Here is a 115,552-nt window from a genome sequence, read left to right on the forward strand (position 1 = left end):
AGCTGGAGCACCTGCTGACGTAAGGCCGGATCATGGTGATGCTGACCACAAAGAACATGAGCACGGAGAAGGCCATCATGGCGAAGCCCAGCAGGAGGGCCCTGTCCTCGCCCACGCTCGACACGGGCGCCAGGGTCCGAGGCCGCGGGCCCCCACAGCCGTCCGTCCCCCGACTCCAGTCCAGCCTCTGAGCGGCCATTGTGTGGAATGATTCTCTGTGACAGACACACACACGTATACACACCTCATGGACGCCTGAGGAGTAATCATTTAATCCAGCGGCGATAGAAAATTACATTTTGATTTGATGCATCAACATCTCACGTTTGACTCGTGAATTGATTTGTCTCACGTGATTAGTGGTAATTTTTTATTCGTATAAACCGCACGGTTCCTCTTCACAGCTAAAAGACAAAAAGTTTCTGGACAAATTTGGTTCGATTTTTGGAATTAAAAACACTGTTTACGGTTTATTTTAAGGTTTAATTTGTTCTTTTTAACCTCGAATGGAAAACCGGCCTCATCACAAATCATAGAAATAATCAATCAAATCTGGTCCTTCACTTAAATTAGGATTGGACTGGTCTTTACACAGCTCAACGTTTCTGGCAGCTCTCTGAGGCGTTCTGCCGATGCAGGGAAACCTTGTGCTAAATGCTAAGAGTAAATGTAAATCTACTCATCTGGAATAACACAGATTGGACCAACCGAATGATGAACGAGCCAGTCCACAAAACGAATAATTAGTGGAGCTCTAAAGAAGGACAAAGATCTGAAAAAAGATTCACAGATTTTATTTTATTTTTTCCAAGCAGCTCCTCCAGGAAATTAAAGAAATGCTTTTGAAATGTCGATACTATTTGAATAGTAGCCTTTAAACCTGTCCCATTTATGGGTGTTTTCCCCCCCATCCCTAACACACAGTGTGTTGACACAGCCTTGCTGCCTGGCCCAGTGGGCCGCCCTTCTCTTACCGTGTCTGCCGCCTGCGAGCGCCCTGCAGGTTGATGTTAATGGGGACAGTGAACGACCGCCCAGGAGAACCCGTTTTCAAAAACATGCCCGCTCCAATCTCAGCCGACTCCCAACCCTCCGGGCCGACAATGTGCATCCAACCTAACGAGCTCCTCTCTATCTGGAAGTCAAATATCCTGTCAACGGCCGATCACCTGGAAGCCTCCAGCAGGTCTCCGAGTGACTGTTGTTTACCGAGTCGCTCAAAGGTGAGCGCGGGAACACCTTACACCCTCCTCCCGTTTCTATGGAAACCACCACAGGTGAGGCAGGTAAGGATGCTAATGACCTCTCAGTGGGGGCCGTGAGGCTCGACTGCATGCAGCAATTTGCCAAGGAGGAGCCGAATCAATCCCTCGTTGATTATTCACGTTGCACAGGATGGAGAAGCTCGATGGCGCTGAACAAGTTGGATAAAGAAAAAAAGAGCAGGAGAAACATTTTAATTTTATTCTGCTTTATTGTCCCAAAGATGATTGTCCTGCTACATTTCTTAATCCTCCACCGAGGAGGTCGTGTTTATCGCAGGCATTTAACTGTCTGTTTGTCTGTCGGTTAGCAATATAAATAATAAAAGTAAATAATAACATAAATAATAACATTTTCAGGAAATGTTGGGAACTTTGCCAGGAACAGATTATTACGTTTTGGTGATGACCCAGAGGAGATCCTGGATTCTGTTCTGGATCACTTTGAAATATTTGTAAGCGTTGGAGTAATTCTGTTCCTCAATATCTCGGTTGATTATTGACTGATGTTTATGGTCCGGATTGAGGAAATTATTGACATTTCAGTTCAACGCATCGTGCCTATACAAACAGGAACGACACAGCACCTTGAAAATGGAGCCCATCATTCAATAAAGGACAGCCAAGTTATCCAGCTTTAAATATCCTGTTGCAGAATATTTGTCTCAACCTTTTCATCCCCATAATTCTTCCTCCATGTTCCATCTTTTTACTACCTGAATACAGGTGATGAATTGTGTTTGTAAAGCAGGCCTTCTGAGTTAGCGACGACCTGCGATCTGGCCGTGGAGCATTTTTGTCCTGGGATTCTTTTATTTATGAAACAGGAGAAACCCAGATTAATAATGCATGAAGCTCACCTGGTTACCCGAGACGCTGCGGCGTGGACGTGACTCGAGCAGCGATCCTTTTAAACCCGGACAGTATTTTTTTTACATTTTCAACACTGATCTGATCGGATGTGTTTTGGTGCTCAGCCTCTTCTCTGAGGGTGGGGGGGACGGCGACGACCTTGTAGAACCTCTGTTTCCTATCCCTATGAAGTCGTGACCTTGTACAATGGTGAGACAAATTCCTCTGATTATCTGGGCCAGCAGTCGTAATTGGACTCACGGTGTCTCCTATTATCCGCTGCTGCCACCAGAAGCACGTTTGGCGTGTAGAAGGCAGCGCTCATGGATGATCGCACAAAGAGAAATCTAACTTTTCTTACCATTGGACTAACATTTACTCTGAGCGGCATCGAGTACGGTAAGTTTGCTCGCTTGGTGCTTTGTGGACTTTAAAAGCTAAAATAATGGTGTCATTGGAGCAGAATTGATCTTGAATTTGGATTTCTAAACCAACATCAGATCCCAATGAATATGATTTTCCTGCCACTCTCCCTTCTCTGATGTCTCAGCTGTCATTCTCCCGACGATATGGAGGTATCTTCAAATTTTGGAGGCCCCGCCGTACTTCCTGGGTCTGGGTCTGTCTGCCTTCAGTCTGAGCGGGCTGCTCACAGGCCCCATTTTTGGGCTCTGGTCCGACCGGACCAAAACAACAAAATCCATCATCCTTTTCTCCAATCTTTTTGAGATTGCTGGTGAGTCATTAAACCAACGACACACAGAAGCTCTCGTTGGGACTGGGCTGAGTGTGGCGTGAAACCGTGGCTCGTATTTTGGGCTTTGTGGGAGACACTCCTTCGTTATTCAGCACAAGCTTTATGAAAGCGGTTCTATCCAGGCGACACAGTGTCTCGTGCCAAAGGAAGTCCTTCTTTTGTTCACCAGTAGCTTACGTTTCCCCTTTTCCTACCTATCCATGGTGGCTACCTCTGTAAAGCTAATATTCATTGCGTACTGTTGAAGCTCGTGGAAACGTCATCATGTCTTATGATATTTTAGCAAGTCGAAGGCCCAACGGTCCATTTGAATTAAATAAGGCCACGAACTAAACGTTTAAGTGCAAGAAGAGAAGCTCACGGAAGAGCTTTGTTGGGTGTAAAAAAGGATTCTAGACAAACGCTTCCTCTGAAACAATGTGTGTCCTCTCTGTTCTCAGGCAACTTCATGTATTTTATGGGATACTCGAAGTGGCTGCTGCTGGGCAGTCGGCTGGTAGCAGGTGACGCCGCGACACGCCGCCACGACGGCATACTGAACCGCCGTGTTGTGAAGGTGTAACAGAAACACCATCTCCTCCTCTCAGGTGTCGGAGCAGGAGCGGGCTCCTCCATCTTTGGTTTCCTGACTCGGAGCACCTCGCCCGAGGAGCGTGCCGGCATCTTCGCGGCCATCATGGCGTGCCGACAAGCCGGCCTCCTCATTGGTGACGTTCTTCCCATGGAGAGGGGGGGGGGGGGGATGGTCGATGCGATTCTTCTTCACCGTTTCTGTCCTCTGGGACGGGATTCTGTGTCTTCTTTGATGTTCACTTTCAGACTGCTGTCTCTGACATCCTGTCTCCGCAGGGCCGGCGTTCAACCTGTTCCTGCGGCTGTGCGATTTCAAAGTGGGGCCCTTTGTTGTGAACAAATATACGTCGCCCGGGGTAACGGCAGCGGTCTATGCCTTTCTGGAGTTTATTTGAAAGAAGCACCAAACATCAATGTCATGAAAAAGTTGTGTTTTGTGGTTCTATTTCCTAATATTTTTGTCGGCGTCCTCATCATTTCCCAGATCTTCATGTGTCTGCTGTGGGTGCTGCTCCAGTTCGTGGTCCTGGCGATGTACTGGGACGTACCCCCCATCGGCTCGCCGGAGGGAGCGGCGATGGAGATGAAGCAAGAGGAGGGCCGCGAGGAAGAGGTGCCGCTCATGGGGTCTGAAGAGCCGGTGCAAATGTACGAAGCTGTCGGATCCGACCAATCGGATGTCTCGACCGTCCCCGAGGCCTCGCCGCCGTCGAACCTTTCCAAGCCCTTCAGTCTCGGCAGAGGTGAGCGGCCGGGTCCACGGCCCGTTCGGAGCCATGCTTGTCGCCTCGTGTTCACCGGGTCCAGGCACTGTCAAGACACACGTTTCACATCTGTCCTATTGATTTTTACACACACATACACACACACACACCCACGCGCACACACACCCACACACACACACACATCCCACACCCACACACACACACACACACACTCTCAGATTCTCTGAGGAATTCTATGTGACAAATCGGATTCCTTGAGTATTGATTGGATTTATGTGTCTGCTTCATGTCAGTGGGTGTGTGTGTGTGTGTGTGTGTGTGTGTGTGTGTGCAGATGATGTAAGGCATCTTATTGGATTAGTGCCATAGTAAGTTTACATGGAATGCAAGCATTGTTTGTTGGCATTGATCCTCTTCTTTCGTACTTTTGTTGGTGTGTGTGTGTGTTTGTGTGTGTGTGTTTGTCAAAGTATCGATCCTCTCACTCTTTGAACACGCGGCAGAGGGACGGATAGCAGACGTCCTGCTTTATTGACTGCCTTGCCGTGGTTGACTTGTGGATGAAACGGAGACAGAGTCGGTTCTGCGGCCGACGTCGTCCCCACTGATTCATTTTGAAGAAAATCTGCAGCAACAGAAACGCTGAAGCTGAACTAGAGGATGCCTGCAGCCCTCGCTCACACCGTAGGAGTGTGTGTGTGTGTGTGTGTGTGTCGGCTGGTTCGCTCTGTCTGGTGTTCACTCCTGAATTATTGATCTTCCCTGACTTTTTCGGTGTGGTTGAGGAATCTTTAAAACTCTGGCAGATCATTCCCTTTCTGCCGTCACGTCACATCTTTTCATTTGAGATGCCGTGCATTACAAACAATATAAGTATTGGGCTATATATATAGCGTGTTTTCAGGACATAAAATATTTAATATTTAATTCAATTTAAACTAGTATTAATGGTTTCAAGTTATAAATGAAGACTGTAAGACTGAAGTAGATAAAGTTCCAGCTAGCGGTTTGTAAAATGTAAAGTTACAGCGAGCATTGGTCGAATCCTCCTGGTTGCCAGAGAAAACCTATTTTGTTATGCTAAGCTAAGATAACCTACATTGTCTACAAGTGGTTGAGGCTGTAGCGAAAAATAGTTACCCACATAGAACTTCACACATAAATACATTAAATTACAGACATACTCTAAATAGGGTACGCTACACATGCTGAATATAAAATAGTTCAGAATAACTGTAAATAATGAGTGAACAGAGAGAACTGAACCATAGCAGATCACACATCATGCATTCAAGCCATTTCTCCAGCCATCTGGCATATATTTCCAAATTTAGCAGCAAGCCCAGCTCATTTTTCCTCCCCTCCAAGACCATAAGGGAGTATTTGTTCCAAAAGCATGGTATCAACATTTGGAATTTATTAATTTTTCTCTCTTCCTCTTGTCTTATCATGTTTTGGACAGAGTGTGCCTGAATCTTAAGATCACTTTCAGATAGTCCAAGTTTTCTTCTTTCCTTTGAATGAGCTCAACCTCGCCTGCCAAATGAAACTTTATGATTTCATAAACTGGAACGTGGTTTTTGATTTTCTCGCTGGTTCGTCTGTTTTCCAGCCTGCGTCTATCTCCCTGTGTTTTACTCCGCAGAGCTCCTGAGAGAGGAGATAGTCGTTCTCCTCACGGCTCAGTTCATCACTCTCTTCAATCAGACAGCGCTGGAGGTGAGGGCAGCTGCCGTTGAGACCCATCAGCTGGAGTTTCCAAGCATTTCACACAATGTCACACTATTTTACCCGGAGTATCATCCAAACTGCATCAATCTGAGCCGAACCTGGAATGACTTGGTGCTGTTGCATTGAGAAAATATTCCAGCGTCCCTTAATGCTCAACGTAAAAAGTCTCTACAACCTGGACATGCTAAATAAAGAAGCCTTTCTCACTTCTCATTATTGCGACTGAATAATGAGAGTGACCTTGATTAGAAAATAATTTTAACATCAAAACAGAACAAATCTTTTAATCTGCACTCAATGAAGCTCATTCCGGCTCTAATAAGCTTTTCGCCCCGCTACCCACAACTTGAATCGCTTTAGCTGACTGACCTGACTGGTCTTTCTGACCCCCCCCCTCCCCAGACCATGGTGACTCCTTTGACGCAACGCTTCTTTGGCTTCGGCGAGCTGGCCAACAGCCTGATGTACACCCTGTGTGGGGTGGAGGTCATCCTGGGCTTCTTCTTCGTACGCTGGCTGAGCAGGAAGGTGGAGGACCGCGCCGTGTTGACCGCGGGCCTGATCATCTGCTGCTCGGCTTGCATCTGGTGCATCGTCTTCATCTGCAAGCCTCAAGGTGCTAACCTGCCTGGGGGGGGATGTAGCCTGACTGTGTGTGTGTGTGTGTGTTTGGAGAAAACGATGCTCTGTGCCAAATACTTTTGTGATTGCTGTGGGTTTGCCGGAGCCCGTGGGAGACGTGTTGGTTTACGGACTGGCCGCATTGAAAGCGATCTGTCAGTGATATGACTGTGGCGGGTCAGCAGGAGATCATACAATCAAACTGGATCCTCTACGTTCACGTTGGCCAGCGTCTGTCGGGGCTCGTCACATTTACAGCTCTGATTACTAGCGGCAGGTGCCGGGGGCAGGGGAGTGCCTGAGAACATATAAAAGGATTACAGTAATCTAATTATATATAAAAAAAATGCTATTTGCTCTGTCGCAGCCAAACAAAGAAACTCGAGGTAAAGAATGGCAGGAAAAAAATGCATTCTTGTTTCAGGGACCGCTACTACAAAATGCATTTGATAGTTGAAATAGCATTTTTAATTTCAAGATTATAGACCGTGCAGGAACGTCCAACACTTTGAGTGGGAACCAGATTCACACAAACATGTGCACGATGCGAAGCAGCAGAGAACAAAAATGTCGAGTCTGCCAGCTTGGCGGTGGTTTCCTGTTCGGATAGAGCTGTCTCTGGTGGTGCCAACCCATTTGTGGAAGAGAAGAAAGGCTGGATAGCTGAAATATGAGACCGTCAGACACTTTACATCTCATGCAAGTGAGAAAAAAATAAAATCATCAGAAATACTTTGATAGATATCCATATATGGATATATTACTTTAAGTTTTTTGATTGCTACTGTGAGACTTTGTGAGAATTCGGGGACAAACGGCGACCATTTATTAATCCATTCATCTTATTTAATTTACGACTTTCCGTCCTGCTCAGGTGGTTACGGATGGGAGCTGTCTACCTTCATCATCGGAGTGTTTCTGCAGCTGCTGGGGCTTCCCTTCGTGGCCGTGTCTCAGGTGTCTCTCTTCTCCAAAGTTACTGCAGAGAAAACACAAGGTTGGCCAGTAATTCGACCGCTGCGCCTCAGCGAAGGCAGTCCAAAAAAAAATTGTTAAATGTTCTTTATTGTCCGGTGGAATTGTAACTTCAACCTTAAATTCTTTGTGGCGTGTTGTCAAGGATTCAGCCATGGCGTCAGACGCTCGGTCGGGGGCTTGGCCACCATCTTGGGTCCTTTGTGGGCTGGAGGATTGACGAATAATTTATACATAATGCTGGGCATGATGCTAATGCTCCTTGTATTTATTACAGTAAGTAGAGATCATCTTATTTTCAGTATTTGTAGCGCTACATGATTGATTACAGAAAGAGTTTGACATTCTGGAAAATGTTCTTATTATCTTTCTTGCCAATGGTGGTTGGCTAAACTTAGCCAACCACCATTTCTAAGGCTTGCTTATATTTTATGTGATTTAATCATAATGGCTAATTAAATCACTTTTTAATTCACTTTTGTGACTAAAAACTGTACAAACGGGTTTGTTACACCACAGTGAGTAAAAGTTGCGATGATAACAGTGAGACACTAACATAATTCTTTTTGCAGGTTATGACAGCTGTGTCCTACAGACGCCTGACGGACACCAGGGCAGGACAGAGAGTTCAGAGGAGGACAGGAGGATGAAGCTGCAGTCGACCTCGTGAGGACGGACAGACAGAGGGACATCTGAGAGAATCAATGCTAGTTTATAGTGTATTGAATAAAACATCTGTACACGGGCTCAATCTCCTGTCATCAGACTTTATTCCGCATCATCCCCATCAGATTTATTATGCTTTACACAAGGGGGCACCATTGCACTCACATTGACTATTATATTAAGTTGTAATTAAAGATGAGAGACATTATTTTTAAACTGAACTATTTATATTCTATTGATATTCATATGTTGATGACAAGAGAGCGCGTTTTTCCGTGTGACCCATGCACTGAATTTTTATTTCTTGTCCTGGCACTTTACTTCTCTTTAAGAAAAAAAACAACAGCGCCTAGTTTAAAATGAAATCGCTGACTCAACGGGTGCAGGAGTGGAGGTGACTTCTTATCAGTTCTTTGTTGCTGACAGAAGAAGAGGTTCGAGGAGATGGAAATGTTTTTTTTTTAGCAGCGTTGGAATAAAACTGTATTTTTACAGTAAAAAAAATAAAGCAAAGGCCTTTGGATGTAACACAAGACAGATGCTATTACTCTCTATCTTATGTGCAAATGAGAAGCTCCAGAATCAAAAAAGTGGTTGTTAATTAGGTTTCTCTATCATTTTACTGTAGGGGAGGAACTTTAAAGTTTAATTGCCTGTATTCATAATTCAAAACGTGGGCACTAGGGGTGACGTGTGTGTGTGTGTGTGTGCTCAGCTGCTCTTCCGTTCATCCTCCTCTAGGATGTGCTGCGTGCTACGCATCCGCCGCTAAGAGGACAGCGCCTGTAAGCAAGATCAAGGCATTGTAGATTCCCTTTGTACCAACGAACATGGGTTTGGCCAATCTCTGTGTTTTTGCATAATTGCAGATAAGACTCTGTAACCTTTCCAGTTTTCTTCACTCAGCATGTGATGTCTGGTTTCACGGAAGGTTATTTTTTTTATATATATATATATATATATTTTTTGCGTGTACCTAAAATGGAAATTCTAATCTCTGGAATTCAAGGACTATATAAGCACGTTCATGCCTTGATCAGCATATTTAGGTATACTTGACATTTTAAGGGAGATAACAAGAGTTCCCAGAATCGGGTCACGTCGGCGTTTTCTCTCTTGGAACACATTGTCCTTTTCAGCCAAATTCCTCCCTGATAGAAGTTACAGGAATACAATCCAGTGTCACAGTGTGATTATTCATTAAGGCACGACTTCATGGCGAGGAGAATACACATTCTTCCTGCTAGAAGCTGAGTTCATTTCCACGCTACGCTGCGGATGCAGCTTTGCTTTAGCTCCCATAGTCATCCACGAGTTTTAGTCACATTACCGGAGCTGCTTGTGGACTTTGTGACCGTAGCGGCGCTATATCACAGTATTTAACTCATTATCTTTAGTTTTATTACACAAGCAGGCGGTAAACACGCCAGCCTGCGCCTTATCTAGCGACGTGTGTGTTCTCTGCTGCTCGTTGACCCACAGGAAGGAAAAACCGTCCTCATTATTATAATTTTTTTTTTTTAATGTATTTTTTCAGGCTATTTTTATCATTTGAGACATGCAGTAGAGAACTGAGAGAAACACAGGGAGAGAGGTCTCCGGATCGGACTTGAACCGGGGAACGCTGTAATTACATGGATGGTGACTTCGAGGCTGCGAACGCTTTCGCTTCAAGCTGAAATATTTTCCTCTTTAATTTCAAATATTCATGATGAAATAAGGGACAAACAACTTCACGTTATTATCAGGGATGATTTCCTCAGAAGACTCAAACTGTAGCTTATTCCTACAGTGTAACTCTGACAGTTTCACACCTACTTAAACGTCCACATTGGTCGGCCTGGACTTGAACCCATCGGCTCTGCGGCACACAGTGTGTGTGTCTGTGTGTGTGTGTGTGTGTGTGAGCCCGAGTGTGAATAAAGCAGGACTTAATTCACAGCAATCGTGCTGATGAGTGAACAAAGCGTTGCCGTTTGCAGTATTTATGCCTGTATATTACTTTACTCTGCACTGTCGTGTCGATAGTTTGTGTTGAGGTCAACGCAAAGACGTTGCAGACGTGTCGTTTCCTAAATGCCATCTATTTACATACTTTATTACATTTGAAAGCTAAGTTAATTTGTTATGCTACCCTGTGTGTCGAATAATTAATGACTGATTACACAACTTTATGCTAGCCGTACAGAGACAGACAAGCATTCACGCACACACTCATACACGAGATGACAATTTGGAGTCGTCACTTCACCTAACTTGCTGTTTTTTGAGAGGCGGGAGGAAACTGGAGTAGTGGTTAGCGCTGTCGCCTCGCAGCAAGAAAGTACCGGGTTCGAATCCTCACTGTGCGGAGTTTGTATGTTCTCCCCGTGTCTGCGTGGGTTTCTGGTTTCCTTCCACCTCCAAAAACGTGGAACTATGGTGAATTGGTTATTCCAAATTTTCCGTAGGTCCGACTGTGTGTTTGTGTGTGTGTGTGGCCCTGCGATGAACTGGCGACTTGTGCAGGGTGTACCCCGCCTCTCGCCGATTGACTGCTGGAACAGCACGACCCGGTTACGGACAAAGCGGTTAAGAAGATGAATGAATGAACGATTTGTAGACAGTTTCTTAATCCAAATTGTCCGTAGTGTGTGAGTGGTTGTGTGTCTCTGTGTGGCCCTGCGATGCGCTGGTGACACATCCAGGGTGTACCCCGCCTCCCGCGCATAGCAAGCTGGGATAGGCTCCGGCAACTCCAGTGACCCGCCAAGCGGAAAAGCAGACGGATGGAAGTCCCCTAAAGATTCTGCACGAAGCGCCTGAAAGGGGATGCGGTTCCACCCGGGCAGAAACACGTAGGGAGCGCACAAACAGAAAAATCATTTTCCTTGGCTGTTTTTTTTTTAATGTTAGTATACACCAAAGATGTGCAAGTTATTAAATTTTAAAGATACACAGAACACCCATTTAATGCAGGACCCGACGGTTCCCTCCGCGAAGCGTGCGGATGCTACTGCTGCTGTCGCTATGGAGATGGAGATTTGCGAGGAAGAAAGTGAAAAGATGAAACGATTGTTTCGCAACTGGAGAGAGCGGGAACCCTGGCGCTCCGGTGGAGCGAGTTGTGGAGCAGATAAAGTTGTGGAGGAGCTTCGGCAGCACATCGGTTCTACTTTCTGTGTGGCTATAAATGGTGCCGTGTTCTTCCTACATGCCAAAGAGGAAGAGGAAGAGGAAGAGGAAGAGGGTAACAACATGGTTGTGACCGCTATTCAGTGTTGTGTGTGACACAAATACATCCGAGGCTGTTTTGCAACTGTGATTGATTCGACACCAGATTGAAGACAGTCCAGGTGGAACACTTTCAAACCCATGTTAATATTAAACATGCATTGTTATGCTGCTCGTATGCAAATATAAAGGGTTATTGCAACCGTTAATGCTCACATCTAACATCTCCAGAAGCCTGATTATGGTATATAATATATTGCATATTGTCTAGCCTGACCTTCCATCTGTGTCCTCATGTTAACTTTGTGCCGCTCGGCTCAGGCTACCTGTTGGACGCCGGCAATGACGATGATGTATGATGTGAAATGATGCCCCCCCCCCCCCCCCCCCCCCACCATTCTCAAAACAAAGAATGATCAGCCATCAGTTCATTTGTATATAATCACAGGAGAGGATAACAAGCGAAAAATGTGAATTATGTACAAAAAAAGAATCTGAATTCCCATAAATAAATACAAAATACACCAAGGATGAGGAGGGGGCAGCTTCAGTATTATTATTATTATTTAGAATTCATCACCAGGCCTGGGAACTTTCAAAAACAAAATAAAGAGTGCGACGTCAATGTCTAATAAAAATACATCTACTTCATATAAGAAGCAGATTTGACCCCAGCCTGTTTTTCCACTTCCTCTCTGCATCCAGCAGCTTCAAAAGCAACGTGACCGTCATCTGAAACAGATCAAGGTAATCGGTCACAAAGAGGAAAACGGTATTTGACTGGAGACAAAGTATAAAAAATTATGACGAAGGCAGCAGAGGAGCAGAGAGCGGGCTTCTCCTCGTGCTGATGGAATTAACTGCACTGAGGATGGCCGCTAATGGGCCGGAGATGACGGATGAGTTCGGGCCGTCGTTGGCTGAATCCTCGGTAAGGGGGATGAAATCGGGCCGAATCCACGATTCATTCTTTCCACTCTGGCATCCATATTTCCTGCGAAAGACGTGAAAGGATTCCTCCCTGCAAATCATTTATTAAGGGCTTTAATTGTGGGGCTGCATGAATATATTTATTCAGGATGGAGTTTTATTTCCTTGGAGGAGACAATTCTAGATGTCAGCACTTGGTTGGCTGCCAGCTCGGAGACAGAATCTACTGTTGCTTCGTTATTGCCGCCCGACTTCTAGATGTCATTGCCAAGGATGTGGCTCCGGTCCAACGCCGCGCGCGCCGGGGAGGGATTTGGACGAGCCGCTCGCCACCGACACACACAAACAAAGGGGAAATTTGATTTCCACTGATGTGAAAGTTTCTCCTCATCTAATTTGCAGCGCTGCGTGGAGAAGCAGACGCAACGCTGGGAGCCTGAATCCACACCTTAAGCTCTACGGAGATGGGCGTCTAATGAGAAGACAGGATGCTGGAAATGGAGTGGGAGCTCGCCTCATGAGGCGGTCATGTTTTCACCGGGATCGATTTTTTTTTTTTAAACAGATATTAAGACCAAATTACATTGTGGAGTTCTGTCACATGAGGGATAAGGAGAACTCCCGGATAAGGCTTGTTTGACCACTTTAGGGTCAAATCCCGACTTTTTTCCCCTTTGGCCTTATACCCCACGCACGAGGCACAAATGAAAGTTCAACAGAACACTTTACTCATGTCAGGAGAAAAGGTAAATACAGAATAGCCAAAATCAGAAACGCAAAACTCGTAAGGCTTGAACTGGCTGAGGTCCCAGAAAACATCAACACAAAATACAGCCAAAACAAAACACACAGCGGGCAGGTGCCTGAAAAAGACTGGAACCCAAAAACGCTGCCAAAACATACTATACGATATACAAATCTTACGGTCGTGGAAGAGAAGGCAAAACGCGGCGGTGCCAGATTATGTAGCAAACAATTCTAATTGGCAAATGACCGGCAGGTGTGTCTCCAGGTGTTCAGCCAACTCTCCGCGGCCACGCCCACACTGCAAGACAAGGGGGGGGGGGGGACCACGACAACAACATCCATATGTTCAGGTTCGTTTTCATGCTCCAGGATTCTCATCATGGCGCCTCGGGATGGCAGAGGTTTCAACCCTCCACTCTACTTCATGCTCGCCTCATAAACGGCCTCGGGTTCAAAAGCAGGACTCGCCGGCGGGAAGAGAAGCGTTTTGATTCATCACAAGTGGAAGGCAGCGCCTGCGGGTATGTATAAGTGTGGAGGCTACAAACGCTCAGGTAGCTCCGCCTGCATTTCTTTAAGATCCCTTCACTTTGTGTTTGCACGACGCTCGCCTGGCATCGCTTCATGCAGCAAATCAATTGCCTCCACACCCACCCCCCCCACCATCCAACCATCCACCCCCATCTCTCAGCCTTAGAGAAATGAATGCCTCTGGGACATAGACGAGCGGTGAGTTTAAGGGAGCCTCACTCATTGATTTGAGCCCATTGTAATCGCAATGGAAATATATTCAGGTAATTATCAGGTTCATTTATGCGGCCTGCCGCGTTCTCACGAGGCGGGTGTTGCCGTGCAACACGAGAGACGGTTTTATTCCTCTCGGCAGCGCCAGATCGCCCGAGAGCTGACAGTAAATTTGCTCATCAACCAGTTTCGTTCCAGCGCGAGGTAAAAATTAGACGATATTTCACGGTCTGGCCCTTTGAACGTGGCGTCGCTCAGCAAAGCTAATAACCCACGGTGCCAAAATGCAATCATTCAAACTCGCAGGGTGTGTTTTTTTTAAACAGGCAGGCGGAGGCATGCCCAACCTTCTACCGTTAAAAAAAAAAAAAAAAAGAAACGACAAGAGAAATGAGATGTTCTTGTTTGCTGTCTGTTGCAATAACGAATCAAACAACCGCATCCTCACATTTCATTTCAGCGTCTGCTTCCAGAGGCCCAGCCGTGCCTTTCGACCGGCCTATAGCTCAGGTCAGGATTTATCTGCACGCGTCACGTGGGGAGCGCATTGATCTAATTAACAAGCATGTGTGAAGAATATCATAAGAAATGATGAGGACTTCACAGGAGGTCAGCCAAAGATCAATATTAAATCCCATCTCATTTACAATCCCGCTGAGCAGCGGGGCTGAGACAACGCCGTTTGACAATTTACTTTAATACTCGTCTAAATAAACGAAATGACACACGATTGCTTTGAGTTGATTTTGTTTGTCTGTTTGCGGCCTCTTTAGTGCCGTTCCGCTGTCAGCAAACGCACTATAAATATGCTGATGGGTGAGGAAGAGGCTCGCCTAAAAAGAGTTTACGCACAGAAATGATCAAGGGAAGTATCGACATGGAGGCAGCGCGAAATTAAAATCGTTTGTTGCTTCTCCTGACGGATTGATGTCGTGTTCGCTGCTATTTTTAAGGAGTTTTGCCTGCTCTTATCTGCCCACCCTCTTGGATGCAGCATCTTCAGATCAAGGATTAAGCTTCTCATCGTACATACCACTTTAGACGGATTAACCCTCCACACCCTGCAGAGTTATTAATCTGACCGCTGACGAACGTTAAATTCGAGGAGGGTGGGGCTTCCGTGAGATTGATTTGGAGAATAATTCTAGCAGGCAGCTGTGAACAAACTCAATTTTTGTTTTTTTTTACCCCCGCTTTACCTAAAACGTAGGAATTTAACCTCAATTTTTTTTGTTCCTGACTCAATTAAGATGTGAGATTTGTTTGAAGTTGGAGAATGAAAGGAGAGCCTGCAGATTTCCGAGCCCAAACGGTGAATGGAGACCACAGGGGTCCGGCTTCCCAGAGCCTGCATGTGTAATCCAGTCTAACACGCATGCAAATCTCATCTGTGCCCACACACAATGGTCTGTCTGTGTGAAGGGGGGGGGGGTGCAGAGGGAAGAGGGAAATCTGTAAATGCATTGCCTGTATTCCAGAGATTGCACCACGATAGGTCTGCGCTCAGACACGCCGAGGTTCACAGACTGGTAAGAGTCTTTTATAAACATCTGCATAATTAATCCAATAAATGTGCAGCTCTCGGAGGAGACGAAAAAACACGACGTCGCCTGTGGAACATTGTAAATTCTCGGCGCTGCTCTGAGTGCAGCTCCTCGCTTGCAGCATAAAAAACAAAAGTTGGCAACTTGGATCTCGGGGGAAATTAAAAAAATCTTTGTCTCATCCAACCAATTAAATGAAATACACCTTTCTGTACATGGCTGGATCTGCTGGAATCTACTTATACGACTGTGTTGTGGTTAAGGCTCCTGGAAATCAAGAACAAGAGATGAATGGTGAAGGATTTTTCTTTTCTTTTTTTCCCCCAGACTCTTCTTTCCATCTGACTCGATCATACAGATTTATAGGATTAGGCCAAACGCTGCTTCGGCCTTGGATGGAGGCTCGGCTCTTTCATGTGAAACATTGGATTAGACGGTCAAGCAGTCTTTGTTTGTGTCTTCTCGCTCTTCAAATGGCTTCTTTCTCCGCCATCTTATCGTCATTGTGCGTGAGAGTCTCTGCACGCCACGCCGCGCCTTCAACTTTATTGCATCTCGATAACTTTATCCGTGTGGCGTGCCTTTATTCTCCGAGCCGGCAGCTTCGCTCCACCGGGACCCCGGTGGGCAGACCATAGCTCAGCGGGGGGGGGGGCCTTCACTCCAATTTGCCATCGTTTGTCACCATTTGTTCATCCTTCGGCCCCCCTCCTGTTTGGCCACAGTTACACATGGGGGGGGTCAGTTGCTCGCCTCTTCTCATGGCTCTGTTTCAGCCGGATCCCTTCCTCCTCGCTGATCTTTCCATGCCGCATGCGCTTAAAACAGATACGAGCCTCTGCAAGGCAACCTTCTCCATGGTCAGATAGCCGACTTTCCTGCCTCGTATCGCTGCCTTTGCATCTCAGTGTAGCGGAGAAACTAAAACATGTTAAATTACCTCGTTAAAAAAAAAAACCCGCAGGAAGGTCGGACAGTTAAAAAGCTCTCCGAGGCTTGCCAGGAGAGGGAAGTCCGTCTTCGGACGGTTTGCAAATGGACAGGCAATAAAGTTTCGAGGCCTTTAACGTTGTTAACATCCAGTCGGGGATGCATCCTCCTCCGTCTTCCTTCACGTCTCTCTGATCTTTGATGAGGTTCAAGCGACAAGTTGCTGGACAAAAACCGACAGATGACTGAACCGGTGACGTGGCCGCTTCTAATCGGCTGGGTTCGGCTGGGTGCGAGTCCAGATATTTAAAACTCTTCTCGGGTCACACCTAAATAGTTGAGTCAATAAAGTCGTTGATGAGTGGTTGGTTTGTCGCCAAGCGTTTACCAAACCCTACACAAAAGTCCATTTGCTTCAGATTCCACCTTTTGAGGATTAGCGTGACCTAAATGAATGAGAATCCACGGCAATGTATTTCAAAAACGGTGATGCCCCAACCAATTTGCGCGAAACCTGTCGCGGATGCGTCCTTTTTTGTGTTCGTGGACAGAACAGACCGTTGGGTTTACTAACTCTCCTCCAGCACAGATTTATTGCATCATGTTTGTGATATACTCAAAAAAATACACCGCCACCTACTGTCCTGGCATGCACGCTGCAGCATTTTAAGCCATTTTCAAGGAGAAAAATGTTGCTATTTTTGGAACTCCTTGGGGGAAAAAATCTCTGCTTTCAAAACCTTTGCAGCGTAAACACGGACTAAGTTGGCAGAAATCTAGACAAAAGGCTCCTTTGTAGCGACTCCTAGGCTGCTACCCTTCCTCCCCGAGAAGGACGAACAGATGTCTGGTTTAAGCCACTCAGTTTGTCTTGAGCTGCAGTTTTTGTCTTCTTTGAAGTGAGCCCTGAGGCATATCTCATTTTCACTCCTTGTACCAAATCATATGCATACCTTTTATGCACATCTTGAATACTCTCATTACGTGAAATGAAGAGTGTCAGATATGGAGGAAGCTATTAAGGAAGAGTAGCGAGACCACTGGTCTATCGTAATTGGAGGGACTAGCGCCGAGATGAGCTTCAAATTAACAACACCGCAGTAAATACTGACCTTGCTATTTCCATGTTCAAGGCCCTGAAGGTGTTTTTTCTTAAGTCCCTGTTTGTGATTCATAGACGAGTAATGGTAAAACATAAATTCAGTGTCAGAAAAGAATAAAAAAAATGTTTCCCACCAAGAACAGAAAGATATATTTCCAGCCGGAAGAGTCGATCAGGATACGACCGCTTCCATCTTCTTCCGTAAAGTTAGCACAGCGCTAGCAGACTAAATGTTGTGTTTGTAATCCATTTTTGCGAGATTTACACCTCCAGGAAGGACCGATAAGGCTTTAAACTGAGTGCTGCGGTTACAAGTATCTCTTGACTCTTGAGCAAAATGGCTGTTTAGAACCATTTAGTGAATGACAACATGACATCTGTAGGTGACGGCGCTGAAGAACCTGTTTCAGGAGCAATCAGTGACTTTATTTATGAGTCCTCGCAGATGAATTAAATGAGTTGGCCTTTGTTTCGTACTCTAATCAATAGCTTTCATCAGGAGCTCATCGAGTTGCTGCAAACTATGCTAATATGTAAAAATGAATAAAGTATGGCTGCAATCAGCGCAGACTTTCGTTAACGCGTGTCAGAAAGTGAGAGGAAGGCACGTCGGAGGGAAAACAAGGAGATTATGAATCTCCACCCTGATTTAATCACGCGTGGTCTTCCTTTCAGCGCCCATTCATGAATGGAAATCACTGAAGAAGAAAGTGTTTCACGCAGACGGGAGGAGGAATCATCTCACACCGCCCGGCGGATTAGGATTAGGGAGAGAGGGCCCGGTTGTAAGGAGGAATCCAGTACATCTTTAATTCTCAGTTATTATTGACCTCAGATTGGAGAGAGACTAAAGAGCAGCACTGTTTGCTCTGTGCATGTGTAACCGGATGATTGGAGTTGATTGGGCAGGCAGGTGTGGGAGGGAGCACCTGTGGCCCATTTACCACTGATTGGGGGGGGGCGTATATAGGTCCTTCCCCTCCGTCGTTCCGGTGTCCTCATTTGTGTTTTCCCCGTCTCGAAGGCAGGTTGGCCGTAGACTGTCACTGCCTTGTCTCTCCTTTTCTTTTGTTAGTTTTGTTTGTAGAGTGTTTTTAAGGAAGTTTTTAGAGTGTTAAATAAATATTTTGAATTGTTGATTGCCGTGCTGGTCATCACTGTGAGCGGACCTGTGGGTGGGGAAACCTGCCAAAACGGGCTGGGAACCAAAGGAACACAAACTGGATCTTTAGGTTGAAAGTCCTAAAGTGGCGTTGTTGGCAACATTTCATTTAGCCCCACATGCCCAACGCCACACATGTCATTCCTGTCTTGTTGCCGTAAAGCTTTGGAGACAGAGAAAGTGCAAGCCGTCCCTTCATCCAGACAGATTTCCCAACATACTGCTGATTGGAATTGTCTCTAACAAGAGTTAAACGTATTTTATTATCTGAAAAGACGTCGTGCATTTCAGTGGGTTTCTGAAATGTAACATTTTCCGACGAGAGAAAGATTAACCCAAATGTGATGGCTGCAATGATGGCGATCGCTCTGCCCTGTTGTGTGACGGCATCTTGTGTGCAACAATAGCATGGAAAACATCTGTCAGGTTCCCATCGAGCGAGGAATAAAAGGGAATCATTACATGAAAAAAGAACAATAACGAGCGACGCAGACGAACCGTTGGGGAACATTTCCACGGATTTGTGTTGGGCGTGAAAGCGTGTTTGTGCATTGCCTTCCGGTTGCGTAGTTTATTTCTTTTGGATATTTACATTTTTCATTAGCGAGCCAAAATGAAAAGAAAAAAGAAAATCCCCATTTACACACTTTAGTCGGCTTTCAGGTTTGCTGCGTTCGTTGATTAGCTTCAGCAGCAACGTCGCGTCGTGAGAACGGTCGACGCCGTCGCCGTAATAAAGATGCAAATGATGCAAAAGAGAAATCTCAGTCTGTGCTGAAATGCACGGCCCAATGCAGGAGTTGACTTTAGCGTTTAGCTTGAAATGTATTCCTGCTTGTGCTCACGTTCCCAGCGCTGCTGCTGCTGCGGCGGCGGGGCAGCATGCAGAGAACGAACCCCCCCGACGTCCATCTTCTTTAAGCCGAGTCTCCCATCATGCTCTGGCTTTTTGTTATCCTTACAAATCTTGCAGTGTGTTAACAAGCGGCTACGCTCGGCGAGCCAACAGACGGCGCTCGGGGGGGGGAGAGGAGGATCAGAGAGACTCGGAGCTTGGCGATTCACATCTCCCTCCTCACCCCCCACTGTACAGCTGGGGCTCAATTAGTGTCCTTCTTTTTTTTTTTTTTTTTTACTAATTAAATACATTCTTCCTTGAGTCAGTGGTGCAAAAAAAAAAAAAAAGGTTGTTTGTGAAACCATACGCTGTATCTGGCTTGCTGCCCCTGAGGCAGGCTTGGAGGCCCATCCTCTTCTTCACTCGCATCGTGTGTTCAGAGACGAAGACGGCAAACGATGAAGCATTCCCAGCGGTTGTCTCTACCCAGCCAGTCTTTCCTCCGACTCTGGTTTACGCACACTCCTCCTTGGAATGAGCACTTTTTAAAAAAAAAAAACAAATTAGGGAAGAGTGTCGGCCTTTAATTTGTCGCCTCATGTGACGCTGTTCATCTTAAACTGAAGCGTTTGATGCTGGACGCTTCTCTCCTTTTTGCGCCGTGCTAAAGGCGGCTTGGTGCATATTTCTCCTCGCAATGTTTAGCGGAGTATGCGCCGCAGATAAATCCTAAAGGACTAAAGGAAGAAGGGACCAGCAGGCACAGACATTTACAGCGTGAAAAGAAGCCCCGCTGGCGTCTGAAGTTAACACTTTGTAGTATGATATGTGTTAAATTGCTACCAAAGACTGAACCGGGTCCGAGGCTGTCAATCTCGACGCGCCATCTGCATGCGGCATTAATTTCCCAGGGAAGACGTCGGTCCTTCGGCAGAAGGGTCAGACTTCACCAAAAAATGATCTGTCAACCCCTTCATCCCCTGTCGCACTCTTATCAATGCTGCACACTTCCCATTCCACTGTTGCCATGGCTACATTTTGGCAGGGATGAACAGCATCAGAACCACTCTGGAGTTTCGTGAAGACTCCGCACACTTACCTCTGTTTTGTTGCACTAATCCCTTCCTTTTGATCTTCGTTTGATGAGGACATTAAACCTGGAGGAATGTGAGATACACAAACCTTGTGCTTGCTGTTTTGACCGGATAACGTGCTGATCCTCTGCCGAGTGTCGCGCCGGTCCGGCTGGGCCTCCATCCTCCGCTAACAGATACCACTTCATTATCTGCAGTCCACAGATAAGAGAAGCCTCTATCGCGGCTCAGCGCTTTCTTCTGCGTGATGGTTTCATGCTGCGGCAAAACAATGAGCTGTCAAATTTCAACTTTGTGCCCGTTAATGGCTTCAAATACTTTGAAGTTTTTCACGGGGAAAAGCCCGACTTTGAGTTTCCAGTCATCCCAGCAGCGTTGAATTCTGACACTTTGAGCTACCGGTAACATCAGCATGCTAACGTGTGGGTGATGATAATGTAAACATGCAAATATCTGCAAGTTTGCCACGGATTTATTAAAAAAACCTGCATTTGGGGGCTGCTGCTCATTAACTCTTTGTTGTTGTGCAAATGTATTCATTACATCGTGCCCTCAGAAATCCCACAATGGCACAAATAACGCACGTAGCCTGCGCCGCTAACAATACCATAAAGTGATGCCGTCTGCAGCACCTGGACAGCGAAAGCCTGACATTAAGGTGCAGGGAATGGGTGAGGTATTTACGACAAAGCCCTTTCACTATCTTAAGCCCCTTTAAACACAGCACTGCAAAGCATGGTGATATGCTAACATTTGTAAATTAACATTAAATCCTACTACAGCTAAAGCGCTTTTGTCTTGTGGATTAAACATTTGTCCCAAGGGGAAGGACATTGTGGATGATTTACGCTCACAATCAAACATTTCAGTCTCTCTGTGAAAATGAAATGTTTGGGGCGGGGTCGACAAAGGTCGAGAGATTAAAAAAAATATGAAAGATCTGAAAACTCCCTTAAAAAAACGACTGAAACGTCCAGCACAAAGATAAACCCTCCAGATCTCTCTATCGGCCCTCAGACATGGCGTGATGAAGATCTGTATGACTACGTCCCACCGAATACGCTCCCGCGCTCCTTCATCCTGCGCCCCGTAGCCCTCCGCGAGAAACATCAATATCGCTGACAGATGGTTGAAACGCAGCGAGTGTGTGAACGGAAAAATAACAGCTACAGCAGGGCTTGTTTGTGCTGCATGTGCATCCTCATCTAGTTCAATTTACGCCAAAGAATTTCCGTTTCTGCTCCTGTTATTATGCTAAATGAGGCCCTGATTCCTGAACATTTATCCGCCGGCGCCGCGCGCTCAACTTTATGATGCAAACTATAGCGTCCAATTAGAGTCAATGGCGTCTCAACGGATTCACTTTCACCTGTCACATTTAGTGCTAATGACTGACAATTAATGTTGAAGGAAGCGCATGACGCAAACCATGTTAGCATGCACACACACACACACACGCACACAGCGCTAAGCTTAACAAGGAGGTTTGATTTTGAATGCATCATCAAACTCGCTCGTTCCGTGTGGCTATTTGTCGGAAGTTGACCGCGTGACTTTTGCTAATCTGCCAGAGTTTATATCGGCTGCGTGATGAATAGCTGGTGTCAGGTGTTACCATGGGGATGATTACTTGAAACCAGCCGAGGCGGTATAAGCATTTGGGATTTCTAGCCAACCCATCAAATGCTTGGCAGGCCATTCGTTTACAATGTACAGGTAGTTTCAGGCGATAAGAATCTGCTTTGTGCGTCTGTGTTGTTGTCCCTGCCCTGTAGGCAAAAATGAAATCATGCAGCCTTTCGTTCAAACCGCCATCTCGCCATTTAATTACAAACCTGCCGTGACAAATATCCCTGTCAATATCAGGACGGCTGGCTGCGGCGGCGGTACAAGAAAGAGACGTGCCAACTTGTCGGCGATCTCGGCTCGGACGGCGTGTTTCTTCCTTGTCTTCCTTGAACTCTAAAGGCTTCCATATGTAGAGAAGCGTCTCCCCCGAAGTCAGCCAGCCGCCTCCTCGTTCAGCCTTGTTGCTAGCACGCTCCACAGGCCGCGACAAAGGAGGCTCTGAAAACAACTCTCTCCGGCGCATGACTGGCAGTCCAGCGGTGCGATTCCCCCCCCCCCCCAGTGCCCCCTTGCAGATACTTTACAGATTTAGAAAGATAGGAGTTAAGCTCGGGATCCACCAAGTCCCCTTTGGTCTGCCTTTCTTTTCCAATTTGGGACATCTGCTCTGAGACCAGCGCATCAGGACACCCCCCCCACACAACCACGTTTGCTGAAAAGACCTTAAGTCTGTCTCTTCCCGCTCTCCTCTATCCGTGGCCTTTCCCCTCCCCCTGGTGAGGATTTTGTGATTCAAACTGGGCTGAGAGACCCCCTCTATCTCATCAGCAAACACACAAATGCATAATCTGTTCATTCTTTTCCAACCCTTTCAGACGCATGCTAATGCATCTCTGCTGGCTGCCTGTTTTCAGCCGGCGTTCGCTGCTTTCAGACCGACAGTCGGATGTTGTATTTTCAGGCTGTTTCTTATATATTTACAGCGTACAATCGAAAATGTCAAGGGTTCTCGAGTTCGCACCTCACAGCGCCGTGACGGCAGTCAAGGCCTCCTAGTTAGAGACACAATTGTGTTTAAATGTCACATCCTGGCAGATTCACGATGACCAGATAATGTTCAATTCAATTCAGTTTTATTTCTATAGCGCCAGATCACAACAGGAAGTCATCTCAAGGCACTTTACAGGAGTAGCAGGGAAAGACAGAACCCAACTTGACCCACAAGAGCAAGCACTTTGGCAACGGAGGCGAGGAAAAACTTCCCTTTAACAGGCAGAAACCTCGGACGGAACCTTGACCGGCTGGTTGTTGTTTCATACTTTATAAAAACAATACAATTTGGTCCACTACATTCATTTAGATCCAGTTTAATTATCCATTTAATTAACAGATATTGCTTATCGCCTTCCAACACACTAGACTGTGCTTTTTTACTTGAATAGTTTTATATTAGTTAAATAGACGCAGGCTCCGTCGTCCCCATTTTAACTGTCATTTTTCAAATTCACGGCTGCCTGTCCTTCAAATGCAGCAGAATACTGACACCCTTTAACGAATGGCCGGGGCTTCAGACGCCATTTAATGGATCACATACTGCAGAGACGGGGAAGGCATGTCTAAGCAGAAAAGTGCACCATCATGCTCATCGGCCCCCGTGATCCCAAAGACCTTCCTGAGGAACGTGCTGATCGGTGTAGGGATACTGGGAGACACTATTCACCATCACAGATCTGCTGTTTGTGTGTGCATGTGTGTGTTGCAGCATTTGCAATAAATACCCACAAATAATCTGAGGGGAAAATTCAATACTTCTGTAATGAGATGTTTTCCAGCTCCCCCATTTCTATTCTTCATTAGACGTGATGCTGCAGTAAAGATTACAGTTGCATTCAGTGCCAGCTGCTGCTCCTCCTCCATGCTTTATAGGCTACTTGAAGACTGGGGTTAGAGGGTAATGGATTTAATCCATAATCTTTAACAAGATTACAGTAATCTAGTTAAAAGAAATGGGTAAATGTAAGACATTCATTATTAATCAAACAAAAGAATGCCTTCGTAGATATTGCATACACAACAGAATGATATCTAATTTATAGATTTGCTGTAATGTTGTAGGGAAACTGGGTAATTACATGCCATTTTTAAAAAAAGGGTAATTAGAGGCTGGATTAAAAAAAGTGGAAATTATATTTTCATGGAGGGTAGAATGTCTTCATATCTCTGCGTATGTACATTCACTTTGTGGCTGTCAAATGCAAAATAACATGATTTCATATATAAAACATTTTGAAGATAAACAAGTTTCCCATTGACTGCCATATATATATATATATTTAATGGACTATATAGCATGTCATATTTCAGCATTACTGCAGCTATCTTGTCCTTGTGCACCTGTTTTCTTCATTTTCTTTCCAGCCTTGTCACACTGCTTTAGAGTATGTCAGAACACTTAATTAAAATTCAGCCTTTTTTACAAGAAAATTACTGCTACTTCTTCCACATCCGAGTGTGAAAAGAGACCGTACCTCATTGTTAAAAAAACAAACACAAAAAAAGACTGATAATTTGGTGTCTCTCCTCACAGTTTCTGCTCAGCACTGTGTGTGCCTCACACCATAAAGAGGGTAGTTTTCCATTGATGAGCCGGCATAGGCAGCTTCAGCACCAGCAGCAACAAATCACGATACTCTGTTAAAAGGCCCTGATGCGTAGCAAAGTCTCCTGCCAAGCCTCGTGCTCCAAATCTGCCTACTTGCAGACCCTCTGTAATTGGAGGCATTAAACTTGCTTTGGACAGGATGGCAAATGAGAGCTTTGAGCTCGGAAGAGAACTGACTGGTGCGTTCAAAGGGGGGCTAGGCGAGTAGCTGCTGCAGCTAAATCTGACAAATCACTGCCAATCCAGCGGATCTGTGTGAGTCAGGGTCGTGCAAGCGTGTTCTAGTTGTGTGTCTGAGTATGCGTGTGTGGTTGTGGTCTGCCTGCACATCCCATCTTGGCTGGTCTATCACGGGCCGAGTTTCTGTTAATCTCACGATAATCGCAGGGATCGCGATCGGATGTTGAACTAAAAGCAACCGGTAGTCACGAAAAAAAAAAAAACCACTTCCTCATTTCTGCCTCCACCAAACATGCTCATTAAAATGTCTGAGAATCCTTCATCACTTAATACTCAGTATTCCTTCCGTTCTTCAAGAAATCCTCAAGAAAATAAAATGTCAGATCTCAGCTCTGCAGATTTTGCAGGGCTGCAAAATGTTTTCTCCTGTGAGCTCTGAAAAGGATTCAAATGTTTAATGGTAAACAGGATGCAAAAAATAAATAAAAATCTCACTTCTGACATATCAGAGCTTGGATGCGATGGAAACATTCCAAGCGGAAATGTTTAAAATAAACTTTGTTTTTGATCAAAAGCTGCGCCCATTTCAAAGCACGGTCGGAACATATTCAGATCTCGAGTGGAAGACTTTCTGCTCTGCAGGGCTTCTGCATCCGAGGCCCATCATCTCTCTACACCTTCCCCATAAAGAGGCCGCTTCACACCGCAAAGCGTTTGGCTGCTATCTTTATGCGAGGCACGTGATCACTGCCGCACTTCGTGGGCTGCACATTTATATCCGTGCTGCCTCCAAAGGCTTTTGTGTTGACCTGGCAATCGCTATCCAGTGCAGCAGAGATGATTAAAGAACAACGCACAGAACTCCACGCCACCGGTTCCTCCCCATCAGTGGCCGATCGCACAGCTGTCTGAGCGGGCGAGCCAGTAGATGAGCTTCCTGTTGGCTGCCACAAAAAAGCAGAAGGCGGGCAGCTTCCTTCATTTGTGCGCCGGCAGGGCGACGGACCAAGTTTGTGTCCCGGCTGAAAGATTAAAGCCGGACGACACTGACATTTGCTGTGAATCCAGATTAACTTTGCCTCCTTGAAGCCCTTCCAGCAGCAGAGGCTGAAATCCCCGGAATAGTCCTGTGGTCTTGCTAATTGGCGAGCCGCGTGGAACCAGCCTTTGGTTAACCTTAAATCTTAATGAGTCCATCCAAAGCTGCTGTGATATTCCGACTGAGGGGGTGAAACGCGCTTGCTATTCCTCCTTTTCATCGCTCTGCGGGATAAAGAGACCTGAAACTTCAGCTCTGGTGAACCCAACCAAGAAATCAAAGAGAATACCACAGATCCATTTAATAATTTATTTGCATATGATTATCGTAAAAATACTGAAAGAGAAATGCTTATTTTTTTATTCTAGGTTTTTTTTTTTTTACAATCTAATACACCTTTAATTGCACAGGAAAGAGTCTGTCCTAACAGACACACGTGTTCGTTCGTCGTGACATATAGTTTCAGATATGCGATGAGCGTAAAATGGTCATTTGTCCTTTTGTTCGCCCCCTCAACATTAAACAAACAAGCATATAAACGAGGGTCACAGAGAGGCCAAACACCAGCTCGAATAGTTGCAGCTGCTGAGCTAACCGGGCTAATAGAAATAGTCCTATAGTATTATATACAGGCAGTGGGTTTAGATAGGAACTGCACAATTTGTTCTACATCAGTGTTTGTAGCTCAGGTCAACGTTAAGGTCGCTATACTACGACCTTTTTAATTCCAGCTGATCTGCAACACATTTGCCAAAAATGTGCAACCACAACCACGAGCGAGCGCCTCTGCAACAATCTCACCACCGGTGCATTTTAAGGTGATCGTCCCGCCCGGACTGAACGGCTCCTCCTCAGGTCACGTCTCCCCGATTCTTCGATGAGTGAAAAGTCAAGCGTCGTAAAAAAATAATAAAAAAAAAGGTAAGCCGGGGTAATTGTAAAACACTAAAAACAGCTCTTTGCAATAATCAATAATAACTTAGCATTCAAAACGATGCGTATATGAATCAAATAAGTTTCAGGAAAAAACTTGGGACGTTAGAAGTCCACACAGCGAAATGCCACCAAAGCAACGGCTAATATGGAACCTAAGTTGTAGGAAGTTTCCACTTTGGCATGCAACGCGACGTGTCCCGCACAGTGTCAGTTTAAATCTCTCCTTCGGACAGGAAGACGGGTGTGAAGACTCGGATGCTTTGTACACTTTGCAACATGAATAATCTCCCAGTGCGTGTGGAAGACGGGATTTAAGAGAGGGAGGACACGGGAATGGTTAAAAAAAAAAAAACGCTAAGTAAATACGATGGTTAGCGTAAAAGAAAAAGAGGAAAAGGAAGTTCTACAGATTTAAGCGTTCGTTCGTAACGCTTGCTTCATCTTGGCACTGTTGCATCTAGACATTCTAGAGTGAGCTCTCCGGCCCCCCCCGGGTCTGAGGGGGTGGGGTGGGGGGGCACGGACGGAGGAAAGACTGATTCCCAACCAGTAGAAAACACATGCAGACATGCAAACACAACCTGAGAGGGGCAGTAGGAGGTTCGGCTTCATGTCAACAGTCACAAATCCACAAGTGTCAAGAAATGAACACACACACACACACACACACACACACACTTTCAACGCAAAGGTCTCTTTAAATGGACATTAAATCTCCGGGCAGAAAGTCATCGCCGTCACGGTCCTCTTTCTTTTTCCGTCGCCATGGCGCTTCTTTCTTTTTGTTTTCTTCTCGTTATTTTACAGCAGGCTCGTCGCCTCAGCGTTTCTAGGTAGTTTGTTCTGCCTCCTTCCGGTTTGCAGCAGCTCACACTCTGATGGGGAGGGTTTGGCTCAGCTGTTGCCGAATGATTTCCTGACTAGTGTCCGGGCTCTTCCTGTTGTGTCCCGGGAGCGTCCCTCCGAGCCGCAGCAGGTCCCTGCCAACACAGAGCCACACAGGTCAGCTGGGGGGAGGGCGGTTCACGGCCGCTTCAAAAAGACGATACAGCCTCCGCGTTTCTCCGCTAAGTGCTTCCGATGAAGGTCTAATCGATCCTGGCGTCGCCGCAACCAAATTCTGCAGCCTCCTGCGACCTTGTGTCGTAAACAACAACAACAACAACAACAGAACAAAAGAGTGGTGAGACGACGCTGAAATCTGCCTCGCGCGGAAAAGCCAAATCTTTTCATCACATTTCCAGTTTTAATAAAAGTTCAACACGTTTCTCCGCTATCTCGGGGAAAATGACGGCGCGCCCTCGGCGTCCTCGCTTCCTCCTTCGCTTTTTTTTAAGGCCCTCCTCGTGTGCTGGAGATTCTCCGCGGATAGCGCTGCAGCTCATTTCCTCTGCTATCTGCTACCCAACATCACGGACGCAGCCAATGGCAGGTGAGCGGAGCCGCGTTAACCGCCTCAGACGCAGCACGCCAACACGAAGAGACGCGCTCTAAATCGTGCACCGACAACACGATCCTTTCTCTCTCTCTCTCGCCCCGCCGCTGCATGCAGACGAGGCCGTAAATTAATCATTGGCATGTCAACCGTGCGACAGTGACACGGATCGCAACAAGCGCACGAGCACATGACGCACCGTCATCCCATTCGCCCATCGCGGCATTGGGCGCCACCCTCCCCTGATGCATTAAAAAGCTCATTAGCAACCTAATTAAACACATTCCTCTCTTTTAGCTTCTCTTCAATCTCTCTTATTACTCACACTTCACCACCTCCTGCTTTTCCACCTCAGCAGCTCTGGCTGCTGTCGGTCCTATCACCTAGATTCCAGCATCCAGCCAAGTATTGAAGTGGTGCTGGTGGTGGTGGTGGTGGTGGGGGGGGGGATTAAAGCGAGGTCAGCCATTACATTTACACACACAATTAGCTTCACTGAGCCCAAATGCTGGCATCGGAATTGCACTTGGGGATCGGTGTTAGAGTGAAACTGTGCGCCAAGGAGCTGGCCCCAGACCTAGATACTGCATGCATGAATTTTTCCTTTTTATGCCTGTCGGATAAAAAAAAAAAAAGGAAACTGTTGCCGAGTCGGGGGGCCACGGAGTTGAGGATGTGCACTTGATTCATTATACATCACGACCGAGCCGAGGATCTGGCATCTAAAAGCAGCCCTAATCACGCTTGTTGACTGGATGCCAAGCTAACAAAATTCAGAACAAACACAATCAAGTGAGAAAAGGCTGGAGACGCCCGCGCTCAAAACAAAGTTGAAAAACAACTTGTCAACATCTGGATTGGCTACCGATGAATAAGTCAACCTCTGCGCTTCCGCAGAAAGTGCCGCGGAAGAAGCGGAACAAGTCAGACCCTTCGGCTCAAAGGGAAATCCTCCCGTATCAACCGGAAAGCGTAAAAAACAAAGCGAACCCGACCCGAGCCTGAACCCCGGTTGTGCTGCTATGTCACCCAGCCGTGGTTTTTGTTTGGGTGAGGGGCGCGTTCAGATCTTTTGCACCTTGCAGGCGGACTCACCCCGAATAGTTGCTGGTCACCACCTTGAGGCTGGCGGCGTTGCGGAGCAGTTTGTCCAGGGTGCTGACGATGCGACAGAACTTGGGCCTCAGGTTCCTCTCCTTCATCCAGCACTCGAGCATCAGTTGGTGCAGCACCATGGGGCAGTCCATGGGAGGGGGCAGGCGATAGTCCTGCTCCACCGCCGTCATCACCTAGCGGACAGGAAGTGATTATTTTACATGTGATTTGAGCCACATTAAGTTTAGCATTTTGCTAATGCTTACAGCGTTCGTCCGTTTAAAACGGCGTGTCCACGTTCCAGGGATCTCTCATACGGACAGTTCATCTTAATAGTTCATCTTAATTTAATATATTCATATCAAATCTTAATTTTGCATTCGAGAATGTTCTCCAGAACTTTAAACATTCACACTTCTTAACTGACGCGATCAACACGAAAGACAATAAGTGGAGGATGAACCTGTCCGCTCATTGATTTGATTTTGACGAGGAACCGCGTTTGTTGGTTTCATCACAACAACAACAAAGAAGAAGAAGCCATTTGGGAACAATAAAACCTCTCTGCAGCGGTCCGCGTCCCCTGCTGCGAGTCCTTTGATTTTCACCTCTGTTTATATCCCGCGTTTGTTGACTCTGTTGCTTATTGAGCGACGACTGTGGCACAAAGGCCATCGGGAAGAATAGGGGGGGCCTCCGACTTTGATGCTTTCATTACTGCATGTGGCTTTTGTTATGAAAGTTCTACATAAATTTCTTGCATTGTTCAAGCCGCCTTTTTTCCCCAAACGCGTTTCTGAAGCGCAATTCCGACGAGTTATTCCTGGGAGAATAAAGTGGAGGCGCTGCTTCAGTACTTTGTTCAGGGAAGAGGAACCAAAAGATTTCTTTCTATTTCTTAAATGCTGTAGATGTGCAGGTAACCAAAATAAAAAAAAACACCTCCCCCCCCCCGAGTATGCCCTTGTGTGCGTATTTGAGGAGGGAGACTTTGCGGTATGGATTTAGAGAGGGTGGACAGGCTAGGGCTAAAAAAACTAGAACACAGTCGCACCAGGATCTGCAACGAAGAGATAAAGACATCCAAACAGAGCCGGGACGGGTCCAACACGTGACGCTGGAAATCAAAGCCCCCCAACGGCTCAGAGAAACCGGCCGTGAACTGAAATCACTCACGTCCTGGTTGCTCATGTCCCAGTACGGCCTCTCCCCGTAGGACACCACCTCCCACATGACGATGCCGTAACTCCACACATCGCTGGCTGAAGTAAATTTCCTGAAGGCGATGGCTTCTGGTGCCGTCCACCGGATGGGAATCTTCCCTCCCTGCTCACGGAGACACACACACACACACACACACACACAGACAGGAGGTTGGTGTTATCACCCTGGGAGACGCTGCAGCGCTCTTACAAAACACACATGCGAGGAGAAAATGCTAATTTCCCAGCCAGCCTCACGAGCTAACGCAAATATTGACACGCGTGAACACGCATGCATGAAGAGGACGGAATTAACGCGCTCCATTAAACGTGTAAGCAGGGGGTTACACCCCCCCCCCCCCCACACACACACACACACACACTGACCAGGGAGCTGGTGTAAGTGGGGTCAGCCGAGGTGTCGTCCAGGAAGCGCGACAGACCGAAGTCAGACACCTTGCAGACCAGGTTGCTGTTGACCAGGATGTTCCTGGCGGCGAGGTCCCGGTGGACGTAGTTCATGTCGGACAGGTACTTCATCCCCGCGGCGATGCCGCGCAGCATCCCGACCAGCTGGGTCATCGTGAAGCGCCCATCGTTCAGCTGCGAGAGACGGAGCGAGGGGGGGGAAGGACGAGATGGTTAATTAGACAAGGAGGAAAGCAAAGGAGTGAAGAATGAGCGAGATTTTTAAAAAAAGGTCGCGTAGAAATGGAGAAACGGATGACAGGAGAGAGCCAATCAGTCACCTGGGATACATAAACATGACATCTGTCATGACGCTAATGGCGACAGCCGACCTTTTCACGCACGCTGTCCAATTAGCTGATTAATTAGACCCTTTGCTGTCGCACTAAAAGCTTTACGGCTTTACGCAAAAATGGGGAAGCTGCAAAGCCGGAATCAAGTCAAGACGACTGCGGGGCTTTCAACTGGCGCAGGTAAAGGCAGCGCACGCTTGTTTAGCACGATGCTTTGTTAGCATTCTTCACTTGCGAACATTAAAAGAAAATGGGCGAGGCGAGTGAACCAGAAGGGCACGTTGCTCAAAGCGGATTTAGCCCGTTTTAAAGTCTTGTTGTGCAACAATTTTGCCCGTTATGCTAACATCTGAGATGCACGAAACAAAATCCGAGATTAGGGCTTTCAGGGTTTAATTTTACAATCCTCCATGTTTGCAAAGCGTGACGCTGCGGGATAAACTGGAGATCAGCGCGCCGACCTCGGCACGCTCGAGAAGCGTTTCATGTTGCGATGCCGGCTGGAGCGGCGTCTGCGCTCTGAGACGTTCCTCCACGACCTAAATATTTGACAGAAGTTTGACATAATCAGTCCTTGCTTTGACTCCGCAAGGAGAAAGCAACGAACACAAGGCGAGACACGGCAGAGCCGTAAACATTTCTGCTTTGTAGTTTGCACACTCCGCTGGCGTCCGACAGGGAGACAAGTCAGAGTGGATGGATGTGTAAACAGCCATGATTCATAGCAGGCCTGCATCGTTCCTGTGAGGTATTTCTGGATGCTATTTTTGTTTTCTACATGTGCATATGTTCGTGCATGTGCGCGCGTGTGTGTGTGTGTGTGTGTGGTAAAACCCAGTGACACACACCGAGGCACATATGGACAGTTTGTGTGCGTGAGTTAACTCTTTAGATTTCTGCGTTCTGGTCGGAGTCACAGTGACCGTGACACCAGTGGGAGTGGGTGGGTTTAGTGAGTTATTAGTCTGCAGCTAATAACTGATTAATCATCAATGACGATAAGACCGCCGGTCGGACAAAGGAAGTAATTTGAAGACGCCACCCTGGGCAAATTCTTCAATATTTATTGAAGAAAATAAAGGCCAGATTGATCTTTATTAAATTGCTCGCTCGGAAATGTTCCTTTCCACTTTGTTCTAGTTTATTCATCAGATTTGTTTTCCATTATCCAATAAAGAGAGGATTTTTAACTTGATAATAATTTTAAACCCAAACAAAAACCAATTCTCGCACTTTAAGAAGAAATAAATAACCCTATTAGTCATTCATTCTGATAAATGACATTAATTGATTATTGAAATAATAATTATTATTGATTATTTAAAAAGCAGTAACTAGTAAAAAAAACTACCGCCCACTTGGCCTCAAACAAATAAAATTTGGAGATCATATTTATTATTGATTATTTAAGCAAATTATGTGAAAAATCTTGTATAAAACTTTTAACTAAACCGACTCCTGCAAAACACTTCAAATCCTTTACTCCTGTTCTGCTCTAGATTTTGCTTCTCGGTGTCCTAACAGACGTTTTTTAAATGTCGTTAAACGAACAGCATCAACCAATCCGTCCGGTGTCGCCGCGCATCAGCGTCATCGATAAAAAGCCAGTCGGATGTTTCTGAGGGATGAACTGCCTTTCAGAGCGAGAACGCAGCATCGATTCACCCCGGGGGGGGGGGCATTAAGTAACCTCGCCCAGCAGCACTGCAGCTGAAGACTAGACTCCATGCAAAAAAAAAAAAACGCCATTTACTGTATGTAAATGGCCCCCACGCGGCTGTAAATCCACTTTGTGACACCTCGTTTTTCTCATCCTGGCTTTGTTCGGCGGTTTGCGTGGGCGGTGACGGTCTGAATCGGGAACTCTGATCGGTAATGTATTCCGTAGGCCGCACAAAGGAACCTTTCCAAAGGTCTGCCGCGTGACAGTTTCCCACCTGGAGCTTGAGGATTGGGAATCCTGTCAGCATCAGTCAGCCACGTCAAGCCGAGACGCCCCGCTTGTCTCCAGGCGTTATATTGCACATTTAATCTCTATCACTCAGCAAGCGAGCGCCTCGGGGCGTTTCGCAGCGAGTAAAACATTTCGATAACCCGGAGGTGTCGTGAACGACTGTCTGTGTGTGTGTGTGTGTGTTCCTCTCGGCTTTGATACAAACAGAAAAGCAATCTTCCCTTTCAGAGGTGGCGGCGTGCACTTCCCGGGCGCGCTTACCCTGAGGAAGGAGTCCAGCGCTCCGTTCTCCATGAACTCTGTGATGATAAGGACGGGGCAGCTGCGTGTTAGGACGCCCTCCAGCCGGATCACGTTGGGGTGGTCGAACTGGCCCATGATCGAGGCCTCCCCGAGGAAGTCCCGCCTCTGTCGTTCGGTGTAGCCGGCTTTCAGGGTCTTGATCGCCACGACCATCTCCCTGCGGCCGGCCTGCTTGAGGCGGCCGCGGCACACCTCTCCGAATTCACCTGGGTTGGGAGCAAAAGGTGGTGGTGGTGGGTGGGGGTGGGGGGGAGGTGGTGATGGAGGAGAGGGAAGAGGAGAGGTGAAAGGAATGAGGACGTCATCGGGTGAGGGAGCGTTGCTGCTCGGATTTGGGAGTGAAGGAGCGCATATGAAAGAGCGGGAGGGGGGGGTTGGCTCAAACCGTGGGAGGGAGGATCGGGCGGTGAGGGGGGGGGGGTCAAGGGTCAAAGATGTTGGGGAGAGAGGGAGTGGCCCGGATCAATCGAGAGTGCAACCTGGGAGCGGTGAGAGGAGACGGAGGACGGGCGAGGAAGTTTGGGGGTTTGCGTTTGGTGCCTGGATCCGAGTGTCAAGAAGGGAGAGAACCAGAAAGGAAAGAAAGAAAAAGAAAAAGAAAAGACAGGAGCAGCAGCAGACTGTCATTCGAGGTAAAGTGATGACGCATCAGACGAGACAGAGAAGGAGCGACAGAGACACCGTTCTCTTCCATCGTCTCCGCCGTGCTCGCCCCAAAACCTCGTCCCAGAGGAGTTTCTTAAAGAAAGACGTTGTGGACTGATATTATCCCCCCCCCCCCCTTAAACACACACACATTATTCTCGTTCCTCTTTAAGCAGTGGCGCCGTTTACCTGCGCCGATGACTTCTTCTATTTTCACGCAGGAGATGTCTATCTCTTTGGCAAACTCGTGGATGGCGTCGTTGGGATCCTCGTAGGTGAAGGGATCGATGTAAACTTTCACCCCTGGAGAAACTGAGGGGGAAAGAAAGTCCCAGTCAGCAAGAACGCTGCGACATCACGACTCGGCGAGTGAATGAAGTCGTTTTTCAAACAAAACCACACGAAGGTTAACTCGGCCGTTTATCTGGGAGCTGCACCGAAAGTCGAGAGTTTGGATCATCGTGGAAAAGAAATAAATATACGTAATCGGAATCGGAATGATTACGTATAAAAAGCGAAGCAGCAACTGGACATCATCGGAAATTCTCCCGTGTGACCGGCATAACGGGATCCTGCCTGGGACAATTGATCGAATCCGTCGGGATAACTGTAAGGAATGGGGCGCCTTCCCGGCCGGACTCACTGTATTGCTGCAGCTTCTCCGTGTATTCCAGCTCCGAGCCGCTGCGCTGCTTCCTGTAAACAAGCAGAAACAAAGTGGCGTTGGCGTGATCCGGGCCCGACCGCTTCCAGGTGCAGCCGATGAACCCGCCGCCGGATGAACCGCCGAAGTCACGCCTTCGTGCTCCAGCCAGAGCAAGGCTGCTCGCGCTTACTTGAGGCAGACCACGGCGATGACCACCAGAGCGACGATGACCACCAGACCCGCGGAGGCCGAGCCGATGATGAGCGGCAGCTGGTCCTGCACCGACTTCTGAGGGTCACCTGGGCGACAGTAAACACAAACAAACGACTGAGGAGACTCGGGGGGGGGGGGGGGGCAGCAGCAGCGGTAACCATCTCTGAAGCGGAACGTACTGTGGAGATTGGTGCTGAAGTCCATGGGGTTGCTATAGCGCCCGTATCCCGCCACCGTGCGCGCTCTGACCTGCACCATGTAGGGCGTGGCGGCCCTCAAACCCTCCACCTTTGCAGAGCTGTGCTGGGACGTCACGGTGTGAGACATGGCCTGGCCCTTAAATAAAGAACGAGAGGTTCTTAGCGTTTCTCGCTCTCGTTCCAGACGGGAGAGAGTCAGCGCTCACCCTCTCGTGGTATTTAATCTCGTAGTCCAGGATGACCCCGTTGGGCTTTTCGGGCGGCAGCCATGACAGGCTGAGGGTGTCTGAGGTCGAGCGCATCAGGTGGACGGTGGGCACTGCCGAGGGCGCTGGCGTAAAGAAAGAAATCAAGCTGGGTTTGTGTGGCGCTGAAATAACAGCACGAGTTCCCCCCCCCCCCCCCCCCCCCGTTTGATGTTACGAGCCATCAGAGGAAGATGATTATTATTCAAAATACATCAGCCGGAACGGTACATTCAATGTTTCACCTTGACTGTTCTGCATTTTTATTGATTTGTGAGGCCTAAAAGTGACTCGGTTGACAGCCATTGTCTCGGGTCCATAAACTGCACTAAGGCGGATTAAGTGCGGGGCAATCGAGAGAGTAATTATCGTCTCTGGAAGGGGTGCTGAGCGGTTTGGTTAATGATGACGCGGCGGATATTCAGCGGAGATGCCGAAAGGTGACATTGCCGGCGATGTAGCGTCAGACGCCGGCGCTCGCCTGGCGGGCCGATCGCTGACGATGGCGAGCTGATATTCAATCTGCCCTGTTTCTCCTCCGCCGCGCCCGTTGAGCCTCTCAGCGATATTTTACATGTCGCTTTGGATTCTGGAGCTCCTTCGGATGGTCGTCGACACCGTCGGAACCAGACGGTTTCATTGTGATGTTAAGTGCTATTGATTTGAATCAGCTCGCCGCGCGGACGCATCGGACGCCGTTGATGGATCCTCTTCTACTCACCAGCTTGGTTGGTGGTGATGTTGACTGTGGAGTATCTGGGCGAGGTGGGGTTTTTCCCGGAGACCCCGTTGACCGCCTGCACCTCGAAGCCGTACCGGGTGTGAGCCTGCAGGTTCCTCACCACCACCTTCCGCTGCCGGAGCCCCAGCCGGCGAGGGGCGATGTCCACGTTGTCGTCGCAGCGCGTGCAGGGGCTGCGGTCGCGCAGGCATTTCTTGCACACCACGTTGTAGACGAGGTCGCTCCTTCCGCCGGTGTCCTCGGGCTCCTCCCACTCCAGGGACAGCGAGGTCTCGTTCACGCTGGATATGACGTTGCGAGGCGCCGATGGGATCGCTGCAAAGACGAGCAGACGTGGGCGTGGGTGGGATGCAGGGGATTTGTTACATTATCGTCATCGAGTGGTGTGCGAGATATTTTAATACGCCTGTAATAAAGCAAAACATTAATATTACACAATGTTGTGTGTTATTTCTTGTTAGGTTGCCTCAAAGCCTGAGGCTGCAGGAAAATGTTGGTGCATAGAAATATAACATATTCAGAGAAATGGGATAAATATGTGCACAAACAGAGAATTATTATATATATGGAAGTAATGTTCTTTTATGAAAAGCACAATCCGACCCAGCATCCATTGTTCTCTCAGCGCCGCGGACTTGGCTAATCCACTCCTGATGGAAACGTGTTCTGGTATCGGTATAACCCGACGCCTCCGTGTTTCAATAAGTACGTGCTTCGTTTTGACCGAAGAGCATTTGCAACCTGGATAAGTATGATAACCACAGAGGGGGGGTGGGGGTGGGGGGGGGGGGCAATGCTTTTCATCCAATTACCACCAGGAAAGAGACGGGCACTCCCTATAAGCTTCCAGCAGCAGGGTCCAAACCTATCAGAGAGAGAAGAGAGGAAGAGCGAGGGAGGAAGACAGCTCTCCTCAGCCAGAAACCGCCTGCCCGCCCCGAGCCGAGTGTCCCTCGCACTGTCCCTTCCAATTAGGCAGACGTGGTTCAGAGCGGAGGCCCGTCTAATTGGGCTCACGTCTGCAACGCATGCTGAGTCCAAGCTGCCGGCCGCTGACTGGCCCGAGCCGCTCTGGTGCCACGATCCACTTCAAAACACGAGGCGCAAGGCTGCCCGGGACGAACTCCGACAGACCGCAGGGACGAAGCCGCCAGGCTAGTGTGTGTGTGTGTGTGTGTGTGTGTGTGTGTTTTCGTGTTTAGTCAGAGGTGGTGCTTGTGTTTCCCAGCCCGCCTGGTCAATGGCCACAATGTTCCTGTGACAAGGATCTCGGGAAGACAGTTGCAGGGCCCTGCGTGTCACCGAGCATGGCAAGAGGCCCCCGGGGACTGATTTTTTTTTCAAGACCGCGCATGTCGATCTCCACGCGGAGGCCTCTCTGGGAAGGGCAAAACCGGAAAGCTAACAGCCGCCACACCGCAGGGAAAACACGTGTTTGAATTCATTCTTCACAAAGCGACGCCTTGACGTGCCTCCGGAAGCCCACATAGCTGCGTGTTTGCAATGCTAGCAAACTATTTAAACTCACAAACTCAGGACTGATAGCAAAAAAAAAGATGTCTGACGTTTGTGAGCAAAGTTCACTTCCCATTCCAGCAGCCAGAAAGCAGCATTAGCACTCGTGTAGCATGAACATCGTCTCTCTTTCATCTCGATTTTTGGCCTCCACCGATCCCTGATTTATGCTAAGCTAAGTTGAGAGGAGCTGCAGGTGCAAGCACAGTTTATTCACTTCGATGCAGTCGTGACCAAAGGTGCAAAAGTCAAAGCAAACCCCATTCATAGTGAAATGATTCCTTTCATCTCCACTTTAAACGGATTGAACTCGACACTAATAACCAACGACTGCTACGTCGCCGGCGCCAAATGAAGTCGGCGCGATGGAGGACGACTTACTGGTGCAGACAGAGTCAGGGGGGTCAATGTCGGCGCGGTAGAAACCAATCTGGCAGGGGCAAATACTGGCTCCTCGTGCACTGGTGCGACTGTTGGACGGGCAGGGAGAACAGTATCCCTCCCCGTACTTGGATTTGAAGGTCCCGGGGATGCAAGCTTGATGAGCAGGAGAGAAAATACAGAGACAATAAGAACAAAAACAACAACAAAAAACACTGTCACTTATCTAAAAGACGCGCGGATGTCACATCTGTCAGAACAAAAAGCGGCGCCTGTCAAGTATCTGGGAAGACTCGATAGTTACGGAGGAAACGGTGAATCGCGCCGTCGCTCGCCGCCACGTGACATTCATCTACCCAAAAGAGAGAGGGTCGGGATGACAGCTTAGCTTCATGTTGAAGAGGAGGACAAGGAGGATGAAGATGAAGATGGGCCGCTGACAGGAGATTTGCTGTTGTTGGACAAAGACGGATGGAGAAGGGATGCACCCACAAGCCATCAATCAGCGTCCCGATCTCCAAACCGCACCACCGAACGCAAACAAGGCCTGCACGTGCATGCGAAAGGCCTCTCGGTAATAAGAGAATAAATCAATTCAAATGAAGGGACACCAGAGGAGATGCAGATTAGAGCTACCACAAAAAAGAAATGCACAAAGTGCGACCGTCTTAGACGATGTGTCCGAGAGATTAGTTAGAATTCCAAAGTGTCACACCGAAGGTTGCCTGATAAGGACAAAGCGGCGTAAACCCGGACTAAAGATGGCTTCAGATAAAGAGGATTAGCAGCAAGAGGTCCGGAGATCCGCCTCCAGAGCCCCGTTTTTTGTTGTTTGCCACATTCCTAACCAGTGACGTAAAGATCAGGGGTTTCTGGCACACATCTGTCCCGTCGGCATGAGGCCTCGTAAAAAAAAAAAAAAAACAGGCAGTCGGGCAGAGGCAGATTAACTAGTTTGGCTAAGTGGTCTTTGGGTTTGAACTCCAGTTTCTCCCTAATTCCCAGCAATGGCTCCGTTAAGGAAAAGTCAGCACAGTAATGGCCCCCCACATTATAGAAGCGCAGTAAAAAAAAATCCACAGTCAATAAGATGAAAACACACTTTATTCCTCCCCCCATTATTCACCGAGACCTTTAGGCTCCACGCGCTCCATCGGATTAATTTGACACTTCCTCATCGCGAGCAGACTTTGGCTGCACGATTTTTAACCTTGAGTCGCCAAACGGCAACGAATGAGCTCTCCAGCTCACGTTAGACACTATTTCTCATACCCGGGTGAGGAGAGGCTTCGCTTGTCTCATTTTGAATTCCTGCAACCTCCCTCTGTGTTCATTCTTCTTCTTCCTTTTTTTTTTTTTGGCTGCCGCTTCCATCCCTCCTCTGCCAATTCGCACCTTTCAACCCGCTTTATCTCTCTTTCCCCGTTAATATCGCCCTCCTCCAAACTCCGGTGGCCTTTCTTCTTTTACACGATGGTGCAGTTTCTCCATTCGGTGGCTCCCCGCTATCTTTCCCCTCCCTCCCTCCCCTCCCGCCTCGCTCGCACAATATTTGTATGCTGCTCCTCTCTGCAACACCTCATTAATTCATACTCTCCTCCACCCTCCTTCACCCCCCCCTTTCAGGAGCCGCACAATAAATGCAGAGAGGAGGGCGCAGACTTTGGGTGACTTGCGCTTGAGCATATAAAGGAGGTTTGGTTAAATAAAAGTCCAAACGTCTGTTAAATACACCTACCCTGGCACTGGGTGCTGTCGGCGGAGGGCTCGAAGCCGGCGACGCAAGTGCACGAGCCCACGGGAACCATCCACTCGCCGTCCCCGTTGCAGTACAGCTTCAGAGGGACGGACACCTCCATAGCATTTGTCACACAGGCCCCGGGAGCAATCACTAAGGAGGTGGCCTCTGCCCCTGTAGCCGTCTCTGGGAAGACAGCGAAGTGGGCGATGGTGGTGGAGCACTTCTTGAAGAAGACCCTGACCGAGATGAGCGACATGCAGGCGCCCAAATCCTGGAAGGCCAGATAGAAACCCGCCTTGGACAGCGGGCCGAAGCTGCGCACTTTGGTGTTGATCCGTCCCGCCTCCAGCAGAGAGAAGCTCTCATCCGGGGCGATGGTGTCCACCTTCGCGTAGGGGTTCTCCCTCCACAGGGGGCTGGAGTCCGTCGCCGTGTCCCCGTCTGACTCGTAGTAGAACAGATTGAAGGTCTCCTTGCAGGAGCCGGGGATGTTGGGGATGCTGGCGCAGTCGCGGACGGAGAACTTGAGCTCCACGTAGACGCGCAGCACGCCACGGCGAGGAATGAAGTCCGTCCGGAGCCAGTTGTTCTGGCTGGGCTGTCGGACGTTGCACACCTGGTAGGTCCTGATGGGGCTCATGGAGTCGTCGTAGCCGCTAACCTCCTCCCACTGTGGATACAACAGGGAGACGCTGTGACAACAGCAAAAAAAAAAAAAGCTCACAGCAGGGAAGGTGGGAATTAAATACCGCGAGCTCTGCAGAGCAACGACACAGGCGGGACTTCAAGAACAAAATGAGAAGAAATAAAAGGTTCTCACACAGGAATAGTTTCTTCCCATAACCGAATGATCCAGTGTGCCATTGATTAGTATTGAGTATTGTTAAAAGCACAGCATGCTAAAGCTGACCAGTCAGAATTATCCTCATTTAACACATTCCTGTGTGATTTTTTTTTATCGCTAATATCGCCACATCTGTGCCGGTCGGCCATTCATCAAATTCTACATTGCAGTCGGATTCAAGTGGAGCCCCCCCCCCCCCCCCCCCCCCCCCAGAGATCCGGTGTCTCTAACAACACAGATTTGTTATCGGCACTGAGAGAGATGAGAAAATGGGAACTTGCCGCCCCCCCAGTCTACCTATAAAGCAAACGGCGCGTTATTTATTAAAACGCCCATCTAAATGCGATCCTGTCGGCGTGATTGCGGCGCATCGCTCACCGAGCACCTGAGGTGATGCAGCATAAATTATATCAGATCCACGCTTCCGCCATCATTCACATAGCAGGTTGTTTGATGTCGTTTTGCATCTTCAGAAAAAGAGACTAAAACACGACGTTATCTTTACCTGAGTGGAATATATGATGTCGCCGCCGTGCTTTGTTTGTGGTAACTAAAGATTACAGCCGGTGATAAATGCCTCCATTAGTCAATACATTTTAGTCTATTAGGAAATAACCTTGTGAGAAGTCAATCTTTTTTTGATTCACCCCCCCCCACTAATTCCGCCTCAGTCCGAATCCTTCGTTTCCATAACAGACGAGCTTCCCCGGAAATTGATTATTTAAACGGGAAGAAAATAATGCATAACTCATCTCACGTCTCTGAGCTGCCGTGCAAAATTCATTCCCAAACGATGAGCCAGAGAGTCGGCGTTAGGCGCCGTAAATCACCGGCAACACGTTGATGCACTACCTGACAAATATGATAATTGCTGGTCCCTGAACGTCTCGGGCTCGTCAGACGGGAGAGGAGCTGCCTCGCCACTCCTGACATACGACTTCATGGATGCTAGGACATTCAGAGTCGGCCCTTGTGGGGCGATGGAGGGGAGGGGAAGGGAGGAGGGAGTGCTGCCGGAGATCGTTTCCATGGCAACCCACCATTTCCATTGAGTGACTTTTGCGCACATGTAGCGAAGACAAATTACACTGGCCGGGAGCGGGGTGGGGGGTGGTGCGGGCCTCTTCCAGGCTTTTAGCCCTGGGGTTAAATTCATGTTGTTTTATTTTCTCACCATTCCTATAAGGGGGGGTGGGGCATCTACTGAAAACCCTCAGGCTCTGCATCCTGAGGAGTCACGCGAAGTAGCGCATACCGAATAGCCCCCTTTCGCCCGTTTGCTTTGTTTAAAGTACTTCGTCAAGCCTTCGACGTTCTCGTCCTAAATACTGGGAATCCTCGATTCCTTCCATCATCGTGGGAATCCTTGATTCCTTCCATCATCGTGTCGCGCGGCGTGTTTCTCATTTGCTTTTTTTAGTATCCGAGTAAGAAAACACACACTGCAAAAAAACAAAGATATAAAACAGTGGGAGGCGTGCAGTTCCGAGGGAGACCGGGCTCTATTAACAAGCGAGTGGAACAGAACAGAAATAGGAAGGGGAGGGGTGGGGGGGCAAACAACAAACTGAACACATGCACACACACACATGCACACACTCACCCCGCTCTCTGGGAACGTGGTCCACGCCAGCTCCGTGGTCGCCCACCGACTGTCCATAAGGGTTTCTGCAACCGAAGGAGAAACGAAATAGTTGCGCTGCATTAAGGAGGGAACAATGTAGGTAAAGCATCCCCCCCCCCCACCAGACCCCCCTCAGAGACTCTCGTGCATCTATGCACCCACGTGCACTTTTTGGAAAGTGCTGACAATCATAGCATAGCTCTGAAGCCGCCTAATTGAAGCGTTTCTCCGCCTGCGCTTGGCTCTTGTAAACGCCCTCCACTCAATATTCGTCTGTGGGACGGAGAACAAAGCGTCCTCCGAGAGGCAGGACGTCTCTGAGGGGGCCCCAAATGGATCGGATTTGTCAAAACGGGTGACGCCGGCTCCCGTTCTCCAGCAGGAAGGGCTGAGAAACAAACAGCAGAGTAAAAATGGCCCCCCAAAAACGTTGTTGGTGGACCCCAGAAGAGGCAAACCCCCTCCCTGGGTTCTCATTAGACATCTGTGGCGGCGCCGACTCCCGTTGTTCCGTTAGCTGTTAGCACATAATTACTGAAACAATTACACTTTCTTCGTGGAGACTCAATGACACGACGCCTGCTGTGCACCATTTGCTCACGAGTCGTTGACAACAGCGCTAAAGGGGGGGTGGGGGGGGGTGCGAGGGGGGCAAACAAAATAGCGTGTTCCGGGCGGAACAACAGCAACACTCCAAACCGAGTCTTTCCTGCTCGGGCCGGAAGCAAGTCGTGACCCGGTTGACCTCGGTTGACCTCGTCAGAACTGACGGCGAGTGCTTGAGGTAAACCAAGTAACGGCGAGGGGTCTCGGCGGGTCGGACATCCCCCCCGCCAACGCCCAAAAGCGAGTGTGTTACGGATCCAGGATCCACGTCTTGGTCGGGATCCACTCCGAAATGGAGTGGGTTCTTCCTGAGGCATGTAAACCATCAGCTGATGATGACTTTGACTTCCATTTCTGGAATCGATTGTCCCGGATCGATTGTGATCCAGATCTGCTAAATATTTCAGGTATCAATATTTCTGATCAATCCAATGTCTTAAAAAAAAAAATAAGGATGTTGGCGGGTGACTGCAGGCGGATCTGGTTTTTTTTGGGGGGGGGCAAAGACCAAGCAGCCTCTGCTAAGCTACGCCGGAAGCTTCACAGCTCTGGGTTCGTATTTAACAACCGCATCAATCTCATCCAGTAATTGAAGGGAAGTACATTTTCTGAAACATTGACCTTTTACGTGACGTAATGTAAAACTACACGACAATTCCAGGCGTTTTTTTTTTTTTGCTCCTTGTGAAGCGCTCGAGCAACTTTTGGCTTCATGTGATTATGTAACGATCAATTAGTCGCACAGCAACATGTAAGGTGTTTGTAGTTTTCACGTGTGGGACCCAAACGGGCCCGACTAACCTGCATCAGGAATCCTGCGTCACGTTAAAAGATGCTCCGCTCCTACATTCCGAAGAGGAGCGTCGGCCTTCGCCTCGCGTTGACAGCGGGAAGCACGTTTTTCCTCCGATGCCTTATTTAACGGGTAATATTTATGCAAACGCGACTTAAACACAGAAAGCGAGTCCTGCTACCATCAACGCTTTTCTCTCGCCGCTCCGCTCCTGCGTGACGGGACTTGAGCGACGGTGGTTTAATAACTTTCGTTGTCGAGCCCAAATATACAATTGTGAACAAGCTTGTTTTCCTGATGAGCGTGCTGAAGCCAGGGAGGAGGAACTAATCAGCCGAATCAGCGGCTGTCGTCTTTGCTTGGCTACACTCGGGGGGGCCCCTCGGCGGCACACGGGTGAGTGAATTCTCCAGGACGACATGCCGCTGATCCGGGATGCCCCCCCCCCAGCCTCCGTTAAACGCAGGTGTGTGAGCCGATGCTCCTTTAAGCAGGCTTCGCCTCCTCACTAAATGCACACTTAAGGGCGGGCAGGTCAACCGGATAATTTTGGTGAAGGGCCGAGTCCAAGCCGGCGTGTAAACATGGATTTCACCCCTGCTAAAGCCGTCTGGGGGGTTGGGGGGGGGGGGGGGTAATATTCCGAATCCTGACCTTTGCCCTATGGCTGCTGGACGGGAGGAGGAGATCTTTTAAGGAGATCTTTTAAGAGGCATGACAAGCTTACGTCTGAAAACCGGGCTCGTGTGTTCCTCCAAAAGACTCCCGATTTCAGCATGAAAAAAAAAAACCCGCTCGGCTCTGCAAAGTGCTTGGAAATGAAAAGGATCCCATTTGTTCCACGGTTCTCTGCTTTCCTGTCACATTTACAACACTTCTGAGATCGCCTCGCTGGTCATAACTCAAACCCAGAACTTACCACCAACCCCCTCCCTCTCACTCTACCCCCCCCCCCCCCCCCTCCATAAAACTGCAGCAGCGGTGGAGTCCTTCTCCCCCCGGGGTAAGAAAACAATGATGCAGTGGCATCCTCCACCCGTGGCATTTATGGGTTGGGGGGGGGGGGGGTTCTGATTGCCTGCCGGAGCCAAAATGCCACAGAAGTCGGCGTTCACGGTGCGCTTTGGGGGGGGGGGGGGGGGGCTGCACCGTGCTAATGTTTTATTCACTTTGTGAGATTGGGATGCATCAAGGAAACGGAGGCCTCGCCTCGTGCGGCGCTGACACGCTGCCTACGAGCAAACAAATGAAATACGAACATCATCACCAGCGATCGCTGGATGATCAAACGCACGGCTATAAATAGGTGCAAAAAGAATCTGTTGTTCCGGCTCCCCCCCAAAAAAACCTCCCCTGAGTTCATTTTAAGTAAATCTTCATTTGACTTGGAGGTTTGCTTTTTCTTCTTCTTCCTATTTTAATGATTTAACTGATTAAATCGCTCTGGATTTACGTGGAAAGCGTCCAAAACAGTTTTTTTTGTCTTCACACAATCACATAGAATATTCTCTAAAACGCTTTCGGAGTGGTCGTCCGTCTATTTTACAGCCTTTTAAAATAACGGTTACAGTAAACGCCGCCTGTAAATAATGAGACGCAACGCAACATAAAGGTGTCACGCCTCCCCCCCCCAGGGGGGGCTTTTAAGTCACCGCCGTGGCTTTGATCAATAAATAAATGCACACTTCACCTTGCATCATCCATGCGCAAACACTCGCCAATAGGAATCAAACAAATTCCACACTGCAGCCAATTGTTGAAATCCACAAAAAGACCCCCCCCCCCTGCCCCCGCCCTAATTGAAACCCATCCCTTGATCTGCCCTTCATGTTTATCCTCAGAGGACAAACATTAGTTAACCCCCCGAGCTGTGAGTAACAGCTAGTGTGGTCTGTTTGGGGGGGGTAGCTGATCATCACGCCGTGAGAGCCCACTGGGACTTGGAGGGCTGCTGCCACCGTTGATTTACTTGCTTGACACTGGAATTGATGAGGGATTGGAGCTGGCCACGGTCCAGGAGAGGCAGATTGGACACGGGGGGGGCAAAAAAAGAGAACGCAGGGTGGGGGTAGCTGAGTAGCTCCCTCGGTGCCGGGGGGGGAGCTTCAGGGGATGCAGCATATACTTGTTAAGCTATTGACCTTTAATTCACACTTGTCATCTCATGTGTTTCACATACAGGTCCCTGTGGAGCTCCGGGGGTTAGCGGCTAGCGGCTATTGATCTGCTTACAGTCTGTTTAAGCATCTGATTGGAGGTTGAGGCCAACGGCAAGTGATGATGGGTGTGTCCCCGATGTACAGTAACAGCAGCGAGGACGCCCATCTGGGCTCCAGTGCAGGTGGGCGTCCTTCCATCCCCTAAGGGGGGGGGGGGGACGTCCTACGTTTGGTGCTGCCACCACCTTGTAGAGGTTTGTTTGTTTCCTCACTGTAAATTAGGCCCGTTGCCACGGCAGCCATCAGTCGGCTGCTCTATAATCCAGAGAACACATGAAGATGAATGAAATCCTGTTTGGGCCATGCCTTGTTTTTTCTTGGGGGGGGGGGGGGGGGGGGTGCAGGGAGTGTCCCGAATCTTGCATCCAGTGCATGGTTGGAGCTGGACGGTGGTTTTATGTGGAGATTTTTGTCAAATGTGTGCTGAAATTTCAGAAAGGATTTTTAAAATGGGGCAATAGGACTCCCCAGTAATTATAATTAGGGGGGGGGGGGGCTTTTCCCAAACTCGTCTTTTATTTTCTTTTCATTGGTGGGGGGGGGCTGGTTTGCCTCTACCGGGGGTGCGCCCCTGATCCTCACTCATGTGGGTGCGACAACAACAAAAACCGGGACAATAGCAACAGGACAGTCCTCCAGCCGCAGTGGACGCGCTGGGCTGTCGCGCCAAAACGCACAGATAATGACGCGCCGCATGGAGTAAAGGTGCAGAGCTGATGGATGACAATCACTGAGCAGGATCTAACGTTAAACGCCCCCCCCCCCCCCCCAACACACACACAGGAGCCGCGTAAAGACTGATGGACGGACCCACCGAGATTCAAATAAACCACACGGTGTCTCTTCATTGCGTAATTCTCTGGGGTTTTTGTTGTTGTTTACTGATCATGTCTATGAATTTGAACGCGTCCAAACATCCTGCGAGTGGAGTTAAACACACAGAAGACGTACCTTCCACAGCCAGCACCGCGGGGACGAGGAGGCTGCACGCCAGCAGGTAATCCATTGTCACAAAACGGGCTTCTCTGCAGACCGGATCCCTCAGACGCGCAGAACCGCCGCTCGCCCGCAGCTTCTCATGCCTTCAGCCGCGACGCGGGGCTCTCACCGCCGCCACGCCACGCCACGCCACGCACCGAGAAACGCTCCGGGGCGCTTCTCCCGGTGCGCTCAGTCAGGTCCCGTTTATTCCCGCTGCGTGCGTGTGACGCTAAGCTGCGCCCTTTCTCATCAGACTCATTCTCTTCATCTGACTTCAGCGGCACCGAACCTGAAGTCCGCAGGGGCGCATCACTCAGCCGCTGCGCTCCCGGGCAAGGGGAGGATGGGGGGCGGGGGGGGGGACCCCGCGTAAAGAAGCCGCCGCGTCTTCCCGCAGAGGAATCTGTGCGCTCCACGCTTCAGCGACTCCGGCGAGCAGTTGCGTGTCTGCGAGGGACTGGGAATGGAAACACTGGGACGGAGACACAGAGGGGGCTGGGGGGGGTCCGGCTGCGTCAAGGCGCACGAAATCAACGGCGAGAAAGGCGTTTTCAAAATAAATGCTCACCTGTGTGAATTCCACTCGATCCTTATTGATGAAGGGTTTTATTTATGACAAATACGGCCTGTTTATTTTATCTTGCTTTACCACACTGTCTATATCTAATATATAATGTCAGTAAGTTTTCTTTTGGGACGCAGGACAACAACGACGGGACTCGATGAGACAATTATAACAAATGTGAGAGACATAGTCAGAAAAAAAAAGCAGATTATTATACTATGATGAGGATGATTACTGTTTGATTATTAATTGTTAAAGTGTTACATTATTTTTAAATCGCTACGTTAGGACCGTCCCTCTCGGTTATTATGTTATAGTTATAAGGAGTCACACCTGGTGGATGACATCATCCCAACACGTGATGTCATGGCAGCTTGTTAGTATCCTGTGCCAATCAAATCGCCTGTTGGGGTGACGATCTCCATATTTAATTAACATTAATTTGCTTGACGAAAACCACAATGAATTATTTTATTTTGAAGTCAAAGGTAGTACACTTCCTGTTATCTGGAGGTCGGTTGCGCGCTTGACGCAGCGGCGCGGAGCGCGGTGGATGAGGGGGTGAAGTGATGGGAGGAGGAGGAGGAGGAGGAGGAGGAGGAGGGGGGGGGGGTGCTGGTTGGCTGGCCACCGGCCCCCGGTGTTTGTCCGTCCTGGCAGCAGGTGACACCGGGCTGGACCGCCGGTAGAGATGCCGATCAATTCTGGCACGAAATGGAGCGTGGTCTCTCATTGGTGGAGATCAGACACGGACTCCAACAATGGATGCACAGCGCCCCCTGCGGGTCGTGGCGGGTGCCTCCGAGGCGACGCAAGAACCACCTGAGATTTAAATTCCACGACATGAAATGTAAACACGCCCCTTTTTTATTCAGACTGAATCAGTTGTAAAAGGACTTCCCTTTATTTACAGTTATTAAAGTACACACGTAATACGACTGAGTATGAGGAGCGTGAATCTCAGCCTGCATCATCGTCATTGTCATCACGCGTCCCTCTGTCTGCCTCCGTTAGCTGCCGTCAAGCTTTGACCTTTGACCTTTCTGCAGCATCGGCCTCCAGACACTTTCCACCGGACCTGCCCGCTCTTTTGTCCCCCCCCCCGGAGGGACAGCGTGTCGTCTGGCCGGTCCAAGGCCCCCCCTTCACACACTGCTAATTCATCCCTCTGTGTGACCCCCCCCCCCCCCCCCCCCCTTCCTTCTCCAGCAAGACGCAGCAACAAGCTGCAAAGTTTCTCCCTCCAGGTCCCCGTTCTCCTCCCACCATCACCACACACACACACACACACACACACACAGCTCCTCCATCACCTCCTTCACCAGCCCCCCCCCCCCCCCCCCCCCCAGGCTTTGTGCACTAATTAACTATAGTTCAGTTCCCAGCAGGCTCGGCTCGGCCTCCGTTGAAGCCGAGGATGGACGGCTCTCTTTAACCGGCTGCACGCCAACCGGGACGGACCGAGACGTACCGGGAAGCACCGGCAGACGGCGCTCGATAATGAAACGTGACACTGAAATGAAATCCACGGCCGCTCCTTCTTCCGTTTGTTTCGTTATGAAGAATTTCAGCCATGCATGGGGAGCCTTCCCATCCCTCCTGCAGATGACATATTAGTTCTCCAGCTCCGGCGTGGGGTGGGGGGTGAGGGGGGGGGGGTACATATTTTACAGCGTGTGGGAGAGGAGGAGATCCACGGATGAGGTGGAGGGAATGGAAATGTGGGGAGGGCGGCGTTAAACTGACAGAAGGGGAAGACAAAGCGTCTCCACAAAGACAGACTCTCTCCTGCAGGCCCGCCGGCGAGCCGAGGCCGTTCAGGCCGTCCCACGACGTCTGTGATAAATGCGCACGCAGAACGGGTGGATTTATTTCCACTCACACGGAATGCAGCAGTTTTTTTAGACTCCCCAATCCTTTTTCTTCCAGCTGAAATATTGATCATTATTACTTGACTAAAGCTGTAAAGCTTTAAAATCCAAAAAGCAGAAGTCATATTCTTACTCTATGAATAATTTACTCTACATCCTGCAGAGGGAACAAAAGTTTCGCCATGTGAGCTGCAGGAGTTTCCCCAAAGCGACTCCCCACCGAGGACGAGTCGCCCTGCGTCACCTGAACGCAGCACGACCCTGCGTCACCTGAACGCAGCACGGCCCGGCGTCCCCTTTACGCAGCACGGCCCTGCATCCCCTTTACGCAGCACGGCCCGGCGCCGTCGATTGCAGAAGTAATGACAGGTGATTGTGTTGGGGGGGCGGGGGGCGCTTAAGGGCACAAACACCGCTGCGCTGCTGCTCCACGCGGCGCTGAACGCTCTTTGTTCAGGGACCCTGACGCGGCTTCTACAGAATCGGCTCTTCCGGCGAAGCTGTCAGCGTCAGTTGCTCCTCCGGGGTGGGGCGGCTGCCCCCCCCTCGGCTTTCCAGCTAATCAGTGGAAAGCTGCTGTCAGTTATTTTGCAGGATCTTGCGCGATGGCGGATTTCACCTGCAGATTTCCAGATTGCGGGGAAGCCGAGGCGAGGGGGGGTGGGGGGGTGGGTGAGGCAACACGCAGCAAAAAACTAATTACGAACAATTCCATTTTACTGGGCACAGACTTCTCTCAGCAGAAGTCTCTCTCTCTTTTTTTTTTTTATCCCTTCAGAATTATTCACGTTATTGATGATTTGCCACATTCTGCTATTTTCCCACCATCCTCCTCCTCCTCCATTATTCATCCACCTCTACTTTTTAATCTCCTGTGAGCTGACTCAGAGCTGCACTTCTATTTGCAGACTGTTCCTCCTCTACGCTCGTGTCTGTAGCATTGATTAAATGGACCCCAGTGGGCTGGGGGGGGTTACATCAGGGTCTATTTGGAATGGCGTTTCTACTGTGTTTTTCCATTACTGAGCAAACTATTGGAATTTAGATCATCTGAGTTCCGGCTGAGCTGCAGTTGATTCCGAGGTTTATTCGGCGGCGGGGAAGGATTGGGAATATTGGGAGAAGACAAAGAACACGGATGATTGTTTTTCATCGGAGCACGGACACGATCAAGCGGGGCAGAGGCAAATTAGATAGCCGAGGAACGGAGGCGAGGACGGCACCTGCCGTTTCCCGCCGCCGCCGCTGTCTTGTCAACGTGTCGGCCGGTAGTTAAAAATGGCCGACACCGCCCTGGTGGAGAAACTGTGTCACGCTCAGCGTGCCGGTCATTAGAGGAGGACAGGGGACCAATCCCGGCCTCGGCGTCCACGATTAGCACATGCTAATGCTCGGCAGCGAGGAATCCGCTGGGATTTCCACGTCTTCGTCATGTCTGGGGTTTTTTCCGGACAGGTGCCCCGGGTAAAGCGGCGTCCGCCCCGCTTATCCGACAGCTTCTCTCCCAATCTCCTCGCAGGAGGAGTAATTGCTGTCAGATGGTTTTGCTTCTTACGCTCCTCACTTGGGGGGGGGGGGGGGGGGGGGAAGAGCGTGTCTGGCGCTCCTGTGTGCCCGAGCTCGGTTTTGCCAGCGGTTCCAGGACTGACGGTCCTCATTTTAAGAGTATTCCCTCGTCCCCGTCTGACAAAATGAAAACGAGCCCGACAGCGACAGCCTCCACAGGAGCTGCCGCTCCGGCCTCGGAGGCCGCCGGCGTCCCCCCCGAGGCGGAAGTCAGACCAGCTCGAGACGTCTTTCGGCCTCTTTCGCTTTCGAGAACTTTGTGCACCCGATGAGCCGGTCGACCCTGAATTAACTCCGGACAGGAAGCGGTGGAAGTCGTTCCCCCCCCCCCCCCTCCGACACCGAGCTGACGATTTTGGTTTGGTCCTGTTGGGACTCACGTAATGGATCGTTCGGCGCAGCTTTGGGTTATATCTTTAAAATTTTGAATTAAAAACAAAGCACGCAAGACGAAGGCCGGAAACGATACTTTGTTTGGTTGGTTTGTTTTATCAAAGGCTTATCGGCGGGAGAAAAGAGGAAGGCAGAGGAATACAGGGAAGCTGGCTCGGCAGCTTCTTTCACTTCCCTCCTGGGAAAGAAGAAATAGCTGCAGTGAGATAATCTGTCTGTAAGATATTTATTTTTTATTTTCATGTCAATATATGTAAAATGTGTCGCATGACAAGGCAGGCTCTTGAAATCTCATTTCATCTGATAAAGTGGGTTCAGGAAAAAAAAAGAAGGCCGATGCATGACAAATTAGAAAAAGCACTCAGACCTCCGCCAAGCAGCTCGTTCCCCTCCTAATTGGATCTACGCTGTTCACATGGTGATCTGGATCATCATCAAAAGGTTCTAAATTGTTCTTGGTGTCTTTATACACCAACCATGAAGAGTAAAAGTGAATGGGAGTTGATTTTTGAATCCATAAATGAGGTGTGCTTCTACTCAAATTGATTTATTTAACCCATTATAGGCAGGCTCTTGAAATCTCATTTCATCTGATAAAGTGGGTTCAGGAAAAAAAAAGAAGGACGATGCTATAAAGATTTAAATCCCTTTGAGATAAATGCTGATTCAATGTTGGTATAAATCTAAATTACATGAGTTTGTGAAGCGATCAATTAAAATTAGGATTAAAGTGTGTGCAAAGCAAATTCCACAGCACATTTTCTCACACTGATATGTTTGCGAAATGTTTTTACTTTAATCAGCTTGTTGTGTTTTTTTAGTATTTTATCCAGCAGCCTCGTTTAAAAATCTCTAAATGACTCTCTAATCACAGAGGTTAAACTTAAGGGGATATTCCTGTCTGTTCGTGCTGCACGTCCTCGAAAGAGTGAAAGGATGGACAGAATCAGCACGGAGAGGGAGAGAGATCTCGATTTTTGGCACTTGCGTTGGTGAAGATCCAAACAGATGGATCCGGAAATTCCAATAATGCCGTTTGGCCCGCATCTTTCATTAGAACCCTTCTGGTAAATACCCAAACAGAAAACACAGCCGAGTTAGTTCTTTAGAGGGGGGGGGGGGGGGGGTGTAATGAAAGTAGTTTATTTAGCAGATCGGAACAAAGGGAAAAGGTGAGGAGATTCCTTACTGTGAGGTTCATCCTGAATATACATATATATTGTAGATAAATATCTATATATTAATCAGCTAATGTTGCTCAACAAACAGTCGTATTCACTTCCCTTAATGAACTTCATTGTCTCAATTGTAATTGCTGTTTGGCAAAAGTCGAACGTCGTCCAATAAACCGGCGTATTTTAAATGGAACACGTGTTTCGGAAATGATTGGGCCGCAAAAAGTGAATACTAATGAGGGACCGCACCAAACGGGGGGCTGTGAGGGAAGGAATTTGAAATAAGAAAATAAGACACACACACACAATATGAGGGGACCCCACTGCATGTCCCATAATGCACCAGGAATGGATTTCAGGCAGCCCGCTTGGGTACAGGGGGGGGGGCGAGCACAGGGCCCTTTACGAATAATACTATGGGAACGCTATGAGCCGCCGTTCTCGGCTTCTGATTGGCTTGGAGTGACGAGGTGTTTTCCAGGGAACGCCTGACTAAAACTCAACAAAACTAATGTCTGCCGAAAGCATCGCTACACTTCCTGTCTACCATAATGACTGATATTGTGCTTCACTTATCCGTTTTCTGAAATGTATGTTTGTGTTAAATTACGCACAGAAACGTCGTCGTTACGTCTAGCCAATCACATACGGAGATCGGCGGGATCTGGCGTCGCCATAGTAGACTTCTTACATTTTTCGGCTGTAGCGTAGCTAGCCTCTGGAGGGAGTGCTAGCTATCGGCGTTTGTTTTTTTTCCGCGTTGCATTGTGTGTTCTGTGTTTCTAAAAGAAAATATGAACCAAGATTCTTACACGGGAGGTCGGGGGAGGACCGCAACGGTTCCCGATAAAGTCGACATGTCATTAGGTAAGGCCTCCGGTGGAAAGCGTGAGCGCTACCAAAATAGAACACAAGCTAATGCTACCTAGCGGGTAGCCTAGCTGCTCACTGGATGGATGATTCCAGCTGCTGTTCATGTGTTCGTGTTTATAATCGCTGCTTTGCTGCGTTGAACAGACGACATCATCCGGTTGAACAAAAAAGAGCAACAGTTTAAAAGGAGAGAGGCCAACGGGGGCCGCCGACCAGTCAATAAGAAGAACGGCCGCTTGACGCGAGGACGAGGCCTTTCGTCCAGGCCTCCCGGAGCAGTCCCGAGAGGTGCGGCCTTAAATCCTCCCCACTGATCACTCACACGGGGTTGTGTGCTGATATGAAACGTCTTTGTTATATATTTTAAAAAAAACTACCAGCTGGTGGCGTGCAGCGGGGCGGAGGAGCACCGAAGTTAAGGAACAGAAGGGTCCCCCCACCGCCGGGTCGACGGCGGGGTCAAGGGGTCATCACGGGGCTGGCAGCCAGGAGGCCGGCGGTCCTGCTCAAGCGAATCGGCACGTTTAACAGAGCAGCAGTCAGCCAGGTAAAGCAGGTGGGTAGATGACTGACTGGTTTTTATTTACATTCATTCAGCTTCTCAACCGCTTAATCCAAAATCCGGGTCTACGGGCGAGAGGCGGGGTGCACACCCGCCATTCACACACGCACACACACACTTAAGGTGCATGTTTTTGGTGGTGGGAGGAGCCCGGGGAAAGCCCAACGCAGAAACGGGGAGAACATGCAAAACACTCCTTCCTTAAATTCAAATATCTCCAAATCACTTCCATTTTCCTTATTTGGCATGAATTGTTACGCGACTGCTAATGTTACCGCTGCTTCTCGACACGGCAGAGGAACCGATGCAAGCCCGGACGTCTGATTTAAATGGCTTCCGATGTGTTTTCGTTTACTCAGAAAAGAGGACAAAGAGCGAAGCCCTTCGTTCGGCCCTTCGTTCGGCCCTTCGTTCAGCCCTTCGTTCAGCATCCCGAGGCCCAGTACGGGAAGCCCGAGGTACCAAGACGACCGCGCAGGCAGCCCGACCCACGGAGAGGCCAGAGCGCTGCGTCCATCCGGAGACCATTTCATCTGCAGCGGAGGTGTCATTCCTAAAAATAGAAACATCTAAGTTTGACTGTCGGATGTAGCATCACGCGCGTTGAATGCTGCTTTTGCAGACCCTTGCCGACTGTCCAGCAGACTCAGAGGGACGCACGCCAGGCGACCTTCCTCTTTCGCAGAGGACTCGAGGTAGAGGATGGTCATGTGTTTAATCCCATGTTAAGATTATTTTAGAGTGTAACAGGGATTTTCTTTTGACACATTTACAGCCTAGTTCTTGTGAATGCAATAAAAGTCTTTGGTGAATCCGTCATGACGCCAAAGTCCAGCTGTCGGTAAAGATCCGTATCGTCCTTTGCTTCATATTCCAGATCCAGGCCCAGGTGAACAAGCCAAATCCCCGCGCTGCTCCGTTCAGAGCTCGTCAGTGAGTGATTTTTGTTTTTAAACAAATTTGCCTGTGTGAATAAAACTCTATGGGTATGAGACATTTGGAGAAGGCCTTTGTTGGCCAAGTTTCGTTTTGTGACGCAGTACAACTTTTCTGCCACCAGGGGGCGCAACTCGGCAACCAACAGTGGAATCCTGACCGTTTCAATCGACAACCCCACAGCCAGGACTCAACCAGAGTGAGTCTGGTTTCAGACACCAGTTTAGGAAATCTTCTTCATTTATAGGATGAAGGCCTGCGGGGGGAAGTCGCCCGGAAGCAACAGGAATCAGAATCAGATCTACTTCTGATTCTGATTCTGATTCCTGTTGCTTCTGGGCGACTTCCCCCGCAGGCCTCCTTCCGCTTGGACGCTGCATCCTCCGGCCACGCCCCCTGCTCCCATCCAGGCGGACGCAGCGGACGCAGCGGACGCAGCGGAGAAGAAGATACCTAAAGGAGTAGCCCTCCAGTTTGACATCAACAGTGTCGGGAAGCCGGTGAGCGCTGCGTCGTTAAACTAAAGAGTCGGCTCATTTTAAAAACGAGGCCGTTTGGATTTGTGTGAAATAACGGATTATTGTGTGCGATTGTTTTTTGTTGTTGTTTTTCCCGCAGCAAACGGCGATGACCTTGAACGAGAGATTCCGCATTCTGAAACACAAGCGTGCCGTCACGGCGCAAAGCCCGAAAGGCAGCCGATTTGTTACCGTCGGTTAGGAGGCGAGACGATAAATGCTGACACGCAGTGACCCCCCTCCCCCCCACAACCTCTGACTCCACCTGAGAAGCAGGGGGGGGAGGATGCCACGGCAACGAGACCAACATGCCAAACGGCCCGACTAAGAACACAAATGTCAATGAAGGAGTTCCTATGTTTCATTGTCCCATCACTGTATTCGGTTGTTTGTATCGTGGACATTCTTTCGTGGAGGCTTTGCCCCCCCCCCGGGCTTCAGAACTGAGGACTCCCCAGGAGTGATCTCACAGAGGACGGCGGGAACCGGCGGCGTTTCTGCTCTCAGCATCCTCTTGACACATTTTGGATTGTTTTGTATCGTTTCTTCGAATAAATCTGTTTATCTTGAACGTGGTCTCAGATCAGTTTGTGGGGGCGCTGATCCAGAACCGCGTTTTAGGGGGGGGGGGGGGGTCGGATTCTGACCCGGTCTGGTGTTATTATAAACGATAAATCCGTCATATTTGGACCTATTTAAGTTTCCAGCATGCAGAATAAGCCGCTTCCAGGGTTCTCCGTGGCTCTGACAAAACGAAGCATTTGTATTTTGGAATCTGAATATTGCTTTTATTTAAATACATTAAAATTTTTGCAATGTAACAAAACTATTGGCATATGAAATTCAAACACCATTTATATGAACAGAACATGGCTCACTTCATTTTTTGTGTGGCGGGTGTTGGGGACACTTGGCCGTTTCTCTCTGCCAGCGATCATTTACACTTTTCACAGACTATCTTACAATACGAGTGCTGAATAAAAATGAGGTAAGAAAGTGGTCTGAAGATTACAGATCGTGCAGAACAGCAACAAAATAGTTTGTGAGGAAGCAAGTAAACAAAACAACAAAAAAAGAGTGTGCATTTAGAAAGAATCAATTTACACAGCTTTTGCATCTTTGGTTACAAAGAAGGTTGATTTCACAGCCAGCCCCCCCCACCCCCCCCCCCCATTGGCCACACCCAGAAAAACTATTGGGTAAAAAAATATGATGGAGGGAGGCATGGTAGCACAGCGCACGCCGCCGTGATGTCATCAGGTGAGGCGTCGCCATCGAGGCTCTTTGATTTCCCACAATATACAAACGCGTACATTCATACCGGACCTCGTCTCGCTGGCTCTGAACCGGCAAAAGCAGAACTATTTTGATTTAGTGTTCCAACATTTGTCAATTTATTTTCTTTAATTTGTCTACAATTAAAGGTAAAGCATTACCACGGCAACGTCTGCTGGGGGTGGGGGTAAAAGAGAAAATATAATGGCGGGCTGTGAGACAGGCTTCATGAAATCATTAATTTATGAAAATAGCAGCCCCGTAAATAAATAAAATACTTAACAGTAGAACTCGAGACTGATGCGAAGGGCTGGACGAAAACAACAACGTGGAACGGCGGCGCCAAATCTCCCCACGACAGTCACTCCCCATTTGTCCCGTACGCCAGGCGAGCTCCTTCCTGACCACGCCCACAAGCCTGTCACCTGAAAAGCCACCCCACCCTTTCTGGAGACTCCGCCTCCGCACACACCTTCACCGCCTCTCTCTCTCTCTCTCAAAGATTGCATTAACACTGGAAAGGCCCACAGTACAGATGTGCACGCACACACACACACACACACACACACACGTCATACTTGCTTGCCAGTTCACGCTGACACACACACACACACATATACAAGCACTTTACTTTGTGGTCAAGCTGGTGGCCAAGAAGACAGTTTTTATTTTTTTACTTCACAAACACTAATCGTAATAAGTTGTGGAGAAGGTTCGCTCTTAATTCCGCACTTCAAGCCGAGGTGACGTTGGGTTGCAGCTGTTGCTGGCCGGGGTCGAGCTGATTCTGGAGCTGCTGGGGTTTGGGATGGAGCTGGAGCTGGGGGTGCGGCGGCTGGGGGGCCGCCTGGGCCGGCAGCTGAGACAGCTGCTCGTTGTTTGCCAGGGATTTCAACACGGCGTTCTCCCTCTCCAGCACAGAGTTCCTCTCGTACAGCTCCTTGATCTGCTCCTTCAGGACCTCCACCTCCTCGCGCACCGCGTACATCAGATGGCTTTTCACCAGGTCCTGCAGGAGGAGAGGAGGAGGAGGAGGAGCGCGGCGTGAAACTAGTAACAAGATTCATCCCGTTCAGACAAAGGCTAAAAACGTGCCCCTGATGCTTCCTTTTCTTTTTGAAAACACAACGTGATGAAAGTTTTCTCATGATGAAAGGATCACTCACCATTGCCTGTTCAATTTTATTATCAATGGCTGCTGCATTGGCTCCAGAGGCTCTGTGCGAGAGAAAAAGAAGAAGATCCCGTTAGGAGGAGGATCGGGTCGTTGGTTTCAGGGTTTCAAACCTCCTGCTGGGGACGTCTTGTGCTCGCTTGGTTCTGACTGATCAGAAAATACGAGAAAATACAGAAATGAACTCGGCAGGAAACGTAGAACGACTGACCAAAACCTTGGAGTAGATAGACGATCAGATCTATCAACCCGCCCTGCCGGTCGCGCCGGACACGCTCGAGCCGTAATGCGGGGTCAGGTCACGTAGGGCGGGCTAATGAGTCCCCCCCCCCAGGTACCTGCGAGTTGTTCGTAGGGGTGGCAGCGGCCTGCAGGGCGCCTGCCGGGCCGGCTTCCCGCGGCAGCACGGTGCGCTGTAGGAGAACGTGCACGGCATGGTGGAGGGAGATGGGAAGCAGCGGCAGTGAAGTAAGGCCACCGGAAAGAACCGGAGAGAGTTCACGGGGGGGGGGGGGCAACTGACCACATTTAGAGGAGGGGGAAACATGACCCGAGAGGTCCGAGCAGACGGGTAATCTATAGATATCACTCCGCCAGGCTCGCCGCCGTCAGCGGCCGGAACGTACGGAGGCCTGCTAGGGCCAACTTTGACAAACGGAAATAAGCCGTTCGGTTTTCCGTGTTAAACTGTATTTTGTTTTAAATCAAAAACAAATGAATATGAAATGGTAGCAATCAAAGTGAGCAGGATTCCCCCCCCCCCCGAGGATGAGACGTTCATCCAGTGTTGTTGATGGATCAAAGTGTTCATCTCCTTGTTTGCACCAGAGCAGATGGATCCAAACTGTACAAAGGAATCAAAGAAACCACAGAGGCGTTCCATCGCTTAGCAACCGATGGTTGCACTGCCCAATCTCATTTTCCAAACAGTCATTGAGATTGACCCCGCCCCCCCACCCCCCCACCAGGACATGATGTTCTGTTCAACACCACCTCATTTATTCCCTCGCCGCCAGCGGAGGAAGTCAGAAGATCGTTATCAGGGCCGAGGCAGGAATGCTCCTCATACCGCCGTCACCTAGACGATCCTTCTGTGTCAGATATGAAAGTACATAAGAGCAAGCAGTCCCATGGTACGTGTTCCACCCCCCCCCCCCCCCCCCGACAGGAACCGGAACGATTGAACATTTTAGCTGTTAATATCTTTCTAAATGTACACCCATTGTGCGGCTTCCTGAGAACCGCTTACACGAGCCAATGAGAGTGCAGCGATCTCGGCTTCTTCCTGCACCAAGCGTTTGCAGTTTTCAGGTGGTGCCTGGAGGAATCCCTTTTTCTAGTACAGGCCCTGAACTTCAGAGGTTACACCCTTACTGCTTCGAATATGGGGGGGGCCAAAACCCTCTTGGGACGAGAGAAAAATGCTTATTACTATTTCCCAAAATGCAATTTGTTGTTATTTGAGATTGCTCGTTATGCGCAGTCAAAACTAACGCCCACGAGATATTTTATCCGGCTGGCTGAGTTACCTCACCGCCGTTAAAGTCGCTGCGTATGAAACATTTTTCTCTTGAGGCTTTTCTCCAGCTGGCGTCCAGAAGAAGCTGGACTATTAGAGATCAAACCAGAACTAAGAGGAGAGGGAAAAGTCCAAACCCCGTGAGGACAGTGGCTGGAACATGTGATTGACTAATGATGGGCTTCATAACCATGGAAACTGGGAAAACATCAACAACTCAGAAATGTTTCTTACGTTGTCTAAGACCATCAAAGCGCCCGGATGCAGGACTCAGACGGTGAATCTGTGGTTCTGCATCGGGGAGTTGAAGTTGGTTCAGATGACGTAGTTAAGCCACGATGGTCCAGAAATTAAAAGAAAACGGTAATAAGATCCAAATCAAAGTCGTAATAGAACACCATGCGCTGCTTCGGAGGCAAATTTAAAACCCTCTAGCTCTCAAGTGAAAAGGCAAATTCTTGTTTCTACCCCAAAGTAATCCTCCTCCGGTTACTCGAGAATATACTTCAACTACCGGCGCAAGTGGGACGAAGGTCAAGCCCCAGTTGGGGTAACGGACCGGGCTGAGATGAAAGGGTTCACGCAACCAACAACCCAGATTACAATGAAGTTCACAAAAGGCTCGGGATAAAGTTTGCCGTTTCCCCAAACTGTTAGCTATGATGCGGGAATGTCAATACGAGGTCCAGTAAAAGGTAGAAACGTCAGGCGGAGGATGGAGGGAACCAATCCGAACATTGAATAGTTGTCATTCCTCGCCTCTGGCAGAAAGTTCTGCTGGAGTATTTAAAAGTAGTAGCTTCCTTTAGCAACAAACCAAGTCTATTTATCTCAGCCCGAGACATGATAAGGCAAAGTTCAGAGCTCAAGAGGAGAGGCCTGATCAAATACTCGCAAGGACACCAACAGGTGTACGAATCAATCTTACCCCGAAGCGTAATGGATGCTAATCTTAAATTCAGGAGCATTTACAGAGACTGAATGCATGCCGGCGCCGCGACAAGCAGGCCCAAACATGCGGCCTTCTTTTCTGAGGTGGCAACGAAACAACCACCAGATAGTGCCGCTATTATGGCCTAGCGTTTACCTCAAACGCTTTCATTACGATTCTTAAATCAACACGGGTCAGGACAGGAAGTGATGGCGACATAAACGCCCAGCGTGCCTTTGGCGACAACAGGAAGGCCACGGCGTCTTTAGGCCTCGTCCTTCGAAGGATGGCGTCTCCCGACTCGAGACCAAAGCCCTTTTGAGATGGTGCGTCAAGCTGCGCGTTTCCGTAAATCTGGTTTCATTTCCCGTCACTCATCTGGTTCCACTTGCTTCCTGTTTTTCTTTTTGTTTGATCAAAAGGCGACAGTGAAATGCTGAAGGCCTTCTCTCGGTCGACAGTTTGCCGTGTCAGCACGCGTCCGTGCGACAGACCACAGGATCGGTCACCGGTTTGAATCGATCAAGAATTTGCAATGAAGGCTGAACGACAGCGGAACAGCGGCGAGCAACCAGCTGCCCCCTCTGGCTGTTAGATAGATCTTGTGTTATGGATATCATGCACACACACACACACACACACACGCACACGCACACGCAAGCCTTTTAGATTTGTTGCGGGTTGAAAGCAACAAATTTGCAGATGTTAAATTAGTTTTAAAGCCATTTACCATAAAACTAAATACATAAAATAAAAGTCACCCTGTGAGATGTTGGGGCAGTGAGACGATAAGAGATCGCAGGTTCACAGTGGCAAACTTCCGTACCAGATTAGTGACTATGAATTAAATTAAAAGACAAAATTCTGAAAAATGCCTGTCAAGCTACTTCCTGATTCAACTTTGAACATCCTGACTTTACCGAGTCCAACATTTTTTTTTATTTTTATACAGCAACAACAGATCAAATTCACACCCTTGGACTCGAGCCTATTAACGGTCTCTGTGCAATATCGCAACAGTAGCTGGTGCATGTCACAACAGAGCGCTAACCTTGTGAAAGGAACATCCCAGCAGTAAACCAACAAGCGCTTTCAAAGGATTCAGGCAATGCCAAATCGAGACCCCGACGGAAAGCAGCAGAAACCGTTCAGAAAGTCTACCGGCTAATCCTGCGCTTGCTGCCAGGCTGCGTTTTCAAACTCAATCCATGCACGCGTGTACAAAAACCAAAAGCTCGTTGCGGCTGAACGCTGCACAGACGCCGTCACACGCTCGCCGACCTGTACAGTCCACTCCCACCATAGTACTGTACCTATCACTGTGGGGCTTTGCGTCCCTTAGTCTGGTTCCAGACTGGAAGGCCCGGTAGAAAGCCTTGGAGGGGTTCCTGTGTCAACCGCATTCAGGGAGAGAGGAGACAGAGATATGGGAGAGGTGAAACAGTGGAAGCAATCTAGAGAAAGAAACGTGTCCCTCATGCAACTTTAGTCGCCGCTCGTCATGCAGGAAAAGCCCCCCCCCCAATAAAACACGAGGGACGTTTGAACACAGTAATGTGAAGCAACGGAGGAAACGGGAATGGTAAGTCCAAAGGTCAAGACAGCTTCATAAACGTACAGGGCCATACTCGCAGCCATAACCCTGGACTGTCACCAAGAAATTGGAATTCTTCACAGAAACTTTGTTGAAAATGTCCATCTTTTGTTTGTCAGTTTGAGTTCAAATGATCTCCTGCGTTCTCGTCAGCTAAAAGTAGACTATTCAATGCAAAGGGTTGCACACGCACACACACACACACACACACACTTAATCTACGCCACACTCGGGCCTTTCAATTACCATCTCCCCCCATCTACACAAACGTAAATGCACAGAGACATGATCAGACACACACAAATACTTTCAGTCAAACAAGTCAAAACCGGCATTTGCGCACGCGCGCACGCACGCATACACACACACACACAATTTACAGCATGTGTGAACTTTATAGTCGCCAAGACTCATTTCCTAGAAATCACTGGCACAAACTGCCTCGATCACATTACATCATGACTAAACACTTTAACAGACCTCCTCCTATGCCTCTGCTTAATTTTACTTCAAGAGCTGTTGCGCAAGACAAACCTGGCGCACGCACACACGTAGCAGACACACACACACACACACACACGCCTCCCCTTTTCAGAACCAAACCTCCGAGCTCTGTTCCAACCGGCTACCTTCTGAAACCATCTTTGTCAGACGAGTCCAGAAAGTTCTTCCTGAACGCTTCACGAACAGAAGGAGTCACCGCTCCCCGTTTTCAATGCTCTCAATGGTACTCTTTGTAGCAGTGAAAATGTAATATGTCAATATCGATTCATGAAAGCCCCTCTTTGTCAACTCATCTTCAGCAGTGAGTGAGAAGACCGTCTTCCTCATGAACAGTGTGGTGTTGGCGATCGCCTAAGACAGATTGATGCAACAAAAATCGACCTCTCCAAAAGCACACGAGCCAACCTGACACAAAAAAAAAAAAAAAAAAAAAGGCAGAGGCTTTGCCAGATGCTGCCCAAAAGGAAACGTACGACCCGGCAGCAAACAGCTCATTGGTGCATTCTTGCAGGTTGATGTCACTGGTTTAACTGGAGCATTACGTGGGGCTGTTTTTCCTTTGGTGCATATCCGCACAGCAAAACAGAGGCCGAATCAGACGTTTACTTTCTGTGTTGAACCTCTTAATTGTCTTGATGGCTCTTTGAGCAAGAGAACACCCACGGTGACCTTCAGTGATGAGGAAGAGTGGGAGTTAAAGTGTGAAAGGAGAGCATGGGAGTGAGCAAGAACAAAGCGATAAAGTAGGTTTCTGTGTTACGGTGTTGCAGAGGTGCGTTTTCTCTTGCTTTCGGGAGCCGGTACGCTAGTTGGTAGCGAGCTAGCGCAGGCGTTTCCTGTACAAACCCTTCCTTTTCCACCATTTTTAACAAAGTGATTGCTTTAATGTGGCAGCAAAAGAAGAACAGGTAATCGGACATGGGCGGGTTGAGTGGGCGAGGTTGTTGAAATCTCATGCTACTGGTGTTCTGGAGGCCTCGGGTTCCTTGCGCCGTGCCATTTGTCTGCCACTGGGCAGAAGTAGGTCAAAAGTATTTAGATTTCAGCTGTTCCATGGGAGCGTCTCTCAGTGGGTTTTGGGTTGTAGCTGAGGCTCAGTGCTGCTGCACAGAAACGCCAGAGAGATTGAACGCTAAAACCTCACCGAACGTATTCGGTGAGGAGAAGATACTCCGTACCGTAGACAAAAGCTGAAGTCAGACCCGAAACGCACTCACACAGCCAGCATAACTAAAAAGGTGATATCTAGTGGAAAAGGTTAGGGCTCAATACCCCCTACACCCCCCACCCCCCCACAAAAAGGATACTCGTGCTCACACTGACCCCTCCCCTTTCAAAGACACACCCCTCATCCACCCTCACAGGCACAATCTCTCGATTCACAGTGGAAGAAACTGCTCCAATACATCGAAGGCCAAGACGCCCCCCCCCCCCGACTTAAAGAGCCCAATTTTTACATAAGCTCCCATTATGGAAGGACAAAAAAAACAAAACACAGCACCCCAGCGTGAGGTCAATTACACGCAGACCGCAAATGCAACAGAGTCCCCACACAGAACTCACTGAAAAGACAAGCAATGAGTTCACAGGTGCGACGACGACATTACTTATGACATCAATCGATGTATTTTACACCTCCAGCGGCCGACGCCATCCGGGGAAACATTAAGCTGAGCGAGGACAACGACTTAAATCTCTCGTCTGTATCCCCACGACATTGCTTTAATTGCTTCAGGGGAAAACTGCAGGGCAGGGGGGGGGGGCAAGCATTATGAAATGTGCCAAAAGTGGTTTTCCAGGTTGTGCAAGCTGTGGAAAAGTTTGTAGAATGTCATTAAATCGACACTCTGAACATATTTCAGGCCAAAACTGGTCATTTTAAATTGAATACATAAAAATCAATGTTCCCAGTTTAAGTAATGACGTAAAACAGTTATGCAATACGCTTTTGCATAGCAACAAACAGAAGCTGTTGAGAGCGAGTAACTTGGCTACAGTCTTCAAAGTGGAGGCTAGGTCCATAAAAGGGAGCAACAGAAGTAGTTTGTGCTCCATAAAGGTCACAAGTACGACCAAGCAGTCTTATAAAGAAGAGTTAAAAAGATCCAGGACAGCAGAACAAGGTGTGAAACACATCATCAGACTTATTCCACCGACTCGGGCTGAGAGGGGAGGGGCTCACAAAGCCAAGCAGAACGCTGAAGCCTCGATCCAGCGCCACGAGTGGCGCGCAATGGTCAGAGACAATTCTCCCCAGTCTACCGCTGCAGACCAGCACGTCTCAAACATGGGCAAACGGTCAAGCAGAGCCACAGAGCCCTATTTAGACCGGGCCGGGGATGACTTTAACCGTGAATGGAAGCTGTGACTGAGTTTGACAGACCTCAGAGTTATGAGTAATTTTTCACAATGATGTCATGTAAACATCACAGCTATGCAAACACGTAGGAAATGTAAGACATAATTACAGTTATGTCCCCCAGAGACGCAACCAAGTACGGTCAATACTGACGCCTCAATTTACTACAGCGATATTATAGAATTATTAATAAAAGTGATAAGAGTTGTTCATAAACTCAAGAAATGAAAGATCAGTTTTGTTTAACCATTTAAAAAAAGGCACACTCGTATTTTGCAGGCACGCAATTTTAAAACAATTTGAGGCAATTGTACGATCTTAACATCAATAAACATCTCCAGCATTGAACCATCCTCATTTTACGGGCTACAGCGCCCATCACTAGCGCGCAGGCACGCAACATCTTAGCCTGCTGTACAGATTACAGCCATTTGCTGCTGAAGTACTGTAGTTCAGAGGAAAATTGAATTATCTGCAGAATAGGGGCAGACTGGAAAGACCACTGCTCAATGTCTGATAGGGGTCGGCTGTCGTAAGAGACCCCCCCCCCCCCCCCCCCACCCCCTCTTATCAGCTTGGGAGCTGGACCCTTTCATAATACATGCCGGCTTCCTCCTGCATGGTGAAGCTTGTTCTCGCTCAGTTTTCTTAAATCCAAATTAGAAATGAGAGGAAAAAAAAGTTACTTATAAACCCCAGAAATTGCCTGATGGTGTTGAGTTTTCCACAGCGTTAACTGTCTGTACTCCCCATTAGGTGAGCATTTGAATGCCTTGCAAACTGCAACACTGCTTTCCACCAGACTGGCATTGTTTGAGACTTCACCTACGTGAATGAGTGAATGATGGAGCCTGACATTCATCATTTCATATTTTTGCTCCATTTCAACTCAGCACCTGCCTGACTGATTTGAACGTAAGCTAATCTACAGCGAACAAAAATCGCTGCTTAAAGAGGTTGTCCAACAATATCTGAAGAAGAATGCAGCACGTATGCTGGTTTATCTTTAATAAAACATTCAGTTTAGAGTCATCTTCCGGCATAGATCCCAAATAACTGCTCTTTTATGATGCTCCTATCTTTAGAACCTTTGTGGAGAAACGTCACGATTTAGTTTTTTTACCCGACAGTCAATTATCAGCAGTACAAAGCTAAAACTTTTATACAAGCCAACACACTGAAATCCTCTGTAAATATGTTCCCGGGTGGAAACCATGATCCAAGTGTGGTGCAAAAAAAAAAATACAAACACTCTGTACTGTGTTTGCATTAGAAAGTATTTGCCACAGCAGGAAGTGACTTATTAAGAAGGCGGAACATGGAACACATTTATCATCATCCCGCGAGTCCAGTAGCGGCTAGCAGCACATCTTTGATGTCTGCAGCCAAGGCCGTCGCCTCAGACAGCGCGCTGGAGGGTGACAGCCTAAGTGGGGAGGAGAGCCGGTTGGAGACACTAGACTTGCAACAAAATGCTTCCGCACACAAGTCAAATAAACACACACGCCCTCGCAGACAATGAATCGCAGTATTATAGCAGTCATGTGTGTGTCTAACAAGTCGTTGCCTGTGCAGCGGAAGCGATGGGTGCTCTCGTGCGCTTACACACCCCTCTTCTTCGGGCTATGGTGAAAAACAACATTAAATCTCCTTCTGACAAGCCACTCTTCTCTGCATTCGACTTCCTCCACAGTTGAACTGAGGGGAAAACCTGCTTGCTCATCTAACAAACTAAATGACCAAACCAGAACACTCATCTTGCTGCGGCCTTTGAATTTTCTTAACAGCAAATGTCAAGACTTAAAACAGTTTCCTCCAAAAGAACAGTAAAAAAAAAAAAAGATGCACTAACCGCACGCTTCTAATTGTGAGGATGATGTTGCAAAGGCTCACTGATGTCCATCAGGGGATGAGCATTTTAATACATTTAACATTAAAATGTAGAAACAGTTACCTGTCCACATCCCCATCGACAGGTATGTGGATACCAAAGAGGCTGTTGACGGTCGGCGCGGTGAGCTGCAGGCTCTCGGGCATGAAGGGATTCGCCTCCTCCTTCACAGGGACCAGAGGAGACTGCGTACTGATGAGATCTTCAGACTTCCCTCCACCACCCTCTGTGTGTCCAAACCCGGCTGCTGGGAGACCTTGCGCCCCGAGGCCCGCTGCAGTCCTGCTGCGAGGAGGCAAACTGGAGGTCGTCACATTTGGCGAGGCTGCACTGGAGGCACTGGGCACAGCGGCGGGCACAGCGGCGGGCGCACTGGGGCCCGCTGCAACGGCAGGCACATTTTGTACACCGGACGATGTAGGGAGGACGCCGTGGAGCTGAGGCTGTCCGGCGGCTGCGTACTGATTCACAGCCTGCTGCTGTAAAGGGGGCGCAGCCGCCAGCGAGGAAGCTCCGACACCCCCCATTACGACAGTCTGCTGCTGCGAGAGGCCATGCTGTCCAGTGGATACAGACCCCCCGCCTGCTCCTCCATCCCCAAGCTGACTCGGCACAGAAGTTCCTCGAGAGGGTTGAGACCCTGCAGGGAGACTGGACAACGGGAGGGACTGGCCAGTGGCGAGCCCTGGCTGCACGGGAGGGGGCTGCAGTTGCTGATAATAGTCCGGCTGGGTGGTCGGGTGGTGACCCACAGGATGGTACGCGCCGGGCTGAGCCGAAGGAGGCATGACGGGAGACTTTTGCGTTTGGACGCTAGGTTGAGGCAGACCGTTTTGTCCACCAGGCAGCACGCTCTGAGGGGCAGGAGGCTGGACGCTCCCCGGCGTCGACCCGCTAACACCCTGTAGCCGGGCGCTGTAGTTCGGATGTTGGATTTGTTGCTGCGGCGGCGTCTCCACCGAGTGCATTCGGGGGGACGAGAGAGAAACATCCGCCACAGACCCCTGACCCGAATGCGTCGATGGGGCAATCGCCGAGCCGCCCGTATGCCCGAGGCCGCTGTCTCTGTCCGGGGCAGACTCGAGCGTTACGCCGGCGTGCCTCATGCCATCGACGGTCCTTCCGACGGCAGAGCCCTCAGAGTCTTTCTCGTAAAACTCTGTACAAGTCCACCGGCCTCTTCGAAAAGGTTCTCCGATACCATGATCAAGTTTAATGACTCTGAAGCGCGACGTGCAACTCACCGTGGAGGCGGCAGGAGGAGGAGCGGCTTGAGACAGAGTCACCGGCCCGATGCTAGCTGCTGGAGAGGACTGCTGCTGCATTGCTCCCGGCTGGGCGACGAGGGGTAAACCCGCCGTGACGCCTTGGGTCGAACCCGACACCGCAACCTTTCGAAACTCGCCGCCGGGATTACTCGACAGAGCAGACGCCTGGCCGGGCTGGGGCGGCGAGTTGGATGCCGCCATCGCCTCCGGCTCTCCAACATTATTCAGGGTCTCTTCGGACGAACTTCTGTCACAACCTGGATCGTACTCCGCCCTGGGCAAGTCGTATATTTCCGACGACACGTCTTCCGTCCGTGACTCGTCTGGATCCTCCAGACTCTCCGTGTCGTCCGTGGCACCTATAGCGGCCACTTGGGCCTGAGTCACACTTGTGATCTGAAAACAGCTCTTCTTCTTGGCCGGCATTTTGGACATATTGGCAGCCTGTTTCTGACTCCCGTGTGGCTTTCCTTATGAGCTCTCGGATCACACGCTTATGTTGCTTATAGCCTAGCCAGTTGTAAACAAGGTGCGTTTACGGCATCGCTCTTCCTCTCTCGGTCTCCTGTTGCGTTTCATGAGCGAATAGCGCAACGCCACACGTCCAACTCGCGTTGTCCGGCAATGTCGGTGTCAATACGGACACCAGCAGTCTTTTGAACGGTAAATCCAGAACGAACCGGGCCGGCTGGTGTACCGGTTGCGGTGGGTTGTCAAGCGTCCGTAGTCAAAGAGTGCGCTCCCCCAGCTGCAACAGCTCGTTTCGGCCGAGGAGGGCCCGCAGCCCTCCACTCCACTGAGCTGAGCTAGCTAGCTAACAAGTCAACTAGCTTGCAGCACACTCCCCCCTACGTCGGTACAAGTATGCGAGACATACCCCCGAGATCAGTCCTTTGAGCCCGCTTACCTCCCCAGCTTCACACAACCGCGTACTTTACAACCGCGGGGGTGAAAATACGATTATATTTCACGCTTTAAAACAAAATTGAATCAAAACAGCGACAACAGTTGCCTCCCTCACCTCGTCACTCTTGACAAGATGGCTATGTTGTATGTAGCCGCGCTGCATCCTGGGTAGTTTATGTGCGCCGTGACGTACGAAGCTGTTCGCGAACGCTGCCCTGAAGTTGCCTTCAATACTGTCGTAAAAGTGAAGTGCTGGCAAATAATATGTTCAGGGGACGTGAATCATTTACGTCATTGTGTATTTTCAATTGTCTTTTTTTTTTACAGCTGTCATCCCTGTTTTTATTTAGATTTTTTCATCAGCTAAATAACTACTGCAGAATGTCAGAAGCCCTAGTTGACTTTCAGTCTGAAACAAATTAATCTCAAAAGTACAATAGAACATCGAACATGGCCTTTTACATTTATCTCCTGGATCAGTTTGCATATTGTTAATTCTAATACAAATATTCTACTTTTTGAGGAGCTCTTGATGCCAACAACAATAGTATGATTCAAAATATACAGTGCGAGGGAATTTTTTTTTAATTCTCAACATTTAGATATTAAAAATGCCAAGATATTATTCACAATTAAGGTCTCCACCGACCGACGATTGTCCGACACGAATTTGCCTGACTGTTTTTAATTCCAGCATAAAAATGCAATAAACGCATGAAAGAATGAATGAGCAGACTATGCTCCCTTTGTCGGACAAGCCGAGTCTTCGCTGAGCTCATTGTGCGGAAGGATCTGAGGCGGACTACGCCCTTGCCGCTGCGCTGCCTCACCGCCGTCCGCCGGGGCTTGTTACACACACACCAGCCTTGCCGTCGGTGGACGTCCGAGCGCGGGTTACATTTGCAGACTCTAAATTCGCTCGTCCGGGTTCCTTCTGACTTGACTCTCTCGCTCGTTGTTTAACTTTACCTCCTCGCTCGAAATTTAATCTTGCCACCTATTTCTTGAATATGTCTTGGCAAAGCTACGTGGAAACCCTGATGGGCGATGGCAACTGTCAGGATAGCGCCATTGTTGGGTACACGGACTCCAAATATGTGTGGGCAGCACATGCCGGTGGTACTTTCAACAATATCACGGTAAGGAGTCCAAATTGGACAATTAGAGTGAGGACTTGGTCCTTTTCCTCGTTCATATTCTGCAACACGCGGGCAGACGCTCTCTGGAACGAATGACTGTCTCGGGTCGCAGGGTCTAACGAGCTAGCAAGCTAACAGGACTGTGCTAGCTTAGTGGGCTTCCAACAAGCTAGCAAGCCAACAGTACTGTGCTAGCTTAGTGGGCTTCCAACGAGCTAGCAAGCCAACAGTACTGTGCTAGCTTAGTGGGCTTCCAACGAGCTAGCAAGCTAACAGTACCGTGCTAGCTTACCGTAGTGGGCTAGCGGTACCGTGCTAGCTTAGTGGGCTAGCTGCTTGATCGGCGGCCTGCTAAGGAAGCGTTACGGGATTAGACCTCGTGCGGGATCAGATAAGAAGCTTCTCGATGAGGCTGCGCTACCCTCAATAATCGAAGCACGTATTTCCCATTGACGAGCGCTTCTTGGAATATCGAGGCACTATTTAATTAGCCTAAACGGCTATATATATATATATATCCAACAAGTAGGTGGCTGTTTGAAGCCACGAAACGTGCCTGCTTCCGGTGCGAGTTTGTGTTTTAATTTTTTCTTCTCCGTGTGTGCCTTTTCCGGAGTACTAGCAGGGCTTGTGGACCTTCTGTCCCGTTTGTTGCTACTAGCATTAGCTGTTTCCGTCGGAGTTGCGTAGTCGTGCTCTTCGCTCCTTTGGGCCGGAACCGGGAGGTTCTTCGCTGGCGCAGGTTTAGTGCCGGGGGCTTTCTTCATGTTCGGGCTGGAGCTGTAAGTGACGTGGAATATATGCGCTCAAAAATATTACATGGGGACTTCGAAAAGGAGCTCAAACGGAAGCGACCGCTCAGCACGCCATCTTCCCGGAAGTCCATTTGTGTTTTAATTATCGTAGGCCTTTTACACTTGTCCGACTTCCTGTTGGTCATGGGACAATTATTAGATTTACTTGCTCTGACTAATGTCACCCATCCTTTGTGTTTGTTTGTCTTTCAGTGTCCAGAAATTGATGTCCTAATCGGTAAGGACAGGGAGAGCTTTCACACCGGGGGTCTCACCCTGGGCACAAAGAAGTGTTCTGTCCTCAGAGACTGCATCCACGAAGACGGGGACTGGACAATGGACGTCAGGACAAAGAGCCAAGTAGGAGACCCTACATGCAATATCTCTGTGGGGAGAGCTGGAAAAGGTAAGGATGAGTTTAGGCGAAAGTTCACATCATCGGTGATGGTGTAAGGCGCCGTCTCACAGTTGCAAGTTTTTAAACTTGTGTATTTGAATGATCTTTTGGATCTGCTTTGCAAAGTGCGAAGCGTTAAACCTGCAAGATCTCCTGACCATATGGTGACAAACTGCAGCCTCTCCCTGGACCACATTGTTTTAAGGCTTTTTTATTTTTTTGTTTTTTTTAACTTGGAATGCCTCTTCCTCTTTTGCTTGCCTTAACCGTCCCTTTTCAATCTCTCCTCTTGCAGTGCTGGTTCTCGTAATGGGCAAAGAAGGGATCCATGGCGGCATCTTGAATAAGAAGGCTCACACGATGGCAAAATACTTGAGGGACTCAGGGTATTAATGTTTTTAGGCTCGCGTAGATGGAATCGAGGGATGAAAAGAAATTAAGATTTCAGTCAAACGTCATGGAAACTTGATAGCAGTGACGAGTGGTAAGATGCTGTCACCTTTGTTTCCCCCCCTCTGTCATGTGGGGGGGGGGGGGGGGGGACCTCTTCAGTTGTGTTCGTCTCCCTCTTTCTTTCTTTTTCCCTTGCGATCCCTTTTTCCCTTGGTGATCTTCACTGTGCACCTCTTATGTGAGGCTACTTTTTTGTGTTTAGCCCTTCCCAATTGGACCAGTTGTCAATCTGAGGATTTTCAGAATATTCTCCAGCTTCCTCTCGACGATTGTTGGCATCACCCGTTGACTGTAAATCATTTAGGGAGCTTCAGATGAATGTAAACCGCTTAACTGCTTACTTAGACTTTCCAATGCTAATTGAGTTGTTGCTAACTTCCTATCCATTAACCAATGAATGGCAGTCATTTTACTGCAGTATGAATATGTTCTGACTGTAAACCTAGGCTGGGGGGGGGGCTCTTGACATTTTGGAATTGTTTGCCTTGTGCTTTAAGTCTTCAAAAGTGTATTCACAAAATTGTCATGGTAGGGTACTTAGAAGTATGTTTAAAAAAACTAAAAAAATGTTTAAACTAAACATGTTGAAAATGGTGGGATAAGAACCTTTGTAAGTTGTCTTGTGAAATATTTCTGAGAATAACTGTATTCTGTGCCATAAAATCGATCCGATCTGTTGCTACTACGAGTTGGGTTTATCACTGCTGCCCCGGCAAGGAGTAACTCTAAAGGGCACTTTCCTAAGGGATATTTTGGCATCTGTCATCTCCAGACTTTGTGGAATATGTACAGAATTAAATGACTGAAAAATGACATTTAAATATTTTGTCTTTATTTTGTCAGATTCTTTCTGCTGCAGATTATTCCATGTCAAATAATATGAATATTTTATTCCAAGATAAGAAAATTCAACTCTGGGTAAAATCCAATAATTCCGGGGTAAATGCTATTTGTCATGATCAAATCTATATACCAATTAGTTAGTATCTAGAGCTCATGAGATTGAGTTCCTTCTGCTTCTACTGTTGTTGAATTGGAAAATAATTTTATAAAATTGTCTGAAAATGGCCAGTTCTAAATCTAACCAAACGCTTCATACTTTAAAAAGGAAGTGAAAAATTCACGAATAATTTCTTTTTTGAATCCTTCAAAGTGAAATCCATTTGTCTTTTTGAAATGACGAGGCTTAAAGCAGTAACGTAATTATGACTGTCAATAAGGTCATTGTCACTATTATCAATTATTGGTCTAATTTAAATCTCATTAAATGTTTGGAGCGATCCGGATAAAAAAAACAACTGGATTTTCCACCAGTTTCTTATGATGGAGGCATTTTGGAAAAAAAGAATATCTTGTAAAAAAAAAAAAAAGCATTCAATTCACTTACCAAAAAATCACAGTCGTGAAGGGGTCCCATATGAACTGTCATGCAATATGTCTTCTGAATCTGATCCGGAATGAGGTCAGGGCAAAAAATCAGTTAAAAATACACATCAGCTCCGATTCACTTTTAATTTTCATGGTTGGTGCGTAAAGATACCAAGAACAATGTAGAACCTTTTGGTGATGATCCGGGGGAGGTTTTTTGCTTTTCAAGTTAGAATTTAAATATTTAAATTTATTATCAGTGTCCTAATTGTAGTATTTATAAATAGCACAATGTGTCATTTTTCTATAATGATTATTACTGTATTTGGTCTCTTCTTTGCTGCCTCTATCTCTCTCTCTCCCTCCCTCCCCAAAAAACGGTGAAAGCAAAAAAAAAAAATCCACTCAAGGTGTTTCTAATTAGCCAAATTAAATCAAGATCAAACTAGAGTAAAAATAACTGTTCTCTCAGTTTTATTATTTCCTACTTCATACAAACAATCAAACAAACACACAGTTAACTTGCCAGTAAAAATACAAGGAGTTCAGGGGCGTCACATGACTCCTGGCGCTTGATTGGATGATTGACCCCACCTGTTGTGCAGGTGTGGCATGTAAGTCTTAAGGAGTTCCGGCATCTGCTACACAGCGTTGAGGTGAAGCGGCCCTGAGCGGTGCTTTTTCTTTAGTCCAATGGCGCGTCGAGCGAGTCGGGGCGATATCCTTTTACTATGTCTCGGGCTGCTTTTTGTCGGTTGTTGCAGCTGCACGAGCTTGACGAGGTTAAAGTCGTTGGCTAAATTAGGAAGAATCACGACGCTCGACGGCGGCCGAGCTGACGGCAACGAGCTGCACCACGGGAGACTCTTAATTGGGCGAGGCCCTCTGCATGGCGCTGACCCCCAAGGGCCCGAGGCGGCCGAGAAGTGGATGGACGTTGACGCAGATTACCAGGCAGACATGGGTATGTTGGGTTAGATTACCTATCCAAACCTGCACAAAAACGATGCACCGGGGGGGGGATTTATGTTTGCTGCTACATTTATCTTAAAGATTTAAATGTTTACGTGTGTACAAAATTATTTAACAGGTCTTTGGCAACCACAGCATCTGGAAGATTATGGTTATGCCGCCAACGCAGCTGTGCAGCAGATTCTGAAAATGGAACCCACGGTCGAATGTACCGGGAACTCGATGAAGCTTCGAGTCCAGGATTGTTCCACCCGAGCGGCGTTGATCTTTGTGGATAGGGGTCAGTTCCGGTCCTGTCGTTCCTCAAGAAGTCCTTAAAGCTTTCGTGTAATGCAAGTTCTTGCTTAAAAAGAACTTAATCCCACAGGAAGTCAGGAGTTTCCTCTGCCTGTGTCGAAGTTGCCACGAAGCTGCGGTTACAGCGTTCAGTTGGCGCAGAGAGATCTGGTCTTGGTCGCGCGCTACGATGGCTGCTTTGTTGCTCGGGAGGTGGGTTTGCTCTCGTTTGCGCAGCTGTACGTGTGAACGGTCTGCCCGCATGCTTCATCGTGCTCCGGTTCGCAGGAGGCCGGCTACGTTCTGCCGTTGCGTTGGCTGGGGCTGCCGGTGAGGATGTCGTGCCCGTTGACGCAAACTCAAGCCAACACCCCAATGGTCACCTGTCATGCTCGGGGCATGGTGGTGAAAATGGAATGCACAATACCTGTCTCGGCGATTAAAGTGAAGGGTACGCCTTTCTTTTTTTTTCTTAATCTTGTGAGTAAGCGAGTATTTGCTGCCCTCTGGGCTCTTAATCAGGTGTAACTCGTAATGGATCAATCGGGCCAGTTTTCTATTTGAAGGCAAGATGTCTCTCTGATTTAATCTGTTTGGGGAAACTCAGAACTTCACCATTGTGGTGATGAACTTGTGTAAAATATAATCTAACTGGGTGGGGGAGAAGCTCATTCTCAATGCTTCTGTTCAAAGACATTTTAACGTTTAAAAGTACCCATTTTTTTCGTTGTTATGATGAAGATGCTTGGGTGCTTCATTCCAAAGTAAACAGGCAACACGAATTTATTCAAATCATCCTACTTGAGAGTGATTTTAGATTTGTTGAAATTATTTAGGAATGTTTCCTGTCCAACTTGACCTTTCTGTGCTTATTTCTCAGTGAACGGGAACTGGGAGCCACTAATGAAATCGTCGGACTGTGGGTTGAGTGTCGTCGAACATGGTGACATTGTGGTCATCTCCGTTCGCTACACGCCCTGCCTGCTCATGATGGTATTATGCATGTTCTGCAAAGTCTTGACATTCATTTCTGTGGGAAATTTACCAATTGTTCTCTGACGTTCCAGAATGGAATGTACACTCTGGAACTGGCCGGAGATGGAGAAACTAAAATCTCCTGTCCATCAATGTCGCCGCCTCAACCTGAGCACACCCCTACTCCTCCACCTCGTACTACCGCCATGACTCCCAAACCTATGCCGACAGGTCTGGCACCAACTGCTGCTGAGGTGCCTGAGAAAACAGAAAATGGGCAAAAGAATATCTACAACCCTTACTTTCCTTTTTACCCCCATTTCTTTTACCCTCGACCTGCAAATCCAGACGATGCACCCGCAACTAGGGTGCAGCCAACCTCCCCGCCTGTAACCCAGACAAAGGTGGCTAAACCTAAGCCACCCCAGGAACCTGTAAAACAACCTGATGGCAAAAAGCAGAACCCCCTTTATACACTGTTTTACCCTTTTCACCCGCCGGCATCTCAAGCTCCAACCTCAGAGCCTCCCTTGTATCCCGGTGAGCTACCAGAGCAGCCCGTGCTGCCAAAGCCCGCAGTGTCTGAAGATGGCCACGGAAAAATATACCAGCCGTTTAATCCATACATGTGGCCTCTAGGTCCTTACAATTTGCCCCTGCCACCCACAGATCAGACCCCCATAACAGCCACCCATGGTGAAGTACTGCAATCCTTAACCCCAATGGAACCTGTAACTCCTGAACCCGTAACCTCCGAAAATGTGTCTCCTCGGGTCCCAGGATACCAGCCTTTCTACCCCTTTAACCCATGGGCAGAAAAGAAACCAGAAAAGCCACAGCCTGAAGCTCCCCTGGTCCCAGGATACCAGCCTTTCTACCCCTTTAACCCATGGGCAGAAAAGAAACCGGAAAAGCCCATCGCTGTCCCAGAACGACCACAGCCTGAAGCTCCTCTGGTCCCAGGATACCAGCCTTTCTACCCCTTTGGCCCATGGGCAGAAAAACCGGAAAAGCCCACAGCTGTCCCAGAACAACCACAGCCTGAAGCTCCTCGGGTCCGAGGATACCAGCCTTTCTACCCCTTTAACCCATGGGCAGAAAAGAAACCGGAAAAGCCCACAGCTGTCCCAGAACAACCACAGCCTGAAGCTCCTCTGGTCCCAGGATACCAGCCTTTCTACCCCTTTGGCCCATGGGCAGAAAAACCGGAAAAGCCCACAGCTGTCCCAGAACGACCACAGCCTGAAGCTCCTCTGGTCCCAGGATACCAGCCTTTCTACCCCTTTAACCCATGGGCAGAAAAGAAACCGGAAAAGCCCACAGCTGTCCCAGAACGACCACAGCCTGAAGCTCCCCTGGTCCCAGGATACCAGCCTTTCTACCCCTTTAACCCATGGGCAGAAAAGAAACCGGAAAAGCCCATCGCTGTCCCAGAACAACCACAGCCTGAAGCTCCTCGGGTCCCAGGATACCAGCCTTTCTACCCCTTTAACCCATGGGCAGAAAAGAAACCGGAAAAGCCCATCGCTGTCCCAGAACAACCACAGCCTGAAGCTCCTCGGGTCCCAGGATACCAGCCTTTCTACCCCTTTAACCCATGGGCAGAAAAGAAACCGGAAAAGCCCACAGCTGTCCCAGAACAACCACAGCCTGAAGCGCCTCTGGTCCCAGGATACCAGCCTTTCTACCCCTTTGACCCATGGGCAGAAAAACCGGAAAAGCCCACCGCTGTCCCAGAACAACCACAGCCTGAAGCTCCTCGGGTCCCAGGATACCAGCCTTTCTACCCCTTTAACCCATGGGCTGAGAAGAAGCCAGAAAAGCCCACCGCTGTCCCAGAACAACCACGGCCTGAAGCTCCTCTCGTCCCAGGATACCAGCCTTTCTACCCCTTTAACCCATGGGCAGAAAAGAAACTGGAAAAGCCCACCGCTGTCCCAGAACAACCACAGCCTGAAGATCCTCGGGTCCCAGGATACCAGCCTTCCTACCCCTTCCATCAGCCAGAACCTGAGAGCCCCACTGCTGTGACACCTCCAACTGAAACACCAAAATCTTTCCCAGCATCCCAGATGCCAGGTGCTGAAGTTCCCCCTGAGACGCCAGATCCAGCTGTCAAACATCCAGAAGGCCGCTTCCCTTACCCCATCTACCCTTACTACTACCCGCAGCATCCCCACTATGCAACACTGCCCCCTGTCGCCACCACCCAGAAACCACAACAGGTCACCACTCCAACCAGCCGCCTTGCGTCTACAGGATCGGTGATGCCCCACCCTCAACCAAGCCGTTCGTACGTGGACTGCCCTTCCTATTGCCCGGTGGGATTTATAAGTTGTTGCCCACAATTTGCTTTCCATCAGCATCTCCATCACCATGTTCCAGCTGGACCAGGCGGTGAGGTAGCGTCTCCGGTTCATCCAGGACTGCCATACTTCAATCCAGCGGCATACTTTGGGTTTGGTAATGGCTTTGGTTCTATTCCCTTTCTCCTAAAGCCAACAGAAGTTGCCGAAACAACCACTGCTGCACCCACTTTACCTCCATCTCTAACTCAGAAGCTGCCGTATCTTCATCCACAAGGTGGCGATGCTGTCAAGCGTCCTGTTGCTAATCCGAGAGAGGCTACCAATCCTGAACTGCACCCATATTTCGCAGCAAACTCTCTGTACCAGCAGTGGCTCCGTCATTCACGTGATCAGCTACAAAGTTCAGCGGCTCGCAGCGGTGTGGCCCCCACAACTAAAGTTCCAGCAATGCCATCGGTCTATAATACGCCTCCACCGATTGACACTTGGAATCCCTTTGGCGCACATTCCTTTCCTTTCTACAATCCTAATCTTCAAAAGGACCCGACGGCAGAGCAGGAAAGCAAACCTGCCGCTCGAGAACCACAGCGCTCACCGAACACTGAGTCTGGTAGACCAGAAGGGCGTTCTGAAGGCCTTAGCGAACTTGATGACCTGGTTCCTTACTACATGCTTCAAGATCCACAAGCGCCTGCTCCCAACGACTCCGCACGACAATCGGCCAAGGGTTCAAAGAAACATGTCTGGCACGAACAGGCTCCGAATGCCCACTCGGACCCAGAATGGTTTGTTCCGCTTCAAGGCGCAACTGGTGGGGAGCACGGCGGTCTCGATGAACCCGTGACGCCTTTCAAACGCCTGGTTCCCGAGTCGGGCCTCGTTCAACAAAACCTCGCAATCCCTCCTGGTGGTGAAAGCCAGCCTCCGCAAACGACCCAACGTCCCAAATGGTTAAGAAAAGGGGTGTCTAATCGCTTGAGTCGTCAAGGCCAAGACGTGAGGAGGCGTGGTGCTGAATCGGGTTTACCTTCGACTGGCTCTCGGTCTATGCCCTCACCCCTGGACCCCTCCCTCGGTGCGTCGCAGCCGAATCCCAAATTCCTGACCTCATTCAAACAACTCTGGAAACCAACGCGTGTTCGAGGCTCCAACCACGGGATTCTTCATGTTCCTGAGAAGGCGCTTCAACGGCGACGCGCTGCAGCTGACCGGCATGCAGATGGTATGCTCGTGTGACTTCGAGCGGTTCTTGTCCCAGCACTTGGTCCTGATTTGTCTCTGTTGCAGGACCACATCGGCACATTCAGAAGAGTGGGACGCAGTTGCGGAAATGAGATTCCTCGATTATGAATAAACAATTGAAACTGAGCAAACCTTGTCTGTCTTTCATGTTAAATGGTTGTGAGACATTCGTCAGGGAACTAATCTGCAAAAGTTGGATTTAAGCAAACTGTTCAAGGCCTTGTCTTGTGGCGCAGCTGCTCTAGAGGACGCTGTCCTGCTAGTTGGTGATGAGTCGGTGCGTCGACCTTTCTAACTTGCACCTCGTATCCGCTTCACCACAAACACTTCCTGATGCCTTTTAAAGTACGGACCCAATATTTGTTCGACAAAGTTCAGTGTCGAGACTGAGACACTTCCTGGTTAGAGGTCGGTGGTTAAAGCACTGGCTTGAACTGCCTGACCTTTATGTAACTAACCTCAGGCTAAAGCTTCAGTAGGTTCCGAACGTGGGGTGGGCGGGTGGGGGGGTTACCCAGGGCCAAATGTAATGGTTTGTGTGGAAATGTCAAGGGGGTTAAATAATCCCTCGATGCATTTAGTCAATGTTTACCAATTCAGAGGTTCAGTATATCATGAGACTTTATCTAGTGGTTGACTTCTTTAAAATGGGCTTCAGTTACATTTAACATGAACCAACGCACTGAAACACAACGCTTTGTTTATGAAGATTTATTCAGCATTAAAATGTGAATCTTGCAGATCCTTGTTCCGTAGTTCCGCGACGCATACGGCTCCCGTACCCCGACACCTTTAAAATAATGCATTTGTTGTGGGAGTTTTGATGAATATAAAAGAGAATCATTTCTCAAAAGTCACAGATGACTCCATGCTGAAGAAACGCAGTCTGTTGGAGCTGAACGCCTAGAAAAATCTGAGCCTTCCTGGACACACGGGCAAGAGAGGGACGGGGTTCTGAAGAGCAGAAGGGGCTTCCCTCTTAATCACCACGCTGGGAAGCTCGATGCTCGCTGAGCTGCCCCCACCCGGCGCTGCGGCGTCGGCGGCCGAACCGTCGGGCACGACTTCAGCCGACTCCCCCGACTCGGACAGGAAGCCACTTTGCTGTGGGTTATGGATGGCAGTCAGCTTGTGGTGTCTCAGGCCGAGCTTGGGTGACAGGCTGGCTGTTCGTGCATGTGTCACCGGTACTGATGCAGGAACCACATCCCCCGTGCTGTTGACAGATGCGTCATGCTCCTGAAAAGGGGCAAAGCGTGAAATAATGTAGCATGATTATAATAATAATAATAATGCATGTGACTAATATTTGGAAATATCAAAAATGTAATGCCTTACCTGAGGGGGGAACATCTTGCAATCCACTTTATGAGACGCAAACGAACCTGTAGCGGCGCAAAAACCGTGCGTCTGGTCGAGAGAGAACATTTTTTAATTTCCAATTATTTTAAGGACAGCTGCAGCAAGCAGATTAGAAAGCCAATGCGATCATCAATAAAAAAAATGCCCTTTGCGTACTTACTCTGACGTTTTCAGCCAAAGGCACGCGGACATCAGCCGTGCAGTTGCTCTCGGCGATTAAGAATTCTGCCAAATAGATTGGCCCGCCTGACACCAGCTGAAACCAGATATTGATCAGAACACACGAGGCAAATTCGATTTGCGAAGGCAGCGCTGCATGCAGGGATCATGATGGGGGGGGGGGGGGGGCACCTGCGATGACAGCCGTCCAACTTCCAGGAGAGTGAAGGTCACATTCTCAGTCCTTCGGTTGAGGGTTGACAGAGAAGCATTGACCAAGTCCAGAGCATTGGTGTTATTAAGGGGGAGAAGAATGGGACATCCGAAGCACATATCTTCTCTTGATTCTGTGTCATGAGAAAAAAGACATGCTGATTTCTTTTCGTGTGTGTGTGTGTGTGGGGGGGGCATCTGATTCTGACTCTATGCGACGTGTCTGTGTTGGCCAGCTACGGATCTGCAAGGCTTACCCTCGGTTTTACACTTGAATGCTGTGACAGTCAGAGCGCCACCGACGTGACTCAACACCACGTCACAGTCTCCTTCCAAAGCCTGCAGGTTGAAAAAGAATCCGCATCATTATGGACACTCAGATTTATGCCATGAAAATGCCCTCAGCATTTGGTTTAACCGCCCCATGGCTCACCGTCAGCATTTTGGATCTGACTGTGCAGTTAGCGACCGGCGTTGGATCCAACACGTGGCAATCTGTCTCCAGCAGGTCAAGTTCCAGGACGTACGCGTCGTCTCCACCCAGCTACAGTACAATACAGTAAAGTGTTTGTGTGTATTATCATTGGATGGACATGAACACATGTCTGTTTAGAGGATGGAAAATAAAATCCTCATCAAAGAGGTTCTACTTGATCTGTTTTAGTGTTTCCAGAATGATTCTCCAAACCATGTGTTTTTATAATTCTGTGTCATTGTACTTCTTCACAGTATAAATATTCAATAATGTTGCTGCCGGCTCACCTGACTGAAGACCTTGATGTCCTCGATCCTGTTCAGCGCATACTTGTAGACGTGGCTGTGATGGATATTGAGGTAATCCAGGGCCACCAGGGCTACCTTGTCTGCTTCATGAGAGTCGCACAGAGGCCGTCTCACATTTATCTGAGCCCATGCCCCAACCAGCGATACCAGAACCACAGCGAAGCCGAGGAGATTCATTTCTCTATAGCAGATGCGCCCCTGCGAGGTATCAGAGCAGGAAAGAGGTGACTGGGAAGGATGAGAGGACGAGCTGCAGGAGTGCGGTGGTTAATATATCCCGCTCTTCAAACACAAAAACAGCCAAGGTAAACACCGCGATCATCCTTCCGGACTCCTGTGTTGCATTTGGGGGTGGGGGGGGTTGCACTCTGTTTTAGGATCTCTGCCAAAACAAATTCTGACGTCTGATGAGTGTTCACAACTTTTAATCAGTGTAGTTAGTGGTTCAATGCGTTTTACTCTTTGTCTGGAAACATCTCTGTGATTTTAGATGAACTTAGAAAATAGCATAAATGTGTGTTGATTGGAATTTCGTGTATGTGCTTCATTTATTTTATGTTTTTTAAAGTCCATGTATTGTGCAATCGGCTGTCTCGGGGATCAGAACGAGCGTCCGGTCTGCAGCCGCAGGGGCCCCATTGTCGTCAGGGATGCAGCGACTTGCTCAATAGCACATAAGCAAAGAAAATATTTGCTAATGGGGGACATAGTCGAGGGACATTCATTGCTGCCTCCCACATATTTGCACTGTATTGATCCATCTGCAAGATACACTGTCATACCAGGTCAGTACCAAGATATGAAGGGCCCACAAAATGCAGGCAAGACAGCTCCAGAATATACCATGAATACCTATATCATGAAAGGTATGACGTCATGTGTCTCTAATAATTAGTAATTTTATTAAATTAGGATGATTAAAAAAAAAAAACGTTAAATGCAAAAAATAAATAAAGCGATTTAGCCATTTCTGTCCGTATCAGCCGCCGACGCGCAATCATGACGTATTTCGCAGCCGCCCACGTCATTTACACGCGACGGTCAGGGCTGAATTGCCTGTCAAAAACAATATTCTTATTGTGCTCTGCTGGTTGACAGGATGAAACAGCACGTTATTCTTCAGGAGACATAAATGGCAGCAGCTAAACCGTTTTCGGTCGGCGTCCCGAGACAAGCGGGCGGAAACGGTGAGCGAACGGTGGTCGTTGCGTCGCTATTCCTAGCTTTGTTTGCTAATTTAGCTTTAGCTTTAGCTTAGCTGTTTTAACTGTGGCCGGTCGCTCCGGGACACGTTTCAAACCACCCCGAGCCTTGTGTTTGATCTAAAACCGGAGCCAAATCCAAAAAAAAAAAAAAGGGTGCGTTATTTTTGAACACATTAAATGTTAAGAAATATAATCTACAGTCTGTTTTCTACGCAAAATGACACTGATAAAAGGCAATCATAGTGTGACAAAGCTGGTGAATGAAAGATGGCACCAACGGGATTGCGTGAAATGAACATTTTAATGGTCGTGTGCTTCTCCTAGTTTCTGTAACGCTGTTGCACGAGCTTCGCAGGTTCTTCGGAGGCTCTAGAAAGACTTCAAAGCAGTCTGTGATGGAAGTCAGTCGAGGGAACTTCAAATAAACGAGGGCGGCGTTGTGCGTAACGACACCAAATCCGTTCCTCCTTTGAGGAAGATGTCGGCAGCGGGGGCGAAGACGAGGGGCCGCTAACGGATGACGATCATTCGGACGTTTTTCAGAAGCATCGATCCACAGTTCAAGCGCCGCCGGCCCTCGGAGGCGAGCGGACCGCGCCTGGGAATGTGTTTGTATCCGTGCACTCATGCGACCTTCCGTCGCTCGCTCTCCCCCAGACAGGCGCCGAAAACGCAGAGCCGCCAGATGCTTCGAGAGCAGAAGGGGGATCAGGATTTTAATGGCGGGGGGTTCTCGTCTCTCCAGGCAAGCCAAGAGAGGGCCGTATCTTAAATTACTGTTCTGTAGGTGGCGGAAGAGCCGCCAGCCGGTGTTCAGGGCAGGGAAGCGAGCGCGTGGGACCGGCTCGGGTTCCCGCCGCAGCGTGAAGATGCGGTCGTGGAAAAACGAAGGCCGGTTCGTTTCTCCTGACGCTGGATGTTCAGACGACACGCTGGGGGAGGAGAAGTCGGAAACGTTCGGTGGCTCCGGTTTCTCTTCTGGCCTGATTCCCGAGCCGCCGCCGCCGCCTCCGAAGACGGAGACTTCGGCACGTCTCAGTGGAATGACAGACCCTTCAAAAAGCTCCCACGCCGTTAAACCCGTGCTCAGCGCAGAGAGAGGTGCTGGTGGGTCAAGCAGACTTTTTAAAGAACCAAGGACACTTGTTCTCACGCAAAGTGGCGAGGCTGGCGGCCCGTCGGAACGGCCGACGGCCGGCCCCCGGCGCCGAGAGGCGACTTCGGTTATCGGCGGGAAAAGGGCAGCATCCTCTCAAGCGGATCTAAAGATCCTCGTCAAAGACATCCGCGGTAATCTTTTTGTTTTTCAACTTCCCAATCGTTGTACTTCTCGTTGCCGTTTCTACTCCCGGCTGATCGGATGACGTGTTTCTCTAGAATATCTCGATCACTTCTACGGAAGATACGGAAGCTTCATCCCGCTACAAAAGAGCGACGTGTCGACGCGCCTGAAGAAGAGGTTTGGCATCGACTTCAGCGAATGGTGCCGTCTTCATCCTCTGAATCCTGTCCTATGATTCGATCCTCTTCACCAGCCCCTTTCCTCTCTGCCGCTGCAGGAAAAATGTCGTCTTCTCAGAAGTCGCCAAATATCAAACCGTGGTCGTTCAGGCGCCCGCCCCCTCCTTCCAGGTCGTCTACGGGAAGCACACCCTGGCGCTGGATGACTTGTCTACGCTGGCGGATCAGAACTGGCTCAATGACCAGGTTTTAGTCCAGCATGAGAATTTTACCGGTTTTCATTCACCAATGAAATGACCAAAACCCAGCTGGAGGGGTAACGGGTGTGTTTCTTCTTCAGGTGATGAACATGTACGGGGAATTGATCGTGGATTCTGTCGATGGGAAGGTAATCTTTAACGCTTTATAGAAGGGAAATCATTGGTCTGCTTCCCAGTAATTGATCTTTTTATTATTGACCGGCAGTGTCGGTTGCTTAGGGACAGGGTTTAGGACTTCTATATGTAGTTTATGATATCTGTGAAAGAAAAGATGTTGCAATGATCAAAGAGAAGTTCATTTCTGTCATCCTGCTGAGAGAGACTAAGAAAGACGCCCATGTCTTTTGGTCTTGAAGTTTTTTTTTTTTTTAAATACTCAAATGTGTCTTTCTGTCCTTTTTCTTGTCTCCATTCTTAGGTCCATTTCCTCAACAGCTTCTTCCACAGGCAGCTCATGACTAAAGGATATGACGGCGTTAAGAGGTGGACGAAAAAGGTGATCCTTTATGGGCGTTGGGTCCATCGGCGTTGTCGTGCGTAGGTTTGATCAGAAGGAAAAAATGAGCATTTATTTTAACTCCGCCCCCTCCTGCGCAGGTGGACTTGTTTTCTAAGAGTCTGGTTTTTGTGCCCGTCCACCTGGAAGTCCACTGGTGTCTGGTGACGGCTGACAACGTCAAGAAGATGATCTGCCTTTACGATTCTCAAGGGACCGCGCTCCAGAAGGTTGCCAGGGTAACGGCAGACTTCACCTATCTTTTTATTTGTGATATTTATAACGCACATTTTAGTTGCACTTCCTGCGGCCGTCACAGATTCTAAAGTGTACTTTTTTCTTTCTCTTCTGTGCTTTGCTTCTAATAGAATATCCTGAAATACCTCACGGCTGAAGCAAAGGAAAAGAAGCAGTCGGCTTTTGAAAGTGGTTGGGCCGTGTCGTACGACGAGGTACGCTCCGTTGGTTGTACGTGCTGGGATGACGGAACGACAAACATTAACGCCACAGGAGGGACCGAACCCTTAAGAGGCCAAATCAGGACAGGAAGTCTGAGATCAACCTGACACTCGCTGATGTGATCTTTGTCTCCCCCTGCTGTTCACAGAAAATCCCTCAACAGACCAACGAGAACGACTGCGGAGTTTTTGTCTTGGAGGTAACTCGTAGAAAGGAACTGTTGTGTGCAATATTTGATTGTTTTGATTAAAGTTTAAATTAATTGTGCAGACAAAATATATAAAAAAAAATACCACTTTTCAGCAAAACATTTTCACACCTGCAGCGGTAAACAAACTCATGGGATGAAGACGCTGTGTTCTCCTTCACAGTATTCCAGACTCCTCGCTTTGGGGAAACCTTTGCAGTTTTCGCAGAAGGACATACCAAAGATTCGCAAGAGGATCTACAGGGAGTTGTGCGACTGCAAGCTGCACGAGCACCGCTGAAGGGTTTATGAATACACTGCTGTTAAAACGCTGCTCCTGACAGGAAAAGTCGTTTGCCTTGTCGTTTGTTAGCACCATAGGTTAGCCGTTAGCACGCCAGGTGGCTCGAGTGAGAAGCATTTTATTTATGAGGAAAAAGGTTTAGAGGTGGGATTATATTTTCTTTGTTGGATTATAGATAAATGCACATATCGGTTGAAGATTAAAGATGGTTTCCAAAGATTGCACCGCTTTTTATTTTGTTTCAAGTCTACAGATCGGGATGTATGAGCTAATGTTAACTATAAGTAAATACACAACTGGGAAGTACCTGTTATATGTCATATTCTATACCTATACATACATACCTATATACGTTTGAAGCAGTGCTGCAGATAAAAGGAAACTTTCAGGCACGCGAGAACCCAATTGGTTTTCCTTTTGAGAACCGAATCGAGTGAATCAATATTTAGTTATTTATTTATCCTTTATTTAACCAGGAAGTCCCATTGAGATTAGAAATCTCTTTTACAAGAGAGACTCGGCCAAAGTACTATCCTGCAATCAATATAGTTTAATATTAATCACCAGACAGCCCGCCCCTAACGACCTCAATAGTACACTATAATAAACTAGAAAAGCACCCAGACCTCCACCAAGCAGCTCGTTCCCCTCCTAATTTGATTTACACCGTCCACATGGTGATCTGGATCATGCTATCTTCACACATCAACCATGAATCAGAGTTGATGTGTGTTTTAAATAATTTTTGAATCCATAAATTGATTTTTCAATGTTACAATTTCATATTTCTTTCTGACATTCTGGATCAGATCCAGAAGACGTATCAATTTATTTAACAAAGACAGAACCTCCTTCACATAGGTAGCTAATAGTTCTGCTATTAATAATACAATGAAGCCCAGTCAGAAGCTCATCGGCGCGGCTAACTGACCTCTGGCCGAGCCAGTCCCAGAAATCATCTAGAAACGTGGACTTTAACCAAATCGATTTCAGCAGAAGGGGGTAAATGATTTATTGGTTTTCTGGTCATTCGGTTCCAAATTATTATACTGAATACACAAGAAAACATGTGAAGGTAACAAAGAAACATGGTATTATGAGAATATACATTTAATTTAAATGTAATAAATATTAATTTAATAAATTTAAATGCAGAAATAATTTCCCATCCTAAGTAAATGGGAAAATCTGTATTTAATTTTTTTTTAATCCAGACGGGTCCCAGATCGCTTTTAAAATGAAATGGAATCTAAAAAAATTTTTCCCATCAAGAACAATTTAGCTTTGATATCTCCACACAAATATTGATTAAAACTAAAATCAAAACATCTTTCTCCCCTTTATTATGAAGCGTCACAGACCAGCTGATGAAACACTTCCTGAAAAAACAATCCTTCGAGAAAGCTCCTTAATCGTCGACGTAGAAGCCCCACTCCACTTCCGGCTCGTCGTCGAGGCGCATCACCAGGTAGGACATCAGCTGGAAGAGGTTCTGCCACAGGCCCAGGAAGACGTACAGGTAGAAGTCGCTGACGTCCATCTGGCAGTGGATCCCCGAGTAGTTCATGTCGCACACGCACTCGAAACTGTCCACGTGGTTGACGCAGAAGCCCCCGTTAAAACACGGGTCCGAGGCGCATTCGTCCACGTCCCTCTCGCACCTGTAAACGAGGAATGAAACATTCTCATGATCAGCAGCAGGGGGCGCATGTCAAGCAAACTGGTTCATGGTTGAAGCAGAATTTATAAGCCTGTGATGCAGGGGTCCCCAAGCTAATAATGGTATTTGGTGCATTTAAGAGGGGTCGTGTATTCGATCTTTTGTTTCCTAACAATAATATTGATCATGTAGAATATATTGAATTATGAAGAAAAGCATTCTTCCTTTCGTTTGGGACAATTTTAATGATGATCACGTACGACCAGGAAGTTAATGTTCCATGGACTTTTTTTCTGTGACGAACCCGGAAAGGGTTATTTGGTTATTATTTATTTTATTAATAGTGTTATTATTTATTTCCTGACTTTTGTTTTTATGTGAAGAAAGGGTTATTTGGTGGCTGTCTGGAAAACAATAAATCTTTAGGCACCTCTGCCATCGTCACGCTTTTCCCCGGTCCTCCATCAGAGAAGGGAAAAGCTATGTGGCCCCTCACAGGAAAAAAAAGGTTTGGGGACCCCTGCTCTAATGGATTGGGTCCCATATAGGAATCTGGATGTTCGTACCACTGTCCGGCGAACCCAGCCAGGCAGCAGCACCCGTTGTCCGCCTGCGAGCAGTTCCCCCCGTTGAAGCAGCTGTAGTTCCATTTCGTGCCCGTGCAGGTAGAAGCAGGTAACTGAGGCCGCCTGGACGGAAGGACGCACCGGCCTGATTCGTTTCATCCGCCTCTTTAACGTGTTATTTTTCAGTGTATTTTGTTAAAAGCACTCACGGATTGATCTCGATGTACCAGGGAATGTCGGGAATCCTCTCACTGTAAGAGATCAAAGCATAAAATCACGTGCGTGCGTGCGCGTGCGTGTGTGCGTGACATATGAATAAACTCACTCGCAGAATTGGCCCGTCCGATCCGCCGGGCAGAGGCACGCGTAGCTCTCGAGGCCTTTGAGGCAGGTGGAGCCGTTGCCGCAGAAGTTGCCTTCGCACGTGTCGACTTCCACCTCGCAGCGGTCGCCGCCGTTTCCCGGCTCGCACGCGCATCTGAACCCCCCCGGCAGGTTGGTGCAGTTTCCGTAGAGGCAGGGGCCGGAGACGCAGGCGTTGGCCGACGCCTCGCACAGAGGTCCGGTCCAGTCGGGGGGGCATGCGCAGCGGTGGAGGTCAAACAGGTCAACGCACAGGCCTGCGTTCCGGCAGGGGTTGGGTTTGCACACAAGGCCCCCCCAGCAGCCGTAATGGGGGTCCGCACTGCCCTTTATCCTCGCAAATCGCCCCTCTTGAGGTCTGGGGAGGTTCAGCTCCGAGTCACGGTGGAAAGGGAGGAGAAGGCCTCCGATGTCCACCGGACCCAGGCAGCCGGACAGTTCGACTCCGGCATCCAGGCTCAGCCCCCCCAGGAAGATGTCTGCCCCCTCCCGAAGAAAATCCAGACCCCCTGCAGTCGTCTCGGAGATGCTGAGGCGCTCCTTGCCCCCATCCACGGATAGGATCCACCCGGACTTCCGGAGCGCCTGGTTCTCCACGCGGAGCTCCAGAGTGCGCCACTCCCCGTCGCTGATTGGCTGCTGGCTCCGGACCGTGGCCCCGGGCCGGAAGTCGACGGCCAGACGAGAGTCCAGCACTGAGACGGTGAGCGAGACGGACTCCCTTTGTCCACGAAACAAGGTGGCAGCCGGCTGTCTGGTGCGGAAGCTGAGGGAGAGGCTGCGGAGGCCGCCTCGAATCCTCCCGTCGCTCCGGTAACGCAAAACGCTGCCGTCAGGCCGGAACGTCACGTTAGACAGACCTGGAGGAGAGGAAGGGAACGTTGGGGTCGCTCAGACGGGGATGGGAGCGGTACCAGAACCTCCTGACTGGACACTCACACTCGAAGCCCTGAGGCCGGGGCTGGCAGACGGCAGCGGCGGGACAAGGGGACAGCTCGCACCATTTCACCTCCTCGCAGCGCTGGCCCGCGGTGTTGGGGGGGCAGTTACAGATGAAGCTGTCCCACGTGGAGTAACACGCACCCCCGTTGAGGCAGGGGTTGACCTTATGGAGAGAAGACAGCCCACGTCAGCAAAGGCCTGTCTTCCTTTGACGTCCTGAGGCCCCGGCCCGTTGGCATGCGTCCCCTGTAGTGGACACTAGTGGACACTACAGGGGACGCATGGCGTCTGACTCACGGCGCACGCGTCGTCGCTGCCGCAGCCCCGCGTGATGCCGCTGAGGCGCTCCAGGTCGTGAGACTCCACCGGCGTGGAGATGGGATAGAACTGAAGCCGCTTGCCGTTGACCCTCAGGTCCTGGACACATCCCTTAAAGTACCCGCCGAACGCCGCGGAGGCCCTCGGGTCCGGCAGCCCCCCAACGAAGACCAGATCCCCGGGATGGGCCTGGATGGGTCTGATGGGGATGGAGCCCTGGCGCCGGGTCGACTGGGACAGCATCGCCTCCGTCGCTTCCAGCTTCAAGGTCACCAGGTGAAAATGGCCGTCACTGACGGCACGGCGTCCGACCAGGGTCTCAAAGTTGTTGACCTGAACTTTGACCCTGCCGTCCTCCAGCCACAGGCGGACGAACTGGCTGGTGCTGTTGGCCAGGATGAGCAGCAGGCCGCTGGTCTGCCTGGTCCGAACAAACAGGGACACGGTCACGGCGTGACCTGGGTCCTCGTCCAATGAGAATACAGCGTAGCTCGACAGGTTAGTGCCTCCAAATCTGGCAGTGATGGACTCTGCATGGGGGGGGGGGGGCGAGAAGACAAAGTTAAAAACTGACCAATGGGAATGACGAGGTGAGATAGTGAAACCCGTCTTTTACCTCTGCGTGGACGTCTCACCCTCTGTTTAGATGTCTCACCCTCTGCGTGGATGTCTTACCCTCTGTTTAGATGTCTTACCCTCTGCACAGCTGTCTCCCTCATACGGCCGGTGGCATTCACACGCGTAGCGTCTCCACCCACGGCTAACGCATCGCCCGCGGTTCTGGCACGGGTTCTCTGCACACTTGTCCTGATCGCTGCATCCCGCAGTGACGTTCTCCTGGGCATCTGTGTTTCCTGTCTCTGGGACGGGAAGCATCAATTTAGAGTTCACAAAGACATCTCTGAAGCAGCCCAGAAACGGAGACGGATGGTCCCCTCGCTCCATCGTTCCGAACTCCCCCCCTGCAGCTCCTATGAAGAGGCTTTGACCGGCGCCTCCCGGATCGGGGAGAGCAGAATCCGGTTGGAGCAGCTGGACTTCGGCGCTGGCGCAGCTCCCCTCGGTGCAGATCAGCCGGATGAGGCTGGAGACGTCGCCCAGCGACGCCTCCGCGGTGTACCACGTGTTGCTGGACAAAGACAGCGGCAGCTCCCGGACCAGAGCGATGGACCCCCGACCTCTGCGGCTCCGGAGGCCGAGGCGAGCGCCCGTCAGCTCGACGCTGAGGAGCAGGTCGCCCGCTCTGCGCTGCAAGAGGGTGCCGACCGGCTTCGCCGACCTGAAGCCGAACGTCACGTTGAGAGGAGCGTCCGGGTCAAGAAGCTGCGTCTCTACGGAGACGAAGCCTCTGGACTCGAAGGAGAAGACGGTGGAGGTCTGGCACCGAGGGCCCGCGAAGCCAGCGAGGCAGAGACACGTCCAAGTCTGCTCATCGGCGACAAGCAAGGGCGAGCAAGTCCCGCCGTTCTCACACCGGTTACCATGGCAGCCCGTAAGTGCAGTTGTGCAGGTGGCCCCCCCGTACAGGTGACCGTTTTGGCTTTGTTGGGCGCAAAGGCATCTGAAGCCGTCACCGTGGGTCTGGCACACACCCCCGTTTTGGCACGCGTGCTGCTCTTTGCATGCCTGAACGTCCTCGTCAGAGAAAGTACCTGCAAAGACCAATCCAGTCAATCAAGCTTTACATTTCCGTCACGCTTTAAACAGTCGGTAAGTTTAACAAAATAAAAGCACGCATTAAGGATGATTCAACGATAAAAAGCAGCGGCTGCTTCATTTAAAGGTTGAATAACCATAAAGAATCTGTGCATTAGACTTCCTGTAAAGAAACAACAAAAACCTTATTTACAATCGAGAAAAAAAACACGATACTTTAGTTGCATTGTTAATTTTAAACGACAGGTTTGAAAATATAATGAGTATCCATCTCATTACAGAATGCATGTCCACTCGAACATTTACCTGCATAAAGCAGCCATAATATCCAGGTAGACGCGCTGAATCTCAACATCGTCTTCACTAAGCCTCCCAAAACCCTAGACGAGTGGCAAAATCTTCATCTTCGTGAAAGACAAAGTGAGGAGCAGCGGCTGAATACCATCTCCAGGTCTTGTTATCACACGTGTGCGTGTGCGTGTTTTCTGAAACGCTTGTCACGCTGCAAGCGAGGGAGAGACAGGAGGGATTAAGCTAATGCAATTACAGTGTCTTGCACATTAAACGCGTGGCCAAAGGGCGGGGTTCGTCCAGGAGGATCATTTCAGCAGCTCCAAAGACAGAACTCTGAATCCAGATGAAAGCAGCGGGATGTCACAACGCTGGAGCAAATTGTGAACTTTTGCCCCAAGCAGAGGCGCAGATTTGTCTTTATTACAATTTTGGTGAAGGGAAATATTCCCATAATTCAAGATGACACCTTAAAAATAAAATGGGCATTGACATTAAGACACCTGTGCACATGGATGCACACATGCGCCACAGAGCTTGTGGTGATTTGAGTACGATTTGGCTGCAGCGGTAGGATGGAACAAAGCCCAGTCTTTGAAAGAAGCAATCCTGGTTCTAATCTGGGAAGTGTCTCTCCCATTAAGACTTCATTGACGTCATTTTCTCCGAAGAGCCCAAAGAGCAATGCTCTTAATCTCGTGGTTCTCAGGAGAGTCACTTGTTTGTCATCTACTTGTAAAAGAAAAACAACTATTAAATAAAATTCATTGTGATATTAGAGTAGAATTTTAATTTGACACATCTGTCTAATGTACCAGCGTAACGTTTGGACAAAAAGGTTACTGCAGTGATTTCTCAATATTTACATTAAAAGAAAAATCTTTCTGGTTATAATATGATCAGTTTGTCATAATAGAATCACATATCGCATTATAAAACCACTTTATAAAGAGGGATTTATCCATTTTGTTTCAGTGGGAGAAGCAGGAATACACAATCCTACTTGCATCTTCAAGTATAGTAGTCTGGCAAAGATGTAATTTTCTTCCTCCATAATTAAATATTGAGAAAACACTTATTGTAGTTCGCTGAGGACGGTAGGGTAAACTACCTTTCAGACTACATTACCCATGATCTCGTCGAACAAAAACCTTGCGTGAACATTACGCAAATTTCACAATCAAATCGTACGTACAAAATTATATCAAAGTCATTATAATTATTTTTTTTATCGATACACATCAGCGGTTGTATTTTCTGGGACAATTTTCCATTTTCTTTCGTGTTTGAAGAATATTTTTTAAAAAACGACGTCACGGGGACTAAAGCTGTATCAGCCAATAGGCGAACGGGATGTTGCGTCGTGCGACGTGCCAATCAGGATGAGGGATGTTTCATGTATTCAGGAAATGAGTGTTCTCGTTTCTTTCCACTGTACTTCTGTTATCCAGGGTGTGTTTTCCTTCCTCGACGCCTCCAGCCTCTCCAAGGTAAGACTTAAACGCAACGTTTCGATGGATATGCGAACGTTAATTTCCGGGGAAGCCGCAGCGGTCCGTCTGTCAACACTCTCCTCGGAGGGGGGGGGGGGGGGGGGGGCGGTAGGCTAGTAGCATCATAATAGGGGTCCTAACGCTGGCTGGATGGATGCTGCAGTATGTTTGCTAGCATGATGCTACATTGCTACATGTCCGCCCAGGCCTATGTTGACTTTATTGAAAAAGCACCGCTGTTATTCGCAGATAAGGGTTAGTTATTGTCCAATGGAAAATGGTATCCAGTGTCTAGTTAATGACGTAATCATTGCCTTAATGAAAATGTCATAAATATAAACCCCTTAAATCTCTGAGATGAGACGAGTAAAACGTTTCACACAGGCAGTGATCCGCCTCCTGGTGGAATAGGTAGAACATCTGGATCTATAATAGCCAATCCGGTGCGTCCGTCTAACTCGAGGTTCCATTGGGGGGAGCGTTAACGGTTCCGGTTCTCCTCTGATCCTCTTTTCTTCTATCCCAGACGCTCCGATGAAGCGGAAGCCTTGCAATCCCCTGCGGCCCAAACGCGGCAGGAAGGCCGAGTCCGGCGCCGACAGCGCCGCGGCGTTGGGTCCCGTCCTCGGCTCCGACGCCCCTTCTGAAACCGCTCCGGAGCCGACCTCACGAATCAGGCACCTCGCCGCATCTCGCCACGGCAACGGCCTCCTAAAGTTCCTGGACGAGGACCGGACAAGACGGCGGTTCTGCGATGTGTCCGTGTCCGTCGGTGGGAAGCTCCACAGCGCCCACAAGGTGGTGTTGGCCCACGGGAGCAGCTACTTCCACGCCGAGCTGTCCAAGAATCCCGCCGCGGGCCGTGTGACCCTGGACCACGTGGACGACTCGGTTTTCCGGCACCTCCTCGGCTTCCTGTACACCTCCGAGTGCGCCGTCCCGGAGCCGGACCTGCCGGCTCTAACCGCAGCAGCTCGATTCCTGGACATGATGGACATCCTGAAGCTGCTGCGTGAAGACGGGGACAACAACCCGGTACCTGCAATCCAGGTGGAGGACGAGATGAGAGGGTCTCCTGAGCCGGAAACGGCCTCTGCGGACTCGCCGGCAGGCGACGCAGACGCGCCGAGCCGGCCGCAAGTTCACTTCGGTCAACAGGCTAGCGTCGAGAATCCCCCGCAGGTCCAGCTGCTCGGGGGACGAACCGAAACCTCGACTGAGAAACAGGAGGCGGAGGGTCGAAAGAACGCCGGGACACGCAGATCGGCCCGCAGGAGGACGCCCGCCAGGTGCCAGGGAGACGATGTAGAGCGCGCCGTCGGCACGCCGGACGGAAAACGAAGCAAGCGAGCGAAAGAACGGGCGGAAGAAAAGGGGAAGGCCGGGGACAACCGACCACAAGACCCGGACGCGAAGGAGACGTCCAAACGGAGCCACGGGGACGAGAGTGAGGACGTCTCTGAGGACCGGCCGTCATCTGAGCGGGGCGCAGGTGCAGAAGGGGCGGGGCACCAGGCTGTCGGGGAGGTGGAGCCGGCAGCAGGAAGCTCCGCCCAGAGTCCGGTTTACCCCGAGGGCCTGGCTCCGGTCATCGTCCAGACGTCCAGCAAGAAGACGCTCAAGTGCCCCATATGTGACAAGACGTTCGACCGGGCAGGTGGGGGGGCGGGGGCGGGGGGGTGGGGGGGGTGGGGGGGCGTTTGACTAATGTCGAGGCCGTGCTCACCGGCCTTTCTCTTCCTGCGTCACGCAGGGAAGTACGAGAGTCACACCAGAGTGCACACGGGAGAGAAGCCGTTCCAGTGCGACGTCTGTCTCCAGCGCTACTCCACCAAGTCCAACCTGACCGTCCACAGGAAGAGGCACGCCGGCGACGCCCCCTTCCAGAGGAAGGACCACAAGTGCCCCTTCTGCAGCAAACTCCACGCCAGCAAGAAGACCCTGGGCAAGCACGTCAGGAGGTGAGCGCCTTCGGGGACGTCGCCCTCTGGATGCCAGGACGATGTCGTGCTTTGCGTCGACTCCGCCTCCTTTGTTTGTTTCCCGCCAGGTTCCATCCGGAGCACATTCAAGAGTTCCTCGCCAAGAGGAAGAGGAAGAGCGAAGGCTGGAAATGCGCTGTAAGAACGGTTTCTGGTCACGCTTTGGGCGGCGGGGGGGGGGGGGGGGGGTGTTATGTAATTGCTGACGTTTGATCCAGATCACCATGGGGATGGTGTAAATCCAATTAGGAGGGGCTGCTTGGCGGAGGTCTGCGCTCTCCCAGTGCTTTCCTAGTTTCAGGATTTGACGGCCTGTTTCGCTCGGAACCCTCTGAACCAGATTTGCCTGAAGACCTTCACCCGCCGGCCCCACCTGCAGGAGCACATGATCCTCCACACCCAAGACCGGCCCTTCAAGTGCTCCTTCTGCGACGAATGCTTCAAGTCCCGCTTCGCCCGGCTGAAACACCAAGAAAAGTACCACCTCGGTGAGAAACGGCGTGTTCTGGATTCTGCCACCGCGGCGTCTGTTAGCCGTGTCTCCTTAGCGGCTTTGCTATCCGCTCACTCTCAGGCCCCTTCCCCTGCGAGATCTGCGGCCGACAGTTTAACGACACGGGCAACAGGAAGAGGCACATCGAGTGCACGCACGGGGGCAAGAGGAAGTGGACCTGCTTCGTTTGTGGAAAATCCGTGAGGGAGAGGTACGCGCCGCCATCCCGGCTTTTTTGCTTTTAGTGTGTTTTAAACAACAACAACAGCAACAACAACAAGGTCCTGTTCTTTTTTTACAGGACAACTCTGAGGGAGCACCTGCGGATCCACAGTGGGGAGAAACCCCACCTCTGCAGCATCTGCGGGCAAAGCTTCCGTCACGGCAGCTCCTACAGGTGAGCTCCGGTGTCGGCCATTTTGCTACGCTAGCAGAGCAGCCCCGGTAACGAGCCGGCGGTCTTTCACGCAGGCTCCACCTCCGAGTCCACCACGACGACAAGCGATACGAGTGCGACCAATGTGGGAAAACCTTCATCCGCCACGATCACCTGACCAAACATCAGAAAATACACTCCGGTACGGTTCGCCAGTTGCCCGCCTCTTGGGATTCTCACTCGCGCCCTTTCACCGCCCTCCAGGCAAGGTGCTAGAATAAATTTTTCGCTGCCGTGTTTTACAGGCGAGAAAGCGCACCAGTGCGAGGAGTGCGGGAAGTGTTTCCGGCGCCACGACCACCTGACGGTTCACTACAGGAGCATTCACCTGGGAGAGAAAGTTTGGCAGAAGTGCGTCGCTCCGACGCGGATCCGTTCCTCTCTCGGGTTTTCACTTCGCTAACGAGAGTCCGTTTCGCAGGTATAAATCCGCCGTGCATCAGTGCGAGGTGTGCAAGAAGGAATTCAAAGGGAAGTCCAGTCTGGAGATGCATTTCAGGACGCACTCAGGTAGGACTCGCCGAGGCTTGGCTTTGTGGTTGCTATGGGGGGTGTTAGTCTTAGACCTGCCCCCCCACCCGATCCGCACGCTGATCTGTCCATGTGTTCACGCGACAGGGGAGAAACCCCACAGGTGTCCCGAATGCAATCAGACGTTTCGGATCAAGAAGACCTTGACCAAGCACATGGTGATTCACTCGGACGCCCGTCCCTTTAACTGCCCCCACTGCAGCTCCACCTTCAAAAGGAAAGACAAGCTGAAGCACCACGTCGACCACGTGCACAGCGCCCGGCTCGACGAGGGCAAAGCGGTCTCCGTTCCTCTCGGGGAGCCGTCGAAGGCGTGCCGCGCCGGGCGGAAGCCGGCCCACCAGAGCGCCGCCTCCGCAAATGTCTACGGCGTTCCCGTCACGTTAATCCCCGTGCAGCTGGTGGGCGGCGCTCCGGCTAACGGGAGCGGGAACGGAAACGCTCACGGGGCGTCGTCATCTCTGTCCTCGCAAACTCAAAGCGTGGCGAACGCGCAGACTCGAGGAGAGCAGCAGAACTCGGGCTACGCGGCCGCCACAGATCTAGCGTTCTTAGAGAAGTACACTCTGACCCCCCAGCCCGGCAACGTCGTCCACCCCGTGAGGCCCGATCAGATGCTGGACCCCCGGGATCAGTCGTACCTGGGAACGCTGCTGGGGCTGGATTCAGCGGCGCCGGCGCAGAACGTCTCCAGCACTGAGCACTGATGCCCTTCATCCAAAAGCAGAACAAACTCAAAGCACCATAGAAGAAGAAGAAGAGCGGCTGCAGGACTCGGGACATTCACGCCTTACTGTCACCACAATGTCATTCTGTCTTTGGTGGGTTTGAAGCAGAAACTCCATTAATTCTCAGATTAATGGAGTTTATTATTGTTACTTTATTTTTTTTTTCCAACGGTTTTCTAAGACAAAGCATAAAACAATTCTAACTAGTTGCCTGAAAACCTAATCCAGTCAAAAGATCTTTTTACCTTGCAGAAATGTACTACATTTTTAAATCAGCTATTTGCCGAGTGCCCCAGCTTTGGCCCATGTTGCCCGACTTTCCAATCCCCACAGAATATTCTTTTCTATGACTCAGCAAACAGCGAACATATCAAACAAAAGATCAAAGTCTCCTTTTTCATCAGGTGTGTTCCTGCCGTTTTCCATTCCGGACTTATTGGCCGTTGAAGAGAGGCAGATTTCATTGTCAGGTTTGGCAGTGAATGTTTTTGTTATTAAGAAAACGTCTTTAGACGTTATTGGCACTGAAAGAGTTAAAGCCATCATTCATGCAAACTTTAAAATAAATGTCCATGAAATGAAATCAAATAAAACATAATAAACAAATTGCAAAACAACGAATTGAAGGATTCTTTAATTCTCGTTCTGACGGCATCGACTGAGTTCAATCACAATTTGTCAGGTGGAAAAGCTCCGCCTCCAGTCACGGCTGTAACACAATGCACTCTTTGAAGCAGCAACTTCTTCGTTTTAAATGCCGAGATTCAGAATTTGACTTGAACTGAAGCTCAAAATTGTATTTAGATTTCGTTTATTTATTTTAGATTTACAAGATATGTGTGATCTTCATTCGTCTTTGTAATTTCTTTTCTTTCTTTCCTAAATGAATATGGATTAAACGCTCCTTTATAATTTATTACTCTGAATGTACTTGTCAAGTGAATAAAAAAATATTTTAAGAAAGAAAAAAAACATTGCAATGTGTTGAAATTACAATTTAAATTGATCGATCAAATATCTGTATTTACTTTTAAGAAGACAAACAAAATTTCCACGCATGTCCAAAAAAACCATTTGTGTTGTTGGTGAAAGCTTCCAGTCTGTGATTGGTCGACTCTTCCGCGATGCAGCCTCAGCAAAATAGACCCTGGCAGGAAGGCACATTACGTTACAACTGTTAGATTCACATCAATGAATGATCACAAATGTGAATAACATTTCAGACGCTTTAAGAAAACATTGAACAAAGTTTGAGGCGAACGCTCACCAAGGAAAAGCCAAAGGGGCAACCTGAAAACAGAACGGCAGGCTTGAATGTGTGGAAACGCGAGCCAACGGAACCGGCGCACGTTTAGCTTCGAACCTCGCCATGGCAACCGATTGTGAGGATTCCACGCATCGAATAGAACATCGACATCGATTGTCGCAACTACATCAAAGAGCTTCTAGGAATACTCACAGCTGGAAAGAGAGATGTGTCCATCTACACACCTTCCACGAGAGTGAGATCCAGCAGACAGGCATTTATATATGCCGATCTCCCCGTTTCTCAGATATGAAACTCCGACATCTTCTAGCTGAGGTTTTGCGTTCGTGTCCAAGGTGCAAAAGTCTTCTGCAGAAAAAGAGACGCCGTTGTTTAGAGTCCGGTTAACGTCTTCGACCGACAGACCTTCAGATTTGTACCTTTACAGGTCGGTATGTTCGTCCACGTGCCGTCGCCGTGACACGCCACCGCCTCTGGGCCCATCATTTTGTAATAAATGTTGCATTGGTACATTATATACCGGTGACCGGCGGCCACGACGTCACCGTTGGCAACGACGGGCTTGCTTCCGCACAGGGAGGCTGGAATGGAAAGAACAAAAGTTTGGAATCAGCAGAAGTAGCACCTGATTGTAAAAACAACAACAACAACAACAACACAAACTGATCAACTTTCTTTACTTGAAATTTGAGCTCCGGTTCGTTCATTCCTTGATCCGAAGGCTGCAAGAGAAAAGATGGAGACGAACTCAGTCGGCATCACGTTTTCATTTCTTCATTTTTAACACCTCGATTGCTAAACTTTAAAAAAAACATAGTGAAGTTAACGTGTAAAAAAGATTCCTGAACAGCTAAATTGCATATTGATCCCGCTTTAAATGTGACCTTGGAGAGGCGGCAGCAAGAATATGAACAAACAAGGCCTCAAACAGAGTCGACACGTACGTGTGCACCGTGGCGTGTGAGACCATCGGCCGTTCTGACACCGGACGATTCCCCACCAACCGTCCAAGGCCGCTTTGTGTCCGTCTGCACAATTGTAGACCAGCGTCATTCCGTGGCGATAAGACTCCTTTTGTGGGGCGAAGACGCCGCCGTACAGCGTGGGAGTAGCACACGGCGGATTCCGTGCTACAGGACGCAGCCAAAGACGAGATTTTTTTTGGAGCTTTTACGAGACGTCCACGAAAGCATCGAAGGATGACGGATTCTTACCGTGCAGGGCTTCAGGAAGCCAAATGAGAAGAAGGAATCCAAGATGTCTGGTGCACATTTTTGTTTTTTTTGTTGCCAAGAATCTAATTGTCCAGCGGAGCCGAGAGTCTGATCCAAAGATCTGCAGCGGTGACTTGTTGCCGAGGATCTGCAGCATTTGAGTAAACATGTCGTTGCTATGTGGAGCCAACGGGACCATTGGACAAACAGACCAGAGCAAACAGAAAGCGCCGACGCAGCACAACAACAGTGGCTCGACAATGTGCCCACGTCTCGAACTTGAACTCTGAGGCATCTGTGCAAATGTTTTCACCATCAAATGGTCTCTATGGTTACGTAACCGTATACCGAGTGAGGTTTAGAGTTTTATCAGGAAAGTCTCGAACTGATCTGAGAGCTGAGCCGAACGCTCTGCCCGCAGAGTGATGAAATTATTTCTGCGTTTAATCCGACATTTAAAAGGCAAAATACGCATTTATATTCTCATAATACCATGTTTCTTGTTACCTTCACATGTTTTCTTGTGTATTCAGTATAATTTGACATTTGGCTCACTGGAACAAAACGATCATAAATCATTTACCCCCTTCTGCTGAAATCTATTTGATTAAAGTCAACATTTCTAGACGATTTCCCGGACTGGCTCGGCCAGAGGTCAGTTAGCAGTTAGCCGCGCCGATGAGCTTCTGACTGGGCTTCAAAATCTGGATTTTCCCATTTACTTATAATGGAGGCTTTATTTTTTTTTAAATCATCTTTTGTATTTGTATTAAATTCATTCACGAAAAATCACAGTCATAAAGGGGTCTGATACGAACTATCATAAAAAAAATGTTTTCTGGATCTGATCCAGAATGAGGGCAGGAAATGTTTTTAATGACATTTTAACATTGAAGACCCCGTGATTAAAAGAAGTTAAAAATACACATCAACTCTGATTCACTTTTACTTTTCGTGGTTGGTGTATAAAGATAAAGAACAATTTACCAAAACCTTTTGGTGCTGATCCAGATCACCATGGGGACGGTGTAGATCCAGTTAGGAAGGGGAATGAGCTGCTTGGAGGAGGTCTGTGCTCTTCTAGTTATTTATATATCTGGTGTTTAGTAGTCGGACTGTTCCAAACAACCTGCAGACAAAAAGGACTCAAACGCCTCCCGTAGGATTTGAACATTTTATTCATGTTCATGTTTTTACAGTTGGTTCATGTAAAAACAAAAACAAAACAACAAACAAATGTTTCCAGAGCGCGTCGATGTTTTCTGTAAGAAGCGTTTCAAGTTGCTGTCTTTTGGTTTGCGAGTCCAGTCGCTGCTGCTTTGCTTATATTACTCTGCAGGAACCCTGATTATAACAACACATGCGACGGGAAACAACGTTAGCATCTGAATAACAAAATAAAACGTTATAAGAAGCACAAAACATTTATTATTCAGGTAACATTCTGAACAACAAACCAAAAAAAAGAAAAGAAATAACACTCACATAATAATGAGAAGCGTCCAGACAACCTAAAAAGGAACCAGAACAAGTGAATCCTTCAGTTTGTGGTCCAGCAGTATAAATGAGCTGCTGCCATTCATCAATATGTAGAATCGATTTCCGTGTAACTCACACTCGGTCAGAGATATCCTCCCGTTCTGGCAGCGAACGTAGCTGCTGTAAAAGTACCAGACGCACTGGAAGAACCGCTGCTCCCCTTCGTGTAGGAACTCGACCCCAGGCAACAAGAGGTCGGCGTGCTGGGCGGGATCCAGAACGCAGAACGCCTCTGAAGGAGGAGAGGGAATAACGCAGGAGAAGCTGGAGTCTCCGTTTAATCGGATTAAAAGACTGATCGGAATAAAAATGCTTCATGTACACACCCAAATCGGATTAGTCTGACCCAATCAAGCTCAATCCGATCAAGATTCGATCGGGATGGTTTATACCGATTGATGATCTGATCAGGGCGCATGAAAACACTTATTCCGATGTTTCAGGTACATTTTTTTTCCGATTGAAAGTGTGATGCATGAACACGCAAATCCTAATCGGATCAATATTTTTAGGGTCCATCTGATCGGATTAAATAAAATGTTGTCCGTGTGAGCGCGATGGGGAAAGACTCCGCTCTACCTTTGCAGGTGGGCTGATGCGACCATCGGCCGGTGTTCAGACAACGGACGGGGGCGGAGTTATCCAGGGTGTAATAGTTACTGCATTGGTACTTCAGAAACATCCGCGTCTCCTCCACCACGACGCCGTTGGGAACCTGCGGGTAGGCGCCGCAGACGTTGACTGAAAGAAACCACAAGAATATTACACCCACACACACACACACACGTGGAAACGAGCGACTTCTGGGACAACGTACTCGTGAATGTGGGTCTGCAGCTTCCATCATTTGAGCCGGAACATCCTGGAAGACACGGCACAGACATCACAATGCATGTGTGTGTGTGTGTGAAAAAATAACCCTGAAATCGACATTTTAATAACCAATATATATATATATATATATATTAGTAGAAGGTTTTTAACCCAGCTCCACCTGCAGGTGGGGTTGTGCTGCCAGGTGTGCCTCCTCCACCTGTCAGAAATAGAACACGTCATCAAAGACAGGATTAAACTGGAGAGATTAACGAAAGCAGCGATATCCCACCTCCTGGGGGGGCCCCACTGCCAGCGGGTGGAGAGTGACCCCCATCTGCTCGGCCCACAGGTGATCCACCGTGTCCAGTTCCCGGTACGGTACCGACACCGTTCAATGGTTTTAGACGACCTCCACCTGCAGTTCGGGTTCCGGTGCCAGCCGGTGTGAGATCGTCTACAGGAAACGGTTCTTTATCCGGTTCTTTAACGCCTAAACGTCGGGAAAAAAAAGCAAGCAGTAAACTTTGGGGAAATGATGCTGCCCCCCCCCCCCCCCACACACACACACACACACTTACTGCATGTTGGGGCATCGGCCCACTGTCCAGCGATGCAAACGATGGATTTTTGGTTGTGCACCCCGTCCACCGTGTATCCGTCCCGGCACTGATAACGCACGACTGAGTCTGCAGCAAAGAAATCCTCGAATCCCTGATCGACGACGACGCCGTGATCGATCTTCGGCGGCTCGCTACAGGCGTCGCTCCTTTCTGCAAGAGGGAAGAGCATCCTTCATCAGCAGACAGGGGGACTGACACCGATGCCCCCATTACCCCCCCCCCCCCCCCCTTACTGCTGCAGGTCAGCGCGGGCGACCACGTTCCGTTTTCACACACGGCCGAGACTCGCCGGTCTGCGGTTTGATATCCTTTGTGGCATCTGATCCTGATTTTGTCTCCATGGTTATATGAACCTCTCGGCTTTACGTTATCGGCGTGGATTACCACAGGTGGAAAGCAGCCCGTTTCATCTAAAGGGGGGGGGGGGGGGAGAAGAAGTCTGCTTTTATATATTAAAAAAACAAAAACCTGCCAGCAAGAAAGCGAAATAATTTCATATTTGTATTAATTTAAAAGCCATAAAACATTATTCTATTCTCAAATTACAAAAAAACAAACAACACTTTGAGGTTAAACTGATAAGAGGTCGCCGACCTTTGGGAACCTGAGAGCGACTTCTTGAGTAGCGATTAATACCAGTTCGTTTGGGCGATGTGACATCATGGCAGTGGCAGAAACTCACCGATACACTGCGGTTTGGGAACCCATGTCCCATTACGACATGTGGTCGTTGCCCACCAGTGCTCCGCTGCGGGTTTATGGCCTCCGTCGCAGGCGTAGCTGACCCCGCTGCCGTGGACAAACGGTGGGCTTTGAGGGCCGAAGAATCCGCTGCCGAGGACGGGAGCGTCACAGTCCTGGGCTGAAAGGTGTGGTGAACCAGTGGTGAGAGAGAGAGAGAGAGAGAGGGAGAGAGACAGAGAGGCTGAATAGAAACCTTTAAAGCTCTCACCATGCAGCGCTCCTGGAAAGCAAAGCAGCAGCAGAAACCAGAGATGAAAGGCAAACATTTTTGCCAGGATTCAAAGCAAAGTAAGGACAGTCCACTTCAGGAGAAGAGGCGAACGACTGGCGAGGTCAGAGGCCCGACACACAAACCCACGGGGGGGGGGGGTGTCGGATCAATACCGGGATCTGGCTTCAGTTTAAATACGTGAGAGTTTCGTTGGGAAATGAAACGCAGCGTTCTGCAGAATGTCTTCATCGCCGAACACGACCCACCGATTGATTTGTTTGGAGGCCAGATTTGTAAAGGCTGCTGCGGTCAAAGGTCGTCACAGACAAAACCACTTTTACATGACGTTTAACTTGAAACTAATTAAACTTTATTACAGACCCATGCAGGATAGAGATTTAATCAACCAGGGAACACAGAATCTTTTGAAGGCTGGAAACTCGATATTCAGTGTTTTTCACCTTCTCTGCGCCGCCGTACTGGAGACGACACTAATCAAGCAGATCACGTTCAAATCACGTTCTCCACTTTCATTTAGCACATTTAAAATTCTTCTAATTCAATCCTTTCTACATGTTTGCACAAAATACATCCAAGTGGTAGGCGGGGCTACGGGCATCTAAGGAGGGGTGGGGGGCATGGGACAGTAGAGCTAGTATTGTTTCTATTTACAAAATGTGAAATAAATACATCGGCACTGTTTCCACGGAAACATGAATGAAACGAGGACGACGGGCAGCTTTTGTTTTCCGACAGGCTTTATTGTCCGTTTTCCGCATGATGACACGAAGCAGCACTTTCCACGGCTCGCCTTCTTTAAGACGCCGCCGACAGAAGGGGAGGGGCTTCTAACGGGGTCATCGCACGACCGGGAAAAGTTTGTCACAAAATCGCCGCTTGGAACCGACGGATCAATTTACTGGATCGGCAGCGGAGTCGTTTCTAGATGGTAATCCGCACCCGCCCTCAGGTTTTCATCATTTATGTACATCCAGGCCACCCAAATAAAAACAAAGTTGTTAAAGCGGTCCTTTTTTTTTTTTTTTTATAACAAGTCATTTACATGAAATCCGAACACTTCATTGATAATTGCTGAAAAAGATCAAAACAAAAACAACCCCCCCCCTCACCCCTCCGAACCACCACGTGGAGTTACGTCTCATTTCCCCCCACAGCACGTCGCCTTTACATACGAATCAGATTTTGGTATTTTTATACGACAGAAAGTCATTGCGACACGAGTCTCCCCTCCAGTGGGCGGAGCAACAATTCCAGCGCGTTGCACTGGGGCTCCTTGAGGAGGTCCGCGGGATACGCTCGCCCGCCTTCTCCTGGAAGATGGGATGACAGACGTTTGAGGAGAGGCGGACGGTCGGACGATCCGGAGCTCAGAACCGGAGGTGAGATTTGTGTTTCACCATGTATCTGAAAAAAAGGCGCAGCGACGGAAGGACAGGCGAGTCAGACGGGAGCCTAAAATGTAAAAAGAGCACAAACCGGGGAAGAACTCGGACCTGTCGAGGGTTTCCCAAAAGCGCAGGAAGACGGGCCGGTCCAGGTGGCGCCGGTGGCGACTCAGCTCCAGGACGGTCACGTCCCATTTCTGCACGTTGGGGTCCGTCTTTGCCTCGTCGTACTTCAGGTGGAAGGCCCGAACTGGAAACAGGAAACCCACAGGCTCAAACTGTGCTGATCCAGTCTGAGGTCCAAACGGATTCTATCCCCGAAATATCAAAGGACGAGGAGGAGCCGGAGAAAACGTCATGAAGACGCGACATCAGAAAATATTCTGTTTCATTCTACAAACTAAAAGCACCAAAGTTTGCGTTCACAGAAAACAGAACGGGGCCATCGGGCTGCCCTGCTTTCAGGAAGACTCCCCCTAGTGGAGAAAATGAGGTCTAACAAGAGCAGAGGTGCATTTCTGGAAAACTCTCACTCACTTTTGGCAAAAATATCCACCGGGGATCCGTCGGGCAGCAGCCACGGCCAGCCTTTGAACTGCCAGGCGGGGCCCTGCACGAAGACCGCCACCACCCGGTCCCTGCGGGAAGGGAGAGCGCCGTCTGATCCGAAACTTAAAAACGCGCCGTCGTTTAGAAGAACACATGGGCGTGAAAAGTCGAGACGGAGAAACGTCGACGCTCACCAGTCCTGGGGCGCCAGTTTGAGCGGCTGGTCAATGATCCGGTACGGGACGGTGACGCTCAGAGTCGTGCCCCCCGGCTGGATCTGGTCTTTGCGCCTCTGCAGCAGGACCTCGTTGTCCCGCTGGATGCCCTGCTTCTTCTTCTCTTCCGACGTCACAAACCTGGAGCAGGATTTACAAACGTGTCAAGCGGCCGATGGCTTAAGCTCCGCCCCCCCCTCCAACAACGGTTTTCAAGCCTCTTAATTGTTTAGAGCCCCTTTGACTGTCGTGTTAAAACCGAACGTTCATTTTGCCTCTTTTATTAGAGGAACAGGATTTTCACCCCCCCCCCCCCCCAACAAGCAACGAACGTACTTGAGGTCCTGCAGAAGTTCCTTGGCGTTGAGCATCGTGATGAGCGAGGTGGTGGCGGCGGGGATGATGACGATGGGAGTCCGGGAACCTGTTGGGAGAACGGGAAGCGTTTAGATGGACAACCTGGAGAAGGTGCGACGCGACGGAACGTCTGATTCAGCGAGGCGGGCTTTACCTTTCTTCTGATTGGGCGGAGGCCTGGCTTGTGAAACTAGCGGGAAATAAAAGCAAGAATAAACGTTAAAATGTACAGACGGAATGAAACGCCTCACTTTTTACAGTAGATACCACACTTTAAAAAATGACAAATCAAAGAGAGCAGTTCTTTACAAATCCCATCACATTCCTGCTTTGACGAACTCCCGGCTCGGTTGCTAGGGTAACGTAGGGTTGTGCTCTGCTCTCTGTAGCCACCGTGGGCGGGACATGCAAGACAGCTGCGCCGGGAGGGGGACGTCCAACAGCCGGGACAGAAAGGGACGTGGGGCGGGGGGGGACGGGTGTCATTCAGGCCAAAATCACGCAAGACGCCGATACACAGCCGGCGTTCCAGGAGGACAAAATGGCGTCCTCCCGCTCTCAAGTACAAAACGATGGGAGTGGGAGACCTAAAAAAATAAAGCTCCTCGTCTGGAGGGGAAACGCCCGAGTATATATTTAACCTTCAGGAAGTTGCTCAACATCCTCGCTCTTTTGCTTCGGTTCAAACGTGGAAAGCGTCGAGTGAAAGTCCAGCGACTGCAGCGCCGGAAGCAGACGCGCTCGAGGCGACACCCACCTGGACGGGGGACGGGCTGCAGCGCCGGCATCTGGGCCTTTCTAGCAGACGCTCCTTCCTGGAAGACACAACAAAACCCGGCGGGCCCGTTCACAAACACCAAGCTAACAGCGGCCCGTTTCCATCGTGTTCATGTCCCGCCTCCACCCCCTCCAGGTCGCCATCAACCCCGCGTAGCGACCTGGGCGACGCTCCCGCGTCCTAAAGTCGATGCCGACCAGGAGCCTTGGAGAACGTTCACCTCAAAGCAGCTACTAGCTGGTAGCAACACGTTAGCATTTAAGCTGTGATGCTCAGAACTCTCCTCCCATCGTCTCCGGTTCTCTAAACTCGATGCTTTGACGCCGCTTCATGCCAGGCATGGTCACCGGCCGCCCGTTAGGACACGAGAGACCGTTATCTGGCCCTCTAAATACATTATTCAGGCCGCGTGTCCGCTAAATAATCATTTGCTTTGAATATTTGATGAGATTAGTCCTCAGGAATCTGCTTTCAGAGACTCGTTGGAAGCGTCTGATTGGTCCGTGGACAGTTTTCTCTCCCTGCGGCGGTCTGGAGGACGCCATCCGCACGCCATCAGCGTCGCCAGATTCATATAGACGATTTAGGAAGTAACTGGTCTCAGCTGGTTGATGCTGGCGTGAGCACCAATTGAATTCTCTCTCTCTCTCTCTCTCTCTCTACAGGCCAGGGCCGATCAGCGGCGCCGCAGGACGGCCCTGCCAAATCCCAGACGAGCCGCCTGGACGTACGGCAGCAGTCGACCGGCCAGTGATTCTGGGCAGGCAGGCGGGCGGACGACTACACCTGCCGTCACGGGATAAAGCTTCAGCGCACCCATAGCGAATGTGCACGGTGTGAATAATCAGCGGCGCTCTGATCGCCATCCAGGAGGAAACGGGGACTTGATTTGCACCCGGTAATCAGTTCAGTTGGGCGTCGACGATCCGTGCAGAGAAGGCATCGCCCCCCCCCCCCCCCTCTTCCTGTGCAGCACGCCAAGCTGAGATAATGCTTTATTCTTCCTTCTGGAGGGTGGGCGTGAATACAAATAGGTCAGCAGCCCATCCCCCCCCTCAGCAGAACAGCAGCAGACGTGCCGCCGCTAACCCCAGCGCCGCCACGCATCTCACAGGAGGGGCTGTTCTTCCTGTCGTTGCCCCTCCCTCGCTGCTTTCAGCCCCCTGCTCCTCACACAGGAGGCAGAGAGAGAGGGGCTGCCGAACGAGCAGGCTGAGGAGGAGGAGGAGAGGAAGGCAGAGAGAAGAGACTGCAGGAAGGAAGTCGACACGCTCAAAGAGGAAGAGCGAGATCAACGAGCTTCGGCGCGGAAAATGGAAGCGAGGCTGAACAAATGAGACGATTCCCACCGACGCCGCCGCCGCGTTCAGACGCCGAGGGCTGAGGGAAGACCAGCGCGCCAGCTAGCTGGCAGCTAAAAAGCAGCGGCGGCGCACCGCTAGCATCGAGCCTCCGGGGACAATGCACCAATGCAGATGGATGGACTGCGACGCCGGCGCTCTGACTCGTGCTCTACCGACGGCAACACAGAGACACCTTTGACTGTCGGCGGTAGCTCGCCACCCGTTCCTGGACGAGGACGCCGTCTCTGTAGCGACACGTCGGCCGGACCCAAAGCAGCAGACGACTCGGCACGAACGTAATAAAAAATAAATAAAGGATAAGTGGACAAGCCGCGGAGCGGAAGCTGCGCCGGGATCCGGCTACGAGCGCCGAAGGCGACGGGAGCGTCGGAGGACTGAAGCTCGTCACATTCAGGAAGGACAGACGGCAGGATCGGACCAGTACCGGTTCTATAACCCGTGAGTTTAGAGCGCAGGTGAACACATCAGCACGATGCTAACAGCTAGCACAGGATGCACGGGCGCGTCTTTAGACGGGACGCACTCGCTTCTGTTTCTATAAATCTGTCATCGCCCAAATACATCCTCTTCTCCCGTTTCCTAGGCAACAACAAGACTTACAGCTGGCTTGTCAGACCACAACAAAGTGATTTGCATTCGTGGGAACGAGCGTCTCAACACCGGCTCCCTTTGGGGAATCTGCTCCACCCATTTTTCCCCCGGACGCCCGCTCAGACGGTGAAAGCTCGCCGCGTGGATCGAGGCCCCGCCTTCGCCATGCAGTGGAAACGGCGCCACTGCTGCACCCACGCAGCGAAGCGGTTCCATCTCCTCTCACTCCTGGGCGTCCTGGTCTTCCTCCTCCACCAGGTGCGGCTGCCTCGGTTCACAGGCATGCCGTGGTGGAGGGGCAGCCCGGTGGTGTACGGGGGCGGAGCCTATCACACCACCAAAGCCAAATGGAACGCCTCCTCCCAACACTCGGGGTGGAGGTTCGTCTTCGTTCCGCGACCGAACATCCAGGCCGACGGCAACGCCAGCTCCCACGAGAAGGGAGGCGTTCCCTCGCCTCCGGGAGAACCGCGCGTTGAGAACCGCCGGCCAGCCGGAGAACCGAGCGGCCCGATAGCCCCCGGCCATTTCCCCTACGTCATCAACGAGCCGGAGAAATGCGCCGAGGGCGAACCGCTGCCATTTCTGGTGCTGCTGATCGCCACCGAGGCTCGGCAAGTGGAGGCGCGCAACGCCATACGGCAGACGTGGGGGAACGAGAGCGTGGCCCCAGCCGTGGGGCTCGTCAGACTGTTTCTGCTGGGGAGAACCGACGGCGAGCTGGGACTCGCGCAGCAGCGGATGCTCGAGGCGGAGAGCCGGCGGCACCGCGACATCATCCAGCAGGACTTCACGGACTCCTACAAGAATCTGACCATTAAGACACTGATGGGCATGAACTGGGTGGCGGTCTTCTGCCCGCGAGCCAGCTACGTCATGAAGACCGACAGCGACATGTTTGTGAACACGGAGTACCTGATCTACAAGCTGCTGCGGCCGGAGGCCACGCCCAAGAGCGACTACTTCACAGGGAACAACATGCGCGGCTTCGCCCCCAACAGAAACAGGAACAGCAAGTGGTACATGCCGCCGGAGCTGTACCCGAGCGACAAGTATCCCACCTTCTGCTCGGGGACCGGCTACGTCTTCTCAGGCGACCTGGCGAGGAAAATCTATCTGGCGTCGCTGAGCGTCCGCCGCCTGCACCTGGAGGACGTGTACGTGGGAATCTGCCTGGCCAGGCTCGGGGTCGAGCCCACGCCGCCGTCCAACGCATTCCTATTCAACCACTGGCGCGTGTCTTACTCCAGCTGCAAGTACAGCCACCTGATAACGTCGCACGGGTTCCATCCCAACGAGCTGCTAAAGTACTGGCATCACCTGCAGAGCAACAAACACGACGCCTGCATCAACGCGCTGAAGACGAGAGCGGGGAGGATGCACCGAGTGGCCAGGGGGAAAGCCGCTCGGTAGCCGAAGACGCGCCCGATCAACGCGTTTTATTTGAAATCAAACGACCCACGCGCAACTTCCTGTGATGGAACTGAAGAAAAACTCCGACAGAGGCGCCGTTTTTTGTACAAACGATGAAAAGTGATGAACCGCCGCAGCGTTTATGTACAGTTAAAGACAGTAAGCTCTCTCGCCGTCGCCGCTTCGTCTGATAATGCTTCACGCTGCTCCGACGGACAAATAAAACGGAGGCGTGAGTTCAGCAGGGGACGGCTTGAACAGGAAGTCAGCGAGCATGTGACCTTCAAAATAAACAAACGCTAAATAAAACACAAAAAGGCTTCTTCATTCATTCCGCAATGAACCAAACTCCTTCGGGTTTCTGAATGTATGACTTTAGTTTGCTCCATTGTCTGTTTTACGTTCAGTTTTGTCTGAAGATTTGACCCAGTTTGTCTTAATACACACAAACACACACGATAGCGTTCAGTAAATCCCAATCCGGTATGGGACCCTGAGGCTTTCTGTTGCTGCCGCAGCAAAAAAAACAAACACACACACTAAATCCCAAACAGGTATTCCTGATGTGTGCTGATGGGGTGATGTTCATGTAGCATTGGTGCTAACTTACCGTCACCGACTTGAGCGTCATGCCGTGGTAGGTGCCCATGGTGTCGATTTTGAAACCCTCCGTTTCTGGGAAAGCAACACAAAATAGAGATTACTGGTAGGAAAGAAAAAAAAAGGCTCTTCTCATAAACAGGAAATGTGACAAACAGTGATCGCATTTGTCTTTTCTTAAATAAAAATGCTACTTCAGGGTGTTTCACTGACCGATGTAAAGACAGACACACACTCTCCTCCGTACGAGCTCCAGACTACAGTTAGCGACAGAAGACAAAGTGAAACGCACCCTCTTTTCCTTTGAACCGCTCCTGATCGTATCTGTTGTAGGCAGCGGTGACGGGCTGCTTGTTCCTCAGGGACGGGTCCTGGACGCAAAAACAAACACACACCATCATTGAGGAGACTCCGGTGCGTTCAAGCACACGTTTGTTGTTACATTTCAAATAATTAAATGGCATAAAGAACGTTCTCCTGACCGCCTGAGTCGTGTTCTGTGCTGGTCTCTGGTCCGGTGCTCGGCCCTCTTCTCTGGCTTTCACCGACTGAAGGATGGCAAAGATGTTCTTGGAGAAGTTCTGCAGCGGAGAACCAGATTAGAATGAGCTCATGTAAACAAAGAAAGTGCCAGAGGACTCATTTTCTCCAACTGTAGCTCAGATTGCTCCACAAACATGCAGGGTAATTACAGTAAACCTTTCAATGCTTCAGTGGCCCAGTAAGAAAACAGTGGAAATAATGCTACTGCTGCCACCTGGTGGTTGAGAATGATACAGGCTGCACAGCCACTGGGATGTTCTACACACACTCAACGTCATCGGTTTGTTAAAATACAAACGAGGCTCCACCCAGTAAAGCAAACGCTTCAAGACCATTCCAATCCCCTGGAGGAACCGCTTTGCTTTGGGTGGAGCTGCGGCCGGACCCGGACCCACCTTTCCGGTGCTCTGCAGAATGGTCGTCCTGGTCCTCCAGACCCTCTCCCTGCTGACGATGTCTCTGGTGACGTCCACCTCAGCATCCACGAAGCTCCTCTGCTTCAGGGTTATGTCGTCGTCCAGGTCCGTTTTAATGGTGGAACGTTTCTTGGCCATAATCTTGGCTTTGATGGCGGCAATTTTTTCCACCGACATGGCCTCTGACAGCGATCTGCAAGCAGAAACATTCCAATATGGGCTGATCAGCTCAGCGCCATTTCAACTAATCTCAGCAGCCGGTCCATCATACCTGATTTGGTCCGTCTGCACGATGCCCTCTTTGTGGCCCTCCAAACGGGCTGCCAGACGCTCCTTATCCAGACGAACTCGCTCCTCATCCTGAAAATCAAACTTATTTATTCATGGTTCTGAACAGCTTTCCTTTCACATTTGTAAAGGATCACTTTGAAAAGAACATTTCCTGTGTGTGGAACAGACGTTAATGTTCTACAGCTGCTGACAAAGATTGTTTTTAGCACCGTTTACCTCAATCCTTGGTTTTTTGGCTTCCGATGATACTTCATCGGCTGCTCGTTTGACTGAAAAAAAGCAGAACAGTGGTAACTATTAACTGCACAGCATTTTTGTGGTTCTGAACCAACTTCCCTGCCCGCAACAAACAGCAAGGGCTCACCTTGCGTCGGCCTTTGCAAACCTATTTCTATTGGCGCACTTCTGTCGATACTCGTTGAAGTAGCTGTGAAAAGACAACAGAACCGATCACTGGTCTATCAGTTAGACCAAATACTTCTCATCTCCTCCTCATCAATGAAGCCCATCAATAATAAAACATATCCAGCAATAAGTTCATCGTATAAATAAACCCACACAATCACTTACAACTCTCGCCGTTCAGATAGGACAGCAGGCCTTTTCGATCAGGTCGTCTGACAACAGGAATATTTTCCGTCTAAAAAAAAATATGAGAAACCTTTACTCAGAAACACGCCAGCTTCGTGAAACAACATTTGGATGTTACATCAGCTATAGGACAGAGACGAAGCTGCAATAGGTGACTGTCCTAAATAATGCTTTACGATCATGTTAAGTGCTGATGGCGACAAGGTTCTTTAGTTATTCGGTAATACTTACTGCAGCTCTTCGCACATAGGATGGATGCGGGAGATGCACATTGTTGAGCAAGAACAAGATCGAGTCCAGCGTATAGTACTCTTTTGGCTGGCCCTCTTTGCCAGTACTGCAGGTAAACACGTAAACAAAAAACATCTGAATACACAGTTATTCTATATACCTAGACTGCTAACATCTGCAACACGTAAACCTGTTCAGTTGTATTTTCTTGCAAACACACGTCCTCCCCCCCCCTCGGACGACTGGAACCCTGACTCCCCTTGGAACACAACTTAATGCTAGCTGCTGTAGCGAATTAGTTAGCATTATAATACTTTGCCTGTAGGTACATGTCTGACAAATAAATTTAAAATTAATAAATACATAAAGTCAAACACGTGTGACGAGTCTATGTATTCTCGGATACAACGCTCAAGTTCCAAACCAAAGTAATGCTTAAAGTTATCCCGAACAACAGCGGTGAGTGGAGTTTTGTTAGCATCTGACAGCTAGCGGGGATGTATTAGCTCCACAAGGCAAGGTTTAGGCTGAGCTGCTGGCCTACTACAGAAGCGCATTTAGCGCTGACATACCCCCAGATAATGTAGTTGGTCTTGACATTCTTCGGCCAGGAGAACTCTCCGAATATAACCTCATCTCCTTTAGCAATGATTTCCTTTTTCTGAATGTTATATTGACGGAGAACACTCAACACGTCCGCCATCTTCACTTGTCGAGGTGTAGTGAGTTTGCGAGGCCCCCTGACATCTAAATGATCTGTCCTCGCAGAATGCCTGATCTAAAGGAAACATTCTTTTGTATTTTTTTAAATCATCAATCGCCCCTTGGTTGCAGCTAGAAATAAATTGCACCTGTATTTAAACAAGTTCTTAATTGTGATCAGGTTTTTATCCATTACCATATGGGGTATCTGCAGTAATAAGAAACCATTATTAACTTTTAGCTCGTCGCCTGCTTCTAACACAGAAAGCCAATAAGACCAATATTTAGATATGTAGAGCAGCAAAGTGTTTATTGTAGCGTTTCATTGCTACAAGCGTCAAGTTGAGCAAAAATAGACAACAGACAAATGACAGAAAATAAGTTAATCATGTTGATAAAACACACGTGAACTAGCAAACAGCAGAACTTCCACTCACATCAGACTACAAACGTAATAACGCAGTTTAACTCTCTGCAACAAGATTTGCAACATGCATGTTTTCTAAATAAAAAATAAATAAATCATCTTTTCACATTTCAGAAAACAAAATGCACGTGACATTGTAGTCTAGCCCGCTGGACACATTGTCAATTGACTTGCCACATAATGATTACATTTTTTCTTTTTTTAATTTTAACTGTCTGTCGGATCAGTATGGTTTTTAGGGGACTAAATCACCAGGTGGGCCCACTTTGTGTTTTCCTTTTTGTAGTCTAACCACATGACTCAGCGATAGTCCCGGTGCTTTATCAGATGAGGTCCTGGGTGAGGTCATGGATGAAGGTCAGAGCTCCAAGGTCAGAGCCACAGATGCTCAGTAAACCCCTGTCTTCCGTGTCTGCGATGGCATTTCCTACAGAGGTCAGTCCACACATCACCAGCTTGGACTTGGCTCCTGTTTTCTGTTGAGAAAATAAAATGCATTAAACACGAAAATAACAATCTCAACCACAAACCACAAAAATCTAATTCCCCACCCAGCTGGTGCTGCTGTTTCTGCTCAAATGATCCCAAATCTGCTTTCTGTGATCCATCTTCCTCAAATAAATTATGCCAGAATCCACATTGTTTGTCTGGGAATAAGATTATATGACAAAAGTTAAATGGACAGAATCTCCCAGTTTGATTGTTTCTTATGCAAGTTTTGCAACAAATTAGTGTTAAAAATCTGTCTAATATGGAACATATTTACTTGAGGCTGTTTGAGTCATGTGATTTTAAATCGATAATGTCAGGAACATTTCTTTCTCTTAATAAACAGACTTTTTGTGTATCGATCAGCCACTAGATGGGAGCAGCGCATCAGCTGGAGGAAGCCGTTTCCCGGCGCCTACAGCGAGACAGATGGTGTTGTTTAGTTTGAGTTATTGCTTCAGTTGAAGAATTCCCATGATTTTTTTTAACCTAATAAATTGTTTAAATTTATTTGCAGCACGCCATTTGCACGCATATCAAATTTCATTTCAATTTTAAGGGAATTGCTCATATTTAAAACCCACAGGGCACACAACAATCTTGCAGAAATGTTCATTTTTAAGTAGCATACGGCTATAAATAATAAAGTATACATTGAACAACGGCTGTCTCAGCCTCACAGCATAACAAACCAGACTTGCAGTATATTATCCATTGCAATCAGTTAAGTATTACTGAAGGGACGTTGTGAGGGAAAGGAAAGTTTCTTCATATAGTGTCAAGCAGCCGTTCCCGTTTGTGCAACGCACTCAGCATGCGTATTACCAGTCCTTGTGCAATAGGTTACTCTGCAGAATGATTGGTTTGGAATCATGCAGCATTCGGTCCCCCCGGTGCCTTTTGTCTGCAAGGCCTTGCTATGCTTCTCAAAGTACCTTGTCTTAGAAGAAGTGCCATAAAACAGGACTTTGTATTGCTCAGACTGAATGAAGCGTGGGAAGGAGTCGTTCTCCATCAGGCTGTAGATC

The 115,552-nt window shown here is 49.1% G+C and overlaps 14 protein-coding genes across 15 annotated transcripts in view; 6 read left to right on the top strand and 8 right to left on the bottom strand.

Annotated features, from left to right (window-relative positions):
- Positions 1-199, bottom strand: part of kcnmb3 (potassium calcium-activated channel subfamily M regulatory beta subunit 3) — a 1,336-nt gene extending 1,137 nt beyond the window's left edge. The window contains exon 1 of the mRNA XM_068748944.1: positions 12-199. Coding sequence (XP_068605045.1) covers positions 12-199 — 188 coding nt within the window. The remainder of the gene's footprint in view (positions 1-11) is intronic.
- Positions 200-2,437: 2,238 nt separating this feature from the next.
- Positions 2,438-8,146, top strand: mfsd8l2 (major facilitator superfamily domain containing 8-like 2). The gene is made up of 11 exons (XM_068748509.1): positions 2,438-2,513; positions 2,665-2,850; positions 3,312-3,374; positions 3,459-3,578; positions 3,721-3,812; positions 3,929-4,187; positions 5,815-5,888; positions 6,303-6,516; positions 7,396-7,518; positions 7,642-7,772; positions 8,069-8,146. Exons 1-11 carry the CDS (start codon positions 2,438-2,440, stop codon positions 8,144-8,146), a joined length of 1,416 nt encoding a protein of 471 aa, XP_068604610.1.
- A 19,574-nt stretch (positions 8,147-27,720) lies between these two features.
- Positions 27,721-47,022, bottom strand: ephb3a (eph receptor B3a). Its single transcript, XM_068748501.1, has 15 exons — positions 46,968-47,022; positions 42,378-42,442; positions 39,928-40,600; positions 38,190-38,345; positions 36,273-36,608; positions 35,513-35,637; positions 35,286-35,442; positions 35,084-35,192; positions 34,891-34,943; positions 34,437-34,559; positions 33,561-33,808; positions 30,972-31,187; positions 30,559-30,708; positions 29,383-29,576; positions 27,721-27,832 (listed from the first exon to the last, which is right to left on the bottom strand). Exons 1-15 carry the CDS (start codon positions 47,020-47,022, stop codon positions 27,721-27,723), a joined length of 2,772 nt encoding a protein of 923 aa, XP_068604602.1.
- Positions 47,023-53,294: 6,272 nt separating this feature from the next.
- Positions 53,295-56,027, top strand: LOC137904342 (UAP56-interacting factor-like). The gene is made up of 9 exons (XM_068748512.1): positions 53,295-53,434; positions 53,585-53,728; positions 53,821-53,996; positions 54,362-54,546; positions 54,625-54,697; positions 54,880-54,935; positions 55,063-55,137; positions 55,294-55,438; positions 55,557-56,027. The coding sequence occupies exons 1-9, from the start codon at positions 53,362-53,364 to the stop codon at positions 55,656-55,658; spliced, it is 1,029 nt and encodes a 342-aa protein (XP_068604613.1). The 5' UTR covers positions 53,295-53,361; the 3' UTR covers positions 55,659-56,027.
- A 189-nt stretch (positions 56,028-56,216) lies between these two features.
- LOC137904335 (TSC22 domain family protein 2-like) lies at positions 56,217-68,980 on the bottom strand. Its single transcript, XM_068748504.1, has 4 exons — positions 66,767-68,980; positions 61,669-61,743; positions 57,898-57,949; positions 56,217-57,740 (listed from the first exon to the last, which is right to left on the bottom strand). Exons 1-4 carry the CDS (start codon positions 68,404-68,406, stop codon positions 57,465-57,467), a joined length of 2,043 nt encoding a protein of 680 aa, XP_068604605.1. The 5' UTR covers positions 68,407-68,980; the 3' UTR covers positions 56,217-57,464.
- A 726-nt stretch (positions 68,981-69,706) lies between these two features.
- LOC137904353 (profilin-2-like) lies at positions 69,707-72,473 on the top strand. The gene is made up of 3 exons (XM_068748524.1): positions 69,707-70,016; positions 71,024-71,216; positions 71,503-72,473. Exons 1-3 carry the CDS (start codon positions 69,888-69,890, stop codon positions 71,598-71,600), a joined length of 420 nt encoding a protein of 139 aa, XP_068604625.1. The 5' UTR covers positions 69,707-69,887; the 3' UTR covers positions 71,601-72,473.
- A 7,232-nt stretch (positions 72,474-79,705) lies between these two features.
- On the bottom strand, positions 79,706-81,496 carry LOC137904343 (alpha-2-HS-glycoprotein-like). The gene is made up of 7 exons (XM_068748513.1): positions 81,299-81,496; positions 80,970-81,080; positions 80,794-80,875; positions 80,516-80,670; positions 80,325-80,420; positions 80,141-80,212; positions 79,706-80,041 (listed from the first exon to the last, which is right to left on the bottom strand). The coding sequence occupies exons 1-7, from the start codon at positions 81,494-81,496 to the stop codon at positions 79,706-79,708; spliced, it is 1,050 nt and encodes a 349-aa protein (XP_068604614.1).
- Positions 81,497-83,393: 1,897 nt separating this feature from the next.
- LOC137904744 (sentrin-specific protease 5-like) lies at positions 83,394-85,912 on the top strand. The gene is made up of 9 exons (XM_068748946.1): positions 83,394-83,814; positions 83,902-84,007; positions 84,084-84,231; positions 84,326-84,373; positions 84,664-84,741; positions 84,843-84,980; positions 85,110-85,193; positions 85,349-85,399; positions 85,572-85,912. The coding sequence occupies exons 1-9, from the start codon at positions 83,394-83,396 to the stop codon at positions 85,686-85,688; spliced, it is 1,191 nt and encodes a 396-aa protein (XP_068605047.1). The 3' UTR covers positions 85,689-85,912.
- Positions 85,913-87,099: 1,187 nt separating this feature from the next.
- Positions 87,100-91,551, bottom strand: LOC137904330 (protein crumbs homolog 1-like). Its single transcript, XM_068748496.1, has 8 exons — positions 91,503-91,551; positions 90,236-91,192; positions 89,520-90,070; positions 89,220-89,385; positions 88,243-89,140; positions 88,127-88,168; positions 87,918-88,040; positions 87,100-87,352 (listed from the first exon to the last, which is right to left on the bottom strand). Exons 1-8 carry the CDS (start codon positions 91,549-91,551, stop codon positions 87,100-87,102), a joined length of 3,039 nt encoding a protein of 1,012 aa, XP_068604597.1.
- A 1,963-nt stretch (positions 91,552-93,514) lies between these two features.
- On the top strand, positions 93,515-97,141 carry zbtb41 (zinc finger and BTB domain containing 41). Its single transcript, XM_068748500.1, has 10 exons — positions 93,515-94,637; positions 94,734-94,941; positions 95,031-95,100; positions 95,303-95,450; positions 95,537-95,666; positions 95,757-95,852; positions 95,927-96,033; positions 96,137-96,242; positions 96,313-96,401; positions 96,510-97,141. The coding sequence occupies exons 1-10, from the start codon at positions 93,515-93,517 to the stop codon at positions 97,127-97,129; spliced, it is 2,697 nt and encodes an 898-aa protein (XP_068604601.1). The 3' UTR covers positions 97,130-97,141.
- Positions 97,142-98,374: 1,233 nt separating this feature from the next.
- Positions 98,375-99,689, bottom strand: LOC137904746 (complement factor H-related protein 5-like). The gene is made up of 5 exons (XM_068748948.1): positions 99,632-99,689; positions 99,362-99,547; positions 98,837-98,998; positions 98,610-98,765; positions 98,375-98,440 (listed from the first exon to the last, which is right to left on the bottom strand). The coding sequence occupies exons 1-5, from the start codon at positions 99,687-99,689 to the stop codon at positions 98,379-98,381; spliced, it is 624 nt and encodes a 207-aa protein (XP_068605049.1). The 3' UTR covers positions 98,375-98,378.
- A 1,182-nt stretch (positions 99,690-100,871) lies between these two features.
- On the bottom strand, positions 100,872-103,616 carry LOC137904748 (complement factor H-like). The gene is made up of 8 exons (XM_068748951.1): positions 103,559-103,616; positions 103,289-103,468; positions 102,863-102,941; positions 102,588-102,776; positions 101,750-101,970; positions 101,247-101,402; positions 101,117-101,142; positions 100,872-100,975 (listed from the first exon to the last, which is right to left on the bottom strand). The coding sequence occupies exons 1-8, from the start codon at positions 103,614-103,616 to the stop codon at positions 100,955-100,957; spliced, it is 930 nt and encodes a 309-aa protein (XP_068605052.1). The 3' UTR covers positions 100,872-100,954.
- Positions 103,617-104,306: 690 nt separating this feature from the next.
- cdc73 (cell division cycle 73, Paf1/RNA polymerase II complex component, homolog (S. cerevisiae)) lies at positions 104,307-113,612 on the bottom strand. 2 transcript variants are annotated; one of them, XM_068748713.1, is made up of 17 exons: positions 113,479-113,612; positions 112,907-113,012; positions 112,655-112,724; positions 112,449-112,511; positions 112,301-112,353; positions 112,065-112,153; positions 111,773-111,986; positions 111,317-111,415; positions 111,127-111,205; positions 110,845-110,909; positions 106,846-106,903; positions 106,243-106,278; positions 106,068-106,155; positions 105,711-105,872; positions 105,505-105,605; positions 105,076-105,217; positions 104,307-104,986 (listed from the first exon to the last, which is right to left on the bottom strand). In XM_068748713.1, exons 1-17 carry the CDS (start codon positions 113,607-113,609, stop codon positions 104,950-104,952), a joined length of 1,593 nt encoding a protein of 530 aa, XP_068604814.1. In that variant the 5' UTR covers positions 113,610-113,612; the 3' UTR covers positions 104,307-104,949. The 2 variants fall into 2 exon arrangements, with proteins under 2 accessions (XP_068604814.1, XP_068604815.1); XM_068748714.1 differs by lacking the exon at positions 104,307-104,986 and having other exon boundaries at positions 105,188-105,278.
- On the top strand, positions 108,987-110,357 carry LOC137904774 (beta-1,3-galactosyltransferase 2-like). The gene has a single exon (XM_068748977.1). It carries the CDS (start codon positions 108,987-108,989, stop codon positions 110,232-110,234), a length of 1,248 nt encoding a protein of 415 aa, XP_068605078.1. The 3' UTR covers positions 110,235-110,357.
- Positions 113,613-115,552: the final 1,940 nt, after the last annotated feature.

This window comes from Brachionichthys hirsutus, chromosome 15 (assembly GCF_040956055.1).
Source record: "Brachionichthys hirsutus isolate HB-005 chromosome 15, CSIRO-AGI_Bhir_v1, whole genome shotgun sequence".
NCBI lineage: Eukaryota > Metazoa > Chordata > Actinopteri > Lophiiformes > Brachionichthyidae > Brachionichthys > Brachionichthys hirsutus.

Coding starts and splice junctions, on each gene's coding strand:
- LOC137904744 (XM_068748946.1), top strand. CDS start 83,394: ATGCGGTCGTGGAAAAACGAAGGCCGGTTCGTTTCTCCTGACGCTGGA. Junction 84,981..85,109: donor CGCTCCAGAAGGTTGCCAGG/GTAACGGCAGAC, acceptor TGCTTCTAATAG/AATATCCTGAAATACCTCAC. Junction 85,400..85,571: donor GCGGAGTTTTTGTCTTGGAG/GTAACTCGTAGA, acceptor TCTCCTTCACAG/TATTCCAGACTCCTCGCTTT.
- cdc73 (XM_068748713.1), bottom strand. CDS start 113,609: ATGGCGGACGTGTTGAGTGTTCTCCGTCAATATAACATTCAGAAAAAG. Junction 112,154..112,300: donor CCAAAAAACCAAGGATTGAG/GTAAACGGTGCT, acceptor TTTGATTTTCAG/GATGAGGAGCGAGTTCGTCT. Junction 111,206..111,316: donor CACAGAACACGACTCAGGCG/GTCAGGAGAACG, acceptor TTTTGCGTCCAG/GACCCGTCCCTGAGGAACAA.
- LOC137904335 (XM_068748504.1), bottom strand. CDS start 68,406: ATGTCCAAAATGCCGGCCAAGAAGAAGAGCTGTTTTCAGATCACAAGT. Junction 61,744..66,766: donor GTCGATGGGGATGTGGACAG/GTAACTGTTTCT, acceptor CGGTTGACACAG/GAACCCCTCCAAGGCTTTCT. Junction 57,741..57,897: donor ATAAAATTGAACAGGCAATG/GTGAGTGATCCT, acceptor CTCCTCCTGCAG/GACCTGGTGAAAAGCCATCT.
- zbtb41 (XM_068748500.1), top strand. CDS start 93,515: ATGAAGCGGAAGCCTTGCAATCCCCTGCGGCCCAAACGCGGCAGGAAG. Junction 95,667..95,756: donor GGAAAATCCGTGAGGGAGAG/GTACGCGCCGCC, acceptor CTTTTTTTACAG/GACAACTCTGAGGGAGCACC. Junction 95,853..95,926: donor CGTCACGGCAGCTCCTACAG/GTGAGCTCCGGT, acceptor TCTTTCACGCAG/GCTCCACCTCCGAGTCCACC.
- LOC137904330 (XM_068748496.1), bottom strand. CDS start 91,551: ATGTTGAGATTCAGCGCGTCTACCTGGATATTATGGCTGCTTTATGCA. Junction 89,386..89,519: donor GCAGCGACGACGCGTGCGCC/GTGAGTCAGACG, acceptor TCTCTCCATAAG/GTCAACCCCTGCCTCAACGG. Junction 88,169..88,242: donor CGGACGGGCCAATTCTGCGA/GTGAGTTTATTC, acceptor GATCTCTTACAG/TGAGAGGATTCCCGACATTC.
- LOC137904746 (XM_068748948.1), bottom strand. CDS start 99,689: ATGTGCACCAGACATCTTGGATTCCTTCTTCTCATTTGGCTTCCTGAA. Junction 98,999..99,361: donor TCACACGCCACGGTGCACAC/GTACGTGTCGAC, acceptor TTTCCATTCCAG/CCTCCCTGTGCGGAAGCAAG. Junction 98,766..98,836: donor GAACATACCGACCTGTAAAG/GTACAAATCTGA, acceptor CTTTTTCTGCAG/AAGACTTTTGCACCTTGGAC.
- LOC137904774 (XM_068748977.1), top strand. CDS start 108,987: ATGCAGTGGAAACGGCGCCACTGCTGCACCCACGCAGCGAAGCGGTTC.
- LOC137904748 (XM_068748951.1), bottom strand. CDS start 103,616: ATGTTTGCCTTTCATCTCTGGTTTCTGCTGCTGCTTTGCTTTCCAGGA. Junction 102,777..102,862: donor GTGTGTGAAAACGGAACGTG/GTCGCCCGCGCT, acceptor CTGCTGATGAAG/GATGCTCTTCCCTCTTGCAG. Junction 101,403..101,749: donor GCATCAGCCCACCTGCAAAG/GTAGAGCGGAGT, acceptor CTCCTCCTTCAG/AGGCGTTCTGCGTTCTGGAT.
- mfsd8l2 (XM_068748509.1), top strand. CDS start 2,438: ATGGATGATCGCACAAAGAGAAATCTAACTTTTCTTACCATTGGACTA. Junction 2,514..2,664: donor TCTGAGCGGCATCGAGTACG/GTAAGTTTGCTC, acceptor CTGATGTCTCAG/CTGTCATTCTCCCGACGATA. Junction 2,851..3,311: donor CAATCTTTTTGAGATTGCTG/GTGAGTCATTAA, acceptor CTCTGTTCTCAG/GCAACTTCATGTATTTTATG.
- LOC137904343 (XM_068748513.1), bottom strand. CDS start 81,496: ATGAATCTCCTCGGCTTCGCTGTGGTTCTGGTATCGCTGGTTGGGGCA. Junction 81,081..81,298: donor ACATCAAGGTCTTCAGTCAG/GTGAGCCGGCAG, acceptor ATTGTACTGTAG/CTGGGTGGAGACGACGCGTA. Junction 80,421..80,515: donor TTGGACGGCTGTCATCGCAG/GTGCCCCCCCCC, acceptor ATCTGGTTTCAG/CTGGTGTCAGGCGGGCCAAT.
- LOC137904342 (XM_068748512.1), top strand. CDS start 53,362: ATGAACCAAGATTCTTACACGGGAGGTCGGGGGAGGACCGCAACGGTT. Junction 53,435..53,584: donor TAAAGTCGACATGTCATTAG/GTAAGGCCTCCG, acceptor TGCGTTGAACAG/ACGACATCATCCGGTTGAAC. Junction 54,936..55,062: donor GCTCCGTTCAGAGCTCGTCA/GTGAGTGATTTT, acceptor TTCTGCCACCAG/GGGGCGCAACTCGGCAACCA.
- LOC137904353 (XM_068748524.1), top strand. CDS start 69,888: ATGTCTTGGCAAAGCTACGTGGAAACCCTGATGGGCGATGGCAACTGT. Junction 70,017..71,023: donor GTACTTTCAACAATATCACG/GTAAGGAGTCCA, acceptor TTTGTCTTTCAG/TGTCCAGAAATTGATGTCCT. Junction 71,217..71,502: donor TGTGGGGAGAGCTGGAAAAG/GTAAGGATGAGT, acceptor CTCCTCTTGCAG/TGCTGGTTCTCGTAATGGGC.
- ephb3a (XM_068748501.1), bottom strand. CDS start 47,022: ATGGATTACCTGCTGGCGTGCAGCCTCCTCGTCCCCGCGGTGCTGGCT. Junction 40,601..42,377: donor CCACGTTCCCAGAGAGCGGG/GTGAGTGTGTGC, acceptor TTGTATCCACAG/TGGGAGGAGGTTAGCGGCTA. Junction 34,560..34,890: donor GGAGAAGCTGCAGCAATACA/GTGAGTCCGGCC, acceptor TTTCCCCCTCAG/TTTCTCCAGGGGTGAAAGTT.